We start from the raw sequence: 137,954 nt of genomic DNA on the forward strand, positions 1-137,954 counted from the left end.
CAGGGAATCCAGCTCATAACCCACTCTGAATATTTAAATATGCTAATCTGGTTCATGCCCTCGCTGGGTGAATAAGGAGAAACAGTGTCTAATGGAACAACTGTCAGTTAGAAGACAATCAGAGCACAAATGTAAGGTGATTGATAAAAGAAGCAAAGATGATATGAGAAAACATTTTGTATACAGTGAGTTGTGATCTGGAATATATTGCCTGAAAAGGTAGTGGGAGCAGTTTCACTAGTCCTCAAAAGGGAATACTTGAAGAGAAAAAAATTACAGGGCCATAGATTGTAGGATTAATTACATAGCTCTGCTACAGAACTGGCACTGATACAATGGGCTCAATGACCTCCTTCCGTGCTATGATTCTAAATGTGTGAATGTTGCGCTGTTCAGGCAGAGAGCTGTACGGTTTGAGAATCTAATTGGACACACTCCACAATATTCAGGAGGAAGAAAGTTTTCTGTAGCAGTGCTCCAGAGGGTGCTAAAAGTAGTAAAGCTGGGTGACCATCAACAAACAGAAGAAGAAACAGGATAAAGTCAAAAGGAGATCTGTAATCACTGGAACTGTATTTGTCATTCAGGTGCCAGAGGGACATAGAGGAAGGGGGCAAGGTACTGAGGAGCAAGTCGTTACCCATGAAGGAAGCAGTACCGACAGAATAGGCAATTATTGAGTGAAGATTCTATTGTCATGAGACTATAGAAGTCAAGTTTAATCAATCTAATCGCATAATTTAACTCCTTAAATCCGCCTGTATTATCCTGATGAATCTTCAGTGACAATATATCCTTCCTAAAATGTAGTGTTCAGAACTGCTTACTCCAACTGTGCCCGAACCAGGGCTTTATATTGCTGAAGCATGATTTCTACCCCTTGTATTTTATTCCTCTACATATAAAGGCCAGGACTCCATTAGCCTTTTGGATTATTTTCTGCAGTTGTTCATTATGTTTACTGATCTGTGTACATGGATCTCCAGTCTCTTTAGACCTTTAGCTTTTCATCATTTAGAAAGTTACCTGTTCTATCCCTTTTGGGTCCAAAGTGAATGACCTCAGATTTGTTGACATTGGAATTCATTTGTGGCAGTTTTTCCCATTCACTTAATCTATCAACATCTCATTGTATGGTTATATTTACATTTACAATGCTTGCAATCCCATCTTCTCAGTCACTAATAAATACACAGATCACTGTGGGACACCAATCACATTCTTCCGGTTAGAGTACCTTCCTATTACCTCTACTCTGTGTCCTTTACTCAATTAATTTATTATCCAGGTCAATAATTTTCCTTCAGTTCTATGAGCTCCAACTTTAGCAGCAGTTCCTTATGGGGGACTTTATCAAATGCCTTATGGAAGTCCACATAAATGACATCCATCGGCATTCCCCTGTCTACTACTTCAGTCACTTCTTCAAAAAATTCAACCAGATTCATCAGGCATGGTCTATCCTTTGCAATGCTGCAAGGCCTGGTCCAATTCACATGAAACCTCGTGGAATTTGCTAGTAAAGAAATTATGACCAGCATCTTGACTTAGTCAAGTCCAGATCTCAGAGAGGTGTTGGGCCTATTAGTTTTGAACACATTATGCACAGCATCATTTGTATTTTTGATCTTGCTGCATGATAATGTCCACCATTACATTATCAATCATTGCCAGGTTTTAATCAGTGCCACAAGAATGTGTGCCTGATTTAAAGTTAACTTTAAGAAATGTTATTTTAAGAGAGGATGTGAAAATGCAATGTCAAAGCAACCAGCACGTGATTACCACCCAAGTAAAAGGGGAACCACTTGCATATTCTAAGTTTCTACTTCTTGAAAGGATATTCAGCTTCCCACAATATTTGACTTTATCTCCTGAATAAGCAGAAAACACAGCATGAATTTACTCATGATTCAGCAATAAGCTTAACCTCAAGATTCGTTTGTATGTTTGCACATAATCTGGGATAGTCAGCACGGATTCGTGAAGGGCAAGTTGTGCCTCACAAATTTGATTGAATTTTTTGAGGAGGTAACTAAGTATGTTGATGAAGGTAGGGCAGTTGATGTCATATACATGGATTTTAGTAAGGCGTTTGATAAGGTCCCCCATGGTCGGCTTATGATGAAAGTAAGGAGGTGTGGGATAGAGGGAAAGTTGGCCGATAGGATAGGTAACTGGCTATCTGATCGAAGACAGAGGGTGGTGGTGGATGGAAAATTTTCGGATTGGAGGCAGGTTGCTAGCGGAGTGCCACAGGGATCAGTGCTTGGTCCTCTGCTCTTTTTGATTTTTATTAATGACTTAGAGGAGGGGGCTGAAGCGTGGATCAGTAAATTTGCTGATGACACCAAGATTGGTGGAGTAGTGGATGAGGTGGAGGGCTGTTGTAGACTGCAAAGAGACATAGATAGGATGCAAAGCTGGGCTGAAAAATGGCAAATGGAGTTTAACCCTGATAAATGTGAGGTGATTCATTTTGGTAGGACTAATTTAAATGTGGATTACAGGGTCAAAGGTAAGGTTCTGAAGACTGTGGAGGAACAGAGAGATCTTGGGGTCCATATCCACAGATCTCTAAAGGTTGCCACTCAAGTGGATAGAGCTGTGAAGAAGGCCTATAGTGTGTTAGCTTTTATTAACAGGGGGTTGGAGTTTAAGAGCCGTGGGGTTATGCTGCAACTGTACAGGACCTTGGTGAGACCACATTTGGAATATTGTGTGCAGTTCTAGTCACCTCACTATAAGAAGGATGTGGAAGCGCTGGAAAGAGTGCAGAGGAGATTTACCAGGATGCTGCCTGGTTTGGAGGGTAGGTCTTATGAGGAAAGGTTGAGGGAGCTAGGGCTGTTCTCTCTGGAGCGGAGGAGGCTGAGGGGAGACTTAAGAGGTTTATAAAATGATGAAGGGGATAGATAGAGTGAATGTTCAAAGACTATTTCCTCGGGTGGATGGAGCTATTACAAGGGGGCATAACTATAGGGTTCATGGTGGGAGATATAGGAAGGATATCAGAGGTAGGTTCTTTACGCAGAGAGTGGTTGGGGTGTGGAATGGACTGCCTGCAGTGATAGTGGAGTCAGAAACTTTAGGAACATTTAAGCGGTTATTGGATAGGCACATGGAGCACACCAGGATGATAGGGAGTGGGATAGCTTGATCTTGGTTTCAGATAAAGCTCGGCACAACATCGGGGGCCGAAGGGCCTGTTCTGTGCTGTACTGTTCTATGTTCTATGTTCCACAGCACTTTCAAGATTTGCACCAACAATGACCACCTGAAAGAATAGGGGCAAAGTTAATGTGGTATTTTTAAAAGGATAGGCTTGCAAACTATGGAGGTACAAACAAACAAGGGCTTTATTGGAAAGGTGTTTACTCTGCAGGCTGTTAGGATAGACTGCCTGTTTGCCCACGCAAAGAACCAATGATGCCATCTGGACACCACGTGATCAATCCCTTAAAGTGCCCTTGTTCTTACTCGGAACAACATCAATACAAAACAGTTTACAATTTGAAATTGTTGAATTTAATATTGTTCTAGCGCACTGTTTTCATCTCCATTGCATCTATTCTAACAATGCCACCTTCTATTCCAGTATTTCTAATATGTCTTCCTTTTTCCTCTTCTGAGGATTTCCCTCCACCCTCATTGACATGTCCCTCAGCTGTGTCCATTTCATTTCTCACCCTTACACCTTCCCCCCAGAGCCATGATTGTGTTCCCCTTGTCCTCTCTTCCCACCCCAGCATTCTCAGATTCAACAGACCACCCTCCACTATTTTCATCACCTCCAGCATGATACCACATCAACCTAACTTCTCATTGGCTTGTCTTTCAGCATTCTGAAGGGAGTGCTAATTGTACAACACTCTGGTCCAATCCTCAATCACCCCCAACAACCATCCTTGACCCATGAGATACTCCCATGCACGCACATGAGATGCAATATCTGTTTTTTTATTTTATGCATTCCCACTGTCCAAGACCCCAAGCATTCCTTCCTGGTGAAACAGTGATTTACAGCAATCCAGCAAAACTGGCTTTGCCAGCATTAATTGTCCATACCTAATTGCTCCTGAGAAGTGGAGGTGAGTGGCCTTTTTGAACTGCTGCTGTCCATGTGGAGGAGGAACACCCACAGTTAGGAAAGGTCTGGACCTTGATCCAGTGACAGTGAAGGAACAGTGATATATTTCCAAATCAGTGTGGCTTGGAGGGAAACTTCCAAGTGGTGGTGGTGGATAGTCAGAAGCTTTTTCCCAGGATGGAAGAGTCAATTACTAGGGGGCACAGGTTTAAGGTGCGAGGGGCAAGATTTAAAGGAGATGTATGAGGCAGATTTTTTACACAGAGAGCAGTGGGTGCCTGGAACTCGTTGCCAGGGGAGGTAGTGGAAGCGGATACGGTAGTGACTTTTAAGGGGCGTCTTGACAAATATATGAATAGGGTGGGAATAGAGGGATATGGTCCCCGGAAGGGTAGGGGGTTTTAGTTAAGTCGGGCAGCATGGTCGGTGCAGGCTTGGAGGGCCAAAGGGCCTGTTCCTGTGCTGTAATTTTCTTTGTTCCCATGTGTCTGCTGCCCTTGTCTTTCTAGATGGTAAGGGTCATGGGTTTGCAAGATGCTGTCTAACGAGGTGTTTCCAGCAGTGCATCTTGTAGATGGTACAGAATACTGTCACTGTGTGTTGGTAATGAAGGAAGTGGATGCTTGTCGATGGGCTACCAATCAAGTCGGCTGCTTTGTCCTGGATGAGGTTGAGCTTCTTGAGTGTTGTTGGAGCTGCATTCAGCCAGGCAAGTGGAGAGTATTCCATCACACTCCTGTGCCTTGTAAATGGTGAATAAACTTTGAGGAGTCAGAAGGCGAGTTACTTACCACTGACCTAGCCTCTGACCTGTTCTTATAGCTGTAGTATTTATATGGCTGGTCCAGTTTAGTTTTCCATCAATGCTAGTGCCCAGGATGTTGATAGTAGGGGATGCAGCAATGGCAATGCCATTGAATGTCAAGGGTCGATGTTTAGATTCTCTCTTATTGGCGATGGTCATTACCTACCACCTGTGTGGTGCAAATGTTACTTGCCACTTGTGAGCCCAAGCCTGGATATTGTCCAGGTCTTGCTGGATTTGGACATCAGTATCAGGGAAGCCACGAATGATGCTGAACATTATGCAATCACCAATAAACATCCCCACTTCTGACTTATGATGGAATGAAGATCATTAATGAAACAGCTGAAGATGGTTGGACCTAGGACATTACTCTGAGGAACCCCTGCAGTGATGTTCTGAGATGATGGACCATCAACAACCACAACCATCTTCATTTGAGCTAGGTATTACTCCAACCAGCAGAGAGTTTTACTCCCCAATTCCTTTGATTCCAGTTTTGCTATGGCATCTTGATGCCATGTTCAATTAAATGATGCCTTGATGTCAAGAGTAGTCACTCACACCACACCTCTAGATTTCAGTTCTTTTTGTCCGCGTTTGAACCAGCACCATAATGAGGTCTGGAGCTGAGTGGTTCTAAGTTGGCAGACCCAAACTGAATGTCAGTGAGCAGGTTAGTGCTAAGTAAATGCCACTTAATGGCACTGTTGATGACCCCCTTCCATCAATTTACTGATGAAAGCGAGTAGACTGATGGGGTGGCAATTGGCTGGGTTGGATTTGTCCTCCTTTTTGTGTCCAGGACATACCTAGGCAATTTTCCACATTACCGGGTAGATGCCAGGATTGCAACTGTACTGTAACAATTGGCTAGGGGCATGACAGGTTCTGGTCTTCAGTACAATTGTCAGAATATTGTCAGGGCTTTTGCAGTATCCAGTGCCTTCAGCATTTTCTTGGTATTACATGGAGTGAATTGAATTGGCTGAAGATTATCATCTGTGATGCTGGAGACCTCCAGAGGAGGCCGAGATGGATAATCCACTCGGCACTTCTGGCTGAAGATTGCTGCCAATGCTTCAGCTTTATCTTTTGCACTGATATGCTGAACTTCTCCATCATTGTGGGCAGGGATATTTGTGAAGCCTCCTGGCAGGCAGACTTTGCAGGATTGACAGGGCTGTATTTGCCATTGTTTTTTCCATGAATACTTGTTAGGTATTCACAGGTGGGTTTGCGTTGCAGGGCTTGTCTTGCTCACCAATCTGATATCTACAGTGTTTATCACCTATTCCCAAAGACAATTTCCATGTTCTAATGAGAATGGCATCTTGTAAGGACGTCCAAGTTGGCGACATCTATCCGATTGCAAGAAGATTGTCTCCAACCCGGATATGAACACAGGATGAAGATCTTCATTATGTTTTTTGGACTTTCTGGATTATTTGGCCTTAATGGCCACTCGGTAGTGAAAAAGCGAACTACCCGGGGACTGCATGCCAATACCTATTTATATATGTCATATATTTATGCTGAAAAATTGAATGTAAGCAAGTGTTGGGGTGTACCCACATCCCCGTCCATCCCTTCCCTCGAGGGAAGGAATACCTCTCCAATCCCTCCCATTCCAGACAGGAGAGACAGTTGAATGGATTCTACGTCAAAACCGAACAGGGATCAGGGGAGATATGATAGAATGGAAATCGGCTGGCTATGAAATGACTAGGTTTTCGGCTTGGTACCAGCCTGCTTATGATCATGCCTTGCTTCCACCCTCCCTTACCGTCCCCTCGAATGATGTGCGAGGTTCCCTATGTTTTAGTAAATCAGGGAAAGGAAAGTTGATGGGGCAAAGTAGATGCAACCTTACAGCTGAGTGGCAAGGACCAGTAGCAAACCTGTCCACCAAGGGTATGTTTATTCTTGATTGGTCCAGGGTATGGAATATAACCTCTGATAGCTCATGGGCACATACTTCCCCAACACCCTGGATGACATTGGCTGATGATTTTACGGCCTATAATGGAACATATTTCATATGTGGCACTAAAGCATACTCGTGGCTTCCTACCAATTGGATAGGATCCTGTTATCTGGGATATGCCGTACCCTACATGCACCACCTACCCTCCCTTCAGCATTATCCCTCATGAGCCAAAAGGACCATTAGTGGAACCGAACGGTTCTTTATGATGGCCTTTTCACTATATGGAAGGGGCAGGGCAGCCAACGAACTGATTCTTATGGCCTCAGCATTGGAACAACTGGCAAATGTAACAGTGGCAGAAGCCAGGGCAACTGGACAGGCACTGGTCGAGGTCTCGGCTGAGCTGGTGGCTGTCCGGACCGTGGCATTACAAAATCGACTGGCTTTGGATTATCTGTTAGCCTCGCAGGGAGGAAGGTGCGCCATTGTAGGTCAGGAATGCTGTACTTATATCCCAGATGCCTCTGAAAATATCACCAACCTGGTCGACCATATTAAGAGACAGGCTGATCAAATTCAAGAGATTGGCCGTGAATTTCATGATTATGACCCACCGGGTTGGGTAGGATGGCTGGGTCATGGATTATTTGATTGGATCTTTAAGGCCTTCATGCTACTACTACTACTGCAACTGGGGATAGGATTGTTTGGTTGCTTGTGTAAATGCATTTTTAATCGGGTCATGGATATACCTATTTAATTAGTTGTCATGGTGTGACAAAAGGAGGGAATGTGAAGTTGTACGAAATAAGTAATGGTATGATGGGAAAATTAGTCAACTATTTGGTACAATATAAGAACGGCTGACCAAGCTATTTCAAAATGCCTGACCCCTGTAAGACCTGATAAGATTGACTCCTCATAACCTAGGGCTGCATGAGTAAGACAAGCTAAAGTCAGAGATGAAGGAGTCACCGACCTTTTTCTGTTACATCAAAGGACAAGATAAGGGTATGAATGATGAGACAAAGAGTTCTAGGAGGTCAGCAGGTTGTGCCATGATTAATGACATTGCTTATGATTCTATTACTGATCGAATTCCTGAATAAGCTCGAGTCACGCAAACTGATAATGATTATGTATAAATACTGAACTGATTCTTTGTGTAAGCGCGGACTTGAGGAGGAATTAGCAAGTTGTACCAACTGCTCTCTGAACTCAAGTTTCAGCCAAAACTGCATGCAGTCTTTCGTAAATAAAGGCTAGTTATTTTGTCGGAACGAACTTTGTTGAGTTTTTCTAACACAGTCAAGAAGCAGGAAAATTTCCACTTCAACGCATGGAGTGAATTGAATTGGCTGAAGATTATCATCTGTGATGCTGGAGACCTCCAGAGGAGGCCGAGGTGGATAATCCACTCAGCATTTCTGGCTGAAGATTGCTGCCAATGCTTCAGCTTTATCTTTTGCACTGATATGCTGAACTTCTCCATCATTGAGGACAGGGATATTTGTGAAGCCTCCTGGCAGGCAGACTTTGCAGGATTGACAGGGCTGTATTTGCCATTGTTTTTTCCATGAATACTTGTTAGGTATTCACAGGTGGGTTTGCGTTGCAGGGCTTGTCTTGCTCACCAATCTGATATCTCCAGTGTTTATCACCTATTCCCAAAGGCAATTTCCATGTTCTAATGAGAATGGCATCTTGTAACAATATGCTAATTACCAGGCTCCCTGCTCCTGTGAAGGAGCCCCACCTGTGTCATCCTGGTTTCCTGGAGTATTGCTGTCAAAGGGGCTGAGGAACTGTTAGCTACACCAGGAACACCATGAGAGGAGCTTCTGGGGCCTTCAGATTACAGCTCTTCCATCCTTTCAATGCCAACTAGTCCTTCCCTGTGCTCCTGAAGAGCTTGAGCCTCTGGGAAGGGCTACATTCATCTCAGGTTCGTCTCACCTATGAGACGAGAGCTCATGACTGAGGTGATGGTATCCAGGTCAGCAAGTACCTCCTACATCCAGTGGGTAATTTGCTGCTTGTGGCTCATCATGTGGGTCACTGCTCTCTCACTAGAAAGAAGCCATGTGCTCAAACTCTAGAGACATGGCATCACTCTTGGCATGGATATTCTCCATCATCTAACAGCCTCTGGAAATTTGACATATTTCCACACATTTCACGCTGTTTTTCTAGTATCTACCACTTTGCTGATGATTCCCGAGGTTCATTATTCATTTGCAGTTCAGCATTGCTGGGTCCTTCCTCAATCTTCCAATAGGGATTGGCCCCAGATTTCACTGCCTCCATTAGCTGCTCATGCACATCTGTGCCATGCTCACCAAAAGGTGCCAACTTTTCCAATATTGCACCAATGCCCACTGATAAGCGAGGGTGCACTAGAATGATGTGATGCTGACTCTTCAGATGGTGGCTCCTACTCTGAGATCTCATGCTGTTGCCCTGCATATTTTGTTATCTCTGGTGGGAGAGAGAGTGATGTCAGGGTGCTGAATGTTCCACTACCTCTTTCTGCTCATCGCTGTGTTTCTCACTGGCCACAGGTACGCCAGAGGTTGCTCATGTCACCGGGTTCAGTAAATGCTTCCATGAAGCAAATTGCTCTCTGTGGCCTCTACACCACCTCACCTTCAGCAACAGAATGTTCGACTAAAACCCCACCTTACTCCACTCCCTCTTCCTTCACCAGCACAATGAGCAAGGGAAATTCTCCTCCAGTTCATCTCCATTCCCTGCATTGTGAGCTTGTTTCTCCTGTAAGCACAGACATACGCCCTGTCACTGATCTTTCTTAGCCCAGCCACACTCATCATTCTGTGCCAATTCCAAGGTCCAACATTGCTCGACTGGAAGGCCTGTAGCTGGGACCAATGTACTATTGGTAATGCAGCGATCAATATAGACTAACCAGCAGCTTCTGACGTGAGGCTATTAGTTATCTCACTGTGAACACGGTGTCTGATGGTGCCCAAAGCCAGGGCTGTCAACTTTGCTCCATGTTTCATTAGTGCCTTTTGTAACATCCAGGGCTATGAGCTTGCTACAATGAATTTCATTTACTTTGCCAGATCTCAGCACATCACTGAGTCACTTGAGGCACTGCAACTATGTCTGTGTGACCATCCTCCAGCTGCTAACATCATCTGCAACCATGCCTCCTTGGCGAGACTTGCTAGCCTCTTCCTTAGCTTCTGACTGAGAAAAGTACCCCTCTACCATGTCCTTGTCTTCTGGATGAGCACTTGCAGCATGGGATTACTGAACTTGGGAACTAATTGCAGCATTTCTTGAAAGCAAACCGTGATTGCTCAGTACCTCTGTGTGTGAAGCCTTTAAGCTGAATGCTGCTGTCCCTTTAAATATGGCACCTGCATTTCAGCTACTAGGACTTCCTCCCGCCCGCTTGCTGCCTGTTACTGGCTAGCTCCCCCGCCTGATGGCCAATAATTGGACACAACTGGCAGCATCTGTTTCTGCATCTCACCTATTGTCTGACAAGCCATGCCACCCAAATTGGGCGCCAACATGGGGACATCTTCTGACCCAGTAAAATTTCCTCTTTCCACTGATAATATCTGACCTACTGAACATTTCCAGTATTTTTGTTTTGAATCTACATTCTGTTCCTACGCATTCCCAAGTCATTTTCCTTCCTCCTCGACCTTTCTTGGTATTTTGCAACTTACTGACACAGTCTCAGAAATCATAGCTAGAAATTTCGCCAGAGCTGTTCCTGATCCGTTGCTGAAACGTCACCAGAACTGTTTCGGAAACACTGCTTATACATTTCAGCAAAATGTGGTGCTTTACATCTGGAGTAACACTGAAAAAATGTCCAGCTATATTGATGAAACTGTGTGGCGCAATGTATTAGGACACAGACTACCTACTTCTGTAACAAGGCCAAAAATCTTCTATCTCTGGTAAATGTTCTTAGTGATAAATTAGTTCAACCAGATTTGTGAAAATGTCTGGTATCATCTGACAGCGACATGCATCCACGGCATAAAGCAGTCCAGAATTTGGCAACTTCATTCAGCCAGAATGATAACTTAGGGAATTATAGGAGAACATGACTGGAATAAATGGAAATATTATCCGAGTTTGGAAGAAGTTATATTTCTTGGAGATCATGCATAGAATATAATGAATGGGATTGAGAGGTGTAAGTAACAATATCAATGCAAATTGTTGCAAAAAGAGAAAATGCTGCATGCACAAAACAGGTCAGGTGGCAACTGTGGAGAGAGAAAGTGTTACTGGGCTGTTTGTCTAAATTCCAGGTTGTTCTGCTGTCAGGGCTGGAAGCAGGTCATGAGCTCAAGTTTAAATTAATTTGTTTAAACTAATTTATCAGGGGGATGGGAAAAGGAGCTGTAGTCCAGAAGTCAGTGTTGAGTGCAGTGAGGTACTGAGGAAGATATCAAGGTCGCAGGAGTGTACCGGCAGACAGGAAGGTGGGTTGAAGTGTGTCTACTTCAATGCAAGGAGCATCCCAAATAAGGTAGGTGAACTTGTAGCGTGGATTGGTACTTAGGACTACGATGTTGTGGCCATTACGGAGACGTAGTTAGAACAGGGGCAGGAATGGTTGTTGGAAGTTCCGGGGTATAGATGTTTCAGTAAGAGTAGGGAAGGTGGTAAAAGAGGTGGTGGAGTAGCATTGTTAATCAAGGATAGCTTAACGGCTGCAGAAAGGCAGTTCGAGGGGGATCTGCCTACTGAGGTAATATGGGCTGAAGTTAGAAATAGGAAAGGAGCGGTCACATTGCTAGGAGTTGTCTATAGGCCCCCAAATAGTAATAGAGATGTGGAGGAAGAAATTGCAAAGTAGATTATGGATAGGTGTGGAGGTCACAGGGTAGTTGTCATGGGTGACTTTAACTTTCCAAATATTGATTGGAACCTTTATAGGTCGAATAGTTCGGATGGGGCAGTTTTTGTACAGTGTGTGCAGGAGGGTTTCCTGACACAATATGTGGATAGGCCGACAAGAGGTGGAGCCACATTGGATTTGGTACTGGGAAATGAAACGGGCCAAGTGTGAGATTTGGTTGTGGGAGAGCACTTTGGAGATAGTGACCACAATTCGGTGTCTTTCGTTATTGCAATGGAGAGGGATAGGGCTGTACGGCAGGGCAAGGTTTATAATTGGGGGAGGGGAATTATGATGTGATTAGGCAAGAATTAGAGAGCATAAGATGGGAACAGAAACTGTCAGGGAAAGGCACAAAGTGGAGCTTGTTCAAGGAACAAATACTGCGTGTCCTTGATAGGTATGTCCCTGTCAGGCAGGGAGGAAATGGCTGAGTGAGGGAACCATGGTTCACGAAAGAGGTGGAATGTCTTGTCAAGAGGAAGAAGGAAGCGTATGTAAGGATGAGAAAACAAGGTTCAGTTGGGTCCATTGAGGGTTACAAGTTAGCAAGGAATTTGCTGAAAAAAGGGCTTAGGAGAGCCAGGAGGGGACATGAGAAGTCCTTGGCAGGTCGGATCAAGGAAAACCCCAAGGCCTTTTACTCTTATGTGAGGAATAAAAGAATGACCAGAGTGAGGTTAGGGCTGGTCAAGGACAGTAGTGGGAACTTGTGCATGGAGTCAGAAGAGATAGGAGAGGCGATGAATGAATACTTTTCTTCAGTGTTCACCAAGGAGAGGGGCCATGTTTTTGAGGATGAGTGTGTGATACAGGCTGATAGGCTGGAGGAGGCGAATGTTCTGAGGGAAGATGTATTAGCAATTTTGAAAAACCTGAAGGTCGATAAGTCCCCTGGGCCAGGTGAGATATATCCTAGGATTCTTTGGAAGGCAAGGGATGAGATTGCAGAGCCTTTGGCTTTGATCTTTGGGTCCTCACTGTCCACGGGGATAGTGCCAAAGGACTGGAGAGTGGCGAATGTTGTTCCTCTGTTCAAGAAAGGAAATAGGAATGACCCTGGTAATTAAAGGCCGGTTAGTTTTACTTCGGTGGTCGGCAGGTTAATGGAAAAGGTCCTGAGGGATAGGATTTACGACCATTTAGAAAGATGCAGCTTAATCCAGGATCGTCAACATGGATTCGTGACAGGTAAGTCTTGCCTCACAAATTTGATTGAATTTTTTGAGGAGGTAACTAAGTGTGTCGATGAAGGTAGAGCAGTTGATGTCATATACATGGATTTTAGTAAGGCGTTTGATAAGGTCCCCCATGGGACCTTATGTAAGAAAGTAAGGAGGTGTGGGATAGAGGGAAATTTGGCCGATTGGATAAGTAACTGGCTATAGAAGACAGAGGGTGGTGGTGGATGGAAAATTTTCAGACTGGAGACCAGTTACCAGCAGTGTACCACAAGGATCAGTGCTGGGTCCTCTGCTATTTGTGATTTTTATAAATGATTTGGAGGAGGGGGCTGAAGGGTGGATCAGTAAATTTGCAGATGACACCAAGATTGATGGAGTAGTGGATGAGGTGGAGGGCTGTTGTAGGCTGCAAAGAGACATTGATAGGATGCAGAGCTGGGCCGAAAAATGACAGATGGAGTTTAACCCTGATAAGTACGAGGTGATTCATTTTGGTAGGACAAATTTGAATGCAGATTACAGGGTCAACGGCAGGGTTCTGAGGAATGTGGAGGAACAGAGAGATCTTGGGGTTCATATCCACAGATCTCTGAAGGTTGCCACTCAAGTGGATAGAGCCGTGAAGAAGGCCTATAGTGTGTTAGCGTTTATTAACAGGGGGATTGAGTTTAAGAGCCGTGGGGTTTATGCTGCAACTGTACAGGACCTTGGTGAGACCACATTTGGAATATTGTGTGCAGTTCTGGTCACCTCACTATAAAAAGGATGTGGAAGCACCGGAAAGAGTGCAAAGGAGATTTACCAAGATGCTGCCTGGTTTGGAGGATAGGTCTTATGAGCAAAGGTTGAGGGAGCTAGGGCTTTTCTCTTTAGAGCGGAGGAGGTTGAGAGGCGACTTAATAGAGGTTTATAAGATGATGAGGGGGATGATGAGATAGAGTGGACGTTCAGAGACTATTTCCTCGGGTGGATGTAGCTGTTACTAGGGGGCATAACTATAAGGTTCGTGGTGGAAGGTATAGGAGGGATGTACGAGGTAGGTTCTTTACTCAGAGTGGTTAGGATGTGGAATGGACTGCCTGCTGTGATAGTGGAGTCAGACACTTTAGCAATTTTCAAGCGGTTATTGGATAGGCACATGGAGCACACTAGAATGATAGGGAGTGGGATAGCTTGATCTTGGTTTCGGAAAAGGTTCGGCACAACATCGTGGGCCGAAGGGCCTGGACTGTGCTGTACTGTTCTATGTTCTATGTTCTAAGTGGACAAACAGTGATACCCTGGGTGGAATATTGCCAAGGTTGGTTGATCAAGAGGCTGCCACCAGGATCACAGCCCAACTGAGGATGTTGACCTCTGAGCTGCCAACACAATCAGAGGACCATTGGTAGAGATAGTCATGGCTGAGACTGCAGGACGTAGAAGAGGGTGGTTCGATATTGAGGCTCACGTAAAGACCGGGTCATTTTGAAAATTTCATGTGCCAGGACCAGGCAGGCAAGGAGGGACAAACCATCTGTGACAGTTTCGGAGCTATCATTGCTACTCCAGGGCCTATCTTTGAGCCATAGAACAGCCATTAAAGAAAGTCTCCCCACTGCTGGGAACCACGAGGAGACCTCCACAGTTTACCTGGCGGTCTCCCGATGTGGTTGGGGCCCTGTCTGAAGTAAAATGCCAGTGGAGATGGAAGTAACTATTCATTCGTTAAAGTTTATTTATTAGTCACAAGTAGGCTTACATTCACACCACAATGAAGTTACTGTGAAAATCCCCTAGTTGCCACACTCTGGTGCCTGTTCGGGTACACTGAGGGAGAATTTAGCATGGCCAATGCACCTAACCAAGTGCCATCGAGTCCTCACCAATTAAGCTCTCATGCATGCACTTTCCAGCAGAAGTCATTGGATAGTCACTTGGCGGGATGGTGGCACGTTGGTTAGCATTGCTGTCTCATAGCACCATGGACCTAGGTTCAATTCCGGCCTTGGGTCACTGTGTGGAGTTTGCATATTCTCCCCGTGTCTGCGTGTGTTTCCTCTGGGTGCTCCGGTTTCTTCCCACAGTCCAAAAATGTGTGGGTTAGGTTGATTGGCCATGATAAATTGACCCTAGTGTCAGGGGATTAGCAGGGTAAATATGTGGGGTTACGGGCCTGGGTAGCTTTGCGGTTGGTGCAGTCTCGATTGGCTGAATGGCCTCCTTCTGCACTATAGAGATTCTATGACTTCTATGATAGCAATCACAAGTGAGAAGCTGGCTGATGTGTTCTGTCACTCCCGAGCACAGGAATGCTGCAATTATAAAAACTGTGTTGCTGCCACCCAGCAAAGGCCAACTAGCTCAGCAGGGGACGGAACTAAAACTTCAGTTTTGTATGATGCAGTTCCCGACCAGATGGGGAATGTACCAACTGAACCATGATGTTCAACAGTAAAAACAATGCACAATATACCACCATGACAAACCTGTTATTTTAGCAACATTTTATTTAGCAGTGCTTTCAATTTCAGAAACTGGCTTTGGAGTGTTTAGTACATGTATTATTTTCATAAAGTTTCAGTTTTCATCCAAAGAGAGTGATAAAATAAAGTAGGAATCGATTTCAAAGCATTGGTTAACATGCCTCTGTTAGGAGTACAGAAATTTAACTTCAAACTCTTGTACAACTCATAAATATTGACTGTAAAAGATTTTTCTGAATCTATCCTTATAAAAAACCTTAGGAACTTTAGAAATTTTAATTCAAATCTATAGCCAGTCTATGGTCAATTTCTCATTATTGTTCATAAATCACAGCAACTGGAACTGTACGTAACAGATTTTTAGTCAGTCTCACTGTAACACAGGGTTGATGTCCAGTAGCTGCATCTGCACTGATGGTATAATGCTCACTTTCAAACAAAGACTACCATAGCAATGAAGAATGCACTATCTTCTCATTTAATTTTTCTAAGCATTGGGATCCTAAACTTACGTTAGGCTGCTGGATAATATGCTATGGAACAAGCCCACATCTCCTGAACATAATTAGGGGAAAGACATTACTTTGATCGCCGTGCTTGGTGACATTTTTGTTTTCAAGTGGATTTATAGTTTCACTTGAAACAATGACCAGGGGAAATCCTCTTAAATGTAGTTAGAATGTCAATATATATATAGCAACGACTGCAATTCTCCCTCTCCCCCACTATTGCCACTCAGATTCCAGTGGATTAGGCCAATAACTGAAAATTAACAATTGCCCATATTAAAATTACTCGTTTTCCAAAAGCACCATGGATTTTAATTTGAATGGAATATTGTCATAAAAACATTTCAAGCAGTTTGGTTAGAAAAATCCCTTTTGAAGATATGGGAATCCGTTTATTCTATTCTTACATTGGCAAGAGAAGGAGCAACGTTACAAATTGACATTAAACCCATTGTCAGCTTAACGTTTTCAAATCCAACACAGCAATGTTCACGAAAACATTCGCATCTTCTGTACACCCAAAAACTCTCAGCAAATTACTCATTCATTTCAGGATTTCATCTATGTTTAATATCGAGACACAATTTAGCTGGGAAGATTTATTGCTCCCTTTAAATTGTGATTTTTCTTCTCTGGCCAAGATTTTCCGGCCCCACTCCCGCGGTGGATTTTCCGATGGCAGAGGTGGCCCACCATTGGCCAGCGGCAGCGTCTTCTGGTCCCACCAAAGGCAATGGCGTTTTCCATGGCTCATCGGCCGCACTGCCAATGGCAGACCACCTCCACCGGCAGAAAGCCTGCCATGGGGGGGGGGAGGGCGGCGGGGTGTGGGGGCAGAAAATCCCAGCCATTAGTTTGAAAAATATTATTGGCACTTAGGCAAACGTTTTCTTTAATGCTATTAGAATCAAGAAGGTGGAAGTCAAATATACATATAAATGTTTAAATGATCATATACCCTTTAGCAGTATTTATATCATGAAACCATGTTAAAGGTTAGCCCAAATGACATCTCACTTGACATATTTCGATCTAGTTAATATCAATACAAATCATGCAGTATGTACATTCAAACCTTTTGTTGTTTTCCCGGACACATAAAGGCACATTTCTCAGATAGCTGCTCACTTCTGAAACCGCAAATGAACTCCAGTACGATATAGCTCATGCCATAGGAGATATCTATTTCAGCTTTGTTTGAAAAATATTGCTGAATGTCATATGTAACAAAAGGAACATACAAAAGCTAAGGAGAATCTGACCTTTGTAGGATTGTGTACATTACTTGAGATGTCTAAACTACTACAAATATAGCTATCCCGAAAATATAAGCCTCGTGGTTATAAAGCATAGGTCAAAATGAGGGATGAATTACTACTCAAGTGCTAACTGCCACACAATCACTTATTTTGGGATTGCTGGTCTGAACTGTTGGGCTCTTGGAGGTACATGAGAACAGCTGTCTGCCTAATGATTTGTAAGCGAATTTGAAATACATCAAGTGCCCCATAGCAACAAAGGAAGTGGAAATGATCACAAGAATGCCAAATGCTTCTGGGTTGGGGGCCAGTATTACCATGATAAAATGCACCAGATCTAAGAGGTAATTCATGGAATCCTGTACGCCATTTATGATTCCCCGTTCTGATTCATCCACATTTTCTTGAATGAGCTGCGTGACTGTTAAATCAAAGGACCAAAGCCCTGGGGAAAGACAAGTAAGAGCCACCATTAGTTTCATAAATTTGAAGAGTTGCTCAACTCTACATGCAGAAGTGGACCTGATAGAATAAAAAATGCAGTACAACCTATGATTATTTATTATACAAAAGAAATGTATAATGTCTTTATAATAGACCTCTTTCACACACATTTCACATTCGCAGGTTCCTGGATCTGTTTCTTTTTTTTTCAGATCGTGTCATAATTCAGTATCATGCATACATTTTCATATTTTTTTCTTGTTGTTTCAATTGTCCAAATAAAATTGTAATAAAAGATAAAATATCTCCACATGTATGTTAAGAACATTCTTTTTCAGCAACAGAAAAAGGCCATTGGGCCTAAATTTGTTCCTCTTCTTATATTCCCCAAGTCTATCTTTCTTCTCAGCAAAACCATCATTCCCTTCTTTCTCCATAAACATTGCTAATGTCTCTGGAACTCATTTATATAACGATAATCTTCCTATGATTAGATGATCAGAATTTATACAGAAACAATGCAACCTGTTTTGATATGCACTTTGTCCTGTTGTTAACACAACTTTATTTATCTGCTTTGTCAAATTGCTGCTAACACTGTGCTGATAGTTTCACAAAGATATTCACTATCACCTCTAGATCTTTATCACTTTAAAATTACACAGTGACAAAATCTGTGTAAAATTAGCATTTATTTTAGCATTTCATAATTTCAGCAGACTCTAACTTGTTTGAAATAGAAGGAATACCACTTCATGTTAAAATATTTTCACATGTCAAATGATATGGCAAAACATTTACAAGATTGTTTGATCCATATTTTCTACCACTTTCATAGAATCCCTACAATGCAGCAAGAGGCCATTTGGCCTATCGAGTCTGCGCCAACTCTTCAAAAGAGCATCTGACCCAGGTTCTATCCCCATAACCCCACATATTTACCCCACTAATCCCCCTGACCTACGCATCTTGAGACACTGAGGGACAACTTAGCATGACCAATCCACCTAACCTGCACATCTTTGGAGTGTGGGTGGAAACCAGAACACCTGCAGGAAACTCATGCAGACACGGGGAGAATGTACAAACTCCACACAGTCACCCAAGGCTGGAATTGAACTCGGGCCCTGGCCCACTTTCAATTTAAAATTTAAATTTATTATGTACTTGTTCTTTTGGGACTTTGTTCTTGTATTGTTTCTAATTATTATGCACATGTTAACATTGTGTCCAACTATCACACCAGATCGAATCTCTAAATTTTTTGGCATCTGGTTGCACTGTTCTTCATTACTCTATTATATTAAGATGTAGTGTCACAAACCAAATGCATTGTACATGCTTACGTAATTACAAGGTCAAGCAGCTGAGCAGTTCAGATATTCCTTGACTTCCATACACCGGGGAAGCCCTTTGAATATATTTAAATTTATTTAAAGGGGTTCCCGCCCCTTCTGGGCAGGAACCTCATTGCGTCACTGGTGAGGGGCAGGGAAAATCTGAGAATGAGATCTTGTTGGCGAGATTCTTGTTCTGGTAGTCTCACCGGATTTTCCGCCAGCATCACCAGCTAAAAATCCCCCACAATATCTGCGCCCATTTTCGTCCCTGTCCAATTTTGTGACTCTGGCTCTAAAGGAAGTAAAAGCTGAGCTAATTTATCTTAATTTCTACTATCTAATCCCACCAGACATCCTGAAAAGTCCAGAGTTTGGAATTTCCTAATATCCTTGTGCAAAAGGCAGTGTGATATAAATAATTCCGGTTCACATTTGTGGCTAAGAATTTCTCTTTTTGAAGTGAAGTTTGACTACACTTTCATATCTCTATGGTTAACCTTTCATCTGAGTTGCACACTTACCAATTCTTGCAGCAATTATGCCAGCAAATAGCAAACTCACTGAGATGTAAGATTCTGGTTGGAATGGATCATCTCCTGGGGATTCAGTTGTGAAGTTGGTGTACCCAACTGTGGTGACTTGGTGAGGTTCTGTAGTTGTTAGAACAGGTTCCATCAAGTCATTCATATCCAAATATCTGCTGCTGAAGTCATCAAAAGGTGATACAGATAAATCTAAAGGGCTTCCAGGCATGAAGACGGAAACTACACACAAAAGCAGACATGAAAACTGAGCCACACCGGAGATGAAGCCTGTACGGATCAGGCCACATTTTCGGCGAATCCAGGTGAAGGCTATGGTTCCCAGAATTCCAGCGATAGCAGAGGCCCCCATCAGCAGACTAAGAAAGGATCCACTCAAACCTTGGGTGTAGGCATATCCAGTTGTGATACAGTCAAAACCAAGCACAGTCATGTATAGGAATGCAAGGCCCATGCCAGCCCAGAATACAGGTTGGTTGTAATAGGCTACCCACCCATCCCTTAATGTATAGAAAGGCTCAAGAACTTTATCACCACAACGTTGCTCTTTCTCTTGTTCCAGTGTCTTCACTTTCATCAGTTGAGCACCTTCAGCTGGACAGACTAATCCTGGTTTCTCATCTGTGTTCGTTTTGCCACACTCAATATCTGGAAACACATTTAACATCTTCAATGAATAACCAGTGGCAGAGTTGGAGCAGTCTAGGTGAAAGTAGTGATCAAACTTTTAAGAATGCACTCCAGTTTACAGGTTTAAATTTCCTGAATTTAAGCACTTCACTGGATTACAAATGGCTTCCCATTTGATATGGAAGCAATTCCCCTCAGTGAGAAACATTTGCAAATTTAAAACTGCATGAACGTTTCTCCCCGCAAATAAGTGAACAAGAGAACATCAAGTTTCTTAACATGCATTTGTCAGCTGACATCAACAGAATAGAGTAATATTAACATGAGGAACAACTAGACTTATTTTATACCTCAGTTAGAAATATAGACATAGAAAATAGGCGCAGGAGTAAGCTATTCAGCCCTTCGAGCCTGCACCACTATTCAATATGATTATAGCTGATCATGCACTTTCAGAATCCCACTCCCACTTTCTTTCCACACCCCTTGATCCCTTTAGCCACAAAGGCCACATCCAGCTCCCTCTTGAACATACCTAATGAACTGGCCCCAACAGCTTTCTGTGGTAGAGAATTCTACAGGTTCACAACTCTCTGAGTGAAGACGTTCTTCCTCATCTCAGTCCTAAATGGCTTACCCCTTATTCTTAGTAAGAAGTCTCAAAACACCAGCTTAAAGTCCAACAGGTTTATTTGGTAGCACGAGCTTTTGGAGCACTGCCCCTTCATCAGGTGAGTGCTCCGAAAGCTTGTGCTGCCAAATAAACCTGTTGGACTTTAACCTAGTATTGTGAGACTTCTTACTGTGCCCACCGCAATCCAACACCGACATCTCCACACCATGGCCCTTATTCTTAGACTGTGACCCCAGTTCTGGACTTCCCCAACATTGGGAACTTTCTTCCTGAATTTAGCCTGTCGAGTCCCATCAGGATTTTTATAAGTTTCTATGAAATTCCCTCTCATTTTTCAAACTTCCAGTGAGAACAAGCCCAGTTGATCGAGTCTCTCTTCACATGTCAGTCTGCCATTCCAGGAATCAATCTGGTGAACCTTTGCTCAATAGTAAGAATGTCCTTCCTCAGGCTAGAAGACCAAAACTGCACTCAAGGCGTGGCCTCACCAAGGCCCTGCAGCAAGACATCTTTATTCCTATACTCAAATCCTCTTGCAATGAAAGACAGCATGCCATTAGCTTTCCTCACCGTCTGCTGTACCTGCACTCCAACCTTCAGTGACTGTTCCACCATGACATCCAGGCCATGTTGCACTTCCCTTTTTCCTAAACTGCCACCATTCAGATAATCTTCCTTCCTGTTTTTGCCACCAAAGTCCATAACCTTACATTTATCCACATTATATTGCATTTGCCAAGTATTTGCCCACTCAACCAGCCTCTTAGCATCCTCCTCACAGCATACACTGCTACCCAGCTTAGTGGCATCTGCAAATTTGGAGATATTGCATTCAATTCCTTCATCCAAATCATTAATGTATATTGTGAATAGCTGGGGTCCCAGCACTGAACCCTGCGGTACCCCACCAGTCACTGCCTGCCACTCTGAAAAGGACCCATTTATTCCCACTCTCTGCTTCCTGTCTGCCAACCAGTTCTCTATCCACGTCAATACATTACCCCAATACCATGAGCTTTCATTTTGCTCACTAATCTCTTGTGTGGGACCACATCAAAAACCTTTTGAAAGTCCAGATACATTATTATCAATAGATATCAATAAACTGTTATATTTGCCCATATTGAAGATAGATATTTTCCCACATCTTGACCGGAATTTTACTGGCCCGCCCACCATGGGAATCGGAGCGGGCGAGGGGTGGAGCATGGGAAGGTCCGCTGACCTCGGGCGGGACTTTACGGTTTCAGGACGAGCGAAGCCATAAAATCCCACCCCTTGTCTATGATGACAGCAATGCACACACACTCCCATGTTAAATGCAGTACAGGTTTAATGGAAAGCTCTCTCTGCTATAACTCAACATGGCCTCTTAATCCCAATGTCTCACACCCTGGCCACTGTGATGATTAATTTAGCATCACTCTGTGGCACATTATGACCATGCGGGTTTGTTTCATGTGGCAATTTACCGACTATACAATTTACAGGGATTGTGAGGTTTTTATGATATCACGTTAGCTCACTGGAAATGTGTTCATTGTAAAGCTGATGGCTAAGTTTCATAATACTTTGCTTTGTATTATTTCATGTTTTAAATGCCAGCATAATTCCATATTTATTTGGCAGATGTGTTTAATAAAATGGACAGACATCACAGTAACTCAAATCAAATGAAAAGAAGGTTGGTATCGTGTTCCTAGGCAGCCACAGTCCATGACATAAAAGATAAGTGTGCTGATAGTTGACTCGCCCTCAGAATTCATTTTCTTTCATGATCAGATCTGCCACTTAAATCCCAGGAACCGCAGGAAAGCTGGGCACAGGATGGGAAGACATTCTATCCTAGAAACTCACTGTTACACCTACAGACCATTTCATCATTTTATTGTTCCCAACCTTTCAGAGATCATGCTGATAATATTGGATATTTATTTTATAAATCGCGAGTTTAAATCTTCTTTTAAATACAGTTCACAATGTAGATTGTGATTGACTTAAACATGCTAGATTGAAGCGTCATCTTTGTTTATATCTAGCTACAGGAGAAAGATGAACTCATCAACACATTTGAGCATCCACTATGATGTTAGGGAATTAGAACAACTCACATTAGTGAATGTCCTCTGTGCAGCTAAAATAGAACTTGCTGTTTATTGACTAACTAGTCATTTTGCATTGCTATGTATCGAGTACCTTTTTGTTTGTTCAGTGGTTTCATTTCCTGGTCATCCACCTTTTGTCTTGCTTTGATGGCCAATGCAGGTGTTCTTTGGTAAATTTTCCACAACAGATAATATTCGAGACACATGGAGCAGAGATTCCAGCCGGAGATAAAACCACAGCCAATTACAGGGGAGCCAAAGGTCATTATTTGTCCAACTGCCATTGGAGCCAAAATATTTGTCACCTGATCAATTCTGCGAACTGTAGCGTTCATATCTATAAGGGCAGAAAAAGTTAGTGGTGTTTGTATTGTTTGGAATACATTTTGTACATTTGTCGTCCTTTCGTTAAAAGTACTTTTGATCATTATAATTGTACACTTCATTTTTGTTTCGATTTTACATGAAGTTACAAATACATTTTCTAGTTTCTCCAACAACATTCAGTAACTTGATTATAGCTTAAAAGTACAAAAAAGTGCTTTAAATTTCACAAATGAAAGGTTTATATGAGTGAGTTCTAGTTAAAGTCCATAGAGGCAAGTACTTCCATGCCTTCAATATGGGTCAAATTCTTTTTTTAATAACAGATAAGATGGTTGCTACTGAGGAATAAAAACCTGAAGTAATAAAGTTCATTACACTATTGCAAAAGGTTTACTTATTAAAGGCCTATATACAGCTCGATACTTGCACAGTCATTTTTAAACAGGAAGCAAGCTCATCGGTGCTGCTTCTCTCTAAAGCTAAATTTCATCAACAGTTCTTCATAATATATCAACACTTAAAAAGTATGCTTTCGCCCAAAACCAGCCACGTGCTAATCCCCTTCCTCTACTCATAGCCATGAAAAGCCATCCATAAGTCTCAGTTTGGTTCAGTTTTCAATTAGTAGAACACTTGACTCTGAGTTAGAGGTTTCTGGGTTCAAATATCATTCGGGAACCTGGATACATTTGGTTGATCATTCAGACCATCATTGTTGGAGGTTTTGTCATTCAACGTCCATTCTGGAAAGTCGAAAAGACCCTGCAACTTTATTTAACAAGCAAAAGGTATTTGTCAAGGATTTCTTCTTGAACTGAAGTCATCAAAAAGTAAAAATGATCTGGTCACGCATCTTGCTTACTGTTGTTGGGAATTTGCTGTGTGATTATTGGCTGCTGAATTTAGCTGCACGACAACAGTGACTGTACTTCAAAATAATTCATTGATGTAAAGCTCTTGAGGATATCCTGACAATATTATAACATAGAAACATAGAAAATAGCAGCAGGAGTAGGCCATTTGGCCCTTGGAGCCTGCTCCACCACTCAATATGATAGTGGCTGATCCTCTAACTCAACAGCACACTCCCACGCTCTCTTTATACCCCTTGATGCCTGTAGAGTCTAGAAATCTATCTACTTCCTTCTTAAATATATTCAGTGACTTGGCCTTCTGTAGTAGAGAGTTCCACAAGTTCACCACCCTCTGAGTGAAGACGTTTCTCCTCATCCCAGTCCTAATAGGTCTACCCCATATTCTGAAACTGTGACCCCCTGTTCTAGCCCCCAGCCACTGGAAGCAAATTCCTGCATCCATTCTGTCCAGCGCTGTCAGAATTTTATATGTTTCAATTAAATCCCATCTCATTTTGCAAAATTCCAGTAAGGTGCCATATAAACGAAGGTTCTTAAAAATAAGAGGGAGTTGGAGCTAGCTGGATTGTTTATAACAGAAAACGTTTTGGGGGTCAGAATTATTGAAAAGCTGCCACAGGAGGCATCATTGATGGTGCTGGGAGCTCAGGATCTGGGGGTCATTAACAACTGTGGAGGGAAACAAATGTTGACAGCAATGCTGGGCCAAAGACTAAGGGAAGTTTGAATTGGAGGTGACAGAGTAGGGAGGGAAGTGAAGTGCTGTATATACAGGATTGTTGGAAAACTTCAAATTATTGATGAGTTGAGGGCAAGGCAAGCCTGCAGGCAATGCAAAAAGCCAGTGCAAGTGTACCCATCATAATTAACTGTGAAAATATACACACAATACCAGTCTCAGCCTCAAACAGTCAAGGAAGCTTAGGCAGAACTTTACTTTGTTTACAGGAGGTGGCTGGTGAATGGTTGTCTGAAGCTTGTTCTGCCAAGATTGATACATCAAAGGAACAAGCAAAGGAATAACCTCTCTGTGGATCACCACCTTGGTGTGGCGGAAAAGCACATGCGCTCCAACAATCCCTTGAGCAATGCCTTCAGGTACTCCTTGCTTCTGATAGACCATCCATGGCAACAAGGTTGGGGGGAAATACCAGACAAAATGCAGTCCAAAAATGTCCTCAACTGCAGAACAGGCAAAAGAAGACAGTGTGCTTCACCAGCTGCAAAGGTTGAAGAAGGTTGCAGTATGAAAGGTGGTCCCAGTCAACATGATTCGACATGTCACCAAAATTTAATTACCAATCCATCAGAATCGTGTGGACAGCAAAGGCCCCCATTTTAAACAAAATCACACACAGGCATTTTCTATCAGGTTCCATTTGCCAATGAAGAATTGATGACAGGGACAGACCTGGGAGGTCCGAATCAAGGATCTGCACATGGGTGACAAATGCATGAAAGTTGTTGGACACCTGTATTGGGACAGAGATTTCTTTGGGCAACAGCATCTTCAACTGAACAGTTCACTTCAGGAAACCCTCTGCCCACCCCAAACGGGGAGGGGGCTACAAATAGACTGCCCCACTTTCTCCTTGGTGGGGAGCCACATCCTTCAGGATCACTATCTTTGTGGTCAAAAAAAAAGAAAACTTTAAATGAACAAAGAACAATACAGCACAGGAACAGGCCCTTCGGCCCTCCAAGCCCGCGCCGCTCCCCGGTCCAGGATTGAATCCTGAATCCAGGATCCCCGCCCAATTTTCCAGCCTATCTACATCCTAATATCCTATCCACCGAGCTGTCCCTCACAGCTACGATGCTTTGTTCATCACAACCTATTAACTCACCCCCACCCCCCCATTCCAGACCATGTGATCTCCAGGGAGAGGCGAAAACCCAGAGTGAAAACCCCAGGGCCAATATGGGGAAAAGAAAATCTGGGAAATTCCTCTCCGACCCCCTGAGGCGATCGAAACGAGTCCAGGAGATCACACTGGCCCTGATCGGAAAATGCTTCCCAACCCTATTCATTTCCACTTCCATGAACACCATATGAATTCCCTGCCCCCGAGACAGGTTCCCAACTATCCGCAGTCTTGCTCTGTACTGGCACCAGCAAGATGATCATAGAATGAAGCCTTGAAACGAGAAACAAAGAACAATTACCCCGCGCCGCTCCCTGGTCCAAACTAGACCACTCTTTTGTATCCCTCCATTCCCACTCCGTTCATATAGCTGTCTAGATAAGTCTTAAACATTCCCAGTGTGTCCGCCTCCACCACCTTGCCCGGCAACACATTCCAGGTCCCCACGACCCTCTGTGTAAAATATGTCCTTCTGATATCTGTGTTAAACCTCCCCCCCTTCACCTTGAACCTATGACCCCTCGTGAACGTCACCACCGACCCGGGGAAAAGCTTCCCACCGTTCACCCTATCTATGCCTTTCATAATTTTATACACCTCTATTAAGTCTCCCCTCATCCTCCGTCTTTCCAAGGAGAACAACCCCAGTTTCCCCAATCTCTCCTCATAACCAAGCCCCTCCAGACCAGGCAACATCCTGGTAAACCTCCTCTGTACTCTCTCCAAAGCCTCCACGTCCTTCTGGTAGTGTGGCGACCAGAACTGGACGCAGTATTCCAAATGCGGCCGAACCAACGTTCTATACATCTGCAACATCAGACCCCAACTCTTATACTCTATGCCCCGTCCTATAAAGGCAAGCATGCCATATGCCTTCTTCACCACCTTCTCCACCTGTGACGTCACCTTCAAAGATCTGTGGCCTTGCACACCCAGGTCCCTCTGCGTCTCTACACCCTTTATGGTTCTTCCATTTATCGTGTAGCTCCTCCCTACATTATTCCCACCAAAATGCATCACTTCGCATTTATACACACATAGCTCACTGGCTATCTACTTCAGGCAACCAAACATCTTGCTAGTTTGTCAAACGTAATGCAATTATCTTTGAACATTGTCAGATTGCAACTTCCACAGGCCAATTTTTAACTTTCCTTTGATGTTCTCGGTATTTGCTTAATTTGACTATGCTTTAATCTAATCCAATAAACCTTAAATCAAATAGTACATTTATTGGTTATGATTTGTTGATTGAAACTTTTTCTATAGCAATTACTGCTCTCAAGATTGGAACCGAGTTCACCCTTTGTACCTTCTGATACCTGAGCAAGGCAGCTCTACAAGGAACAATTGACTAACTAGCCTGATTTTAACAATGGGACTTAGAGGAACCCAAATGTCACTGAGGGACTGGTGTCCTTTCCACTCAGTTCCAGATATCTCAGTTGCACAACAGACAGGATTAATCTTGCTGAGCAATCAGTTGGAAACTTAGCTGCTGACTAAAATACTTTACATGTGTGCCATTCTCAAAAACAATTTTAGAAGTCACCTTGCAGAGCTAGTCATTTGGTGAGCACACTTAGTCTATGTCCGTATGTCCCATGCTTTGACAGTGAACAATTTGCTTGAGTTCACAATGAGCTTCACTCTGTCCATTTGGGGCAGTCATGATGTGGAGATGCCGGCGTTGGACTGGGGTAAACACAGTAAGAAGTTTAACAACACCAGGTTAAAGTCCAACAGGTTTATTTGGTAGCAAAAGCCACCTGCCTTTGCTACCAAATAAACCTGTTGGACTTTAACCTGGTGTTGTTAAACTTCTTACTAATTTGGGGCAGCACAGTGGCACAGTGGTTAGCACTGCTGCTTCACAGCGCCAGGGACCTGGGTTCAATTCCTGGCTTGGGTCACTGTCTGTGTGGAGTTTGCATGTTTTTCCCGTGTCTGCGTGTGTTTCCTCCAGTTGCTCCAGTTTCCTCCCACAGTCCAAAGATGTGTGGGTTAGGTTGATTGGCCATGCTAAATTAACTCTAGTGTTGGGGGATTAGGAGGGTAAATATGAGGAGTTATGGGAATAAGGCCTGGGTGGGATTGTGGTTGGTGTAGATGGGCCAAATGGCCTCCTTCTGCACTGTAGGGATTCTATGATACATTTCAGTGCCAGGAGTGTGAAGTGTTCACTTGTGTGCACATATCACCTCAAGGTTTTCACTGGGCATATTGCAAATTTTTATTAGTCGTATAAGGACAAACTAGAAGTTAGACAGGAAGGTTTAATACTGCTCATACAATGAACTTTTACCCACTTCTTAGAAGTGTTCCCAATGATTATTCAACTCCTGAAGGAGGTGAGAGAAATTGGAGGAAATCCATGGAAATGTATATTGTACATGGGCTGCTAGATGAAGTGGAACTGTCAGGCTGATTAACCTCTTTTCATCCCATAATTTTATGTTCTTATTTGCAGAATTAAAAATAACATGGAACTTGTTTTGGAAGTGCCTCTTGGTATCTTTCTTTACAGAAGAATGAATATCAGAAAAATGTTGTTAAAAGTATGAAATAAGCACTCTTTTCCTTTTAATCGCAGTGCTTCTTACCCATGTAAGATTAAATTTAACTTCAGAAAATCAGGATTGGCTGTATTTTGTGCCTCCACCCAAGTTGAGTTTTATTCTCGGTGTCCAAAAATTAATAATATCTGAAAATCTGCACCACTTTCTATGACCTAACGCCTCTTTAAAAATCACTTCACCCTTTCCAGCTTACATGTTTTAACAGCGAGTTTATTATTCTTTCAGTAATAATTCATTTGGATTCTCACACTTCTCAACTACACTTCATGCACAATTCTTCTGAATGTAATATCAAGTTTTCCAATGCACCGCACCAAAAAATAAAATGGCAATTTTGAGCAATTCGGAATTCATGAACGAATTCAAAAAGCAAAGGGTGGGATTTTCCAGTCCCACCTACCCAGGGACTGTAAATTCCTGCCTGAGGTCAACAGACCTATTCATGGTCCATTAAATTGTGCATCCCACCCACTATGATTCCCGTGGCAGGTGGGATCAGAACTTTTGGGCTGCAAGGCAAAATTGTGGGACATGGGTGTCGCTGGCTGGCCAGCATTTATTGCCCATCTCAAGTTGAGCTTGGAGGACAGTTGAGAGTCAACCACATTGCTGTGTAGGCCAGACCAAGTAAGGATGGCAGATTTCCTTCCCCAGTGAACCAGATGGGTTTTTTTCTGATAATTAATAGTTTTATGGTCGTCAGTAGATTCTTAATTCTAGAAATTTTTTATTGAATTCAAATTACACCATATGCTGTGGCGGGATTTGAACCAGAGCTGTAGCTGAGTTTCTGGATTAACAGTCTAGAGATAATACCACTAAGCCATTCCCCTGTTATGTATTTGCATAAAACCCTAACAGTTCAATTAAAACATTTGTGGCTTTGACATATTCACTGAGATCGTATCAAATAATATCTATCTTAGGGCTATAGTGCGCTGATCTGATGCTACTTCTACATCACAGTCCTGTACTTCAAAGGACTGTGCAAGAGATTTGAAATATCAGCGCATGTTAAAATAAATTAATATGGGATATTTCATGAAGTTGGATATGTAGCGCCTTTCGAACAATTTTCATTTTACAACTGATTTGTCAATTGTTTTTCCTTTTCCAGCCTTAGTCTTTTCTGAAACATTTCAATTGTATGGGGCAAGATGAGATGCCTCACAACCAAAATCCTGTCCTCATCTGACATCTGCACAATCAGCAGGTTTCACAAGAGTATGCCCAAAAGCAGAAGTCAATCCTGATTTTTGCTCTTTAGCTCAGGAGTACCGGGGTCAATAGCAGTCATTTCTGCTATCAGCGTTTTCAGTTCCAGGAATCATGTCTGTATGGCTACATTATATTCTGACTTTTCCTACTATGTTGTTGTGGAGGAATAAAAAATGAAGTTCAAAAGGGCCTGTCTGCTCTATAATTACGCCTGCCATCTGCTTCACACATTAGCCTGCATTTTCAGGCATACAGAAAGGTTTGAACCCTGACTCAAACTCGGGCTCCACCATTTTCATGGGGGAGGGGGAAGGGGGTATGGGCAATGGAAGCAGGTTCTAAATTGCTTATCCATGTTTCCTGTAGGCACCTGCCCATATAAATCAGCAGCTGCCTCCATTCATGTGTGATTTTGAAGAGGTGGGTGCCTGAAACCCAAAGTGAAAGACTAAACCAGGTAGAAGCAGATCTGAACCGTTAAGATTCATTTTAATAGCCAGGGTACTTTTTTTGGAGAGGTAAGGTACTGCATTGGACATAGTCCAATAGTCCATAGTCCATAGGGTGGCATGGTAGCACAGTGGTTAGCACTGCTGCTTCACAGCTCCAGGGTCCCGGGTTCGATTCCCGGCTCGGGTCACTGTCTGTGTAGAGTTTGCACATTCTCCTCGTGTCTGCGTGGGTTTCCTCCGGGTGCTCCGGTTTCCTCCCACAGTCCAAAGATGTGTGGGTTAGGTTGATTGGCCAGGTTAAAAAATTGCCCCTTAGAGTCCTGGGATGTGTAGGTTAGAGGGATTAGCGGGTAAAATATGTGGGGGTAGGGCCTGGGTGGGATTGTGGTCGGTGCAGACTCGATGGGCCGAATGGCCTCCTTCTGCACTGTAGGGTTTCTATGATTTCTAGTCCTGGGACACCTTTGGGAGAGGACAGGTACTCTTTAGTTGAGGTAAGGTACCTATTTGGAGCAGTCATGTGGCCGTTGAAAATTGTTTAAATTATACATGAATGTGTATAGAAAAGTGCATAAATGCATTGGAATTATCAAACTGTCAAAGAACTGTCAATAATATCAACGAACTGTCAAGCTATCAAAGAGCTGTCAAAGAACTGTCAAGCTGCGAAAGAACTCACAAAACTATCAAAGAATTGTCAAGATGTCAAAGAAATGTCATAATTAATTTTAACTGTCAAAACTCATTGGCACTGTCAAAATTTGTAATTCCACTGGTCTTTAAATATAAACAAAATATGGAGTTCAAAAGAAAATCAGTGCTTTCTATGTTACTCTATCTGTTGACATAAACCTGATTTACATAAGATTTGTGCTGCATAAATTATTTTACAACCTAACATGCATACAATGGGTTGCCTGTTAAGTGAGCAGCTTGACAACTCCAAGTGGTTATAGAACAGACATATTTGTTTTCTGAAACGATTAAATACTTAAGTGAAATGTTTGTTTTCATTAGAGATTATTTGAAGGAATTTTAATGTAATGATCATTTTATTTAATCAATGAGAGTTTTATTTAAAATAATGGTTTCATCAATAGACACAAAACTTTATTTTATATCAGTATGGCTCCTGAGGTTTGCCCATGGTGGATACCAGGGGAGTTGACAGAGGGGGTAAGAACAAAGGGTGGTGAGTGGGAACATGGGTTGGCTTGAATTGACACTAAGTTATCATTGGGGCTGTGAAAAGGCCATGGGGATGAGTGGCGACAGCATGAGTTGATAGGGGCTCTGAGGGACTATGAAGGATGGGTAGAGGGGCAGAGGTTGATGGAGGGATATGAGGTGCTATAGGGGTGGGTACAGGAGCATAGGTTTGTATGAAAAGTATGGGAATCCATGGGGAGGTGGTTAGGGACCTGTAGGTATGGATGGGGTATGAGAAGTGTGTGGTGGTATCCAGACGGTTAGGGTTGGGAGATTTTTTTTGTTTCGTTGTTTTTTTTTCAATCTTTTGCACAATGCCAGTTGGCTTGCTGCCTAACGCACTCAGCAGCTTCTGCACTCGTCCCAAGGACGGTGGGCCCAACTTGTAATGTAGCCTGACCCTGGACTGAAAGTCTCAACTTCTGGACCCCTTTTTGCCCAGTTTGTAGAGTTAGGAAATGTTCCGACTCTGCACCTGGGAGTGAAAATCTGGGCCACTGTGTACTTGGAACAAGCTGATACACCAACCTGCCAAACAATTCCCTAAGCAAATTAATTAATGATTATCCTTGAGTAAATCTATTGGGAAAGCTAGGGCCTTGACTTGACATATAATTGATTTATTCTTTACAAAGGTGCCAGATAAAACACAGAGAGATCTTAAACAGGGCATAAAATGAACCGTGCCGCAGGTAATGTTACGGTAGCATTAGCACAAGTTATTTATTAACAGATGATCAGATCTGTAAGAAGTGCTAATATATATTCTGTCAGAATGTAACAATTACCCAACGCATGCACTGAATTACAACCTTCATTTGTCTTCTGACTTGTATAGGGGTAGTAGGGCATCATAATCTGCCTTTTTGTTGTTATGTGAGCAGTTTTCCAGAATATCTCAGTTTGAGACAAAGAACGACCGAATCTGCAGATTTATCAGCAATGACCAAATGTTTCTGTGCATGTTCCAGAGTGCACATTCTTCATGAAGCACTGAGATTAAAGAGTGCAGCATTTACTCTTACCTGCCAGTCTGCTTCTGTCTTCACCTGCAACAACTACAATCCAGTCTCTCTGAATTGTGATTCCCATAGCAGTACTTGCTAGATTTGCAATGTTGGCAATGGTAATGATCAAAATGTAGCAGGCTGTCTATAACAATTTCAAATAAAAATAGCATTAGAAAAACAGTTGGTGAATAGACCCACGTTAATGTTTTAAAAAGAATAACATCAATATTACACTCTGGTTTTCTCCTTCAGATACTCTAGAAGCTTAAATTAATGATGGCCGAATTCTTTGGTCTCGCGTGCCAAATCTTTGTTCACTGCAGGGAGAAGTTTAACAACACCAGGTTAAAGTCCAACAGGTTTATTTGGTAGCAAAAGCCACACAAACTTTCGGAGCTCCAAGCCCCTTCTTCAGGTGAGTGGGAATTCTGTTCACAAAACAGGGCATATAAAGACACAGACTCAATTTACATGAATAATGGTTGGAATGCGAATACTTACAGCTAATCAAGTCTTTAAGATACAAACAATGTGAGTGGAGAGAGCATCAAGACAGGCTAAAAAGATGTGTATTGTCTCCAGACAGGACAGCCAGTGAAACTCTGCAGGTCCTGGCAGGCTGTGGGGATTACAAATAGTGTGACATGAACCCAAAGGTTGAGGCCGTCCTCATGTGTGCGGAACTTGGCTATCAGTTTCTGCTCGACACGCGACGGCGCAGAGTCGCTGAGCAGAAACTGATAGCCAAGTTCCGCACACATGAGGACGGCCTCAACCGGGATATTGGGTTCATGTCACACTATTTGTAATCCCCACAGCCTGCCAGGACCTGCAGAGTTTCACTGGCTGTCCTGTCTGGAAACATTACACATCTTTTTAGCCTGTCTTGATGCTCTCTCCACTCACATTGTTTGTATCTTAAAGACTTGATTAGCTGTAAGTATTCGTATTCCAACCATTATTCTGTAAATTGAGTTTGTGTCTTTTTTGCCCTGTTTGTGAACAGAATTCCCACTCACCTGAAGAAGGGGCTTGGAGCTCCGAAAGCTTGTGTGGCTTTTGCTACCAAATAAACCTGTTGGACTTTAACCTGGTGTTGTTAAACTTCTTACTGTGTTTACCCCAGTCCAACGCCGGCATCTCCACATCATCACTGCAGGGAGACCAGAGAGTCCGAGCTGCAGGTGAGGTCGGAGAATTCCGGTCCATATCTTTATGTTTGAGCTTTTGCTTACACGAGAAAAATTAACTCCTATCAAGGGCTTTTTGTCAACAGGTCAGATGTCTGATTGCATCTACTGTTGATGGCTCTCATGGAATTAACAGGAATTTTCTGAATATTGTCCCCAAATTTAGAAAGCTGAACACCATCCTAGTGGGCGGGAATTAACTGAACAAAGCTGTTTATCAATTAGTAGTCTGCACAATAACAGAGACAAGCAGATTTTTGGATCAATAATCCAGAGGACTGTTAAAAATATAACTTCCATCTGAAATTCATCAACCATTCTCACATTAGGCACATTTGGCTTTCTCCTATTGTCTTTAATAATGCAACTCCAACTGTAATGTGAAAATATGAAAGAAGACAATATGTGCCTTTCGATTTAATACAAGCAGAGTAAGCAAGAATGACTTTTTATGGCAGTGTAACCTCTCTCATGACCTCCACAGCATTTTGAAATGACTGGGGAAACTGCTTGTTTGCTAAAACACTAGACAATGACAACACACAGTAATAAATGGTAGCCTGCAATTGCATTTACTATATTGTAAAGCAGTACAATAGTCCAAAGGAAATTGATTTAAAACAAAAGTACTGGAAAATGGTGGAAACAATTTAAATGATCGCACTCTCACAGCTCCTGATGTCACCAGGACAAAGATTAGGGCCCAGATTTTAGCCTGAGGTAGGTGTGCAGGGGCCAGCGTGAGGTCCAGGTTGCCTTAACTCCTGGACCCCATTTAAATTAGTCCATTCTGAACTCCACCAAAGCTGGTGTAGATGGTGTGGAGGCCAGCTGGCAAGAACTTAAAAATCGAGACAGGGTCACACTGGGGTCTCAAGGAAATGGACGCTGACAAGATAACCTGGATGGCGAAAGGGAGGAGACAAAGAGGATCTGAGGCGATCACAATTGGTGGAAGCTGGAGCAAGTGGTAGATGTTGGAGGGGAAAGGGGTGGAGTTTGTGGAATCTGGAGCCAAAGATGCCCAGAGAAGCTGGAGAGTGCTTCTTGTAAACCAGGAGCAAGGAGAAGGCCGTTCTGAAGTGACTGACAGTGAGATGGATGAAGGATGGATTCTTCTGTCGCCTCGATGGATGAGGGTTTAACAAGGAAATCAGTTGTTCATCATCTAGCTGGCAATGTCTCATAGAATCATAGAAACCCTACAATGCAGAAAGAGGCCATTTGGCCCATCGAGTCTATGCCGACCACAATCCCACCCAGGCCCTACCCCCATATCCCTACATATTTTACCCGCTAATCCCTCTAACCTACGTATCTCAGGGCTCTAAGGGGCAATTTTCTTTTTAGCACGGCCAATCAACCTAACCCGCACATCTTTGGACTGTGGGAGGAAACCGGAGCACCCGGAGGAAACCCATGCAGACACGAGGAGAATGTGCAAACTCCACACAGACAGTGACCCAAGCCAGGAATCGAACCCAGGTCCCTGGAGCTGTAAAGCAGCAGTGCTAACCACTGTGCTACCGTGCCGCCCTCTCATATGTGATGTTAAACCAAATTTTGATTTACAGATCCAAGTATAAATTTTATATATGGAGATACTGCTGGAGTGGTAGTTGATGATGAAGGTACTAGATTTGCTCAGTTATCCTGTAGGGGCCTGACTATTCTCCTCAAAAACCGAGATTACAAGGTGACAGAGATGTCTGCATTTGGATCTTTCTAAGATAGTTTTTTTCACTGTATTGGGGGGTGGGGGGAGAAATGGGTTTCAGAATGTTTTTGTATCTAAATTTGGGACACTACGGTGTAAGTTCGGATACTCAGTTAGCTGTAGAATACTATCTTTGGCATGCAGGAGTCTTCCATGCGAATAACATGGCCGACCCCAGTGAATTTGAGCACTGCTGAGCATACTCTCGATACCAGTTAAATGGAATCCTGCAGGAACTGTGGTGTTAGGCATTTTGTCCTGTCATTTGATGTTGCAAAAAAGATCTTAAGCAGCAAAGGTGGAACAGATGGAATTGTTTCACGCTTTCTTCAAAACCTGCGGGTGAGCCTGCTGAATGCTGAGTTTGCTTTTGCCAGGCAATGGACAATTTCAGCCTGGTGTTGTTGGAGACGATACTCCCATGTTAGCAGAATGCCTGAACTGAGTTGACAGATGTATTCTTGATTGTAACTTTCAAGAAGGCAGCTCCTTCTCAAGAGCAATTAGGAATGGACAATAAATGCTGGCCTAGCCAGTGATGCTCACATTCCAAAAACAGATTAACAAAAATACACTCACTCACAGTCTTCTATGGGAGTGGACCCATAGGCAATGAATGAATGGTAATGTAGTTTCAAGTCAGGATGGATTGTGATTTGAAAGGGAACTTGCTTATGGTGGTGTCACCTTGCTTCTACTCCTCCGGGCCATCCAGATGGTTGAAGTTGCGGATTTAGGAGGTGCTGTCGGAGCTTGTGGAGTTGCTACAGTGCATCATGTAGATGGTACATGCTGCCGCTAGTGTGTGCTTTCGTGGTGGCGAATGTTTAAGGTGGTGCATGGGATGTCAATCAAGTGGTCTCCTTTTTCCTGGATGGTGCTGAACTTCTTGAATGGTGTTGGGGGTGCACTCATCCAGGAGAGCGCTGTATTCCATCACACCCCTGCCTTTCTGCCTTGTACGTGGTGGGCAGATTTTGGGGAGTCAGGAGGTGAATTACTCACTGCAGAATTCCCAGTCTATGACCTGCTCTTACAGCCACAATATTTACATGGCTGATTAAGTTAAGTTTCTGGTCATTGGTAACCCCTCCAGAATGTTGATAGTGTAGGAATCAGTGACGATAATGTCATTGAATGTCAGGGGGAGATAGTTAGATTCTCTTGTGTTGGAGATGGAGATGGTCATGATTCACATGAGTGCTACTTGTCAATTATCAACCCAAGCCTGAATGTTGTCCAAGTCTTGCAGCATGCAGGCATAGACCACTTCAATATCTGAATGGTACTAAACACTGTGCAATCATCAGCAAAAACCCCAACTCCGACCTTATGATGGAGGAAAGAACAACATTGACATACATGTGTCTATATTTACAGTATTTCAGTAAAGGATTGGCAGAACAGGAGCACTGAACAACTAATAATGAAGACTTACAAGTAACCATCCATGGAACATGGTGCTAAGAGGAGTTTTAAACAGGAAAACCATCATCAGGATGACACCACAAATGATGACTGAGACATTCTGAACAATCAGGGATGTTTGGGCAACTATCACAAGATGGAAAAAGGATTAAATCAGTTACATTCAAATTCATTACAATTACAATTATTCATTACATAATTTTTGGAAATAAAAACCTATGTCAATGTTTTCCACAGCTTAATTATTTATACCATGTCTAACGCTTCACAATTTTTATACACCGATCAACAAATATAAATAAAATATCTCGTAAGTATTCTTAAAATTGCAAAATGAAGACTCTTTGGGAGTGAAAGTCTTCTGTCAGTAATACTACAGGAGGACAGAATGGATTTTATAAGGAGGTGAAATTTCACTCCCTTGAGGATTACATGCATTGAAGCATTAATTTTATGAAATCATGCTGCCAGTGTGGAATTTTACTGGAATACATCAAGAATCCTTGGATACACTTCTTCTCCAGCCCCACCTCCTGATATTCCATCAAATATTTGCAATTTCCTGATGTGTACTTGAAGTAGATGAGGTTTGCTTCCAGCAAATCAATTTATAAACTTAGTCCTAATTTATCAGTTCCTTGTTTGCAAGGAAGAAAATAGGCTTTGCTTAACATTATTGCAAGTAGGCTCCCTCTGTCTTGGTTCTTGAGTAACGGAAAATATTGCAACAGATCATCCGGTTTCCATATTTATAATTTCACAATAAAGGCATGAGTGAAACTTTCCCAATTTTTGTGTGCTTGTTGTTTTACTGCACTATCTGCTGTGCTCTCTCTTGGGAAGGTGTAAATAAGGTTAGTTCAACAATGGCGGCCTGAAGTTGTGCATGTGTTAGTCGCTCGTTGCAGTGCACAACAGAAAGATATGACAAGGATAGGTTAGAATTGTCTTTTACACTTCATTAAGAAACATAGGACTGAAGAACATTGTGACACATTTTTGTAACTTCTAAAGGAGATTGCTCTGTGTGCACATTATATTTATTCTGGTAAGCAGTGACCAGGATTTTATCACATACCTCACTCTAATGTGGTTAAATACCCTCTGAAATGACCCAGCATGCTATTCAGTTCAAGTGCACTGGCCTTGCCAGTGATCACAGAAAGAAGTCTCACAACACCAGGTTAAAGTCCAACAGGTTTATTTGGTAGCAAAAGCCACTAGCTTTCGGAGGGCTTGCTGCTCCTTCATCAGGTGAGTGGGAGAACTCCCACTCACCTGACGAACGAGCAGCAAGCGCTCCGAAAGCTAGTGGCTTTTGCTACCAAATAAACCTGTTGGACTTTAACCTGGTGTTGTGAGACTTCTTACTGTGTTTACCCCAGTCCAACGCCGGCATCTCCACATCTTGCCAGTAATGCCAACATCTCATGAAAGGATAAAAGAGAGAATTGGTGTAATTATGAACGCAGGTTAAACATCTGGCTGAAAATGCATAAAATAAAACATGAGGAAAACAAAAATGTTTTCCTCACCTGTTAAGAAGGCGAAGAGCAATGAAGGGGCTGCACTATTGTGGTCATTCAAAAAGCAAACAGCTCCATCTGGATTTATGGAGATTGTAAGCAAGTGTTAAATAATGTGATCAAGAATGATACTTAACCAGTGCCTATCAGTGAAGTTTTTTTTTAATTCAGCCAATGGAAAAGTGTTCAGTAAAATAGATTTGTCAAATGCATATTTGCAATTTGCTGGGACTGCAACCAAGAAGACAAAGATCCAATGGATTCCCAAACAAGTCCAGAGTCTAGGGCAGTGCCTTCGGCAGTGCGGTGGGGGTGGTGTGCAGAAGGTGGGCAGGAAGAAAGGGGGGTTTTAACTTGGGGGGGGGGGTGAGTGCCCTGACCCACAAAGGTCAGCCCGCAAAGATAGAACCCCCCCACTTTCTTCCCACCCTTTGAAAACATTTTTTTGAAAAACCCGGCTGCTCCCTCCTGCCCAAATCAAATGGCCTATCGCATGGTCAGTGTATTATCGGGGTCAATTGGCTTTGTAACAAGCTCAATTGACCCTTGATTATTTATTTAAATTTTATAGGCATGCTGTCAATTTCAGCACCCACCCACCCCTCCTATCCTATAGTGGGGGAGCCTGGGGATGGGTGGAAAGCTGGTAGGGTGGGCATCTGTTCTATTTAACATGCAGCCCCCTCCATGGTAAGCACACCCAGTTGGGGTATGTAAAATGCAGCCCACTGAGTGGGAAACAGAATGGAAAGAGAAAGCAATGAAGAAACAAGGGCACAATAATACATATATAAAGTTTGAACTACTATTAAAATATAAACAGTAAATAGGAGTGAAACTTTTATTAAATACACTGTAATGCACAACTTTACTTTGCATTGTTTGGGTACTTAATGTAATGTCAGGTAAATCCTCTTTCCTGCTACAAAATAGTTCCATGGGATTTTTTATATCCACTAGAGAGAGCATCCTGACTGGGATCTGATTCCAGATTTTGACCCCATTTCTGGGGCCCACAATTTTCACCAGTGTGGGTTAAGGGTGTGGCTAGTTTTGATCACGAGCCCACACTTTATACTCCCAATCTGGCTAGCTCCATAACGGGTATAGACTTCTCACAGTACTCTGCAATTTTCATGGAATCGGCCAGCTTTGAATAGACTCGTGATTCAGAGCCCCACAGAGGTGAGGTGAGCTATAGGAGGTGAGGTGAACTATAGGATGAGAGAACATTTTGAAAGGTAAATTCAAAAGTTTGTACCCATGCCCTCCCATGCCAAACTATGCCCCTCCACCCACCCACTCCCATGGCTCCTTATACCGCCAGGCCAAGCCATGTCCCTCCACCTACCCTCAAGGCCCATCATATTCTCCATGTCAAACTATGCCCCTTCTCCCATCCCCATGGCTCCTCATACTCTCCATGACATGCTGTGACACTTACTCACTATATACTCTGTACAGAACCAATGAATCCTCATACTCTCCATGACATGCTGTGACATTTACTCACTATATACTCTGTACAGAACCAATGAATCCTATAGTAACAAAAGGATGTGTGATAAAGCAAATGGATGTCTGGGCTGTCGGGCAAGCCTCATTATGTATTCCTGGCTTGAGAGGCCAGACATTCATTAGCCTATTGAAACAGCTGTGCCCAAGGGAAAACATTACCTGATTGACAGCTCTTTATCTTGAATCTATTCTGTCAATTGCACAATGTTTACTTGCACAAGCTAAAGAGGTCTCAAGAGCTTGCAGTTTCAGCTATTGGGTCTGGATGATTGACACTTTTATAGGAGTTCCTTTTTAAGAAATTAGCTTGTTATGAATGAATGACTTTTTAAAAGCCTTTTCACACACCCTATTATTACTAGAGGTCTGATTGTTTCTGTACAGAGTATATGGAGGGTTTGAGGGACTATGGCGGAAGGTGGAGGAGCATAGTTTGGCATGGAAGATATGAGGGGTCATGGGGTTGGGTGGAGGGCATAAGTTGTCATGAGTTGCTATGGATAGGTTATTAGGAGTATGTGGGGGAGTGAGGGGGTGTGAGGGGTGAGGAACAGAGGGATTACAATTGAAGCAGGCCTTTTTAACAGCCTGCGCTCTGAACCCTTTCCAAGGCCGTGGGCCTGATTCCAGTTAGCACCAAACCCCAGCGTCACAAACTGAAAATCTGTTTTACTGGCACTTTCTTCCAAGGCAGACAGGCTAAACTGGGAAATTTCCTGACTTCCTCCAGCTGCCTTTAGGATGGAAACCCAGGTCAAAATGTTCAAAATCGTGAAGGGTTTGATAGAATAAAGAAAGAGACATTGTTACAAGTGACAAAAGGGTTGGTAACCAGAGGACACAGAATTAAGGTAATTGACAAAGGAGGTGACAATTACACAGCAAGCTGTTATGATCTAGAATGTATTGCCCCAGTGGGTGTGAGAAGAGGTTTTAATAGTAACTTGTAAAAGGAAAATAGATAAATATTTAAAGAGGGAAAATGAGCAATGCTATGGAGAAAGAGCCTGGGTGTGGGAAGAATTGGTTGGCTCTTTCAATGAGCCTGCACTGATGCAATGCTTCACATGGCATTCCTCTCTGCAGTATCATTCCATTATTTCATTTAGAAATTGCAATTGTATGGCATTCCCTACAATAATGAGTGGATGAACAGTTAGTCTGTTTTAGCAGCATTAGTTACAGAATGATTGTTGGCCAAGACTCCAGAGGAATGTCCTACCCTCCTCAAAAAAGGTCCACTTGACCTTTTACGTCCGTCTAAAGAAGCAGAGAAGGCCTCAGTTTAATATCACATTCAAAACATGATACCCCTGACAATGTAGCACTCTCTCAGTCCTGCACTGAAGTGTTAGCTGAGATTATATGCTCGAGTCCTGGGGTGGAACATAAACTCTATAACATTTTGACCGAGAGGTGAGGGTGCTACTAATCGGCCAAGGTGCCACTTCTTAGTGGAATGCTTGTTTATTAAGGGAAAGATAGTGCAATCAACAAAAAAAAGATAAAAAGAATTTCTCATTGAGAACCCAGCAAGATGTCATAATCTTACCCTTCCAACTCCTGCACCATAATTTCTTTCTGTTCACTCTCCTCATATACATCTTAGCCTCTTGTTATGTCTATTCTCTGTAGAATGCAGTACACCTAATATTCTGCGGACTCTCTCCAACTGGAACCAATGTTTGAGCTCTCAAAGTGACCCCCGATATTCCCAAATTTTGAACATGCTTCATTGTATCCTGTTTTCTAGGGGTTTGCACAGACCAGGTTTTGAAAGGGTAATAACATTTCTGAGAAGTCATCAAATTAACATTTCAGATAGCTAGGAAACCTGTTATTTCCTTAAGGTAAAGACAACATGAACATTTCCTGGAAAATGTATTCACAAGTCTAATTATTTAATAGTCATTAAAGGCTGTTTAGCTATTCATTAAGGGACATCATTCCCTGTTGATGAGCACTAGGGTCAACTTAATGGCCAAATGAATGCAGTTGATACCTTCATGTATCTTAGGAATGACACATCTTTTGAATGCTCTTGTCAATCTCTCCACCCACTTTATTACACTAATTTCAATGTCAAAACAGGATATCTGGCTAATACACTGCCAGCAATTGAGTCTTCAGGCTAAAATTGTAGCCATATCTTTAAAGGAAGCTGTAACAAAGTGTTGTTGGCGCTTTTGCCATCATTGCCAATGCTAGGTTCATGTTCCTCCTTGGCTGCAAGTTTGGTTCTAGGAAATGGGGCAATTGTTTTCTCGTTAGTGAAGCATAATCTCCGGGATTCGCCAGGTCCATTTGTCCTAGTCGGGAATCCCAATGGCCCATTGAATCAGGCAAGAGAGCCAAATCGGGATTCCCACTCGGCATCAATCCCGTCCTGATTCTCCCCTTCCCTACCCCACTGCTGCCGTAGAAATCAGGTTCTCCCCCATAGCAGATGTGTTGGCTCCTTCTTTAATGTTATACAATAAGCTATAAGTTGTCATAAAGTAAGACATTCGTATTACATGCAATGTGTTCTAGAAGGTGAACATGAACAAAATTACACGCTGGCCTTTGACTCATGCTGAGCATACTCAAAAATAACATGAAAGCTCGGTCTGTTAACATGTACCAAACCATTTAGCAATGTGAGAAATGTGAACAAAAATACACTAATTGTTAACATAAAGCTGCTTTGCTGCACAATAATGCACATCTAGCGCAACTGTTAACTATAACACTCAGAGAAACTTCATCCCTGCAGGGTCTGAACTGGACAGGTACAAAGGCCAAAATAGAAAGACAAAAAGATTGATTCATGGGCCCACAAAGATGAAAAGGGAGAAAAAGGATGAGTTGAGGAGACACAAACAAAATCTGAGGCAAAGATAAAATAACTAATTTAGATGGAGGAGAGAAAATATTTCCTCCTGGGCAGCACAATGGCACAATGGTTAGCACTGCTGCCTCACCGCACCAGGGACCCACGTTCAATTCCGACCTCGGGTGACTGTCTGTGTGGAGTTTGCACATTCTCCCCATGTCTGCATGGGTTTCCTCCAGGAGCTCCGGTTTCCTCCCACACTCCAAAGATGCGCAGGTTAGGTGGATTGGCCATGATAAATTGTCCCTTAGTGTCCCAAAATGTGAAGGTTAGGGGGATTATTAGTATAAATACTTGGGGTTAGGGGAACAGGTCTGGGTGGGATTGCCCCTTATTGTCAGGAGGATTACATGGGGTTACAAGGATAGGGCCTGGTGGGATTGTTGTCAGTGCAGACTCGATGAGCTGAATGGCCTCCTTCTGCACTGTTAGGATTCTATGAAAGTTGCAAAAAGACAAATTAGTATCATAAAGGCCTAATAAAAGTGACAGAAAGTCTGTGCCAATGATGCAGCCACAGAGAACAAAAAGCAGTGATACACATTGACATGTTTAACTTCTGAGCTTCCTAACCTACTTCCCTTGTATGTGCCAGCAGCACTGCCTCCTCTACCAGATACAACTTGCCAGCATTTGTGCCGGATGAAAACACGAGTCCATGCTCTTCTTTCCCATCTCTTTGTTTAATGTCATACAACAAGCTATAAATTGTCATAAAGTCAGATATTCGAATTACTAATTCCATCCTTTTCTTGATGGATGTGAATCTTCCTGTCAAATATTCCTGGATTAATGTGAAGATTCCATAGAGACTTACATACTAGAAAATTTGTTTCAAATGCCATAATAAAGCATTCTGGACAATCCCCTTTTATAATAATGTATTTAAAAATTTTGGAAATACAAATTTGATATAATTACATGTATAGTAGACAATCATGGCAAATCCTGTGAATTACAAATCGTAAATAAATATTAAAAATTCATCTCTTTGATATGGAATCTTCGATAAAGTGAGATCATCTACTTTGAATCTGAGACTAAAGGATGGTTCTCAGCTGCAGTTCCAGGGGCTAAAGATCTTCAAGGTGACCAAGATGGAGATTTCAGCTGAAATGCCAGATTAGCTCATGTTCAGCACAAGACACCATCTCAGCAAAGGAGTTGAAAGAAATGTCCACCTACAAGCTCATTAAAAGCCTCCTAACATTTATTAAAGAGGCTGAACAACATTTAGTTGGCTAGTGCTTATCTTAACACCAATCTCTAACATGGATCAGCTGTTTGGGAACAAACAAGATGCTGATGTGAATTTCAGGTACTACCTAAAGGAATACTCACTGTTTTATTTTCATTGCTGCTGGAGATATGAAGAGGATCTCTGAAGCACATTGTCAGACATTTTGGGACACTTTGTCAAGATCTCACCAACAATCAAGCAATATTTAATCCAAAAGTTCTCTGATGACTTCACCCAAAAAGAGTATGTACTGTGCTACTCAACCTTTTGGAGTCACCAGTAGATGGGGAATGCATGGTCATGGGTATCTTAAGGGTCTGGATCTGGTACGGGCGAAGATAGCAGACCAGGCAGAGCAGCACCAGTTGGTGTAGGAGATAGAGCGACAGAATGAGTGAGAGAGAGAGAGAGGTGATATGGGTGAAGTGGTGTCTTTCTCCCATGTGGCACCAGGACATTTCCCTCCTCCTTTAGACCTCCATCCCAGGATCTCTGGTGTGCCACCTGAAAACCTGCATGCCTCTCCCTCAGCCTCTCAGCAATCTATAAACATGCTGCTGAATGCCAGCAGCGTATGCTTCATCCTCAGTGGCATTGAGTACTTGGAGCCCATGTACACTAACATTTTCTCTCGTCAGCACTTGACTGCTAAACCTTCAGATTTGTGGTTTAGATGCTCTTTCAGAATCGATGGGCCAAATGGTCTCCTTGTACACTGTTAGGATTCTATTATTCTATGCTTATCTTATTAGCACAGCATTCATCTAGTGGCTGTGTTCACCCTTTGGCGAAAATAACCCCCTAGGAACTGCAGAGGAGTGAAAGACATTTGGGTGGTTGTGGACATAAATATCCCAAATCTAAAATTCCTTGGACAAAATGTAATTGGAAAGGCTAATGGAATGTGGATCTTTATCTTAAGGGCAGAAAATGAAAGTGAAAAGTTATGCTTCAGCTGAACAGAGCCTTGTTCAGACCATGGTCTGAATTCTCTGATCTCGATGCCACCGCTGCCAGCGAGAATGGAGAATTTGGCACTCAGTCAAATCTCCATTCATAGCAGTGGGACCGAAGAATCCCAAATGCAGGTGAGGTCGGAGAATTCCGGCCCCTGTCTGGAATAGTGCACTCTCCGTCGACAGAAATGGCAATGCAAGCTCAAAATCCAGAGAGACTCGGAAAGTGTGATTCACTCTGGCCAGATTCCAAGTTACGATCTTCCAGCCCCCTCGCCGGCAGAGTGGCGTGAAACATGCCTTGGGACCCCAGGGAGCTCATTTTAATACATTAGCGAGTAATCTCTTCAGAACTTCCTACCTCACCGGATATTCAGCGGGTGCTAGCATAATGCCCCCCCCCGACACTGCCCCTCGGCAAGGGTTGGCACTGCCAGGTTGGTACCATGCCCATGGCAACCTGGCAGTGCCAACCTGTGCCAAGGGGAGGGTCCCAGTGGGATCCTCATGGGAGAGGGGGGGTTTCATTCAGATTTGGTTGCGGACCAGGTGCGGATGGAGGAGCAGGAGATGCTGGTGACGGCCGTTGGAGGGAGAGAGGATGGGGTGGGCGATGGCTCCGACTGTGGGGCAGGGGAGGAGGGAGAAACACGTTGGTTTTCTCGCCGGAAACAAAGACTGCCATTTTTTGGAAAGATTTCCCCCACTGGGTTCTGAGTTGAGCATCAATCACCAGGAAAGCCTCACCCCAGAATGAAACCAGAGCTTAAACTGTTAAATTCTCAGGACAGGCTTCATAACCCTGGCTTGTGTTCCTTGAGTTTCAATAATTGAGGGATAGTCTAATTGAGGTTTTTAAAATGATAATGATAAAAAGACAATGATCATTTCTAAACGACAATGATTCATTCAGATAATTACAAAGAAATAATTTTCTCTAGTGGAGTAATCCAAAACAAGGGGCATAAATTTGGATTGAAGTCATTTAGGACTGAATTGTGGAAGTTATTTTTCACAATGTTGTGGAAATAAGAGCAAAGAACAATACAGCACAGGAACAGGCCCTTCGGCCCTCCAAGCCCGCGCCGCTCCCTGGTCCAAACTAGACCATTCTTTTGTATCCCTCCATTCCCACTCCGTTCATGTGGCTATCTAGATAAGTCTTAAACGTTCCCAGTGTGTCTGCTTCCACCACTTTGCCCGGCAGCGCATTCCAGGCCCCCACCACCCTCTGTGTAAAATACATCCTTCTGATATCCGTGTTAAACTTCCCCCCCCCCTCACCTTGAACCTATGACCCCTCGTGAACATCATCACCGACCTGGGAAAAAGCTTCCCACCGTTCACCCTATCTATGCTTTTCATAATTTTATACACCTCTATTAGGTCACCCCTCATCCTCCGTCTTTCCAGTGAGAACAACCCCAGTTTACCCGATCTCTCCTCATAACTAAGCCCTTCCATACCAGGCAAAATCCTGGTAAACCTCCTCTGTACTCTCTCCAAAGCCTCCACGTCCTTCTGGTAGTGTGGCGACCAGAACTGGGCGCAGTATTCCAAATGCGGCCGAACCAACGTTCTATACAACTGCAACATCAGACCCCAACTTTTATACTCTATGCCCCGTCCTATAAAGGCAAGCATGCCATATGCCTTATTCACTACCTTCTCCACCCGTGACGTCACCTTCAAGGATCTGTGGACTTGCACACCCAGGTCCCTCTGCGTATCTACACCCTTTATGGTTCTGCCATTTATCGTATAGCTCCCCCCATGTTAGTTCTACCAAAATGCATCACTTCGCATTTATCTGGATTGAACTCCATCTGCCATTTCTTTGCCCAAATTTCCAGCCTATCTATATCCTTCTGTAGCCTCTGACAATGGTCCTCACTATCTGCAAGTCCAGCCATTTTCGTGTCGTCCGCAAACTTACTGATCACCCCAGTTACACCTTCTTCCAGATCGTTTATATAAATCACAAACAGCAGAGGTCCCAATACAGAGCCCTGCGGAACACCACTAGTCTCAGGCATCCAGCCGGAAAAAGACCCTTCCACTACTACCCTCTGTCTTCTGTGACCAAGCCAGTTCTCCACCCATCTAGCCACCTCCCCCTTTATCCCATGAGATCCAACCTTTTGCACCAACCTACCATGAGGGACTTTGTCAAACGCTTTACTAAAGTCCATATAGACGACATCTACGGCCCTTCCCTCGTCAACCATTCTAGTCACTTCTTCAAAAAACTCCACCAGGTTAGTGAGGCATGACCTCCCTCTCACAAAACCATGCTGACAATCGTTAATGAGTTTATTCCTTTCTAAATGCGCATACATCCTATCTCTAAGAATCCTCTCCAACAACTTCCCTACCACGGACGTCAAGCTCACCGGCTTATAATTTCCCGGGTTATCCTTCCTACCCTTCTTAATTAACGGGACCACATTAGCTATCCTCCAATCCTCTGCGACCTCACCTGTGTCCAGTGACGAGACAAAGATTTGCGTCAGAGGCCCAGCGATTTCATCTCTCGTCTCCCTGAGCAGCCTTGGATAGATTCCATCAGGCCCTGGGGATTTGTCAGTCTTTATATTCCCTAAAAAACCTAACACTAAATCTAGAATGCATTCCTCCTAAAGGCTGTAGCTAGTGTATCCATTGAAATAGACAAGCCCGACATTGGAAGATTCTAGTTAGATGAGGATATCAAGGATATAAGCAGTGTTGCTTAAATAGAATTGAGGTACAGCCCAGTCACATTATTGAAAGGCAGATCAGATTCAGTGGACTGAACAGTCTACTCCTGTTTCAAAAGTCCCATAACTCAGTACTGCAGTGTTATATAAAATTATCCACATTATTCTACATTTTGTAAATTTAGCCCCAAAGCAATAAAGAAATTGGATTTTTTTTAAAAGCTGTATATTTAAAGCTGTATATTTAAAAGAGACGTTCTGCAGAGGTAAAGGCACAGTGGACTAATCCGTACCTTTAAGCCTGGGAGTTCTGTCCACCCAGTCACCAATGATAGCTCCCAGCAATAGGACAGATCCTGCCACGACCAGTCCATAGACAGCTGTCAGAAGCAGACTGTTGCCATATAACTCCACCAAGAAGACTGACACAGCAAAGTGCCACATCCGATCTCCCTGCAACACAAAGTTCATTTAGCATTAGTCAAAAATTAAAAGTGCAATTTTAATAAATGTTCATTCATCCAGGTTTCCGCTAAAGGTCTTCAAGTTTTTTAAAATAAAATTATTTCTTAAAAATAAAATTTGTTGAAGTATTAATTAGTTTAATGCACTCTCAGTCACAGCAATTTCAAAACACGTTCCTGTCAAGGTACATGTTCAAACAGCAAGGTAAACCAGCTATTGCTGTTACTGACTGGCCGTTATGGAAGGAAGCTAGGGCAGGTAGTTGACCTGGTACAATGGAAGGCATGTCCCTTCCCAAACTCAAATTAGATTGAAAACTCGGTCTGGTAAGGAATGAAGCAATGCAAGTGCACCTCCTGTCTCCTAAAGCCTTCATTTTAATTTTGGGAGAATTGGAAGAGCAGGAAGCTCATTTTTAAAAATATGTATCAGTTTTATTTGTGATGGTTTAACTGCAATTCACAACATTCATGGAATAAAAAAAAGCCTTTAATGAGGCTTCAAATGGCAACCCTCTAATGGAGAAAGCACCGTGGTATAATTAATTACAATTATTTCCAATGGTAAGCTTACCTCCAGCCACTGGTGACAGAGGAAATTGAGGGGAGATTTAATTGAGGTGTATAAAATTATAAAGGCCTGAGACAGAATGGATAAAAAGATCCTATTTCCCTTAGCAGAGGTCAATAACCAAGGGACTTAGTGTATAGTAATTGGCAGAAGGTTTAGAGTTTGAGGAAAATGATTGTCACCCAGAGGGTTGTGAGGGTGTGGATTTCATTGTCTGACAGGGTGGCAGAGGGAGAAATCCTCGTTGTATTTTAACATTCTTAAATATGCATTTGAAGTGTAACCTAAAGGGCTACAGATCAAGAGCTGGAAAATGGGATTAGGTAAGATAGCTGTTTCACAGATATGATGGGCTGGATGACCTCCTTTGTACAGTCACTTTGTTTTGACATTTCTATGCTCTGAATGCTCTGACTGTTCATGCCCAGCCACTGCTGCCAGCGAGAACAGAGAACTTGGTGCTCAGCCAAATCTCCATTCAGTGTAGCGGGGCCAGAGAATCCCAGTGGCGGCCAAGATCGGCCCTATGTTTCTAAATAACTTGTACTTTAGCTAAATGCTCTCAGGCCAACCGCCTTGGTCTTGATCACAGTCCAGCCGACCTCTTTATGCATTCCTCCTGGCATCAGAAAATATCTTTGTCGGATTCACAAAGTGTTCTAACAGTCCATGCATGATATCCTGCACATGACCAGTATGTTCCACTACTGCCAAGTGTGCCTTCCATTACACATTGGCACACAATGAAATGAAATCAAATACTAAATCATGGTACCATGGTCTCACAGACGCTGAGACTCGTCGCAGGAGGTGGTTCTCCAAATGCCTCCTTAAAGGGGAGAGTATCATATGAGGCAAACATAAATGTCTGACTCCCAACACCACTGGATAACACTGGCAGCCATTTTATTATTCCAATGGAGGTCCAGTTTATATTTTCCCACTGTTGGCATGTACAATCTTTCTGCTAAGTACCAGCTTAGCATAATAGGAACACAGAAACAGACCATTCAGCCTTCTGAGGCTGTTCCAACATTCAGTGAGACAATGGTTGATCTGTAATATAAATCCATATACCTTACCCCACCACACTTTGCCTCATATCCTTCTATATATTTGGTTAACAGTAACCTATTGATCTTAGATTTAAAATTAACAATTGACCTATCATCAATTACCATTTGTGGAAAAGAGTTCCAAACTTCTCCCGCCCTTTTACATGTGGAAGTGTTTCCTATCTCCACTCCTGAAAAGACCTGGCTCCAATTTTAGACTATGCTCCCAAGCTCCAGACTTCCCAACCAGCTGAAATAGTTTCCCTCTATCCATCCCATCAGTACTCCTTATTATCTTAAAAGATTAATCAAATCCCTTTTATTTTAGTTCTAAGGAATACATCTCAAATTTGTGTTATCTTTCCTCAGAATTTACTCCTTGGTGTTCAGGTATCATTCTCATAAATCTACACTCCTTCCGAGGCCAATATATCCTTCCGAAGGTGTGATGCTCAGAACCACTCTCAATACCCCAGCTATAATGGTAATAAAGTCGTCTTTAAGGCATAAGGTTGTGAGTTCAAGATCCATTCAGTATATAGCCTGGAACTTCAGTGCAGTACTGAGGGGCTGCTGCATAGTGGGAAGTGCTGCCTTTCCGATGATAGCCTAAAGTCAGGCTCCATCTAATTGTTTGGAGGTTCCCAAACTGAGGCCCACAGATCCCTGCTGTGCACAGCAGGCAGCTACCATGTAACCAGCAAATACTCGTTCAAAAGGAGCAACTGATCTAATTCAAAAATAATTACAGCAATGAAATAAGCCAATCTTGGAGCTGATTGCATCCAGTGATCCAGGAAGCCTTCTCTGATTGGCCCATTTGATTTATTTCATCTTGCTGTTACTGGTAGAAAAGCCCCCGCCATCAACTTAGATTGATCCTAAAAATGGAGCTGGCGAGGAGCAATGAGGGGCCAAGATAGGCCAAGATGTGTGAGAGAGTGGGAGGGTTCGGGACTCAGAGAGACATGGGTGAGAGAATAGGGTGTGAGAGAGGAGGGGGTCAGGCTTTGGAGAGACACGGGTGAGAGAGTGGATGGGGAGTGTGTGTGTCGGGGGGGTGGGGAGTGTGTGTGTCGGGGGGGTGGGGAGTGTGTGTGTCGGGGGGGTGGGGAGCGTTTGTATTCTGAGAAACATGTGGGAGAGAGCAGGGAGTTTCGGGCCTCAGAAAGGCATTTGTGTGAGAGAGCGGGGATGAGTTTGCATGTCAGAGAGGGGGGGGTGGGGGTGAGTGTGTATGGTGTGTGCGTGTGAATGTGAGTGTGAATGAGGGAGCGAGGTGTGTGAATGAGGGAGCGAGGTGTGTGAATGAGGGAGCGAGGTGTGTGAATGAGGGAGCGAGGTGTGTGAATGAGGGAGCGAGGTGTGTGAATGAGGGAGCGAGGTGTGTGAATGAGGGAGCGAGGTGAGTGCGTGTATGAGGGAGCGAGGTGAGTGCGTGTATGAGGGAGCGAGGTGAGTGTGTGTGAGTGAGGGAGCGAGGTGAGTGTGTGTGAGTGAGGGAGCAAGGTGAGTGTGTGTGAGTGAGGGAGCAAGGTGAGTGTGTGTGAGTGAGGGAGCAAGGTGAGTGTGTGTGAGTGAGGGAGCAAGGTGATTGTGTGTGTGTGAGGGAGCAAGGTGAGTGTGTGTGTGTGAGGGAGCAAGGTGAGTGTGTGTGTGTGTGAGGGAGCAAGGTGAGTGTGTGTGTGTGAGGGAGCAAGGTGAGTGTGTGTGTGTGTGAGGGAGCAAGGTGAGTGTGTGTGTGTGAGGGAGCAAGGTGAGTGTGTGTGAGTGTGAGGGAGCAAGGTGAGTGTGTGTGAGTGTGAGGGAGCAAGGTGAGTGTGTGTGTGAGGGAGCAAGGTGAGTGTGTGTGTGTGAGGGAGCAAGGTGAGTGTGTGTGTGTGAGGGAGCAAGGTGAGTGTGTGTGAGTGAGGGAGCAAGGTGAGTGTGTGTGTGTGAGGGAGCAAGGGGAGTGTGTGTGTGTGAGGGAGCAAGGTGAGTGTGTGTGTGTGTGTGAGGGAGCAAGGTGAGTGTGTGTGTGTGAGGGAGCAAGGTGAGTGTGTGTGAGTGAGGGAGCGAGGTGAGTGTGTGTGAGTGAGGGAGCGAGGTGAGTGTGTGTGAGTGAGGGAGCGAGGTGAGTGTGTGTGTGTGAGGGAGTGAGGTGAGTGCGTATGAGGGAGCAAGGTGAGTGTGTGTGAGTGAGGGAGCAAGGTGAGTGTGTGTGTGTGAGGGAGCGAGGTGAGTGTGCGTGTGTGAGGGAGCAAGGTGAGTATGCGTGTGTGAGGGAGCAAGGTGAGTGTGTGTGAGTGAGGGAGCAAGGTGAGTGTGTGTGTGTGAGGGAGCGAGGTGAGTGCGTATGAGGGAGCAAGGTGAGTGTGCGTGTGTGAGGGAGCAAGGTGAGTGTGTGTGAGTGAGGGAGCAAGGTGAGTGTGTGTGTTTGTGTGTAAGGTGGAGTGATGTGTGTGTCTGAAATGAGAACCTGCTTTCCTCATTCCTCCCATTAAAAATGACAAAAGCTAAGATTGATTTATTTAATAAGAGCTTCTAATGATTACCAGATTACCCACTTCTAAAGTGGATATTACTTCCAGAGCCTAATGTTAAAGGGCCATGTGTGGGTGGCTGACAAATGTATTTGTGACTGTGTGCATCTTCCCAATTCTAATACAAACATAGATATAGCTAGAAAACACTGGTTTACATTTAATTTCTGTGTTTGTACCAATTTCAAAGCAAAAAAAGAGGTGTCAACATTAACAGAATGCTTGGGGTACCTTGATGCTCTTGGGAGGTCACTAGTTTGGGAAAGCCTGGTTTAGATAAATATAAAATATCTCAAGATTAGAGAATTCATCGCTCAGCCAACATTGCCAAATGGATCATTAATCTTCCTGATGTTTCTGGGACCCTACTGTGTACAAATTGATTGCCATGTTTGCCTACAAAACAACAATGGCTACATTTCAAAAGCAACTAATTGACTGTGAAGCATTAGTGACATCGTCAGAACCTGAAAGTGCAATGTGCAAATGAAAGTTTTTCTTGCCGCATCCAACTCTGAACTCGGAACCTGAAAGCTATGATTGCATTTGAATGAATGCAAATGTGGGGCTGTTTCAATGCGTCTGCGGTGTTCTGAATAACTCTGAATTGTCAACAAGGCTAATTCTGAAACTTTCATATGAATATAATCCATAGAATCCCTACAGTGGGACTAATGTGGGACTGCTGCTCATGTATTTCAATTATGTTGAATATTTTGTTTAATTCAAGTAGATATCAAGTTATCTTTCTCAACTCAATATGCCACTGTTACATTACCACTTGAATATATCAAACACCTCCTATATTCAAATAATAATATAATTCCTGTAGTATGCTACCCACCACCTCCTGTTACACTGTGCCAAGAAATTTATTGTTTTTAAAATAGAATTATATACAAAACACTTGAACAGTTGAACTTTGACACAAATGTGATAACTGTTTTGTATGCTGATATTTTATTGTGCAGTGATATGAAGCATAAACAAAATATCTGAGCTGGATAATCTCATACAGGGCATTATTATATTAAAATACAGATTTTCAACAGGACTTTATTGCTGCTGACATGAGGATTGATTTAATTCAGTTGGCTGAACAGCTGGTTTGTGATGCAGAATGATGTCAACAGTGTGGGTTCAATTCCGATACTGGCTGAGGTTATTCAGGAAGGTCCACCTTCTCAATCTTCCCCATGCCTGAGGTGTGGTGATCCTCAGGTTAAATCTTCCCTCAAAGGGGAAAGAAGCCTGTGGTCATTTCAGACTATGGCGACTTTACCTTGATTTCAGAGTCTTGATTTGCTCCTTCCAGCGGTGTAGGCCGGTCATGTATGTTTCCGGAAGTTATCCCTCACTCGAGGCATGCAACCCAGATTTTAAAAAAATTCATTCATGGGATGTGGGCGTTGCTGGCTAGGTCAGCATTTATTGCCATCTCTTGTTGCCCTTGGGAAGGCGGTGATAAGCTGCCTTCTAGAACAGCTGCACCCTGTGGTGCTCCAGCTGTTAGGGAGGGGATTCAAGGATGTTGGCCCAGTGACAACAAAGGAATGGTAATATGTGTCTTGGTTTGTTGCCACGTAGTCTGGTTTCAATCATTTTTGTTTCTTTTGTAGCAGTTGAATACAACTGAGTGGCTTGCTGGGCCATTTCAGAGGGTATTTAAGAGTCAACCATATTGTTGTGGGTCTAACGAGTGACATGTAGCCCAGACCAAGTAAGGATGGCAGATTTAAAGTTTAAAGTTTATTTCTTAATGTCACAAGTAGGTTTCCATTAACACTGCAATGAAGTTACTATGAAAATCCCCTAGTTGCCACACTCCGGTGCCTGTTCGGGTACACTGAGGGAGAATTTAGCATGGCCAATGCACCTAACCAGCACGTCTTTTGGACTGTGGAGGAAACCGGAGGACCCAGAGGAAACACGCAGACACGGGGAAACGTGCAAACTCCACACAGACATTAACCCAAGCCGGGGATCGAACCCGGGTCCCTGGCGCTGTGAGGCAGAAGTGCTAACCACTGTGCCACCATGCTTCCCAGATTTCCCTCCCTAAAGGGCATTTACAACAATTGACAATGGTTTCATTAGGCTTTTAATTCTAGGTTTTTAAAATTAAGTTTAAATCACCTTCGACCCAGGTCCACAGAGCATTACGCTTGTTTTCTAGATTATGAGTCCAGTGAGAATACCACTGCCTCTCCCTATTAATGGTAAATATTCTGCTGCATTATCCTAGAAACTTTGGAGCCGAACCATTAGACCTTGGAGAAGAGGTCCACAGTATAGACAGGCAAGACAATGGGAGCCACTAAAGCAGACCATGTTATGTTATATTATAGCACTTTTAGCCGTCAAATGGCCTGCTTTATTCTTAGATGGGTCTTTTACACCACAGAAACATATTACTGACAAGCATTTGCAATTGCGAAACATTGAATCAGAGCCCAGTTGTAGCACAGTGTGTGTAGGTTCTTGCGCAGATAAGAATACAGTTTGTATAAACACCCACTAGATGGTCTTTTTTGGGGGGGGAGCAGGGACTGAGGAGCACAAATTATTACAATTAGAATTAAAAGTTTAATTCTTACTCAGTATGGCTTAGTGCATTCTGTATGGTGTGCTTATTACACAAAAAGGCTAATCCATCCCAGTTACAAGACTGGAGAGAAACAAAAAAAGGAACTAAATGTGAAACACAGCCACAGGATAAGAATTGAGACAAACTAGGAATTGCAAAAACACAGCTAAACAAAAACAGAAATAGTACAGTGCAGGAAAGTGTGGGGTGGGTAGTACAAGCAAAGTAAAGAATAAGCTTTCAAAAAGAAACGAGAATAAAACAGAACACAAAATTCTCCAAAGTGAAAGGTAGAGAAGGGAGTCCGAAGAAGTGATGATAATGGAGAAAATGAAGCATTTTGAAGCATAGGTGAAAAACAATGCACTGAGAGAGTCTCGAGCATGTCTGTTCCCACTATAAAATCCTTTCTGTGCCTTGCCTTTTGGGTCTGCATGTGGAGTTAGGTTACAATATGTCAATTCTCCAATAGAGGTAGCAAAAAATAAGAAGTTGCATCTTATTGAATGCAAGCAGGCTTTTTCCGCTGAGGCTAGGGGAGAAAAAAACCAGAGGGCATGGGTTAAGGGTGAAAGGAGAAAAGTTTAAAGGGAATATTAGGGGGGGCTTCTTCACGCAGAGAGTGGTGGGAGTATGGAATGAGCTGCTGGATAAAGTGGTAAATGTGGGGTCACTTTTAACATTTAAGAAAAACCTGGACGGGTTCATGGATGAGAGGGGTGTGGAGGGATATGGTCCAAGTGCAGGTCAGTGGGACTAGGCATAAAATGGTTCGGCACAGACAAGAAGGGCCAAAAGGCCTGTTTCTGAGCTGTAATTTTCTATGGTTCTATGGTTCTAAGGACTTCAATGTTCTTAGGACTTCCCAAAGTGCTGCAGCCAATTAATTACTTTTGAAGTGACAGTCACCGTTGTTCTCTATGCAAATGCGGCAACCAGTCTTTGCACTGAAATGTTCTAAATAAAGCTTAGAGATGTTGGTTGAGGAAGGAATATTGGCCAGGAACCCTGTGCTTCTTTGAATTGTGCCGTGGGATCTTTTTCATTCACCTGATTAGGCAAACAGGCCTCCATTTAACTCCTCACCCTGCTACTCCTCAGTCCTGCCCTGAAGCGTTAGCTTGGAATATTAACTCAAACCCTAGACTGCTTGTTTAAGCCTACTGATTCAGAGGCAAGAGTGAGCAAAGCTAATATTCTGGCTATGAAATGCTCATTGAATCAGTAAGCATTAAGATTAAAATAAAGAAAGTAAAATATTCTCCATTCTCCTGTTTTAGGGTATTTAAAATGGTGGTTGAAATTTACTGTTTGCAGTGAAGTTCCTTGGAAATAAGATTGAAAACTGTGTCGGTATATTGCGTTCCAGTCAAGGTAACAGTTAGCATTTCAGTGAGAATTGAATAAGTCCTCACCTATGAAGCCTCTCCTGTTGCAGCTTTTCATCTCAACTGCTACCCCTGGCCTGTGATTAAGTAGACGATTAAGTACCGTATTTCATAGAATCATAGATTCCCTACAGGGCAGAGGGAGGCTCATCAAGTCTGCTCCAATAACAATCCCACCCAGGCCCTATCCCCATAACCCCATGTATTCACTCTGCTAAGCCCCCCTGCCACTAAGGAGCAATTTAGCATGGCCAATCCATCTAACCTACACCATTTTAATTTCATCTTACATATTTCATGGAGTTGCATAAGAACAGCAGATTTGATGGACAGATGGCCATCACTCCATTTGGCTTCTGCTGGTCTAATGAACTTGGTCCAGGAGCCCCCAATGACCTTATTCATCTCCCGCCTGCTTTGGGGCCAAGCTCATATTTATCTCGTTCATCCTGATGAATGAGGAATTTACCCTGTTCCAGTTTCTGAATGTTTCAATGAGATGTGTGGATCTCATCTGTTTCACAATTCAGTTCTTTATTTGCGAAAAGATATCACTCGGGTGACATTTGTCTGGCTGCATCCTAATTGTGTTGGCGTTAGGATTCCCTCCGTTCACCCCTCCCAGAAGCACCGTTAGCATTTCACTGGAAGCACTGAACAGGGGAAACCGTCAAGCCAATTCGATGCTGTAACAAAACCGCCACCAGAGGAATCCTTACCTAACTAACCAATTCTCACATGATGGGAGGGAAATAGAAATACAGAAAACTGCAGTCTTTAGCAGCCGAGCTTACCCAAGTCGATAGCCCATGGCAAAGGTAAATGAGAAAGCCAGTAGTCTTGAAGTATCCAACAAAAGAGGCTGTCATTTAAAAAGATGAGAAAAGTACATGTTTCAGGTTAGTTAATTAAAAATAAAGGGCACCTTTAGGCACCCAGTAAAGCATGTCTATTATTGATGTATGTTAGTTGCATATATTAAATATCCTCAGATAATTTCCAGAATGTTGAATTTAAAGTTCAATTGGAAAATGATGTATCGCCAAACTACTTACCACAGCAGCTCTTATTATTAGACCTGGTTTCAGTCTTCTCCATATTTAAAGGTAGTTTTTGTTATCTTTGGCAGTTTTTTCTTCCAGTCCGATTCTAACTCTTAATAATTTTTTAAAAAAAATAATAATCTGATTTAGAAAAGTACCCCAGAGAAAGCCAGTTTCTGAAATGGCCTGCGCCGCTAATTGCTCTGTTATTCGGGTTTCCAGACTTAGCTAGCACTGTAGCTGAAGTCGGAAAAGTGTTGTCGCTAGAATGTAATGTTAGGGCTAAAACCTAACAACCCCATGAGAGCAGCCTCACGGTCCGGGTCCCAACTCCGAACAGTTCACATCATTTGGGAGTTTTGAAGGCTCTGTTCAAAGGTACTTCCTGAGGAGAGAGGCCGGCCCCCGTGACGTGAATCCAGATAGAAAAACCTCGCTGAGTAATAACTGGAGCTATGCAAACCCCGACCTGGAGTCCCAGCACTGAATACATGTACGCTCACTGGAACAGCGCTGCTACTTCCATCGCTTCCGCTGCCAGCCCTGTCCCTTTCCTGTCCTTTTCATTGCATTTTCACACTTCAGTCGTGAATGCTGGAAGAAACAGACCCAGGAATGTACGTGATCAATTCGTCTTTGGTTTGATTTATTATTGTCACATGTTTGGGATACAGGGAAAAGTATTGTTTCTTGCGCACTAGGCAGACAAAACATACCATTCACAGAATACATTGGAGAGAAGAAAATGAGAGGGTGCAGGATGTAGTGTTAGTCATAGCTAGGGTGTAGAGAAAGATCAACTTGATATATGGTAGGTCCATTCAAAAGTCTGATGGCAGCAGGTAAGAAGCTGTTCTTGAATCGGTTGGTACGTGTTTACAGACTTTTGTATCTTTTTCCTGATGGAAGAAAGTGGAAGAGAGAATGCCCGGGGTGCGGGGTATGTCCTTGATCATGCTGGCTGCTTTTCCGAGGCAATGGGAAATGTAGACGGAGTCAATGGACGGGAGGTCAGTTTGCGTGATGGACTGGGCTATATTCACAATGTGGAGATGCCTGCATTGGACTGGGGTAAACACAGTAAGAAGTCTCACAACACCAGGTTAAAGTTCAACAGGTTTATTTGGTAGCAAAAGCCATTAGCTTTTGGAGCGCTGCCCCTTCGTCAGGTGCCCCTTCCTCACCTGATGAAGGGGCAGTGCTCCAAAAGCTAGTGGCTTTTGCTACCAAATAAACCTGTTGGACTTTAACCTGGTGTTGTGAGACTTCTTACTACATTCACAACCCTTTGTAGTTTCTTGCGGTGTTGGTCAGAGCAGGAGCCATACCAAGCTGTGAAACATCCGGAAAAGATACTTTCCATGGTGCATCTGTAAAAGTTGGTGAGATTTGTAGTGGACATGTCGAATTTCCTTAGCCTCCTGAGAAAGTACAGGCATTGGTGGACTTTCTTAACTAAAGCATCGGCGTGGAGGGACCAGGACAGGTTGCTGGTGATCTGGGCACCTAGAGACTTGAAGTTCTCGACCATCTCCACTTCATCACCCATTGATGTAGACAGGGGCATGTCCTCCACTATGCTTCCTGAAGTCAATGACTATCTCCTTGGTTTTACTGACATTGAGGAAGAGATTACTGTCATTGCATTATTGCACTAGGTTCTCTATCTCTTTCCTGTACTCCATCTCATCATGCTTGAGGTCTGACCCACTACAGTGGTGTCATCAGCAAACTTGAAAATTGAGTTGGATGAGTGAACTATAATGATAGATGCGCTCAGTCGCCTCAATGTAAGACAATTGACGTTATTGGTTCCAGATAAAGCAAACTAACCTTTTTTTCCCATTTCACTAATATTTCTTAAATCCACTATATGTTACCCAAGTATTTCCATCACATTTATTAGACTTTAACAAGTCAGCAAAATATTTAAGCTATGCCTTGAAATTTAAACATTGGGGTAAATTTTCAACTTAATGGACAGAAGAATTTAACATTTCTCATTGGCATTCCAGGTAAGTGGACCATTAAAGAGTTTATTTATTTATTAGTGTCACAAGTAAGCTTACATTAACACTGCAATGAAGTTACTGTGAAAATCCCCTCGTCTCCACATTCCGGCACCTGTTCAGATGCACTGAGGGAGAATTTAGCATGGCCAATGCACCCTAACCAGTACATTTTTCGGACTGTGGGAGGAAACCGAAGCACCCGAGGAAACCCACACAGGCATGGGGAGAACGTGCAGATGCTGTATAGTGAACCAATGCCTGGAATCGCACCCAGGTCACTGGCGCTGTGAGGCAGCAGTGCCAACCACTGTGTCACCATGCCGCCCGGAAAATCTATCCCACTATAATCTTATATTGTTGGGGTTACTTAGAGTGCTTGGGAAAATGTTCAACTGATGAAAAGTTATCAGCTTGAATCATAATTCTGTCTCTCTCTTCACAGCTGCTGCCTAACCTGTTGAGTAGTTCCAACATTTTCTGTTTTTATTTCAGATTTCCAGCATCCACAGTATTTTGCTTTTATATATATATATTTATAGTGCCTTTCCAAGCCATTTCTAAGTGTGAAAACTACTTGCTTTAATAGACACATACTCCTAATCTAGTATATTTGGAAAAAGAGAAATACTTGAATGCACACAACAATATGTGAGATAGAAGTGTCAGAAAGGGTTTGACGCAAGGAATTCTGAAAGGCAACCTAGCTGCATAAGATTATTCATTTAGTGTCAAACAGGAAGGGCTGCAGGATGCCAGTACTTTCAGAATGTCAGGATCATTTTCCACTACATTATTCTAAAAGTAGCAGAATGATAGGGAGCACAGCAACACTGGAGAGGTTTGCAGACATTCAATGCACTCATCCCTGTTTGAGAAGGCCACCCTGGACATTAATAAGCAAAACAATATTGAGGAAGTAGATCGAGGAATGTGACGCCAAGGATCTTCTCCAAAATCAGTGCTCATGCCAATCCAATTCCTTCATGCCTTGTAACATTTTGACTCACCAATATCTCAGGAAAATCATCAAATATAATATGCAAGTACTACTAAAAGGTGCTTCTTGGAGGTGGTGTTTAATATATTGTGGTTGGTACAGACTCGATGGGCCTTCTGTACTGTAGGGGTTCTATTCCATTCTCTATGTTCCCTTTCTGTATTTATACAAACAGAAGAATATTAAAGAGTACAGTCAATGTCCATAAAGCATCTTCACCATTCATGTCAACTTTCCACGATTGGCACACAGCAAAAGCACAACTTGAGTACAGTCTACATGTCTGTACTTGCAGATAAAAATAACTGTAGATCATACTTCACTCATCAAAGCACTGCTCATGGATTCTTTCGTCACATGCCTCTCCCTCTCCAAAGTGCAGCAGGTCCTGGGCACTTAGTTGCTATCACAGCTGCTGAAAGTGATTGAATGTCGCTGCACCCTATTAGTGGATTTCTCACAAGATAACAGATTCCCACCCACGAGTGTGCAATGGAGTGAATCACTTATTGCAGCAATGATTGTAGGAGGAAGGAGACTATCTGTGAGTCTCCTTAGCTTTAATGAAATTGATGAGAGAAGGAAAGAGTCACACTTTGTAGGAGAGAGGAGAGAAGCTGAGAGCAGCACCTTAGAGAAAAACGGGGAAGAACATGCCAATTTTAACCAAGGAAAGAGGAAAGACAATGCAAGCGTTGATTGGGGGAAAGGGAAGTGTCAAATTAATTGGGGGAGGGACCATGATGGGTGAGAGGAGCAGAAGATTGTCAGCATTACCTGGGACGGTTGGAGGGAATAATGTATCTAATATAATTTGCCAGTGAACTAATAGTTATTATTCCTGTGGCAATCAGCATGAAGAGCTATGGGGGCTTCCAGAATCACAGACAAATGTTTGATTTTGAACATTTATAGAAGAATTTAAAATAATTGCAACTACAATTTCAGAATTTGTGAACAAGATCAAATTGGGGGATGATGTAATTATCACAGTAGACAACTGTGACAAAATATAAGATGTGATTAACTTTGCAGAAAGGACTTTGGCAAATCAACTCCAGTATAGGTTAGTTTGAGATCATACATTTTAGTAGGAGGAATAAGGAGGCTACAATCCCATTGGACAATAAGCATCTAAATGGAATAAAGAAAGAGAAGGATTGGGAGGTACAAATCATTAAAAATAGCAACACAAGTTAATAAAGGCCATAAAAAGCAAATGTTACACTGGGGTTCATTTCGAGAGAGATGGAATTAAAAAGCAGTGAAGCTATGCCAACCTTATATTGAAACTTGTTTAGACCCCACTTGGAAGACTCAGCACAGATGTGGCCTCCATATTATAGAAATGATATAGAGACAATGAGGAAAGTGCAAAAATCGTTTACAAGGATCTTGTGAGGTTATACCCATCAGGAAAGGCTGAAGAGGCTGAACTTTTTCTCTGGAAAGGAGAAGGCTGAGGTGAAACATGATAGGTACCTTTAAAATTATGAAAGAGTTTGATAGGGTAGATGTTAAAAAGTTGTTTAAAAACAACCAGTAGCCATAGGCATGAGAGTCACTATTAAATCAAATAGGGAATTTGAGAGAATCCAGAGAATGATTCAAATGGGAAACTCATTATTCAAGGGATAGTGAAGGCAGCTAGCAAAGATGCACTTAAGGGAAGTTAAATAAACATATGAGGGAGAAAGGAATAAATTGATAGGATTAGATGTAGAAGGGTGAAGGAGACTCATAGTGTTTTAGTAATGCCTTTGACCTGTGTGGGTGAATGTCCCACTTCTATGTTGTCAATGTTCCTAAGACAATGTGACTCCAAAGGAGAAAAAGCGATTTTTTTTTTGCATTGAGAGGGAGTGCTTGGAGGAGGAAGAGTGACTGCTGAGGTAGGTTTCGGAGAAGTTTAACTTGCCATCCAGCAAACCATCCAATATGACAAAAATAAACTAAATCAAAATTAACAAATGCAAAAACATTAATGTTCCAGATTTGACAATCACTGCAGTTCAGCGTAACTCTGCTGAATCATTTTCTTGAACTGCAATTAATTTATCATGTTGCAACACCATTATGTATCAGATACTTTGGACTATTAATGAATTTACTGTTATATTGTTTAGATTTTAATGATACCACTATTCCTGAATACTAAGGAGAACGCTGCAATTAAATGCAGATTCCTAATCAAAATTTTCCATTCCACATGAGATTTTTATTGCATAATAAGTAAGGCTACATTTGGATAAATCTAGGACTTATTATCAATTCATTTCAAACAGAAAAACTAGTATAGACCCAGTGGAACAATGGTTAGCACTGCTGCCTCACAGTGCCAGGGACCCGGGTTCAATTCCAACCTTGGGTGACTGTGCGAAGTTTGCACAATCTCCCTCTGTTGCGTGGGTTTCCTCTGAGTGCTCCGAATTCCTCCCACAGTCCAAAGATATACAGGTTAGGTTGATTGGTCATGCTAAATTGCCCCTTAGTGTCCTAAGGTATATAGGTTAAGGGGATTAGTGAGGTAAATACATGGGGTTATGGGACAAGTCCGGGTAAGAGTTGGTGCAGATTCGATAGGCTGAATGGCCCCCTTCTGCACTGTACAGATTCAATGATTCCATGAGGCATTTAAACTACAAGACTATACTTATAATTAGGAAGGAAAAACTAATTTGCAGTTGTATAGCACCTTTCATGACTTCACGAAATTCCAAAGTACGACAAGGTGAATGAAGAATCTTTGAATTATATTTAAGGTTGTAGGGAAACATGACAGCTAATTTCTACACGGCGAGGTCTCACAACTTGCAATGAAATAATGACCAGATAATTTGCTTCAGTGATTTTGTATGAGTGATAAATATCAGCAAAACTCCCTGAGAGAATTCTCCTGCTCATATTTCATTAATACCATGGGGCCTTTTACATTCACCTGAGAGGGAAGACAAAATCTCCGTTGAACATCTCACCTTGAAAATGGTACTTCTGACAGTACTGCACCAAAGTGTCAGCTTAGAATATGTGCTTAAAGTTCTAGAGTGTGGCGTGAGCCCATGAGCATCTGGCTCAAAGGCAAGAGTGCAGCATTTAGTAAAATCATAGAATTGAATCATAGAATTTTACAGCACAGAAAGAGGCCATTTGGCCCACCATGTCTGCACCGACTCCCGAATGCGTGGCATTGTGGCACAGTGATTAGCACCGCTACCTCATGGCACCAGGGATCCAGGTTCACTTCCGGCCTTGAGTGACTGTGTGGAGTTTGTACGTTTTCCCCATGTCTGCAGGGGTTTCCTCCGGGTGTTCCGGTTTCCTCCCGCACTCCAAAAATTGCAGGTTAGGCTGATTGGCCATGCAAAATTGCCCCTTGGGGTCAGGGGGATGGGCAGTGTAAATGCATGGCGTTACGGGAATAGGGCCTGGTGGGATTGTTGTCGGTGCAGGCTCGATGGACCATATGGCCTCCTTCTGAACTGCAGAGATTCTATGATTCTAAGAGCTACCCAGCTAGACCCATTCTCCAGCCCTATCTCCAAAGCCCTCTGAATTCATCACTTTCAAATATGTATGAAACCTCCTATGGAATCCACCTCCACCACTCTCCCAGGCAGTGCATTTCAAATCCCAACAACTTTCTGAGTAAGGATGTTCCTCCTCATCTCATTCCTGGAGCAGCATGGTGGCACAGTGGTTAGCACTGCTGCCTCACAGCGCCAGGGACATGGGTTCGATTCCCGGCTTGGGTCACTGTCTGTGTGGAGTTTGCATGTTCTCCCTGTGTCTGTGTGGGTTCCCTCCAGGTGCTCCAGTTTCCTCCCACAGTCCAAAGAAGTGCCGGTTAGGTGAATTGGTCATGATAAATTCTCCCTCACTGTACCTGAACAGGTGCCGGAATGTGGCGACGAGGGGATTTTCACAGTAACTTCACTGCCGTGTTAATGTCAGCCTACTTGTGACTAATGAATACATTTTACTTTAGCTCTCTTGCTGACCATCTTGAAATTGTGATCCCTAGGCACTGACATACCATCCAGTGGACACAGAACATCCTTCTTTACCCTGTCAAAGTTGTTCATAATTTTGAATACCTTAGTAAGGTCACCTTTTAATCTTCTCTGCTCCAAGGAGAACACGCCCAATTTCTCTAATCTTTCCTGATCTAAAATTCCTCATTCCTGGTATCATTCTGGTTGGTTCCTTCACCACCTGCTGCTAGACTGGATCTGCAAAAGGTCATGAAGGAACCATCAAGAGGAAATAACATACTTGGCCTCATCCTTACCAATCTGCCGGCTGCAGATTCATCTGTCCATGACAGTATCAATAATAGTGACCACCTCATAGTCCTTGTGGAGACGAAGTCCCGCCTTCACATTGAGAATAATCTCCATCGTGTTGTGTGGCACTATCATCGTGCTAAATGGGACAGACTTTGAACCGATTTAGCAACTCAAGACTGGGCATCCATGAGGCGCTGCGGGCCATCAACAGCAGCGGAATTGTACTCCAGCACAATCTGCAACCTCACAGTCCAGCATATCCCCCACTCAACCATTACCATCAAGTCAGGGGATCAACCCTGGTTCAATGGTGAGTGCAGGAGGGCATGCCAAGAGCAACACTAGGCACACCTAAAAATGAGGTGTCAACCTGGTGAAGCTACCAAACAGGACTACTTACACACCAAATGGCATAAACAGCAAGTGATAAACAGTGCTATGTGATCCCACAACCAACGTATCAGATCTAAGCTCTGCAGTCCTTCCACACCCAGTCATGAATGGTGGTGGACAATTAAACAACTCACTGGAAGAGGAGGCTTCACAAATATTCCCATCCTAAATGATGGAGGAGCCCAGCACATCAGTGCAAAAGATAAGGCTGAAGTATTCACAACAAGCTTCAGCCAGAAGTGCCGAGTGGATGATCCATCTCGGCCTCCTCCAGTGGTTCCCAACATCTCAAATGCCAGTCTCCAGCCAATTCGATTCACTCCACGTGGTATCAAGAAACAGTTGGAGGCACTGGATACTGCAAAGGCAATGGGCCCTGATAACATTCCAGCAATAGTATTGAAGACTTGTGCTCCAGGACTTGCCGCTCCATTAGCCAAGTTCTTCCAGTACAGTTACAACACTGGCATCTACCCAACAATGTGGAAAATTGCCCAGGTATGTCCTGTACACAAAAAGCAGGACAAATCCAACCCGCCCAATCAGTCTACTCTCGATCATCAGTAAAGTGATAGAAGGGGTCATCAACAGTGCTATCAAGCAGCACCTGCTCAGCAATAACCTGCTCAGTGACGCCCAGTTTGGATTTCGCCAGGATCACTCAGCTCCTGACCCCATTACAGCCTTAGTTCAAACATGGACAAAAGAACTGAATTCCAGAGGTGAAGTGGGAGTGACAGTCCTTGACATCAACGCCGCGTTCAACCGAGTGTGACATCAAGGAGCCCTAGCAGTACTGGAATCAGTGGGTATCAGGGGGCAAACTCTCTGCTGGTTGGAGTCATACCTGCTACATAGGAAGATGGTTGTGGTTGTGGAGGATCAGTCATCTCAGCTCCAGGACATCTCTACAGGAGTCCCTCAGGTTAGTGTCCTAGGCCCAACAATCTTCAGCTGCTTCATCAATGACCTTCCCTCCGCCATAAGGTCAGAAGTGGGGATGTTCACCGATGATTGCACAATGTTCAGCACCATTCACGACTCCTCAGGTACTGAAGCAGTACATGTTCAAATGTAACAAGATCTGGACAATATCCGGGCTTGGGCTGACAAGAGGCAAGTAACATTCGCGCCACACAAATGCCAGGCAATGCCAGGCAATGACCATCACCAATAAGAGACACTTTAACCACCTTCCCTTGACATTCAATGGTGTAATGAATCCCCCACTGTCAACATCCTTAGGGTTACCATTGACCAGAAACTCAACTGGACTCACCACATAAACACAGTGACTACAAGAGCAGCTCAGAGGCTAGGAATACTGCGGCGAGTAACTCACCTCCTGACACCCCAGAGCCTATCCATCATCTGCCAGGTGTCTGTCCATCTGGCCAATTTGTCAATGTCCTTCTGAAGTCACTCGGCGTTATCCTCACAATTCACTATTCTCCCAAGCCTAGTATCATCTACAAATTTAGAGATTTTGCCCTCAACACCCATTTCTAAATCATTTATATAAATCAGAAAAATCAAAGGTGCCAATACTCGCCAAAGAACTCAATTAAACTTGTCAGACACGACTTGCCCTTGACAAAGTTTCATTGACTATCTAGTATTAGCTTATTTTTCTCTAAATTTATATTTATCTTATCCTGTAATATGTCCTCCACCTGTTTTCCCACTATTGATGTCAAGTTGACAGGTCAGTAGTTTCCTGGGTTATCATAGAATCCCTACAGTACAGAAAGAGGCCATTCGGCCCATCGAGTCTGCACCGACCACAATCCACCCAGGCCCTACCCCCATATCCCTACATATTTACCCACTAATCCCTCTAACCTACGCATCTCAGGACACTAGGGGCAATTTTAGTATGGCCAGTCAACCTAACCCGCACATCTTTGGACTGTGGGAGGAAACCGGAGCACCCGGAGGAAACCCACACAGACACGAGGAGAATGTGCAAACTCCACACAGACAGTGACCCAAGCCAGGAATCGAACCCAGGTCCCTGGAGCTGTGAAGCAGCAGTGCTAACCACTGTGCTACCGTGCCGCCCACTGTGCTACCGTCCTCTTAAACAACGGCGTCACATTTGCAATCCTCCAGTCCCTCGGGATTAATCCTGTGTTCAGAAAGGCCAGTAAAATTTCTGTCAACGGCTAGTATTCAAACAAGCACATGTATAGAAAATAGTTATTGATATTTACACAAAATTCAGACCTATTAGGACAGGTAATAAAATACACTTTTGATTGAGCTTATCTTACATATAATGTGAACTAATCCAGTCAGTCCATTCATCATTGTGCATTTTAGAATTCAAATATCTACAAAAAACTTAGCACATCAACCAATGGAACATTACTTTTTGCATCAGTTAAAATTACACTAATAAATAAATAGTGGTAACATTCCTTTTTTACCAGGCTCTGTGAAAGTACATGATTCACAGTTAATATGATGAATTCCGAATCCATTTTGACAACCTGGATGTAGATTATAAGGAAAAATTATGGAGACGTAGTCACAAAATCCTAATATACAGTAATACAAAAGCAAATTGCTGTGGCTGCTGGAAATCTGAAATAAAAACAGAAAATGCTGGAAATATGCAGCAGACAGCATCTGTGGAGAGAGAGAAACAGAGATTATGAGTAGATTTTCCGCATCCCCACGGCGTGTTTCATGACGGTGGAAGAGACCCGGCATTGGCCAATGACAGGATCCTCTGATTCCTGCCGCTGTTAACGGGGTTTCCCATTCTAAGCACCCCCTGCCCCTAGGAAATCCGTCACAGGGCTTCACCATTGGTGGGACTGGAAGATCCCACTGGCCCATAGGCCCTAGAGACCCATGGGACACCAGGGCTGCTGGGCTGAGCTCCAGTGTCACCTGGCTCTGCCAGTCCTGGAGGCCCACCTGCATCTGCCCCATGATTTGTTATCCCTCAGCCCTGGCCCTCTGAGACGGGGCCAAGCTCTGGAGCCCCTCCACTACAGCATTCTGTGAGTGAACCAAGCTCTGGAGCTCCTCAGCATTGGCCCTGTGAGACGGGGCTAAGTTGACGAGGCCCACAACCAGGGCCTGCTGTGTCTCCAGAATCCCAGCGAAGGTCCCAGCCATGGCCAATTGTGTCTCTAACTTTCGCCCGACACCCGTGACCATGGCCCGATGTGCCTCCAGGATGGCAGCGACACCTTCAGCCATGGCCCACTGTGTCTTTGCCGTGGCCCAATGTGTCTCCAGGATGGCCTGGGCCCTGTCATCCATGAGACCAAATCCCTGTGCCAGATTTTCCACTACGGACGACACCCTTGCAGTGTTGGCCTGGTTACCACGCTGTGCCGGCACCACTTCCTGCGACAGCACTCTGTTTGACTCCTCTGGACAGCCTTGCAGTCGCAGCATGGTTGCTGACAGCCCTTCCACCACTCCATGATTTGTTGATGCATCTCCACCAGCTTTGGGATGAACGAACCCTGAGGCCCGGCAGCTGGCTTGAGGCCAGCTGAATCCTCGCCTCCGGCAGACTTCCATTTGCCCGAGTCCTTGGTGCCCACCCAATGTGCATCAGCGTCTGTGATGTGCTCACCAGTAAGTCACCCAGAAGCCTCAGCACTAACATGATCCACTGTGGTGATAGTCTCTGTGTTGGTGGGTTGTGTGGTTGATGCCTGTGCCGAGTCACTGGTGCTGTCCTCGGCGGATTCTTCAGGGCCTCCCTCCGAGGTGTTGTCTGAGGTGTCCAGGGGAGTTTCTTCAGGAGCAGCAGGGAGGTCGGTGACACCAGCAAGGCCGAGTCATCAGGATCATCCCCTGTAAGAAAGAACACACGTTAGGGGAAGGGAGGGAAAACAGCCGGCGCAGCATGGCACTTACTTCAAAGAAGACCTTAGGAATAGTGTTCAGCTGATGCTCACTTGCATGCCAGACGCCAACCTGGCTGTCGGTGACCATTCTAGGTTCACCTACCCTGCCAGCTCCAGGACATGCTGCTCAGAGACTGTCAGCAGTCGCAGCTCAGGAAGATCCCCACCAGTCTTTTCCCTCTCGCAGTGGTTATGTGCGTTTTTCTGCTATGGGGACATAAGGGAAATTGAAAGCATGATGTATGGAAAGGCATGGGGTGCAATGTGTGTTGGGGTTGGGGAACTTGTGTTGGCCATTTTGGGGAAATGGGTCCCCACTGTGGGGTGCTGATTGGATGCAGTACTGATGTGGGGGGTGCTGTTGGTGGCTGCCCTTGACGTGCCAGTGTCTGGGCATTTAAAGCTGTAGCCACTGCCTCCCATAATGCACTTGCTTTGCAACCCCTTGGGCACTGCCCCACAGTGGGGCATAGCAGCTGGCACCTCTCCTCCACTGCATCCAGCAGGCAGGCCTGCTCACCCTCAGAAAATCTGGAGCCACTTCTCTTGGGTGCCATCTTCCTGGCGTGACTGCCTGTGTGTCCATAATTCCAGCTTATATACAGCTCTGTCTTGTTAAGGGAGTAAGAAGTCTCACAACACCAGGTTAAAGTCCAACAGGTTTATTTGGCAGCACTAGCTTTCAGAGTCTCGCTCCTTCATCACTCACCTGATGAAGGCTGTCAGTCAATGAAGGGGAGTGCTCGCAGGCAGTGGCTCTGTGTGTGAAAGGCAGCAGTGAGGCCAGTGCCCTGTGTGTGAAGGGGGGAATGGGGAGGGCAGCGATGTCCAGCGATGTCCGGGTCAGTGGGGGATTGGGAGGCCAGCGAGGTCTGTGGAGAAGGGGAGGCCAGGAGGCCAGCGACGTTCTTGTGGGGGGAGGAGGGTCGGGAAGCCAGTGATTAGGCCAGCAATGTCCATTGGGGGGGGGGGGGTGGTGGAGGGTGGTGAGAAGCCAGCAATGAGGCCAGCAATGTCCGTGGGGGGTGAGAGGCCAGCGATATCAATGCTGAGGGGGCTTGTTTAGCGATCTCCCAGAGATCGGCGCGTGCGCAGGGGCCCACTCAGCGCGTTGATTCCAGCCTCTTCAGTGTGAATGGTCCCTGCCCACTGATTTTTCCCGTGATTCACGCTGGGGCACTCTGCAGTGCACAGAGTGTGGGAGAATCATTTTGAAACTCCTGCTGAAAAAAACAGTGGGGTTTACTCCAGTTTTTTGCACAAAATCGGAATGGAATTCTTTTGGGAGAATTGCCCCCCACCTCAATAACAATGTCAGTGTAAAAAGCTGACCTTTGGAAAGCTGCTGTGGCAGAGCAGAGATGGAAGTGATTTGAGTAGTCACTTTCCCAGTAGCAAAATTAACTCTCCAGCTTCTCACAGCTTCAGATCATAAAGATAACGTCAGCTAAATGTAATATATGGCAATGAGGAAGGAGCAGAAAACAATGTCAATGTGAGATGATTCAGCAATAACTTAGAGAAGTGAAGCCTAGGATTGCTTGCCTCATTGGCAGTGTCTGATATGTTATGAATCATATGATAGTCATGAGAAGAGGTTGCAATGTTCATTTGTTCCTCTCACTTTAACTTATCGTTTACTGACAAAAATTCTTATCACGGAATGTGGAGTTAAATTAGGAGAGGAATCTACTCTTGTATTTATAGATAGTTATAACAAATGTGGTGAGGAAGCCAATACAAAACAGAAGGGAGAAAACTATTATTCTATAGGGCCCACAAAGGACAGTTAAAAAGCTAGGGGATGATTTTAACCCTACTCACCTGAAAGAAACATAACAAGGAAGCAGTTTAAATGCCCCAGGTTACTTACACGACAGAAAGCCATCCAGATCCTATCAACCACAATTTTTACTCAGACTTCCGGATGCTATCTAGTGTTGTATCAACCAGCCAGTTTGAATCATAACATAATTAGGTTTACACTTATTGGTCAATCCAAAGCTGTAGTTAATTTATGCAAGGATTTTAAGGAGGCTAACTTTACAAAAATGGCTGACGATACAGCATCTCTATAGCCAATTAAGTACTGAGGAAAAATGAGTGCAACTTAAATCCATTCTCAAGCAGAATGAAGTCTTTATGTCCCAATGTCCTGGGCTGGTCCCAAGGGAGGTCGAATCGCTTCCCGGTAAGGATGAGACTGATCCCAAGGGGATGTCTGTCCTCTGACCACTGAGGGGAAGGGGAGGGGAGGGGGTGGGGTGGAATCCAACCTGTGATCCCAGGAGAAGTGGGAAGGTGCTTTGTGTGGTGGAGGTGATGTAATGGAGAGGAACTGGCAGCCATGAGGAAGCAATTCTCATGGCCCACATGATCTCTCCCCAAGCATGTCCTCACCTCGTTGCAGTTGCTGGGATCCTTCAAATTCCAGCTGGCTATAGCCCAACCTGCAAAGGAGGTTAAAATGTGACTTTTTTTAGCCTTGTGAACATATTTAAAATGTCAACCTGCCTCCTGGAAATAGCTTGGCTGCCCAACCCTTGCCTTGCCTGACTAGAACTCAGAAATCAGGGAGTCCAGCTGGCTTCCTGGCATACATTTGTCTACTTATGTAGGTATGTATGCACTTATTATTTATAATTCGTTCATGGAATAGAATCCATAGAATCCTACAGTGCAGAAGGAGACCACTCAACCCATCGAGTCTGCACCGACTAGAATCCCACCCAGGCCCTATCCCCATAACCCCATTTACCCTAGCTAATCCCCCTGACACTAAGGGACAATTTAGCATGGCCAATCCACCGAGGTATTTGTTGCCCAACCCTAATGACTCTTTCAAGCAGTTCAGAGCCCAAACCGAATCCCACCCAATTGATCATGTTAAAATTCACCCCACAATTCTTACAAAACAGTGATATACCTACACCCTGAATAAAGAAATAATCAGTTTTCGTTGATGTTGCATCTTTCATGGCCCCAGAACATCTCAAAGGTTTTGCTAACCAATTACCTTTTAAAGAGTAGTCATTATTGTAATGTGGGGAAACAAATACCAGGCAATGAGAATTACTAACTTGATGTTCAATGGCATTACCATTGCTGCATCACCGACCAGTGACATTCTGGGGGCTACCATTGACTAGAAACCTAACAGGACCAATGATATAACTACAAAACAGCAGGTCAGAGGCTAGAATCATAGAATCATACAGTGCAGAAGAGGTCCTTCAGCCCATCAAGTCTGCAATGATATGCCAGGAAATCTGCAGGGAGAACTGATTCCCCACAGCCTATCCACCAGCTACAAATGTTATGGACAGGAGTTAGGGGTCACTTTAAACTGCCCTGATTTCCTCACTCACTACCCATCCATGAACAGAAAGGTGTTTAATTATTCTGATTTCCCCCTCATAGGATCATAAGGCCCTATTTTACCATTTTAATTCTAAGTGCTGGGCAGACTTGAAACTGGGAGTGTTTCAGATCCGACTTTTAGACCCGTTCTGAGGCGCCCCCATACGCACTCTGCCTGCAAAAATATCAGTGAGAAATATCGCGCTGCACAAGTCTGTGGGCGGGGTTTAATGAACCCAAAATCCTGCAGCTCCAATCGGAACCTACAACTGCGCATGCTCAGAAATAAAAAGATAGAATGCTGCTCCCCTGTCACATCTCTCCCGGGCTGCATAATGCCTCCCACTGGGCCACACAGACATTGCCCCACCCCCACAACATTACTGACCCCCCTTATCCCTCCCCCGCACCCCTGCCACCCAGACCGATTGCGGGTCTCTCCCCCCCTTCCCCCCACTGATCACAAGTAGAGTAAGAAGTTTAACAACACCAGGTTAAAGTCCAACAGGTTTATTTGGTAGCAAAAGCCACACAAGCTTTCGAGGCTCTGAGCCCCTTCTTCAGGTGAGTGGGAATTCTGTTCACAAACAGAACTTATAAGACACAGACTCAATTTACATGAATAATGGTTGGAATGCGAATACTTACAACTAATCCAGTCTTTAAGAAACAAAACAATGGGAGTGGAGAGAGCATCAAGACAGGCTAAAAAGATGTGTATTGTCTCCAGACAAGACACCATCCACCAGGTACACGGTACATACTCTTGCAACTCGGCCAACGTTGTCTACCTGATACGCTGCAAGAAAGGATGTCCCGAGGCATGGTACATTGGGGAAACTATGCAGACGCTGCGACAACGGATGAATGAACACCGCTCGACAATCACCAGGCAAGACTGTTCTCTTCCTGTTGGGGAGCACTTCAGCGGTCACGGGCATTCGGCCTCTGATATTCGGGTAAGCGTTCTCCAAGGCGGCCTTCGCGACACACGACAGCGCAGAGTCGCGGAGCAGAAACTGATAGCCAGGTTCCGCACACACAAGGACGGCCTCAACCGGGATATTGGGTTTATGTCACACTATTTCACATAAATATTTCTGCTTTTTTCCTCCTGAGTCTTTATCATGCGATCCTAGAATCAGAATTTATGTCACACTATTTGTAACTCCCACAGTTGCGTGGACCTGCAGAGTTTCACTGGCTGTCTTGTCTGGAGACAATACACATCTTTTTAGCCTGTCTTGATGCTCTCTCCACTCCCATTGTTTTGTTTCTTAAAGACTGGATTAGTTGTAAGTATTCGCATTCCAACCATTATTCATGTAAATTGAGTCTGTGTCTTATAAGTTCTGTTTGTGAACAGAATTCCCACTCACCTGAAGAAGGGGCTCAGAGCCTCGAAAGCTTGTGTGGCTTTTGCTACCAAATAAACCTGTTGGACTTTAACCTGGTGTTGTTAAACTTCTTACTGTGTTTACCCCAGTCCAACGCCGGCATCTCCACATCATCACAAGTCGAGTGGCAGCGGACCACCCTTCCCCCCACTGATCACAGGTAGAGTGGCAGCAGACCCCCCTTTCACGCCCCCCCACCCCTCCACCGATCTCAAGCAGAGAGCTGTTGGACCCACCTCCACCCCTGCCACAATTGATCTCAAGCAGAGAGCCGTCGGACGCTCAGCACTTACATTCTCACTAACCCTCACTGACGGAGCACCCAAATCGGACTTTTATGGAGCATGCATGTTTCCTGCTGATTTTGGACGGACTAACGTGGTGGTAAAGGAGGAAGTGCTGGTAAAGATGAGTGTGCGGCCCATTAAGTCATTTTAAAATGCAGGCAAATGTATTTAAATGGCCATCGTGCCCGTTTCGGGTGCAGTCCCGATCGCGGCCATTTTTGGGCTTTGATAAAGGAGAAACCGGCACAGAGGCGGGCACAGATCGCGCTACTCGCCTCATGCCCAATTTTACCAAGTTTTCATACCTGAAAATGGGTGCAACGCAATGGTAAAATCGGGCCCATAGAATCATACAGTGTAGAAGAGGCCCTTTGGCCCATCGAATCTGCACCAACACATTTGAAACACCTGAACTCCCACCTAATCCCATCTGCCAGCACTTGGCCCCTAGCCCTAAATGTTATGATGTGCCAAGTGCTCATCCAGATATTTTTTAAAGGATGTGAGGCAACCTGCCTCTACCACCCTCCCAGGCAGCGCATTCCAGACCGTTACCACCTCTGGGTAAAATCATTTTTCCTCACATCCCCTAAACCTCCTGTCCCTCACCTTGAACCTATGCCCCCTTGTGACTGCCGTGTCTCTTATAATCTTGGACACCTTGATCAGGTCGCCCCCTCAGTCTTCTCTGCTCCAATGAAAACATCCCAAGCTTATGTAACCTCTCTTCATAACTTAAATGTTCCATCCCAGGCAGCATCCTTGTGAATCTTCTTTGCAGCCAAGGGGACCCAACACAGATCCCTGTGGTACACCAGTGGACACTGGCTTCCAGTCACTAAAGCAGCCTTCTATCATCACTCTCTGTCTCCTACAACTGAGCCAATTTGAATCCACTTTATCAAATTACCCTGTATTGCATGTGAATTTATCTTCTTTACAAGTATCCCACATGGGACCTTGTCAAAGGCTTTGCTGAAATCCATATAAACTCTCTCGACTGCACCACCCTTGTCTACACACCTGGTCACCTCCTCAAAAAATTCAATCAAATTTGTTAGGCATGACCTCCCTCTGACGAAGCCATGCTGACGATCCCTGATCAAGCTTTGCCTCTCCAAGTGGAGATCAATGCTCCCCTTCAGAAGTTTCTCTAATAGTTTCCCTACCACTGACATGAGACTCACTGGTCTGTAGTTCCCTGGTTTATCTTTATAACCCTTCTTAAATAGTGGAAACACATTAGTTGTTCTCCAGTCACCTGGCACCTCCCACAGTAACCCCCACAGCTTGTCTGGACTTGCAGAGTCTCACTGGCTGTCCTGTCTGGAGACAATACGCATCTCTTTAACCTGTGCTTAATGCTCCCTCCACTCACATTGTCTGTATCTTTAAGACCTGGTTGGCTGTAGAGATTCGCATTCTAATCAGTATTCTGTAACTTGATTTTGTGTCTCTGTGCACTGTTTGAGAGCAGATTTCCACTCCATCTGACGAAGGAGCAGCGCTCCGAAAGCTAATGGCATTTGCTACCAAATAAACCTGTTGGACTTTAACCTGGTGTTGTTAAAACTCTCACTGTGTTTACCCCAGTCCAACGCCGGCATCTCCACATCATGACCTCCCACGTGGCCAGAGAGGAATTGAAAATTTGGGTCAGAGGCCCTGCTACCTCCTCCCTTGCCTCCCACAGCAGCCTGGGGCACAATTCATCTGAGATTTATCCACTTTTAAGGCTGCCAACACCTCCAATACCTTATCCTTCCCGATGTCAATTTGCTCAAGAACTTCACAGTCTCTCTTTCTGAATTCCATAGCATCATCCTCATTCTCTTGGGGAGAAGGATGTGAAGTACTCATTCAATACTTTACCAATGTCCTCTGGCTCCACCCACAGATTGCCCCCTTGGTCCCTAATGGGTCAATATAAATGATGGAGCATTTTTCCCAAACCTTAAATTTGGAACGTCCCAATCTTCCAGAAAGAACTTGCAAAGCAAACTCGAGGTAAGATAAAACAAAAAGGATTGGTTTATTGTTACACACACACAAGTAAGAGGAGTTTTGCAACATCCACCCATTTTCACTCAGACAATAAGTGGGAGATAAGGGAAAAAGAAAAGGGTTCAGGACATGACCACAATAAAGATATAAGTTAGGATTTTACATGTGTCCAGAGTCCAGAATCAGAAATCTAATGGCAGGTTTCTTCCAAGCGGAATTTGACTAATTGTAGAGAGATCCGTCTTTCCAGAGTGAGATTCCCACAATGAGAGAAGGCATGTAGAGTGAGTTAGTCGTGGAGGCATGAAGTCCAATATTCCAGCGATTGCATATTTGGATGAAGGCCACGGGCTTGATGGTAAGATGGGGATCAATGCAGGCTGCTTGCCTAGAACTGCCATTCGCTTCGGAAATCCAACAGCAAATACTACAAGGTCCCAGCGCTGTATCATTAAATGAAGTCAGCTGGCCCAAATCTTGGTCATGTGATACTGGTTTCAGGTTGTTAAATGAGGCTCTCTTGTTGAAACCATTGTGTTAGAATATCAGCTTTGACAAAATGTCACCTGGACTCGAAACGCCAGCTCTTTTCTCTCCTTACAGATGTTGCCAGACCTGCTGAGATTTTCCAGCATTTTCTCTTTTGGTTTCAGATTCCAGCATCCGCAGTAATTTGCTTTTATCCAGTGTTGAATAGTTAATGCTTCGACCATTCGCACTATTATTGGAGATGAGGACCTGCGAAGGGTTATCTTTGTTAAAGTTGGCTGGAGCAGGCAGACTGTCTGCTGGGCATTTTGTTGCCTTGGCTGGAGTGTTTATGCTCTGCCAGGAGTGTTACATTCCAGACCTTGTAAATTTGTTTTCTTTGAAACTCTCTGGAGGACAGCATGTGGCAGCTGGAACCATCTTGTCTGGTCAGAAATTGTCCATTTCGAAAAGAATTTACAAAACGACCATAAAATAGTCCAGTTGATGAGGATATATATATATTTCTTTTTCCTTCACATGTCAATGGTGACACAAGGCGCAAGCCAGGAGTGTGATGGAATTCTCTCCACTTCACTGGATGAGGCAAATCCAACAACATTGAAGAAGCTTCACATCTTCCAGGACTGAGCAGCCCAATTGATTAACAAACATTCAGTCTCTGTCTGGTGCATCAACTTACCAAGACTTCTTTGACAGCAACTTCCACACCTGCATCCTCTATCACCTAGAAGGACAAGGTCAGTAAACACACGGAAACAACACCACCTTCAAGTTCACACCCACGTCACACCCCATCCTAATTTGGAAATATATTGTCATTCCTTCACTGCCGCTGGATCAAAATCTTGGAACTTCCTTCCTAACGGCACTGTGGGCGTAGCTACACCACATGGACAATTAAAGAAAGGAGTGAACTATCACCTTCTCAAGGGAAATTAAGGATGGGCAATAAATGCTGACGTGCAGATCCCACAAACAAATAAATAAGCAACTTGCAGCCAGTTTTTGATCGCAAGGCAGCACACACGAAGTGAGATGAATAACCAGGTAATCTATTTAACTGTTGATGTTTGAAGATAAATGATAGTGAAGACACCAGAAAAGCCCCCCTGCTCTTCTTCAAGTTGGTCTTCAAGAATTGGGTCCATCTGTGTCTATTGTTTCATCCAAAAGATGTCTCCTCCAAGAGTGCAGCACTCCCTCAGTGTTGTGTCAGATTGCTTGCTAAAAGTCTTGAAGCCACAACCTCTGACTCAAAGGTAATGTGCTATCAATGTGTAAAGGTTGATATTATTTCAATGCGAGGAGCGTAACGGGTAAGACAGACGAACTTAGGGCCTTAATGCTTACACGGAATTTGGATGTGGTTGCGGTGACTGAGACTTGGTTAAAAGAAGGACAGGACTGGCAGCTGAATATTCCGGGGTATAAGTGTTTTAGGCGAGTCAGAGGAGGGGCAAAAAAAGGTGGGGGAGTAGCGATATTAGTTAGGGAGCATATTACCGCGGTGCAGAGGGTAGACAACTTAGAGGGGTCATGTACTGAGTCACTGTGGGTCGAACTCAGAAACAGGAAGGGTGCAGTCACTATGCTGGGGATGTACTACAGACCACCCAACAGCCCACGGGAAGTGGAGGAAAGGATATGTCAGGAGATTCTGGATAGCTGCAGAAAAAATAGGGTTGTTGTAGTGGGGGACTTTAATTTCCCTGGTATAGACTGGAAAGTGCTTAGAGCTGGGGTTCCAGACGGGGAGGAATTTGTAAAATGCATTCTGGGAGGTTCTTTGGAACAGTATGTAGATAGCCCGACTAGAGAGGGGACCTAGTTCTGGGAAATGAGCCCGGTCAGGTCGTCAAAGTTTCGGTAGGGGAACATGTGGCAAATAGTGACCACAACTCTGTTAACTTTAGGATAGTAATGGATAAGGATGAGTGCTGTCCTACGGGCAGGGTGCTAAATTGGGGGAAGGCTAACTATAGCCGGATTAGGCAGGAATTGGTGGACGTTGATTGGGAGAGGATGTTCGAGGGTAAGTCCACGTCTGGCATGTGGGAGTCTTTTAAGGAACAATTGATAAGGCTGCAGGATAGGCATGTGTCTGTAAAAAGGAAAGATAGGAAAGGTAGAATTTGAGAGCCGTGGATAACCAGGAAAATTGAGGATCTGATTAAAATGAAAAGGGAGGCGTACGTTAAGTCCAGGCAACTGAAAACAGATGGAGCTCTGGAGGAATACAGAGAGAGTAGGAAAGAACTCAAACGGGAGTTAGAAGGGCAAAAAGAGGGCACGAGATGTTCTTGGCAGGCAGGATTAAGAAGAATCCTAAGGCATTCTATTCATACGTTAGGAACAAAGAGTTGTCAGGGAGAAAATCGGACCTCTCAGGGACAATGGAGGAGAATTATGCTTAGAACCCAAGGGAATAGGGGAGATCCCAAATGAATACTTTTCATCTGTATTCACAAAGGAGAGGGACGTGTTAACCAGGAGTGTCTCGGAGGGAGGTGTTGACCCGTTAGAGAAAATCTCCATTCCAAGGGAGGAAGTGTTAGGTTTTTTAGGGAACATTAAAACTGACAAAGCCCCAGGGCCTGATGGCATCTATCCTAGACTGCTCAGGGAGACGAGAGATGAAATTGCTGGGCCTCTGATGGAAATCTTTGTCGCTTCTTTGGACAGAGGTGAGGTCCCAGAGGATTGGAGGATAGCGAATGTGGTCCCGTTGTTTAAGAAGGGTAGCAGGGATAACCCGGGAAATTATAGGCCGGTGAGCTTGATGTCCATGGTAGGGAAGTTGTTGGAGAGGATTCTTAGAGACAGGATGTATGTGCATTTAGAACGGAACAATCTCATTAGTGACAGACAACATGGTTTTGTAAGAGGGAGGTCGTGCCTTACAAATTTTGTGGAGTTTTTTGAGGAAGTGACAAAAACGGTTGACGAAGGAAGGGCCGTGGATGTCGTCTATATGGATTTCAGTAAGGCATTTGACAAAGTCCCACATGGCAAGTTGGTTAAGAAGGTTAAGGCTCATGGGATACAAGGAAAAGTGGCTAGATGGGTGGAGAACTGGCTTGGCCATAGGAGACAGAGGGTAGCGGACGAAGGGTCTTTTTCCGGCTGGAGGTCTGTGACCAGTGGTGTTCCGCAGGGCTCTGTACTGGGACCTCTGCTTTTTGTGATATATATAAATGATTTGGAAGAAGGTGTAACTGCTGTTATCAGCAAGTTTGCGGATGACATGAAGATGGTTGGACTTGCGGATAGCGATGAGCATTGTCGGGCAATACAGCAGGATATAGATAGGCTGGAAAATTGGGCGGAGAGGTGGCAGATGGAATTTAATCCAGATAAATGCGAAGTGATGCATTTTGGAAGAAATAATGTAGGGAGGACTTATACAATAAATGGCAGAGTCATCAAGAGTATAGAAACACAGAGGGACCTAGGTGTGCAAATCCACAAATCCTTGAAGGTGGCAACACAGGTGGAGAAGGTGGTGAAGAAGGCATATGGTATGCTTGCCTTTATAGGATGGGGTATAAAAGCTGGAGTCTGATGATGCAGCTGTATAGAACGCTGGTTAGGCCACATTTGGAGTACTGCGTCCAGTTCTGGTCGCCACACTACCAGAAGGACGTGGAGGCATTAGAGAGAGTGCAGAGAAGGTTTACCAGGATGTTGCCAGGTATGGAGGGTCTTAGCTATGAGGAGAGATTGGGTAAACTGGGGTTGTTCTCCCTGGAAAGACGGAGAATGAGGGGCGATCTAGTAGAGGTGTACAAGATTATGAAGGGGATAGATAGGGTGAACGGTGGGAAGCTTTTTCCCAGATCAGAAGTGACGATCACGAGGGGTCACGGGCTCAAGGTGAGAGGGGTGAAGTATAACTCAGATATTAGAGGGATGTTTTTTACACAGAGGGTGGTGGGGGCCTGGAATGCGCTGCCAGGTAGGGTGGTGAAGGCAGACATGCTGACATCGTTCAAGACTTACCTGGATAGTCGCATGAGCAGCCTGGGAATGGAGGGATACAAACGATTGGTCTAGTTGGACCAAGGAGCGGCACAGGCTTGGAGGGCCGAATGGCCTGTTTCCTGTGCTGTACTGTTCTTTGTTCTTTGTTCTTTATTAATTTATTGTGTATCAATGGCTATATTCCTAATCCTTTTTCCTATTCAAAGATCCTTATGACAAATCTAATTCACTTTTATTTCTCATTTCTATTTTCTCCTTACTTTTGCTTTCAGTATGTGCTTTATTGGCATGAATTAAGCCTCAATAACACTGTACCATTCAAGAGGGCCCTCAGATAAAAGATCAGTTAACAAAGTTTTCTACGTTTATTATAGTATCATGATACGTCATATAATGTCATGAGGAGATAACCTCTGCACTTTAATTGTCTAATTACAATGCTTTAATTTCTCTAATATAGTAAGGCTTAAATTAGTCATTAGAATCTATTTGCCATGTATTATGATTCATCCTCATAAATAAATCTTTCACATATATATACATTTTACAAGTACACGTTGGCAACAAGGAATTGTGTCCACGGCCACTGCATTTTGAAAAAAACATGAAGATATTCATTCCCGATTGTTATTTCACACTACGCTTAAACCCCTTTCATATATGTCTACTCAGGTTTCTCCACGCTTATGTCATCTTTTTCTTCATCATCAGTGTTAACAAAACTGTATTTATGGGACAAAGTATTGTGCTTCAGCCTTTGATCACTCAGCAACACACCACTGGGAGGAGTCAGCAAATTCTGCCACTGAGGATCTACAGTGATGTACAACCTGTCTCTTGACAAAAAACTCAGCACGCACACTGGAAAGGCAGCCACCAATGGGTATGGAAAAACAACAAGCTGACTTACAGGACCAAGATGTTTATCTCAATGCATCCTCAACACATTGATGCATGATAGCAATGCCTGGACAGTTTGCACCTACCAAGAACAAAAGATTAATAACTTCCATTTCTAGTGCCAATGATGTATCCTTGCATCACATGAAAAGTCATTGTCACCAATGAAGCAGCTCCTTCTGGAGTATGCCAAGAATTAAGCAAAGACAACTCCACTGACTCGAGCATGTGCACAGGATGGAAGATGGCCACATGCCCAAGGATATGCCATATGGGGAGGTAGCCCATGCCAAAAGACCAGCAGGATGCCCAAAGATCCAATTCAAGGGTGGTGTCAAAATTGACATGAAAGTCATCAGTATCAATCACATCAAGTGGGAAACTCCGGCTGACAATTGATGCAAATGGCGACACCAGCTGTGGGCAGATGTTTGCCACAGCAATGACATATGGTTTTGGCAACTCCAAAGTAGATGCTCGTTCTGCAAACAAGACATCAGCAGATCCTGCACCACCGGTAAAGGACAACATCATGTGTGGGTCTTCTGATAGACTTTGTCTTTGCAGAATGGGCATATTCTGCCATCAAAAGACGTGCAGCCGATGATCTCACCAACATGCTCACTCACAACCTCAGGCTAAAGGGACGATCCTTTAAAACAGAGATGAGGAGGAATTTCTTCAGCCAGAGAGTGGTGAATCTGTGGAACTCTTTGCCACAGAAGGCTGTGGAGGCCAGGTCATTGAGTGTCTTTAAGACAGAGATAGATAGGTTCTTGATTAATAAGGGGATCAGGGATTATGGAGAAAAGGCAGGAGAATGGGGATGAGAAAAATATCAGCCATGATTGAATGGCAGAACAGACTCAATGGGCCAAGTGGCCTAATTCTGCTCCTATGTCTTATGGTCTTATGATCTTATGCTGAGGCTGCAATCCCACTGCATTCTATTTCTTACAAGTGGAAGGGTTCTAACCATGTTATGTTAAATTCTGAATATGGAGTATGCATTTCACTGAAAACCCATTGCAAAGGTTGTTACACCAATTGGTTGAATTTTAATAGCCCTTTGAAGATGAGTTGGGAGTCGGGATGGGTAGTAAAATGGTGGCAGAGGTTGTCAGGGAGGAAGCCAGCGTGTTCCCGTCACCACGAGATATCATCAAAGGCAGCAATGGAGACGGCTCAGTCACTTATCTCTGGTCGGTGGTTGGCCAATTAAGGTAATTAGTTGCCCTATTGACAGTTATTTTACAGCTTTGTTGGCATTTTATCAGCATTGGAACAACCCCCTGAAGCAGGTAAATCCACCAGCTTTAGCAAGGCTGCCTCTCATCATATTACCAGGTGAGCCTTCCTTTCCCAAAGCTCCATGTCCCACCATGGAGACCAATGGCTGCCCCTTTGGTTCCAACAGTGCCTCTGAAGGATTCACTCCTCCATTTGGCAAGCTCTACTTTCCCCCAGCAGATAGCTACTTTCCTTGCCAGCCATTCGAGGGCATCTCAAAACAGAGGCGCCTTCTTCTTGTAGCCTCAGCCATGGCCACCTCTATCAGTGGTGCTGTTGAGGCTACAGAGCTACTGGGCTTATGATTGAGCCAGTGGCTCATCATCCTTAATGGGACAGCAGTGTTAATTAAAAAACTAATAAAATAGTTCTGGTCCCGCCATTTGCTAGCACAGGTGTAGTGGGGAAAATCATAGAGATGGGCACCTGACACACAAAATGGTTGCCTGGCACATAAAATGGTTACCTGAGAAAGAGACATTAAGCAGGCACTGACTTTTAGCACAGGCAGTCACTTAAAATTAAAACATGCAGCACAGACAGTTATTTAAAGTTAAACATGCAGGAACCAAATACTGCAGGAAGCCAGTAAGAGCTTGAGGCACTTTAAAGATAAGGACAGACCCAGGACAATAAGGTCTGATAACAAGATCAGCCATAGATGGGAACAGAAATATATAAATGCAGCAAAACCAATCACTATATGTAAAGACCAAAACCAGTCATTGATAATCATTGATAGAGGAAATGTATCCATTCTATGAAACAATGCGGTTAAATGCCCATGTCTGTACCTATCTGATTGTAACGATGTGTTAACTATCGATCACCATGATCTGTCTACTCAACTATAACGATGTGTTAAATGGCTAATGTCCAGACTATCCATTGTCTGAAAAGTATAAAAGTGATCAACTGCTATTGTATTATTGAGATTGTATTATTGCCAAGTACTGCGGAGTACCAGTGCTTTCTCCCTGAAGCTTTGTGTCCGAAATAAAGCTGTATTATTGAACCTCCAGTCTGATTCCGGTGGTAATTTCCCACAACACAGGCATGGGACTGCATTTGGTTCTGGTGGCAGGATCTCTGAGGTCCCAGTAAAATTCCATTCACAATGTTTTATAATTAGAGTTCTTACCCTAAGACTGTGCAATCTTGCAGGAGGTTACAATAAATTACCCAAAGGGGGGAGCAGGGGAGGTTTCTGCTCCTGTTTTCGAGGGGGTGGTGTGGTGGTGGGTAAGAATTGGCAGTGGGGGCAGAGAATCCCACGGGAATCCCAAAACAATTTCTACACCAGTGGGATTGCCCCCGCCAATGATGTAACAGGTATCTGTCTTTAAAAGTCAGAACTCCTATTTGCATACATTTAAATATAATTATCAGGCCTTTATGTCTGATAGTTCCCCCACACTAAATTGTCCATCGGTTTAAAAATACAGCAAGAAAACCCACCATTGCGGCAACAGACTAGCTTCTGTTTTTCCTGCCCGAGATGTCACTTTGAGCCACTGAGTGCCTGCGAGTAATACTGGATTGAACCTTCTTTAAATTGGAGCTGATATTAGCAGGCATGAAGCCTGCTGGGAAGTGGATCAGCATTACAGAGTCTGGAATTTATGCTTTCATTCCTCGGATCAAGTTTCTCCACCACCCCCCACCTCACTTCCTCCCAAAAAGCTTTACTGGACAGAAGTTTGCACTTTTAGGTCTTGTCAGCCTGGATCTGAAATGTCTCAACTTGTTGAGACTCTGAATTGGATTTGATTTGATTGAATTGGAAAAGTATATTTAAAAAAAAAGAATTCTCTGGGGGTGATTTTCAGACCACATTAGCCATCAGTGAGAGCGACGACGCAGGCACGAGATCCGTTCCCTAATTCTTGCCGGTGAGATCGCGTTTCCCAATTATCCAGGCCCCTCACTAGTGATGTAATGAGGTTCCGGCCATGGAAGGTCGGGAATCTCATTTAAATACACCAACATATCATTAGCGAGCTCTATCGCCATGACTTCCCCCGCCCCCCCCTCCCCCTCCCCCCGCCCCCCCCTCCCCCCGCCCCTCCCTCCCCCCGCCCCCCCCTCCCCCCGCCCCTCCCTCCCCCCCCTCCCCCCCTCCCCCCCTCCCCCCGCCCCCCGCCCCCCCCTCCCCCCGCCCCCCCCTCCCCCCGCCCCCCCCTCCCCCCCTCCCCCCGCCCCCCCCTCCCCCCCTCCCCCCGCCCCCCCCTCCCCCCCTCCCCCCCCCCCCCCCTCCCCCCGCCCCGCCTCACCGAAAACACATTGGGTGCCGTCGCTGGCCCTATTTTCAACAGCTATATGAAGACGAAAATCTGGTAAGCTCACTTCTGTAGGGGATATTGGAGGTGAGTGCTCAGGTCGCCATTACCATCCACAATGTCAATTGCAAAGGGGAACCCGAAAGGACACAGGGGACCCAGAGAAGTGCAACTGGGGTCTGTGGTGGTGGTGGTGGAGGGGGGGAGGGGAGGGGAGGGGGAGGGGAGGGGGAGGGGGAGGGGGGGGTTCAGACTTGGCATCTCAGGGTATGTGATCGTTCACAGACCTTAATGGCCCCCCCAAGGTTGTGAGCCGCTGGATATCATAGAAATCATAGAAATCATAGAAACCCTACAGTGCAGAAGGAGGCCATTCGGCCCATCGAGTCTGCACCGACCACAATCCCACCCAGGCCCTACCCCCACATATTTTACCCACTAATCCCTCTAACCTACGCATCCCAGGACTCTAAGGGGCAATTTTTTTAACCTGGCCAATCAACCTAACCCGCACATCTTTGGACTGTGGGAGGAAACCGGAGCACCCGGAGGAAACCCACGCAGACACGAGGAGAATGTGCAAACTCCACACAGACAGTGACCCGAGCCGGGAATCGAACCCGGGACCCTGGAGCTGTGAAGCAGCAGTGCTAACCACTGTGCTACCGTGCCGCCCCACGGCAGGGGTCTGGCAGCTGGTTTGCAGGCATCGATTCCCGTGTCCTCCTTGTTGGGCTTGTGGCGATGTCACCGCTGAGGGATTGTCCTTCTACAGTGGCAGCTGGAAAGTGGGCGGGAGCGGATAAATCCACAGGGTCAGCGAGGTCTCTGGGCAGGGTCCTGTGTGATGCCAAGCTGCATGGGCAGAAAGGGGGACTCAGACAAGGGGTGGTTCCAGCTTCATGAAGGCAGAAAACCTTCACACAGTGGGGAGGACACGTACAGTCAGAATGAGCCCCCACCCTCAGGCTGCACTTTGCAGTCTGCAAGTGCAAGGCCATTGTTATGGAGGCCAGACTATCAGGGATTAGTGTCTGGGAGTCTGGCTGGTCAAGTTGGAAGACTCATTTAATCTGCAGCCCATAACAGCTGGAGGAATAAGAGTGCCAACTAAGGGTGAAGCTGACTATATACTGCAGTCTTCATGGGCATCAGGTGTTCCTCACCTGCCACAATGGGAAGCCAGTTGCCTAGTTAGCTAGGAGGAGGCAGGCTTACACGAGCTGCACGAAGAAGGTCATTCGTCTTCTTTTGGCACTGTAGCCCCATCCTGTTATGGAGTGGGCTAGAACACACTGTAGCCCCATCCTGTTATGGAGTGGGCTAGAACACACTGTAGCCCCGTCCTGTTATGGAGTGGGCTAGAACACACAGCCTCCCAGGCAGGGTTGGTAACGTTGCTTGTTGGATGTCTGGCTGTTCGCGAGTACAGGATGTCACATGTCTGCTCAGAAGTTTGGTGAATGCTCCCTCTGTGAAATGTGGCACTGTCTTGCTGGCAGCCAATCCCTCAAATGGACTTGGAACAAGTGCTGGGGAAGAGTTTAAAAGGAGCACCCCAATGAATCCAGAGATTAGATTTTCTCAAGGCGAGTGAATCAGAGGCAAGCTGCCACAAGAGTGATGTGAAATATAAATGTTTGATAAAGAAGCTGAATAGTGGACAGCATGGTGGCACAGTGGTTGGCACTGCTACCTCTCAGCGCCAGGGACCTAAGTTCAATTCCAGCCTCGGGTGACTGTGTGAAGTTTGCACATTCTCCCTGTGTCTGCATGGGTTTCCTCCAGATTCTCTGGTTTCCTCCCACAGTCCAAAATATGTGCAGATTAGGTGGACTGGCCATGCTAAATTACCCCTTAGTGTCTGTGGTGAACCATCGTTGGTTCCCACTAGATAGTACTGAGCCAGGGTCTGGCCAGTACTACAAGTATGTATGTATGTTGCTGCTGGGGTTAGGGATGGGTTGTTCTACTTGTTGCTGTTGGGGTTAGGGTGGGGTTTGTGTATTGTGGTACATCCCAGTCGGGCTCCGCCTCCTGGGAGAGGTATAAAGGTCCCTGCTCTGTCTGGGACCCCTCAGTCTGGGATCGTGTATAGAATTAGTAGCTGCCTTGTTACAGCAAATAAAAGCCTTTATTTCCTGAGCATCAAGCCTCGTGTGTGATAACGCGCATCAATTTTATTTGCTGTAAATAAACTCTCGGCAAAGAAGAAAAAAAAAAGAGAGTATGGAGCAGATACTGAAGCCTGAACGCCTGACACTAGATCCACGTGCGGCGGGCGCCTCTAACACCTTCGACCACTGGCTGAAGTGTTTTGAGGACTACCTGGCAGCCTCCGCAGCGGTCACCACAGATGATGACAGACTCCGGGTCCTCCATGCGAGGGTAAGTGACACCATCTACCTCGCGATCCGTGCGGCCACCGATTACACAAAGGCCCTCGAGCTTCTGAAGAAGCGTTATATTAAACCGCCCAACAAAATACACGCTCGTTACCTCTTAGCCACTCGACGACGGCAGTCTGGCGAAACGATGGAGGAATACGCGAACGAGCTCCTACAGCTAGCCAGGGGCTGTAACTGCAAAGCAGTGTCGGCGGAGCAGAATATGAACGACCTCGCTCGAGATGCGTTTGTGGCGGGAGTCGGATCGTCGTACATTCGACTCAAACTACTGGAGAAAGGTAACCTTGACCTTACCCAGGCAATAGAACTAGCGGAGATGCTGGAGACGGCCTCCAAAAGCCTAGTATTGTATCCTGAAGACCACGTGGAGACAACGTGGCAGGAGCAGTCGCCAATCCCTCCTCGTCCCTCGGGTTCGAAATGCTGCGTAATGGCGTGCTCACACTCGGGCCAGACGACGGCAGCAGCTCCGGGCGGCCCGCGGTGTTACTTCTGTGGGGGGAGCGAAGCATACTCGGCAACGGTGTCCCGCTAAAGCTGTGTTGTGCTCCGCCTGCGGTAAGAAGGGGCACTATTTGAAAGTGTGCCGATCTAAATCTGCTTCTAGGAACAGCAGTGCGGCCTGCGATTCCTCAGAGCCCGGTTCTTCGTCGTCGAAATCGTCGAGGGTTTCGTTCACGTGCGAGGCCAGGACGACGCCATTACGGTCGACGGAGTCGGAGATGTGTGACCACCAGGGGTCGCGGAGTTTGGCGCCATCACCCACGTGCGATCTATGGGAGTGGCCATGTTGGTCGGCACCGACCGCGAATGACCAGCAGGGGTCATCCTCGTCAATTTCAGCTGCCTGCAGTGGCGCTCATGAACCAACGGTGGCGTCGATCATTCTGGACCAGGCCAAGCCTCATAGACTTGACAAGTCTATGATGGACATTCAGGTAAACGACCACTTGATTTATTGTCTGTTTGACAGCAGGAGCACTGAGAGCTTTATCCACCCAGACGCTGTGAAGCGGTGTGGACTCCGGATTCAACCTGTCAAACAGACAATTTCTATGGCATCAAGGTCCTGGTCTGTCACCGTGCTAGGGAGTTGCGTGGTAACTTTAACGGTGCAAGGCACAGTTTACGAGCGTTTCAGGCTCCTAGTGTTGCCGCACCTTTGCGCGCCAATACTTCTCGGACTAAGCTTCATGGTCCACTTGAGGAGTGTAACCCTACAGTGCGGTGGGCCACTCCCTTCGCTTTCAGTCGGAGAACAGCAGCCTCCAAATTGCCCAACGCCTGTAGCCTCTCGACGCTGAAGATCACCACACCCTCCCTGTTCCAGAATCTTGTGCCAGGCTGCAAGCCCATTGCGACTAAGAGTAGGCGTTACAGCGCTGAGGATCGGATCTTCATTCGATCTGAAGTTCAGCGGCTCCTCAAAGAAAGGATCATACAACCCAGCGCTAGTCCGTGGAGAGCGCAGGCCGTGGTGGTCAAGAGTGGGAACAAACCCCGGATGGTCATTGACTATAGTCAGACCATTAATAGATACACGCAGCTGGATGCGTATCCCCTCCCGCGCATATCTGATATGGTCAATCAGATTGCGCAGTACCGGGTGTTCTCCACCATAGACCTCAAGTCTGCCTACCACCAACTCCCCATTCGCCCAGAGGACCGACAATACACGGCTTTTGAGGCAGATGGCCGCTTGTATCACTTTCTCAGGGTTCCATTTGGTGTCACCAATGGGGTCTCGGTCTTCCAGCGTGCTATGGACCGAATGGTGGACCAGAACGGGCTGCGGGCTACCTTCCCGTACCTGGATAACGTCACCATCTGCGGCCATGACCAGCAGGACCACGACACAAATCTCCTGAATTTCCTACGCACTGCATCTCGCCTGAACCTGACCTACAACAGGGAGAAGTGTGTGTTTCGTACGCGCCGTTTAGCCATCCTAGGATACGTGGTGGAAAACGGGGTCATTGGCCCTGATCCAGACCGTATGCGCCCCCTTTCTGAACTTCCCCTGCCCACTGAGAAGATGCTTAGGCTTCTTCTCTTATTATGCACAGTGGGTTCCCAATTATGCGGACAAAGCCCGTCCGCTCATTAAGTCCACTTCTTTTCCCCTAACACCAGAGGCCCGATTGGCCTTCGATAAATTAAAAGCCGACATCGCGAAAGCTACGATGCACGCTGTTGATGAGTCCATCCCCTTTCAGATGGAGAGCGATGCATCTGATTTCGCCCTGGCCGCCACACTTAACCAGGCGGGCAGGCCCGTCGCATTTTTTTCCCACACCCTCCAAGGCCCCGAAATTCGACATTCAGCGGTGGAAAAGGAGGCCCAGGCCATTGTGGAGGCCGTCAGGCACTGGCGCCATTACTTGGCCGGAAAACGGTTCACCCTGATCACGGACCAGCGGTCCGTGGCGTTCATGTTTAATAACACGCTGAGGGGCAAGATCAAGAATGACAAGATCTTGCGGTGGAGAATTGAACTCTCCACCTATAACTATGACATCATGTATCGTCCAGGGAAACTCAATGAGCCCTCGGATGCCCTTTCGCGTGGAACATGCGCCAGTATACAGGAGGACCATTTGCAGGCTCTCCATAATGACCTATGCCATCCTGGGGTCACTCGGCTCTCCCACTTTATAAAAGCCCGCAATCTGCCCTACTCGGTGGAGGACGTCAGGTCCATAACAAGAAGCTGTCGGGTATGCGCGGAATGCAAACTGCACTTTTACCGACCTGACCGGGCACAATTAGTCAAGGCCACTCGTCCCTTCGAGAGACTGAGTGTCGATTTTAAGGGCCCCCTTCCCTCAACAGATCGGAATGTGTACTTCCTCAACGTCATTGACGAGTACTCCAGATTCCCTTTTGTTATTCCCTGCTCTGATACATCCGCTGCCACGGTTATCAAGGCATTCCGTGATCTTTTTACCCTGTTCGGGTACCCCAGCTACATTCACAGCGACAGGGGCTCGTCGTTCATGAGCGATGACTTGAGGTAATACCTGCTCTCACACGGGATTGCCTCCAGTAGAACCACGAGCTACAACCCTAGGGGTAACGGACAGGTGGAACGTGAGAATGCTACAGTCTGGAAGGCTGTTGGTCTAACAGGTCCATCTCCTCCACACCAACCCTCAGTATGCCTATGTGGCATACCCTGACGGGCGAGAGGACACGGTCTCGATCCGAGACCTGGCGCCAGCAGGGGACGTAGCAACCCCTGTCGCTCCCATACCCCCTGTTACAAACCCCATAACTCTTGTTTCCCCTCCGGACATGGCGCGGGCAGCATCGGGACCATTACTTAACCCTTTTACTCCCGTGTACAGCTTGCCTGAGTCCAGAGGATGGTCGCCACTTCAGGGCGTGTCGGAACTCCATGGATTACCGTCACCTCAGGGTCAACCGGCCCGTGAGTCTGTGGAGGAACAGTTGGACATCGCCTTGGGGAGAACGCCACCGCAAGTGCCTACTCCGGTGTCATCACCGGTATTGAGGAGGTCACAACGACGGTGCAGTCCCCCTGACCGTCTGAACTTACAGACTGATGACAAATTATTCTGTTTTTTTTGTACCCCGCCGGCCTTTGTCTTCAAAGGAGGGGTGAATGTGGTGAACCATCGTTGGTTCCCACTAGATAGTACTGAGCCAGGGTCTGGCCAGTACTACAAGTATGTATGTATGTTGCTGTTGGGGTTAGGGATGGGTTGTTCTACTTGTTGCTGTTGGGGTTAGGGTGGGATTGTTACACCTTTGTATTGTAGTATTGTGGTACATCCCAGTCGGGCTCCGCCTCCTGGGAGAGGTATAAAGGTCCCTGCTCTGTCTGGGACCCCTCAGTCTGGGATCGTGTATAGAATTAGTAGCTGCCTTGTTACAGCAAATAAAAGCCTTTATTTCCTGAGCATCAAGCCTCGTGTGTGATAACGCGCATCAGTGTCTCAAAAAATGTGTAGGTTAAGGGATTTGCAGGTAAATACATGGGGTTATAGGGATAGAGCTGGAGGGTGGACCCTGATAAGATGCTCTGTCAGAGAGATGGTTCCGACTTGATGTGCCAAATGGCCTCATTTTGCATTGTAGGGATTCTGGTTCTGCATAGTAAGTTTTCCCGCTGATGGCACTGGCGAGAATTTCTCTGGTCTTCTTGCCAGAACAAACACTTTGAAAAAATATTGGAAAATTCTGCCCTCTAAGTTTAATTATATATTCAAGATATCAGAAAATAGTTGGCAGACATTAATAAAACCAATATCATTTTCAAACTTGCATGATTCAAAAACATCCCAACTTTTTCTCCATTTCCAGTTACAGTCAAGTAACAATAATATGCTTCATTTGTATATATATATTTGTGTGTTTAGTAGGAGGAAAAGGAGAAATGTTATATCTTGTTCCATCAGTTAAGTCAACCATAGCTGATTTTGAAATGATTGTTGGGATGGTGTTCAGGGTAATTATGAATAGTCAAACTGCACGTAACTTCTCTACATTGCCCAAAATAGACCAAATTCAGTAAAACAAGGATAAGTATTTAACTTAATGCCATCATCTCTCAATCCTTTAACTATAGACGTCAACCTTCTGGAGCATTTTAACCTCACATGATTCATAATAAACAACCTTCCTAATAGATTGAATGTTAATTGCACAGCATTGCATCATGTATATTATCAAGCTGAGTCCAATGCAAAGTGTCGTACCACTTTATTGCTTACTTCATCAATAATTAACATTCACTTCTAAACAAATGTATCATTATGATAAATTGTTGCCTTCATGGGGCAGAATTTAATGGTTGTGACAATGGCTGCTTAAGAGGTTTATGGCTTCTGGTCAGGAAAGCTTTCTACTACCCATCCTGTCGTGGACTTAATTGGGAGAAGTCAGGAAGGCTTCACTCTGCACTTTCCCACCCCATGGTATGGGAGGGATTTTACAATTCCACCTCAAACCCCCCTCCTCCCAGGATCGGAAAATCTCACACAAGGTCTTTGCTTGTCCATTGAATTCTCTGTCCCGCTTGCAATGATTCCCATGGTGGGTGGAACAGAAGATTTGGGCCTATAGCTCTGCCCATCTTCCAGCCTGTTCCCAGGGGTATTAACTTCTGCCCATGAAGCTATTAAAATAGTAAATCAATAAATCTGCTAAATAATCCAATTTAAACCTTTTTGTATTGAGTTTAAAAAGATATGTAGCAAAATAGGAAGTCACCAATTGAGATTGTTTGAAGGAATTTTTAGACTGCTATCAGGCCTAAAGTCAAAATAACCATACAAGATAAATATTTACCTCAATGATTTCCCTCAGTACCACTGCTTTGTTTCATTACAAATACTAAAGCACCATAAATACAGGCAACAAGTGGTTCGCATTTCATTTAAAGCTAGAAAAAACTGCTAATTACAATGGAATTCCAAAGATTTGATTACAATAGTGTGCAACCAAATGCAGGAGAGTTGATTTCTCAGAAAGCATTTTACAGTAGAAAAATTAGTTATTGCTTCGTGTTGTACTGGAGATATAACTATGGAAACCCCTTGCTCAGTTCAACAAATATGAAGAGGAATACAGAGATCTAGGTATTGTACGAAGAGGTTGCATCAGCCTGAATGGTCACTTGATTCACCTTTATTTGGGAACAAGACATCCAAGTTGAACAATGAAGTCTCAGGCAAATTCCAAATCAAAAGATTACAGATGTGGTACTTGTTTTCTGAAATAATTTTGCATTAGTGGTGTAGTAAGAATTACAAATCCTAGTTTTTGTCCATTCTTTCTCCGTATATGTTTAAAGAGTGGCAAGCTGTGGGGGTGAAGAAACTTCTTCAGAATCTCTCTGGACAGTTTCTGTGGATCGTCAGGCTAGGAGAGAGAGGAAAGCAGATTTGTGGGCAAATGGTGTGAGATGGGATCTGGATTTACTATATGGAATCACCTTCTGTTCTTTTCTCTGATAGTTCTACGGGTGCAATCTTATCTGCCGTTCACGCCATGCTACAGCGAGGTCGGAAAATTTGGCAGACAGCCAAATCTCTGTTCACTGCAGCAGGATAGGAAAATCCCACCAGCATGAATGGTGTTAAGATTCCGGCCTAAGTATTTCAAGTTCTAAGGTCGAGTATGGACTTGCAACTCTGTCCAGGATGTTCTCCAGGAGCACTGGGCAGTCAAGGTTAAAGTGTTTAAGATTAGTTGAAATTTATAAACATTTTATAAGTGTTTATAAAAGTATTTAGAAATTTATAAAAGTATTTTAAAAAGTGTCTAGTGATGGAAAACACACAATTGCTTGGATGAGTGCAGCCACAACAATACTCAAGAATTTCAATACTTTCCAGGACAGAATAATTCATTGATTTTGAGTATACACCCTTCAAATCACTTACATGCTATGGTTGCAGTATGTATGATGCCTACAGGATCCACTGTCGAAATGAACCAAGGTTACTTCAGCGGCATCTCCCTCCCTTGCAGCCTCTTCCACCAAGAAGGACAAGATTGGCACATTGTGGGAACAACATCACTTCCAAGTTACTCTCCATCCTGACCTGAACAGATAATGCTGTCCCGTCATTGTTACTGGTTCAGTATTTTGGAAGTCCGTATCTAGCATCTTTAAAACAAAAATTACTAAATTATTAAAGTTACAAAGCCAATGCGCAGAGTGGACCAGGCAGGCCCTTAATCCATCTCTTGGCTTGCTCCAAAAAACAAATTCAAATTGAATCTAATTCATGGTCCCCACAAGAAAGACATACAAGATCCAAGCTGACAAGAAAAGGTATTGCACCCCACCTTGGGCTTGATCTGATGTTTGATTTTAGTCAAATGGTAGAGAAGGGCACCCCTGCCAGGTGATCATGGTTTCATCCCACTTAGCATCTTTGTGTGGACACCAGTACCTTAAGAAGTGTATTAATTCAAGAATGATGCCCGACAGTTTCTGTACTTATCTGGGTACCAGGGATACACAATATGTGCACTTTGCCAGTATCAAGCACATCTCAAGAATAAAGAAAAATATAACTTGATAAGGAATTCCATATTATGTAAATTGGAAATGATGTATTTAAATTTGAATTCCACCCTTCAGTGAGAATTATGCTTGAAATATCTATTTATATTTACCATATTCTAGTTAAGATAAAGGTTTTTATGTTGTGAATACATTTGACCTGAAAGAAGTATAGTAACATAAATTAGTGCTGTAATTTCTTGATATCTGTGGAATCTGCAACTGTTTTTAAAAATGTTTGAAAATTACTTTTAAGGGCTTGCATCAATTGTAAGGGGATCGATTGTCATTTTCTTAGATAATGAGAAATACTGGCCAATGTGACCAGGTAACCCCTGACTTGGAAGCAGTACCAACAGAAAGGAAGTTAGCATATAAAGGCCTTGTGGCTGGCTGACACAAAGGAGAGCTGGAGACAGAAGGTGATTAGCATACAGATGCAGGAACTCTTTGAAGCATAGTGCGACTGGGCTAAAACAACGTCTGAAAGGCTGAGAAGTCAGAGATGCGAAAAAGCTGGATGATTTACAAAAAGTGGCTAGACCATGAACTGAAGTGTAATTGGCTGGTCGGTTGAAAGCAAGACTGAAATGTGCCTTGTATAATTATACCCTTGAAATGCAGATGTAAAAGCTATGTGTCAGATAGGACTCCTGACCTACCATGTGTGAAGAAAAAGTCCCACATTGTGAAACTATGTTGCTGCGCAATGCCATACATACTAAGGGGAATGCTATTGACTATTAAAAATGAAATTTATTTTTATTTGAAATATGATTTTCCTGTTAATTCATGGTTAATTTGTGTTGGTTCTGATTCATGTAAAAGTAAAAGCTACAAAACATGGAATGGTGTCAGTAAATTTGGTTATTAGTTTATGGTTTCCCTAGAGTCATATTAAAGTGTGATGAGAGTTTTTAAAAACATTTTCTGGGGATTATGTTGGTATTCTGTGTCGGTAAAGAAAGTTGTGTGTGGGTGTGTGTCCAGGGTTAATTAAACAGGGGGAAGGTTACTTGAGACATGTTGTCTATGAGGTCTAAGAGATGAAAGGTTAAAGGTGTTAGGTTGATGCATTTGCAATGGCAGGTTATGATTACTTTGAGTTACAAGTAAATAAATTGGATCTAAAATTTGCATGGTGAGATAAGTGGGAAACTTGATTTTCCAGCTATTGAATTTTCAAAAGGGAATTAAGAAGTAACAAGGAACATTTGCATCTTACAAAGGTTGCATGAGTAAACTGGGGAAGATATAGTACATTTTTTGACCTAGAAGTAGAAGCAAAATAGAAACGTGAAATATTTATTTCCAAAAGCTAGCTCTTTTGTGTGTGAGCTGCTGTGAAAGTTTTGAATTGGAGGCAGCCACCCAGCATTAAACCAGCAGAGTATTTGTTTAAGAAAAACTATTTGGGCGGGATTTTCCAGCCGCACTCATCCCAAAACCGGAAAATCTTATCCGAGGTCAACAGTCCTTTGCATGGTCCGCCCCCCACCCCCCCCCCCCCCCATGATTCCTGTGGCGGGCAGGATGGGAAAATCCCCCGCTTTGTTTCTGAATCTCCTTTTGAAATTCCACATCAGAGGAGTCTTATGGTATACCCTTATTAAAGAGACAACAGTTCCTTGACTTGATAATATTAATGGATGTTTATGGTTAAAATCTATAAGGCGGTTGATGCAAAGAAAATAGTTTACTTTTGTACTTTTGACCAAGCAGAATTCTTTTATGGGTTGTTTGATAAGACTGTTTTAACTGTGTAACTTTAATCTTGTGTGCTTAAGTTTTTTTTTAATAAATCTTTTAACTTTTAACATTCTAAAGGTGCTACTGAAGTTCTATACTTTTGGAGCCAGTCGCTAATACTGCTTATTTTCGCAGTTAAAAAACAGTTTACAATCAGTAAGACAGACATCACTCTGGGGTCTGTCTTGTTCAGCAATAACATCTACTGTGGTTATAACAAGAGTCATAGGCCAAGGCAAAGGCCTAGGCCCTCAGATAGTGCCAGCTGCCAGCCAAGAAGCCAGCACAACTTTCACGTAGTGACACTTAGCAGCCTGGGCATCTCCTCCTTTAGTCATACTACCTCCGACTTGATATACTATTTTAGGGAAGATAGATGTTCCAAGACTCCATAGAATGTAACAGTGCCAGAAACTAATGTATCCATGCTTCAGTTTAACGTATTGGTTCATTTCCCAATTTATGGTGAGAGTAAGCCTAAATACCAGCAGAATTTCAGTTATTTTCTCCAGTAGTGGAATCCTTTACTTTGATTCAAACCTGTTCAACTTGGGCTTCAAAATTTGACGGCACTGTGCCTGTTTTTCAGGTACAAAATGTGAAACGAAGTATCCAATATGGCAGGGATTCATGACACACTAGATGTGGGGCGGGGGGGGGGGGATTCTCCCAAAAAAGTTCTCAGTGCCGAATTCACGTAAAAACAGGAGTAATTCCCACTGGTTTTTTTGGCGGGATTTTAAAAATGAATCCCCTACACTCTGAGCATGGCCGAGTGCCCGAGTGAAATTCACATTGAAAATCGGGAGGGGGGTGGGGGGGGGGGGGGGGGGGGTGGGGGGGGGCGGTGGCGGAGGAGCCTATTCCACTGGAGAGGCCGGCAGCATAGCACTGAGTGGACCATTGCACGTGCACTATATGTCAGAGCAGAGATCGGCGCATGCACAGTGGTCCTGTACTGCCAACCTCCCGATCGTTGGCCAGCCCGATCACTGGCTCGCCCCACGAAGCCCCATTGCTGCCTCTCCAACTCCCCCACCCCCCAATCGCTGGCCTCCCAGACCTCTCTGGGCCAGCACCGATGCCCCCCACCCCACCGGCCTGCAGTGACAAGATGCCCCTTGGGCATTGCCAGTTTGCCTGTTGGACAGTGCCACAGGGCCAGGCTGGCACTGCCAGGCTAGAAATTCCTAAGGGGGACCCCCCACTTACCTCTGACCTCCCCTCCCCCCAGGGAGCTTCTATGCCCTCTGTTCCCTCCAACGGGGTCGGTCACCAGTTCCCTGTTCGTGGAGAGCTGTTATAAATCCCACTCGAGGGAACCACTCCTGGTAGGATAGGGAGATGCTAGCTGGCCAGAGACTTCAGTCCCGGGCCTACTAATGATGTTTAAATGCAGAGTTAAATATGGAAATCAGCTCCGTGCCGATTTCCAGCGCGGAGCTGATTATTCTAAAAATCTTCACCCCGAGACGCGAGAAGGCTATGATGCCCAGCAGGGGAGTCCACTAACCGGCCTCCACTGATGTCTCCCGGCCCATTGTGCTGCTAGAACAGCGTGGCGGGCTGGAAGAATTGTCCCCATGATGTCTCCATGTTAGTAAAGGTAGAAAAAGAAGCATCCAGGCCCCAGGCATTGGGCCCTTTGCCTATAAATAAGAAGCCTAATGACTGCTTAAGAAGCTTTTGCAAAGTTGGGCTGCCCTGAACACAAAAAAAATGTTTTCTATGTACAAGTGATCCAGTGGTCCTTAAGCAGACTTAAGATGTCACATAAGGAAGTAAGTTTTTTTAAAAATACATCATTTAATAGAGAGCTAAGAGGTGCAAGAGTAATCCTTCCAAATGCTATCCGTTTCTTAGTTGCCTCCCTTTGGATCAATTCCCAATCCCTACCCCAACCTTTCCCATGACACATCTGAAATTGAAATTTTCTTCATCTCCATGTGCCCTGGGGATGCACAGCAAGTGCGATGGCACAGTGGTTAGCACTGCTGCCTCACAGCGCCAGGGATCTGGGTTCGATTCCTGGCTTGGGTCATTGTCTGTGCGGAGTCTGCACGTTCTCCCCGTGTCTGCGTGGATTTCCTCCAGGTGCTCCAGTTTCCTCCCACGGTCTGAAAGACGTGCTGGTTAGGTATATTGGCCATGCTAAATTATCCCTCAGTGTACCCGAACAGACGCCAGAGTGTGGCAACTCGGGGATTTTTACAGTAACTTCATTGCAGTGTTAAGCTTACTTGTGACACTAATAAAAATACCAAATGTCTGCAGTGGAGTCTGAATCATTGAATGGTTTCAAGAAGGAGATAGATATATTTCTAATTTTAAAAAAAGGGTTTAAGAGGATATGGGGAACAGGTGGTGAGGTGGATTTGAGTTCGGGGAGAGATCAGCCATGACCTGATTGAATGGCGGAGCAGACCTGAAGGGCTGAATTTGCCTTCTTTTGCTCCTAATTCCTATGTTCCTCTGCTCATCAATCTCATGTGAATGAATCAGGTATGTTTTGTACCCAGGACTCAATTCATGCCAGCACTAACTATTTTCAAGCTTGGTTATTTCATTCAGTGTTAAAGAGACACTCAAACTGCATTTGAAGCACACACATGGGAGTTGGATTACACATTAGGATCTGTATTATGTTACATGGTCATGAAAGCTGATTATAGCTTTGGAGCAGCAATGAAGAATTACTGGCTTAATGTCAACCTGACAAGGTGTTAAACAAAATTGTACCTAGAAAGCCTCATGACTAATGAGAGGTCTGAATGCTGTAACAGACTGTGATAGCGACTTCCAAACATTACTCTTACTGGGGTAAATTTTCACTTTGTGTGATGGTGTAAAATGGGTAACAGTGAATCAGCAAAACACAGAAAAACTACAGCTCTGAATTTGCAGGCCCATTGCTAACGTTGGGAAAAGCAGTCATGGAGAAGAGAAAACAACAGTAACCAAGTGATCTAAACTGTAGGAAAACCTGTACTTTGTACCCATGGCTACAATCAGGTCCATAGGAAAGGAATAATTCCTAATTCTTCACTGTCGAGAAGAACAATATGCACCAGGGGAAAGATAACTCTGAGAGGCTAATTTTGTTGCGTAAGACACTGTTTGCTGCCTGTCGAAAGTTTTCTGTTTCCTGGCAACTCCGCTTATTCCTGCATTCCTTGGCAGAAAAAGTCTTGGCTGAACCCAGTGAACTCACAACACGATCAGATTGCAGATACACATGGGCATCGCACTTCTTCAAAATACAATTACGCAATAAATCCCCTATTCAGCGTTCATCTTATCAATGTTTGAGCTTTACTAGCTGTGACTAGAGCATCTGTTGATAAAAAGAATCAAATGTTGTGCTGAAAGAGATTGATAGTAAATTAATGTTTTATAGAGGAATATGTTTTCCTCTTTGGCATATCAAGGATTAATAATGCTATTCCTATTTTCTGGCCTTCATTCACATTTGTTGATCTATATTGATGCTTCTTTTGCAGTGCTCCAAGGCAAATTAGCATTGAAGTGTACAAATTATGAAAACATAATTCAACTGGCTATGGGGTGCTTACAACATCTGTTTAATGGGCACAAAACAACTGAGAAACACTTGACTTACCTCACAAGCATTCCAATCATGTGGACAAAACCCAATGGTCCTTAAATATTCATATCAATATCATATAGAAACACTTGCATACAAATCTGGGCTGCTGCTTCAGAACAGTGCTGCTATTTCAGATGATGAGTTAGAGACCAGCATGGGCTATTTTTGAGCGCAGACGTAACAATGCATGAGCAGCATACAAAGAACAAAGAACAAAGAAGAACAAAGAACAATACAGCACAGGAACAGGCCCTTCGGCCCTCCAAGCCCGCGCCGCTCCCCGGTCCAGGATTGAATCCTGAATCCAGGATCCCCGCCCAATTTTCCAGCCTATCTACATACCAATATCCTATCCACCGAGCTGTCCCTCACAGCTACGATGTGAAAGGATATTGGTATGTAGATACGAGAGAAAGGAGGCCCAAGGCCATCCCAAAATTGGACCTTCGGGCTCGTCTTCCAGTGAGGAACATAGGGCCCGATATTACCAACCGTTGACACCCCACTGCGGCTGCAAGCGAGCACGGAGAATTTGGCATCCAGCCAAAACTCCGTTCACTGCAGCAGGAACAGAAAGTCCTGCTGGAGTGAATGGCTGGAAGATTCTGAAAACACCAGGTTAAAGTTCAACAGGTTTATTTGGTAGCACAAGCCACAAGCTTTCGAAGCACTGCTCCTTCATCAGGTGAGTGGGAGTTCTGTTCACAAACAGGGCATATAAAGACACAAACTCAATTTACAAGATAATAGTTGGAATGCGAGTCTTTACGATAATCAAGTCTTAAAGGTACAGACAATGTGTGTGGAGAGAGGGTTAAGCACAGGTTAAAGAGATGTGTATTGTCTCCAGCCAGGACAGTGAGTGAGATTTTGCAAGCCCAGGCAAGTCGTGGGGGTTACAGATAGTGTGACATGAACCCAAGATCCTGGTTGAGGCCATCCTCATGTGTGTGGAACTTGGCTATCAGTTTCTGCTCAGCAATTCTGCGTTGTCATGTGTTGTGAAGGCCGCCTTGGACAACGCTTACCCACTCGAACACTGCACAACAATCACCAGGCAGGAGTGTTCTCTTCCTGTTGGGGAACACTTCAGCAGTCACGGGCATTCAGCCTCTGATCTTCGGGTAAGCGTTCTCCAAGACGGCCTTCACGACACACGACAACGCAGAATCGCTGAGCAGAAACTGATAGCCAAGTTCTGCACACATGAGGACGGCCTCAACCGGGATCTTGGGTTCACGTCACACTATCTGCAACCCCCACGACTTGCCTGGGCTTGCAAAATCTCACTAACTCTCCTGGCTGGAGACAATACACATCTCTTTAACCTGTGCTTAACCCTCTCTCCACTCACATTGTCTGTACCTTTAAGACTTGATTACATATAAAGACTTGCATGCCAACCATTATCTTGTAAATTGAGTTTGCATCTTTATATGCCCTGTTTGTGAACACAACTCCCACTCACCTGATGAAGGAGCAGTGCTCCAAAAGCTTGTGGCTTGTGCCACCAAATAAACCTGTTGAACTTTAACCTGGTGTTGTGAGACTTCTTACTGTGCTTACCCCAGTCCAACGCCGGCATCTCCACATCATGGAAGATTCTGCCCATGGGAACAGGACAAGGCCATTTATCCCCCTGTACCCATCCTTCACTCAGTGAAATCCTGGCTCATCCGTGACCTAACTTTATGTAGTCACTTTTAGCCCAAATCTCTTAGCACCTTTTGTTAATAAAACTTTATCCATCTTAGATCTAAAATTAATCATTAATCTGGCATTAATCGCTGTTTGCGCAAGAAAATTTCAAACTTCAATCATTTTTTTGATGTAAATTCTCTTCCAAATTTCAGTCCAGAGAGATCTGGCTCTAATTTTCATGCTTTTAGACATATAGCTGGATATTTTTGCCCCAATGAGGGCGAGTGAGCATGGAGGCTGGCAGGTGTGGCATTTTGCCTTGCTGGACCATAGGCATGCCAGCTTACCTGAATCACCCTGCCCTCAGACCATTTTTCCAGAGGTGGGATGTGTTGAGGGGGGATGGGTGGTGTTGGCTGGGGGAACAGCTGCCTGCCCCTAAGCGCTCAAGCAGTGGGTAGCCAATTAGGCTCTTTATAGGTCTAAGTTAAGCATAGTTATTGGAGGGCAACTGTATTTTTCCAGCCTATCTCCAGGCCTCTGGAGGAATTGGAAACTGGGCCAACTGCCTGGAAACAGATTCCCAGTGTCAAACCAGGGGGTTGTCACTCCAGGCAGACTTTGAGACCCTTCCCCCTGCTTGGCTTTAGCGGTTCCACCTTAATGGTGATCCAGCTGCTAAGAGCACTTTTTATTTTAAAGTTAAAAAGTCAGAGCGAGGGAAAATCAAAACAGAGGTGCCCTCTTTTTATCTTAATTGTAGAAAGGCAATCTTCAGCTCCCTCAGTGTTAGGCAGCCTCCTGTTGGCCCCCAGCATTGACAGCCCACCTGCCATCCTTAAATGGATGGCATATCTGCCCTCTGACCACTAATTGACCAACTGAGGACAAATCAGGTGCTTGGTTGTTTCCCTCACAGTGTAGGCGTCTGATGTCCATTTAACCCACATGTGGGTTCCCAAAGCCCAAGGCAAAAATCAGTTCCCTAATCTAACTAACCAACAGAAATAGTTTCTCTCTACCTATCCGATCTGTTCCCCTTAATATCTTCAAAACTTCAATCAATGGACCTTCTAGATTCCAGGGAATTCAATTCTGGTTTGTATAATCTCTCTTCATAATGTAACCCTTAGAGACCATTCCAGTAATTCTACATTGCACTAGCCTCCAAGGCCAATATATATTTCCTAAAGTGTGGTGCCCACAATTACACACACCACTCTATGTGTGATCTAATCAGGGCTTTGTATAGATATAGTATGACTTCTATGCACTATCCCCACCCCCTTGTTTTGAGTCCTTTAGATATAAAGATCAGCATTTAGATTATATTTTGTACCATTAATGTCATTTTAATGATCTATGTACATGGACCCCAATTTTCTGAGCTGCCAGCACTCATCACGGCTCCAAGAAACACTTGCTTTGAAAGATAATAAAATTGTTGTCGATCGGCTGTGGATTCCAGGTAAGTTCTGGGTTGTAGAGTTGAATTAAGAAATTGCAGGATGAAGGCTGAGTTGTGATTGCTAATCCTGGGGATTTTAATGGAGCATTTATTCTCTTCCTGAACTTCACGAGAAAGCTTCTTTAAAAAATATCTTTGTTGAAGATGTTTTTCCCATTTTTACAAACAATGCAACAAACCCTCAAGGTTAGTACATTACAGCATAATCATTTTTCACATAAAATACAGAAAAGACTGGCAAACATCATTACAATTGGCATATCAATCGTCAATTATCATTTATTATAATCGTTGCAATCGTTGTACTTAGTGCTTCCCTTCATAAAGATAATGAAAGGATATTACAGTGTGGAGGATATCAGGATAACAGGATAAAGTCATGAGCACAGGGCACAATGGTGCACACCCTCACCCACAGGATAACAAGAACCAAGCAACATGGCATAAGGGAATCCCTATGAGATCAAATACAACCAATCAGAGCCTTAAACAGCCCCCCAAATCCTCAGAACAATGAAAGGACACCACAGAAAGAGGGGAACATCAGGATACAACCACAAACCCAAGACAGTGTACACTCTCACACACAGGCTAACAGAAGCAGAGCTACACAGCCTCACGGGAAGAGTGCAGATTAAAAAAAGAGCCCAGGTAACTACACTTACCCCCAGGCCCCATGAATAACTGGATAATCCCATTAGGGAAACATAAACCTATAATATAATCTCCACACTTTCTAAGTCCGAATTTTCAAAATAACTGCTACCCTTGCCTACGCAGCCAAAGAAAGTAACAGATATTGATGCAGATAAAAGATGAGCCAATAAGCCAAGGATTCTCATACCACACCTGGGCTCACCACAAAACCAGCCTCACTCATCTCCAGCCACACCAGAGGTGTTGCTCAAGCTCCACAATCAGCTGGAGAATTTAACCCAATTCCTCACCAAGGAGACTCCACCAGCCGGAAGAATGGTCAAGACACCCAGGATGGGATATCTCGGGGGAAGAGATAATCCTCCACGTCCCAACAAGATGAGGAAAATCCAGTGGGATCAAATATAATAAATTGGAGCCTAAATCAGCAACCCACTGACTCAGAAAACAAAAAGAAACCCTGGAGAGAGAGAAAAACACCTGGATAAGACCATAGGCACAAGCCATGGTTTGACAGTGTACACTCCCTTATGCAGGATATCAGGAACAGAGCTACATAACCTCTCGGAGAAACTCAGATAACGCAAAGTCCAAGTATCTGGGCTCACACTCAGGCTCCCATAAACAACAGGATACTAACCCGCCCAATCCACCATCCCAACCTCCAACTCCAGGGGAACCTAAACCTCAAAAACAAGAATTGTCCAGACGTCCCCAAAAGGGGACATCTAGGTGCAGGACAGCCTTTGGGTCTGGGAACGGATAATCAAAGTAGCTACTGCCCCAACCTATCTAGCCAAGATAAACATAGAACAACAACACAGTTAAAAGCAGTGCTGACAGGCCAGGAGTATTCACACCATCCCTGGGCTTCAAACAAAAGAAACTTCCCCTATCTCCAGTCATACCTGAGATACTATTCAGGCCCTGCCACCAACAGAATTCCATCCATTTCCCCCCATCAAGGAAACTCTCGCAACAGGAGGAGGAGTCGTCCAGACATCCATAGTCAGGATATCACGGGAGAGGACAAGAGGACTGTGGCAACTGGGGGAAATTTCACAGTAACTTCATTGCAGTGTTAATGCAAGCCTTACTTGTGACTACTAAATAAACTACTTTGAGTGGTGTGCTCACTGTACATTGCAGGAGCCAAACTACTAAGTAGCCACTGTCACAACCCACACGTCTTCACCTTCAACAACCAGTTGTTCCTCCAGATGCACGGAACAGCCATGGGGACCAAATTCGCACCTCAGTATGCCAACATCTTTATGCACAGGTTCGAACAAGATCTCTTCACTGCACAGGACCTTCAACCGACACTATACACTAGATGCATCTATGACATTTTCTTCCTTTGGATTCATAGTGAACAATCATTGAAACAACTATATGATGGCATCAACAAGTTTCATCCCACCATCAGACTCACCATGGACTACTCTCCGGAATCGGTTGCATTCTTGGACACACACCTCTCCATTAAGGACGGTCACCTCAGCACTTCACTGTACCGCAAGCCTACGGATAACCTCACAATGCTTCATTTCTCCAGCTTCCACCCTAAACACGTTAAAGAAGCCATCCCCTACGCACAAGCCCTCCGTACACACAGGATCTGCTCAGAAGAGGAGGATCGCAACAGACACCTACAGACGCTGAAAGATGCCCTCATAAGAACAGGATGTGGTACTCAACTCATCGGTAGACAGTTCCGACGTGCCATAGTGAAAAACCACACTGACCTCCTCAGAAGACAAACACGGGACACGGCGGACAGAGTACCCTTCGTCATCCAGTACTTCCCCGGAGCAGAGAAGCTACGACATCTTCTCCGGAGCCTTCAACATGTCATCGATGAAGACGAACATCTTGCCAAGGCCATCCCCACACCCCCACTTATTGCCTTCAAATAACTGCACAACTTCAAACAGACCATTGTCCGCAGTAAACTACCCAGCCTTCAGGAGAACAGTGACCACGACACCACACAACCCTGCCACAGCAACCTCTGCAAGACGTGCCGGATCATCGACACGGATGTCATCATCTCACGTGAGAACACCATCTACCAGGTACACGGTACCTACTGTTGCAACTCAGCCAACGTTGTTTACCTGATACGCTGCAGGAAAAGATGCCCCAAGGCATGGTACATTGGGGAGACCATGCAGATGCTACGACAACGGATAAATGAACACCGCTCGACAATCATCAGGCAGGAGTGTTCCCTTCCAGTCGGGGAACACTTCAGCAGTCATGGGCATTCAGCCTCTGATCTTCGGGTAAGCGTTCTCCAAGGTGGCCTTCACGACACACGACAACGCAGGATCGCTGAGCAGAAATTGATTGCCAAGTTCCACATACATGAGGATGGCCTCAACCGGGATCTTGGGTTCATGTCACACTATCTGTAACCCCCACAACTTGCCTGAGCTTGCAAAATCTTACAGACTGTCCTGTCTGGAGACAATACACATCTCTTTAACCTGTGCTTAACCGTCTCTCCACTCACATTGTCTGTAACTTTAAGACTTGATTACCTATAAAGACTCACATTCGAACCATTATCTTGTAAATTGAGTTTGTGTCTGTATATGTTTCATATATTTCCAGCATATATTTCTCCAACCCCAGCTATGTCGGAGGAATCAATGACAATAAAACTCAGTCTTTTCCAGGATACATGATCTGTCTGTACTTTCACAGGAGCTCAACAAGGATTCTTTAACCCCAAACTAATAATTTTAAAAAAGAAATATGTGACACCATTAGTTCTAAGGATGTTTTCCTCATCCAATATAAGGATTTATAAGGCCATACCCACTACCTCTATACCAAACCATTAGCCTGCCACCCTGCTGTGGTGCTACTCATATTACCCATAATTAATATAAAAGATGGCTGGTCTTTGATATAAACCTGCATTATAAATGCCAGGATTGCAGAACAAAAGAAAGGCTAAATATCGCGCAACCCTGATGCCATACAACCAACCCAGCATGCTCCCCAGTAGAATGAAGGAGACTCAATTTCAGCTCACAAGCAAAGAAAATATCTCCATATTCCAAACACTAGACTCCAGGAGTTTGGATTTGACCCAGAGCTAGAAGCAAGGCAAGCAGACCCCCTCACCCACCCCACTCTCCCACGCAAGGCAGAAAGACCAAGATTAAATGGTAACACATCTTAAACTAAGGTCTTACTCATTCCACCGGCAGAGCATGGTAGTGGGTGAAGTGCATTATAAATAAATCTCTTGCTTTTCTTAGGTGGAATTCTGAGTTGAGCAGGCCCGACTCTTGTCCGCTAACTGGTGACCAATTGTGTATGGGGACCCTTCAATAGACATTAGACCACTCGGTTGCATATTTAAGGGATGTAACGTGTATTTAGGCATCATCCTGGGATGCCAACAATGGTCCTTTCAAATTTAGCAGGGGTACCAGTGCCTGCCAAATTTGATACAGACCATCCAACTGCTCAATTTGTACCCTTTGTTCTGGTTTTATACCTGACAACATTTAAAACAAATTGTGTACTGTCCCCTATTGTCATGTTTATTCACAGCTGGCATATTGTCAAGAAATACTGGCCTGAAAAGATTAATTCGCAATTTACTGCTGGTGTGTAAAACTGCCGTCGTGGATCAGCTGCCTGTTATAGAAAACATTGGATTTTTCCTTTGCATTGATAGAATGGGAACAGATTCTTTGACGAGAACCCAAACTGAATTGCCAGTTTATACTCCAGAACTCAGTTGAAGATTTCCCTCTTTCTGTGCCTTCTATTTAGAAACTTTAAAATTCTGTATTTTTTTCATCCTTGTGCTTACCCAGGTCAGATTTATACTTTGAATTTGGATTTTTTGGGGATTTGGACTCACGAAATTAATTTCTCCTAATACCCCTAAATTTCCTCATATTTGATTAATCAGAATTCTAATCCAAGCCTCAAAGCTAAAGTGGCAGTGTTCTAATCCTATGTACCACTCTGTTCACCAGCCAAGTATAATTACCCTTTCTTTCTTGTAAAAAATGCAATTAAAATGTGATTAAATTGCGTTATTTTAACATTCTTCACAAAGGGAGTCATTGAACTCAATGCACCATTTCTTATCTTGGTGCCTTTATCAGGCTATTATAAACAACAGGAGGGGGACAAGGTTGCAAGGAATGAGCTAAAAAAAAGGGCTTAGGAGAGCTAGGAGGAGGCATGAGAAGTCCTTGGCAGGTCGGATCAAGGAAAACCCCAAGGCTTTTTACTCTTATGTGAGAAATAAAAGAATGACCAGGGTGAGGTTAGGGCCGGTCAAGGACAGTAGTGGGAACTTGTGTATGGAGTCAGTAGAGATAGGTGAGGTGATGAATGAATACTTTTCTTCAGTGTTCACCAAGGAGAGGGGCCATGTTTTTGAGGAAGAGAAAGTGTTACAGGCTAATAGGCTGGAGGAAATAGTTGTTCGGAGGAAGGATGTACTGGCAGTTTTGAATAAACTGAAGGTCGATAAGTCCCCTGGGCCAGATGGGATATATCCTAGGATTCTTTGGGAGGCAAGGGATGAGATTGCAGAGCCTTTGGCTTTGATCTTTGGGTCCTCACTGTCCACGGGGATAGTGCCAGAGGACTGGAGAGTGGCGAATGTTGTTCCTCTGTTCAAGAAAGGAAATAGGAATGACCCTGGTAATTATAGGCCGGTTAGTCTTACTTCGGTGGTTGGTCCTGAGGGATAGGATTTATGACCATTTGGAAAGGTGCAGCTTAATCCGGGATAGTCAACACGGATTCGTGAAGGGGAAGTCTTGCCTCACAAATTTAATTAAATTCTTTGAGGAGGTAACTAAGTGTGTAGATGAAGGTAGAGCAGTTGACGTCGTATACATGGCTTTTAGTAAGGCGTTTGATAAGGTTCCCCATGGTCGGCTCATGAAGAAAGTAAGGAGGTGTGGGATAGAGGGAAATTTGGCCAATTGGATAAGTAACTGGCTATCTCATAGAAGACAGGGGGTGGTGGTGGATGGAAAATTTTCAGACTGGAGACCAGTTACCAGCGGTGTACCACAGGGATCAGTGCTGGGTCCTCTGCTATTTGTGATTTTTATCAATGACTTGGAGGAGGTGGCTGAAGGGTGGGTCAGTAAATTTGCTGATGACACCAAGATTGGTGGAGTAGTGGATGAGGTGGAGGGCTGTTGTAGGCTGCAAAAAGACATTGATAGGATGCAGAGCTGGGCCGAAAAATGGCAGATGGAGTTTAACCCTGATAAGTACGAGGTGATTCATTTTGGGAGGACAAATTTGAATGTGGATTACAGGGTCAACGGCAGGGTTCTGAGGAATGTGGAGGAACAGAAAGATCTTGGGGTTCATATCCACAGATCTCTGAAGGTTGCCACTCAAGTGGATAGAGCCGTGAAGAAGGCCTATGCTGTGTTAGCGTTTATTAACAGGGGGTTTGAGTTTAAGAGCTGTGGGGTTATGCTGCAACTGTACAGGACCACATTTGGAATATTGTGTGCAGTTCTGGTCACCTCACCATAAGAAGGATGTGGAAGCATTGGAGAGAGTGCAGAGGAGATTTACCAAGATGCTGCCTGGTTTGGAGAGTAGATCTTATGAGCAAAGATTGAGGGAGCTAGGGCTTTTCTCTTTAGAGCGGAGGAGGATGAGAGGCGACTTAATAGAGATTTATAAGATGATGAGGGGATAGATAGAGTGGACGTTCAGAGACTATTTCCTCGGGTGGATGTAGCTGTTACTAGAGGGCATAACTATAAGGTTCATGGTGGGAGATATAGGAGGGATGTCCGAGGTAGGTTCTTTACTCAGAGAGTGGTTGGGGTGTGGAATGGACTGCCTGCTGTGATAGTGGAGTCGGACACTTTAGGAACTTTCAAGCGGTTATTGGACAGGCACATGGAGCACACCAGAATGATAGGGAGTCGGATAGCTTGATCTTGGTTTCGGACAAAGCACAGCACAACATCAAGGGCTGAAGGGCCTGTACTGTGCTGTACTGTTCTACGTTCAATGTAATCATCTATTGAGTTTATGTGAGCACAGTCCACTGCCACGTTTATCAATCTGTGCAAACAAAAAAAGTGACTTATCAATAATTATACAAATGTTCATAAAAATATGCTCTGCATTATGTACATATAAAGAAAGTCACCTGGCCATCTGACATCCATATACACAGAATTTAGACAAACGCAATACTCCAGTTCATGACCCTCCCTCCATTTAACTAACTGAAATCCCCAGATCTCTTTGGAATAGTGGTAAGGGAAGAAGACAATGGTGTGATATAGTTCAGGTATAACTGATAATTGTACATTCATTGTACTTAATTGCATGTGAGTGGTGGACATTAATGGGGGATAATCTTATTCCCTATAAAAAGGAACAGACTGAAACTGCAGTTGTTGGAGTTAGGAATTGCATGCTTGCAATGTATATCTCTGTAAATAAATGCTAATAAAAATGTGTAAAGATTGATTCCAGTTCTATTCTCCACTGTCAAGCTTTCTGCAATAAGAACAGTACACATGTTTAAATGTGGGTATTCAGCTGAAGTTTACTTGTTGCGATGTGACGATATTGAAAAGATTGATTTGGAACTGGATATTTTAAAAATTCATTTAACGGGATGTGGGCATGACAGGGCTCGGCCAACATTTATTGGCCATCCCTAGTTGTCCTTCAGAAGGTGGTGGTGAGCTGCCTTCTTGAACCACTGCGGTCTCTGAGGGAGGGAGTTCCAGGATTTTAACCCAGCAACAGTGACTAAACGGAAATATATTTCCAAGTCAGGATGGTAAGTGACTTGGAGGGGAACCCCAGGTGATGGTGCTCCCAGGTATCTGCTGCTCTTGTCTTTCTAACTGGTACTGTTCTTGGCTTTGGAAGGTGCTGCCTAAGGAACCTTGGTGAACTACTGCTACTGCAGTGCACCTTGTAAATGATAAGGTGGAGATGCCGGCGTTGGATTGGGGTGGGCAGTGTGCTGCTCCATCATTAGGTGATTCACCTGATGAAGGAGCAGCACACCGAAAGCTCATGATTCCAAATAAACCTGTTGGACTTTAACCTGGTGTTGTGAGACTTCTTACATCTTGTAAATGGAACCCGTTGCTGCCACTTAGTGATGAAGGGATTGAATGTTTGTGGAAGGGGTAGCAATCCGTTTTGTCCTGGATGGTGTCAAGCTTCTTGAGTGTTGTTGGAGCTGCACCCATCCAGGCAAGTGGAGAATATTCCATCACACTGCTGAGGGGTTGTGCTCTATGGAAATTCCCTATAGATCTAAGCCACTGCCCATTAACTAATCTCTGTATTCGGATAAAGGCAAAATACTGCGGATGCTGGAATCTGAAACAGAAACAGGAAATGCTGGAGAAACTCAGCATGCCTGACAGCATCTGTGGAGAGAGAATAGAGTCAATATTTTGAGTCTGGATGACCCTTCATCAGAGCTGTCTGTATTCAGGTCCAGCCACATGCTTAAATAATAATAAATTATAATTTATTAATAAAATAATAAATTGCCCCTTAGTGTCAGGGGGATTAGCAGGGTAAATAAATGGAGTTATGGGGATAGGGCCTGGGTGGGATTATGGTCGGTACAGGCTCAATAGGCTAAATGACCTCCTTCTGTACTATGGGGATTCTATGCTTCAGATCAGCCATGACTTTATTAAATGACAGAGGAATCTCGAAGAGTCAAATGGCCTAATCTTGTTCCTATTTCTTATATTCCTATCTCCTTATGCACTGCAGATACCAGAAATCTGCAATAAAGCAGCAAACACTGGACTGCACAGATCCAGCAGCATTTATGGTGCGAGAAATAGAGTGAAGGATCCAGAATGTTGAATTTTCAGCATCATTGGGGAACGTTAAAGCTATAACAGATTTTAAACAAGCGAAGGAGGAGGATGAAAAAGAGAACAAAATGGGATGTCCTAAGTGGCCAAGTAATGGCCATTTAAAGCCCTCATTCCCCCCTCCCCCTACACCCCACCAATACTTTGCCTGCAGTTGGGGGACTCTCATGCCATGTGGAAAGCCTGGCAGCTTTAACTGTGAGGGCTGATGTTGGAAAGGGAGGAAACCTTTCTTTGGGTCCCTGGGCCCATTGGAGATTGGAAGTCAACCCCCCCCCCCCCGTCTCTTTTTGCCCTCTTTTTGGCCTCTTGAGCCCATCTTCTCTCTCACCCTCACTCAATCCCCTCTTCATGATCTCTGACCCCAGACTTCATAGAAATCATAGAAACCCTACAGTGCAGAAGGACGCCATTCGGCCCATCGAGTCTACACCGACCACAATCCCACCCAGGCCCTACCCCCACATATTTTACCCGCTAATCCCTCTAACCTACACATCCCAGGACTCTAAGGGGCAATTTTTTAACCTGGCCAATCAACCTAACCCGCACATCTTTGGACTGTGAGAGGAAACCGGAGCACCCGGAGGAAACCCACGCAGACACGAGGAGAATGTGCAAACTCCACACAGACAGTGACCTGAGCCGGGAATCGAACCCGGGACCCTGGAGCTGTGAAGCAGCAGTGCTAACCACTGTGCTACCGTGCCGCCCTTTAGGAAAAAAACATTAGCTTATCTGGGCTCCTCAGAATTGGGGGCTGCTTGAAGTCCCAGCTGTGGCTACTGGTGGAGTTGCTGGGACTAAGGAGCTACCGACCAATCTGATTCGCTGGTGGGTCTTTCTGGCTCTGCATTCGATTTAGTTGTGTTGGCATCGCAGTCTAATATTTGTATTCCAGCAGCACTTATGTTGATTGTGCCAGCTAACACAGCTAAAATTACTGGTAGCCCTGGTAACTAAAACGTAAAAGTAATCTACAGATGTGTATTGAAGATTTTCAAGTAATGAGGCTGTGACTATTTCCTTTGACAGTTTGTTCCATTATGGAATTGTCCTTCAGAAGAAAGATTGTTGACTCACAGGCGGGAATTAAAACAATTAAAATTATTCTTTCATTTTTCTTCAAATCTCTGATATTTCAGTTTCTACCTGAATCCCTTGTGTATGTCCAACTTTTGATCTTGCTTTCCGTAAAATTACAAAAAGTGAATGAGAGTACTTGCTTGTTGTTTCTTTATTTGCTGTCTGTGAGAATTCTGCTAGATGATTGACTGCCTAACCTGCTTGATGACATCGCCTTTGCTGTACAATTGTTTGCTGGACAGCAGAAATTCTCTACAGCTGGTGCCAGAATGAAATTAATGTTGCAAAAAGTGAAATTTACACTATAGATCTCGCTAGATCTTTGCAAGCAGCTTTCTTCAAAGTCAACAGCAAACACTGTCACTTCAGAATTAGGTAAGAGTTTTAACAACACCAGGTTAAAGTCCAACAGGTTTATTTGGTAGCAAACACCATTAGCTTTCGGAGCGCTGCTCCTTCGTCAGATGGAGTGGAAATGTGCTCTCAAATAGGGCACAGAGACGCAGAAATCAAGTTACAGAATACTGATTAGAATGCGAATCCCTACAGCCAGCCAGATCTTAAAGATACAGACAATGTGGGTGGAGGGAGCATTAAGCACAGGTTAAAGAGATGTGTATTGTCTCCAGACAGGACAGCCCGCAGGTCCAGGAGGCAAGCTGTGGGGGTTACTGATAATGTGACATAAATCCAACATCCCGGTTTAGGCCGTCCTCATGTGTGCAGAACTTGGCTATCAGTTTCTGCTCAGCGACTCTGCGCTGTCGTGTGTCGTGAAGGCTGCTTTGGAGAACGCTTACCTGAAGATCAGAGGCTGAATGCCCGTGACTGCTGAAGTGCTCCCCCACAGGAAGAGAACAGTCTTGCCTGGTGATCGTCGAGCGGTGTTCATTCATCCGTTGTCGTAGCGTCTGCATGGTTTCCCCAATGTACCATGCCTCAGGACATCCTTTCCTGCAGCGTATCAGGTAGACAACGTTGGCCGAGTTGCAAGAGTAGGTACCGTGTACCTGGTAGATGGTGTTCTCACGTGAGATGATGGCATCCGTGTCGATGATCCGGCACGTCTTGCAGAGGTTGCTGTGGCAGGGTTGTGTGGTGTCGTGGTCACTGTTCTCCTGAAGGCTGGGTAGTTTGCTGCGGACAATGGCCTGTTTGAGGTTGCGCGAATTAACCAGAATTCAGAATTAACCAGAATCTGATAAACAATTGCCCCATCTTGTGGACAGAATTTTATCTCATATTTGTATGTTAGGGAACCTGAATATTCACATTCTTTTGTGTATTGTTTTTCATGCAGAAATTAATTCACCTGCCTGTAATTCATGTGGTTATTATTTTAGCAACTTGTTTAAAATAAGTACGTAGGAATTTAGACAAACATGTTCTGTAACATGCTAGAAAGGTACTAACATTTCAACCACACTGTTCCATTTCTAAGTCAGAATTGCAAATGTCACAGGAGCACAATAGATATTCTTTTAAGAGAGAATGCTGGAAAATCTCAGCAGGTCTGGCAGCATCTGTAAGGAGAGAAAAGAGCTGACGAAGCTTTGACAAAGGGTCATTTGGACTCAAAACGTCAGCTCTTTTCCCTCCTTACAGATGCTGCAGATTTAGTCAATTTCCTTAGAACAAACTTTTGCCACTTTAATTAAATTCACTTTATAGAATAGAACAGTACGGAAGGAGGCCATTCAGCCCATCAAGTCTGTACTGACCACAATCCCACCAGGCCTTATTCCCATAACCCCACACATTTGTCCTGTTAATTCCCCTGACACTAAGGTCAATTTAGCATGGCCAATCAACCTAACCCTCATATCTTTGAACTGTGGGAGGAAACTGGAACACCCGAAGGAAGCCCATGCAGACACACGGAGAAAGTGCAAACTCCACACAAACAGTGACCAAGGGCCAGAATTAAACCTGAGATGGTGAGGCAGTAGTGCTAACCACTGTGCCACTGTGCTGGCTGTTCCAGACTGACTTACCTTCCTTATTTATGTATTGCATTAGTATATGCCAGATTTGGAGTCTCTCAATTTGTATAGTGAGATGAAACTCTCCCACACTAACTATATATAAACAGAGAGAGAGAGAGGGAGAGAGAGAGGGCGAGAGAGAGAGAGAGAGGGAGAGAGAGAGAGATATTAGCAAAGACTCAGAGGATCAATTATTAAGGAAGTGATAACAGCACATTTGGAAAATCATAATCTAATCAAGCAGAGTCAGCATGACTTAATGAAAAGGAAATCATGTCTGACTAATTTATTAGAGTTTTTCAAGGAAGTCTTTACCAGAGTGGATAGGGGGGAAAACCAGTAGATGTGTTGTATTTGGATGTTTGCCTACTTCCCAAAATCCACAAAAAAGAGTGTCCTGGTAGGCCCATTGTGTCAGCATGCTCCTGCCCCACTGAACTTATTTCCTCTTACCTTGACTCCATCCTCATTCCCCTGGTCCATTCTCTCCCCACCTACATCGGGGATTCCTCTGATGCCCTGCGTCATATTGACAGCTTCCCCCAGTTTGCAGGCCCTAACCACCTAATATTCACCATGGATGTGCAATCTCTCTCCTTCCCCATCTACACCAGGACGGCCTGAGAGCTCTACACTTCTTTCTCGACAAAGGGGGTGCTGTTGTCATCTGGTGTACTGACCTCTACCTCGCAGCGGCTGAGCGCCAACTCTCAGATACTTCCTCCTACCTCCCCCTGAACCATGACCACACCACTGAACATTATCTCCAACACTGTCACCGACCTCATTTCCTCCGGATGCCTTCCCCCCACACTTCCAACCTCATAGTCTCCCAACCACGGACAGCCCGCTTCTACCTACTTCCCAAAATCCACAAAAAGGACTGTCCTGGTAGGCTCATTGTGTCACCATGCTCCTGCCCCACTGAACTTATTTCCTCTTACCTTGACTCCATCCTCACTCCCCTGGTCCATTCCCTCCTCACCTACATCTGGGATTCCTCTGATGTCCTGCATCATATTGACAGCTTCCAGTTCGCAGGGCCTAACCGCCTCCTATTCAGCATGGAGGTGCAATCTCTCTACACCTCCATCCCACACCAGAATGGCCTGAGGGCTCTTCACTTCTTTCTTGAAAAGAGGCCTGAACAATTCCCATCCACCACCTCTCCTCCGCCTGGCTAAACTCGTTCTATCTCTCAACAACTTCCCCTTTAACTCATCCCACTTTCTCCAAATCAAAGGAGTAACAATGGGTCCTAGCTACGCTTGTCTTTTTGTGCGGTATGTGGAACATTCCTTGTTCCAGGCCTACCCAGGTCCCCTCCCACAACTCCTTTACCGGTACATTGATGACTATTTTGGTGCCACTTTATGCTCTCGGTCCAGACCTCGAAAAATTCATCAACTTCGCTTCCAGTTTCCACCCCTCCATCGCCTTCACCTGGTCCATCTCAGACACTTCCCTTCCCTTCCTTGACCTTTCTGTCTCCGTTTCCAGCAATAGACTATCTACCAATATCCATTACAAGACCAATGACTCCCACAGCTATCTGGATTACAGCTCTTCACACCCCACATCCCGTAATGACTCCATCACTTTCTCTCAGCTCCTTCGCCTCTGTCGCATCTGTTCCGATGATGCCACTTTCCAAAGTGCTGTTTCCAATATGTGCTCCTTTTTCCTCAACCATGGATTCCCATCTACAGTTGTCGACAGGGCCCTCAACAGCATGCGTTCCATTTCCTGCGCCATGACCCTCACCCCTTCCCCTCCCTCCCAGAACAAAGATAGAGTCCCCCTTGTTCTCACATTTCACCCTGCCAGCCTCCACATGGAAAGCATAATCCTCCGCCATTTTCACCAACTCCAGTGTGATGCCACCACCAAACACATCTTCCCTTCACTCCCTCTGTCAGCATTCCACAGAGACCGTTCCCTCTGGAATAACCTAATCCACTTCTCCACTATACCCAACATCTCTCCCATCACCCCAGGCACCTTCCCATGCAATCGCAGAAGGTGTAACACTTGTCCCTTTACCTTTTCCATGCTCACCATCCAAGGTCCAAAACATTCATTCCAGGTTCAGCAGCGTTTCACTTGCACCTCTTTCAATTTGGTTTATTGCATTCGCTGCTCCCAATGTGGTCTCCTCTATATCGGAGAGGCCAAGCGTAGACTGGGTGATCGCTTTGCTGAGCACCTTCAGTCTGTGCGCAATCGGGACCCTGACCTTCCGGTTGCTTGCCATTTTAACACACGATCCTGCTCCCATGCCCACATGTCTGTCCTTGGCTTGCTGCAATGTTCCAGTGAAGCTCAACGCAAACTGGAGGAACAGCAGCTCATCTTCCGGCCAGGCACTTTACAGCCTTCCAGTCTCAACACCGAATTCAACAACTTCAGATGATTTGCTCTACCCCACCTCGACCCCTTTGTTTTCATTCTATTTAATTTAATTTTTTACAGTTCTCTATCTTTTATTTCTTTCTTGTCTTTCTTCATTTTTCTTCCCCCCCCTCACTCTTTCCCCTTATTTCATCCCCTTCCCTTACTTTTTCTCCCGCCACTTTCCCTTTTCTACATTCTACTTCTGTCCCATCTCCCCCCTCCCCCACCCTCCACTCCCCCAACATCTTCATCTGTCACAGCTTACAGCTTCTCTGTCGTCTGGCCATTCACACCCTTTATTCTCTATCTGGACGGCTATTAGCAGTCTTTTCTCTTGGTTTCTGTGGCTATGACTCATCTTTCATTCCCTCACCCTGCAGTACAAATATCTCCCACTTTCTATGGCTTTTAGCTTTAGCAAAAGGTCATCTGGACTCGAAATGTCAGCCCTTTTCTCTCCTTACAGATGCTGCCAGATCTGCTGAGATTTTATAGCGTTTTCTCTTTTGGTTTCAACAAAGAACAAAGAACAATACAGCACAGGAACAGGCCCTTCGGCCCTCCAAGCCCGTGCCGCTCCCTGGCCAAACTAGACCATTCTTTTGTATCCCTCCATTCCCACTCCGTTCATATGGCTATCTAGATAAGTCTTAAACGTTCCCAGTGTGCCCAAAGTGCTGTTTCCAATATGTGCTCCTTTTTCCTCAACCGTGGATTCCCATCTACAGTTGTAGACAGGGCCCTCAACAGCATGCGTTCCATTTCCTGCGCCATGACCCTCACCCCTTCCCCTCCCTCCCAGAACAATGATAGAGTCCCCCTTGGTCAGGGTCCTGATTGCGCACAGACTGAAGGTGCTCAGCAAAGCGATCACCCAGTCTACGCTTGGCCTCTCCGATATAGAGGAGACCATCTTGCCTGGCAGCGCATCCAGGCCCCCACCACCCTCTGTGTAAAATATGTCCTTCTGATATCTGTGTTAAACCTCCCCCCCTTCACCTTGAACCTATGACCCCTCGTGAACGTCACCACCAACCTGGGTAAAAGCTTCCCACCGTTCACCCTAGCTATGCCTTTCATAATTTTATACACCTCTATTAAGTCTCCCCTCATCCTCCATCTTTCCAGGGAGAACAACCCCAGTTTACCCAATCTCTCCTCATAACTAAGCCCCTCCATACCAGGCAACATCCTGGTAAACCTCCTCTGTACTCTCTCCAAAGCCTCCACGTCCTTCTGGTAGTGTGGCGACCAGAACTGGACGCAGTATTCCAAATGCGGCCGAACCAACGTTCTATACATCTGCAACATCAGACCCCAACTTTTATACTCTATGCCCCGTCCTATAAAGGCAAGCATGCCATATACCTTCTTCACCACCTTCTCCACCTGTGACGTCACCTTCAAGGATCTGTGGACTTGCACACCCAGGTCCCTCTGCGTATCTACACCCTTTATGGTTCTACCATTTATTGTATAGCTCCCCCCTACATTATTTCTACCAAAATGCATCACTTCGCATTTATCAGGATTGAACTCCATCTGCCATTTCTTTGCCCAAATTTCCAGCCTATCTATATCCTTCTGTAGCTTCTGACAATGCTCCTCACTATCTGCAAGTCCTGCCAATTTTGTGTCGTCCGCAAACTTACTGATCACCCCAGTTACACCTTCTTCCAGATCGTTTATATAAATCACAAACAGCAGAGGTCCTAATACAGAGCCCTGCGGAACACCACTAGTCACAGGCCTCCAGCCGGAAAAACACCCTTCCACTACCACCCTCTGTCTTCTGTGACCAAGCCAGTTCTCCACCCATCTAGCCACCTCCCCCTTTATCCCATGAGATCCAACCTTTTTCACCAGCCTACCATGAGGGACTTTGTCATACGCTTTACTAAAGTCCATATAGACGACATCCACAGCCCTTCCCTCGTCAACCATTCTGGTCACTTCTTCAAAAACATCCACCAGGTTAGTGAGGCATGACCTCCCTCTCACAAAACCATGCTGACTATCGTTAATGAGTTTATTCCTTTCTAAATGCGCATACATCCTATCTCTAAGAATCTTCTCCAACAACTTCCCCACCACGGACGTCAAGCTCACCGGCCTATAATTTCCTGGGTTATCCTTCCTACCCTTCTTAAATAACGGGACCACATTAGCTATCCTCCAATCCTCTGGGACCTCACCTGCGTCCAGTGACGAGACAAAGATTTGCGTCAGAGGCCCAGCGATTTCATCTCTCGTCTCCCTGAGCAGCCTTGGATAGATTCCATCAGGCCCTGGGGATTTGTCAGTCATCCAGCACCCGCAGTAATTTGCTTTTATTATTTTATGTTGTATTTGGATGTCCAGAAGGCATTCAGCAAGGAACCTCACAAAAGGTTAAGTGATAAGATAAGAGCCCATGGTGTTGGAGGTAGCAGGTTGGCATGGAGAGAGAATTGGCTAACAGGCAGGAAACAGTGAGTCGGGATAAGGAGTTCTTTTTCAGGTTGGTGACCTGTGTTGTGAAGTTGAGTTTGTGAAGTTGGAATTTGATATTGGTAAAGATATAAAAAATTGTAAAAATGCTTGAGGAAAAAAACATTGCATGGTCCCTTTAAAAGCTGGTGTTTTGTATCAGTGCTTGGAGGTTTAAAATGTAAAGTAAAGAAAAGAGGTGAAAGACCGCAGGTGTTTTCACTGTAATAAGGTCGGACACACAAAGGCACAGTATTGGTGGCTTAAGAAAGGCACGAGGAAAAAGGATGTGGTAAAAGAGGCTCAACAAGTTGGGTTAGTTAAGGCAGTGAAAGAAATCCCGAGAGAAGTCGAGGAGCTGTAACAGTACTTTGACAGGGAAAAGGAATCACAGAAACAAGTATTAGTTACTGCCACTCAGTGTGAGGAATCCAATCCCGATGATGTGGATTTTGATGTACTTCAAAACAATCCTTAAAGACTAGGATAGGATAGTGAGCTAACTGTCCCAAGATCAGAGCACTGAATTGAAAAACCTGTTACAGTGCTATGAGGTCCTATGTAGAAATAGAGTGAGGAGGACTAATGCCATAGTACATGAGGTTGACATAGGGAATGCTGTTCCGATAAAACAACACCACTACCAGCTTAATCCTCTCAAAGCAGCGCAGGTTCAGAAGAAAGTGGAAGCGATGCTACAAGAAGACATCAATGAGCCGAGTCAAAGTGAGTGGATTTCGCCAATTGTGTTGGTTCCCAAACCTGATGGTACTCAACGATTCTGCATAAATTATCAAAAGTTCAACACAGTGACTAAATCTGACTCATACCCAATTCCAAGGTGGAGGATTGTGTGGAAAAAGTAGGCCAAGCTACTTAGATCACAAAGTTGGACTTCGGTCGCGGTTACTGGTACCTTTGTCGAAGCGAGCAAAAGACGTTTCTGCTTTTGTAACCCCATATGGGCCATATCAATTTAAAGTAATGCCCTTTGGGATGAAAAACGCACCAGCCACTTTTCAAAGGCTATGACCAGAGTTGTTGCAGGGTTGACTAATTGTGCTGTTTACATAGATGACCTCGTGATCTTTAACCATTCGTGGAAAGATCACATGGAGCATTTGGCAGAGCTCTTTGAGAGACTACGGAAGGCAAAGTTGGTCACAAACTTGGCAAAAACAGAATTTGCGAAGGTGGAAGTGACATTCTTAGGACACAACATTGGATACGGACAGATGACACCGAGAAACGTGAAGACAAAGGCCATTGAGGAATTTCCAAGACCATCCTCGAAGAAGGAAGTACTATGATTTTTGGGACTGAGCGGGTTTTACAGAAAATTTATACCAAACATCAGTGGCATAGTGGCACCGTTGACGGATTTATTAAAAAAGAACACAAAATGTTGGTGGTCAGAACAATGCCAGGAGACATTTGAGAATTTAAAAGCCGTATTAACCACTGCACCCGCTATAGCCACGCCAGACTTCCTGAAACCCTTCAAAGTTGCCATCGATGTTAGCGATGTAGGTATTGGAGCTGTGTTGTTGCAGGAGAATGATTGTGGAATTGAAAGGCCAATCGGTTATTTTTTGAAAAAAACTCAATATCCACCAAACAAAATATTCAACCATTAAATAGGAGTTATTGAATTTAATAATGGCCTTACAACATTTTAATATTTACGTTATGCACAATGTATCAGAGACGACTGTGTATACCAATCACAATCCTTTGGCCTTTTTCTGGAAATATTTAAGGACCAAAGCATCAGATTATTTCATTGGAGTCTCATATTACAAGCATTTAATTTACAGATTGTGCATGTTGGGGGTGGTGAGAATATTATCGCGGATGCTTTTTCATGAGTTTTTTAAAAATGAAGCCATCTTTTCATGATGATGGTTCATTTGTTTCTTAAGCGGGGAGGTGTTGCAAAATTGAGTTTCTGAAGTTGGAATTTGATGTTGGTAAAGATGTAAAAAATTGCAAAAATGCTAGAGGGAAAAAATATTGCGGCGTCCCTTTAAAGTCTGGTGTTTTGTTTCAGTGCTTGGAGGTTTAAAATGCAAAGTACATCCAGAGTCCAAGCTGAAACATCTGTTCCAAAAAGTCAAGCAGCAGTCTTGAGAAGACAACCTGTTTTTTTATTTTGCCCAATCAATTTAAAGCAGACACTCAGCTACCAAGAACCTATAAGATTTGAATTTGATGATGTTGACAACATCAGACCAATCCTACTGTCGGAAAATTAACAGGTCATCACAGGTATAAAAGAGAATGCAAGGGGAAAAAAGGAGAGCAACTGAAGAACTGCCACCTCTCAAGCCTTGAGAGGGAGACAGCAGCTCTCAACTCTGCCAGCTTCAGATATGTCTTAAGCAAAAGATACCAAATCAGAAAGAACTTACAGATAGAGGAATCAACAGAGGAACTCCAAAAGATTCCGAAAGCCACAAACCTGGTTGTATTTTTGAGAGTGACTGAATTCCATTTTTTTTGGGTTAATGAATGTGTATTGTATTTATTTGAACAGCATTCCATTAGAATCTTATTTCATTTGGTATGTTACTTGTTTAGTTAAAGTTCCCTGTTAGTTAAATAAATAAATTGTTAAGAGTTCATTTTAAAGTGAGTGTCAGGTATTTCTGTTAGTTAACCACTAAATGTTACTGAAGAACAGTTCATACCCTCCCACACACTTTTATACATTTCTTAAAGGCACAGTATTGTCACAATCCCTTTACTCCTTCATCCATTTTTCTATTAAAGGATGGAAGTTCACTCATCTGTGTAAATGTTTAGTATCAGCAAAGAGTTACAAAATGCAATTTATAAGTGAAGTAAGCTCCTGTGGCCCCCTCAGTGCTCTGCCCAATAGTTCTCCTTCTGTACCTGAGATGATGTGGAAGAAGCCTGCTTCCACATGTCTGCTTGTGTCTGAGATTCCTGTGCAGTCGTCCATGTTGTGGAGGTGCCATTGGAAGCTCCTTCAGAGGCTGTTGCACCAGCATCAGTGGAAGAGATTGGGCCCTACTGCATGGATAGTTCCTCATTCAGAGGAACTAAAGAGGTTGATGATGATGATAATGGTGGGCAGTTAGGGTTAGGGTTAGGGTTAACTTATCCTCTTGATTGACTGCCTCAGTCCTAGGGATTGTGTTCTGGCTCTCTGGAAGTGGCCATCAATTGGCACAGAACTGCCATCCACTCCATTTCTCTTTGTAACATCAGCACTGTCCTGGTCTATAAATGAAAAAAGAATGATTAATCTATCTCTAAACTCAAAGGAAATGTTTTTTGTGCTTCCTGGGAGAGGGTATTTTAGTTACAAAGTTAAGTTGGAGAAGCTGGAGGTGTTTTCCTTGAAGAAGTGTACAAGATGATCTGGATAATGTAGAGAAGGAAAAGCTGATGAAACCTAGCCCAGTGAACACAGATATAAGGTTTTGGACAAGAGATGCTGAGACAATGTAAGCAAGAATTTTTTTAATGCAGTGAGTGGTAATAACCTGAAACTCACTTCCCACGATCAATGATTTCAATGAAAATTGGATGGGCACTTCAAGGAAATCAACTTGCAGGGTTACGAGAATACAGGGAAAGGGACTAACTGGATTGCTCCATAAATAGCCAGCATAGACCTGATGGCCATGTGTCATGAATTACTCTATGACTCTAAGGTGTATGCAACACATTTCCATCTTTGTGCGGGAGAGCGTTTGATACTGAAAATATTTCCTTCATCAAAATTTATTTATTTTCAATATATTAGGAAAACTTAGAAAGCATTTAATCCCTTTTTAATTAGCTCCTCAACAACGATGCACAAAATACTAATTCATTGCCTATAGGACACAATTTGTGAGCAACAGTTTGGATTATGAATGGGAAATCATGGGACTTCAAGGAAGTTGTTAAAGCTACTTGCTGTATATCAGTACTTTTCTTTACAAACTCTCATACAAAATTATTTTGCAAATTGTTACTCTTTTCTATCTTTTTTAAAGGTAAATGAATGGTCGAAAGTATAAGAAGGAAAATTTGTATAATGATAAAATATATATTGAATTATATTTGGAATAAAGAAAAATGTAGCAAGTTCATGACAGAAACTAAAATTTTCAGAAGACAAAGTGCAAAAGCAGACTTTTATTGAAAAATGACAAATTTTTAGACAGGTTCAGCTTTAACAAACCTGATATGAAAAAGAAAATGAATAAATCCAACAATTGTCTGAGAGTGAGTGAATTAAAGAAAGCTAAATTTAAATTTACATTTTAGTTGGACAAACTATTCTGATCAGAATGATCTGGGTATTTAGCAGATTACTTTAAAGCTAAAGATCCAATGAGTTTTGAGTTACTTAAATATGATAGGACAGCTGGTTTAGTGAATTTATCTTGTCAGTAGTTGAACCTTGCAGACCAGGAAGGTTTAGTTCAGTTTGTTGGATGGCTGGTTAGTGATGGAGAGCAATGCCAACAGCATGGGCTCAATTCCTGTACTGGCTGAGGTTATTCATGAAGGCCTACCTTCTCAACCTTGCCCCATGCCTGAGGTGTGCCTCAGATTAAATCGCCACTGGTCATCTGGGACAAGGGTGACTTTACTTTACTTTTGCATATCAACTCTCATGAATGAACAACATTTTTAGATTATAGGTCAGTGCCTGTGCAACAATGCAACAATACTGCAGCAATGACTGGGTACAGCTCTGAGGACATTTCCATCCAATGCCTTTTGGATAGGAGGAAATATACTGGAGAAAAATGACGGAGAAAGTTAGTAAGGAAAACAAAAACAATGAAAATAAATAGTTTAGATTGAATCTGTGTTCTGATCCAAGCTATTGAATAAGTGAATTCAAAATTTGGGTGGGATGAATTGAGTTGAACCATCAAAACATGATGGGTACTGCTTGCAAGTGTCTAAGGGCAGAAAATTGGTTTATACATGGTCTAACTACATGGGCTTTTAGGATGTGGTTTGAGGATCTATGTCGTAATTTGGCCATTCACATGGGGGGAGGGGGGCGGGGGCTAAACACAAAATAGTTGCATTGGTAGTTGTGCTGCAGATTTGCCCTGCAGCTTTCAGTTTAGCAGTGCTGTAAATTCCCATGTAATGTGTCCGCCTGGGCGTTGAGGGCGCTGATGAGCTCGGTCCGGCCGCTGCGCATGCGTGTAGTCACTTTGTGTACTTCCGGGAGGGCCGCACATGGAAAGAACCTGGACAGAGCCTGGTGATGGAGGACACTTCGAATGCAGCGCAAGACAGCGAGTTGGCCCGTAAAGAAGCGTTGAATAAACAGGTATTTCTTGTTTGTTATTGTCTGGGCAGCAGGGATGGAAGGCTGCAGTAAGCCTGTTCCAGTGCAGGGTTGCAAATCTCTTCCTTCAGGTTTATTATAATCTCACATTTATGAAGTCCTGAATTTTAACCTAATCAGTGGAATGTGTCCAGTGAAAACGGTTTGAATGGTTTCTCAGATTTAATTCTTTGATCTGAATATTTATTCTTGTTTCAAATATTTATATACCTGTAATTAGCCCATCAAAGCCTTGACAGCTGCACATTTTCAGAGGCAACAACAGGGAAATCTTTTTGATGCACTGAGTGGTTAGGAACTGGAATGCACTGCCTGAGTGGTAGAGGTAGATTTAATCTTGGCTTTCAAAAGGAAACTGGATAACTTTCTGAAGAATTTTTTTTTTAAATGAAGGGCTACAGGAGAAAAACAGGTCAGTGATTCAAGCTGAATAGCTCTTACAGAGAGCTGGCATTGATGTAACAAGTCTCCTTCCATGCTGTGATCCAAGTGAATTATTTACACAGCACCTTTTTTTTAAGGGTAGCGCGTCAGATGAATCTTAGTGAACACAGTTAGAGAAGAATGATAGGACAGTTGGTCATAGAGGTATGTTTTTAAAGAGTGTCTTAAAACAGGAGAGAGAGGATGCTGGAAAGATTTAGAGAGTGAATTCCAGACCTGAGCTGCTGAAGGCACTGCTGTCAATAGTGGTGGGTGAAGGAAATTGGGGGTGCACAAGGCTGGAATTTGAGGAATCGAGTTCACAAATGGTTGGTTCATAATTTAAACTTGTAATTATATAATGCCTTCAACATAATAAAGCTTCCCAATTTTTTTCACAGAGGCTTTATAAAATTAAATTTGACAAGCCACTTCAGGAAACATTAGGTCAGATGACTAAAAGCTTGGTCAAATTGTTTGGTTTTAAAGAATGTCTTAATGGAAGGAAAATAAATAGCAAGGCAGAGAGGTTACAGGAGGAAATTCCAGAGCTTCACGCTTGGGCATTTCAAGATACAGTTACCAATGTTGCAGTGATTAAAATCAGGATGCCCAAGAGGCCACTATTGGAGCAGCAGTATCTGTGAGAGTTGTAGAACTGGAAGAGATTACAGAAACGGGAAGGGGCAAGGCCATATGCGGGATTTGAGAATTTTAAAATCAAGCTGGAGGCTAGTGTGAATCGGTGAGCATCGGGGTGATGGATGATCAGGAGTTGGTGCGAATTATGACACAAGCAACAAGAGTTTTGGATGACCTCGAGTTTACATTGGGTAGGAAATGGGAGGCTGGCCAGGAGAATGTTAATTGTCAAATCAAAAGGTGACAAAGGCATGTTTGAGGGTTTCAACAGCAGATAAACTAAGGTGGGAGCCTGAATTGGGGACATTGGTTGTCTTGGTGATACTGCATATCTGTGTTTGAAACCTCTGTCATGTAAGATCAATGTTGCAAATCTGGTTTGGCCTTGAGTTGGTGAAGGGACTAGGTTATGAAAGCATTTAAACATCTGCATGAAAATTCTACTTTTCAGGTATTGCTCACATTGAATCCCTCAGCCGAGCTCTCAAAGTAAGCAGATGTAATTTTCTCTTGTGCATTCAGCATGTGGAACATTTTTGTTCGTTTCTAAACAAAAGATATTGACAGGAAGAAGGGAGAACAGGTTGCAGAATTGAGTGAGGAAAGAAATGCAGATATTGAGAGAGAGGATACCCATGGACAAAATCTGTTTGGTTAGATTGGGGAAGTAGTGGTGTAGTAATATTGTCACTGGGCTCGTAATCCAGAGATCCAGGGCAAGATCTGGGAACCTGAGTTCAAATCCCACCACAGCAGATGGTGAATTTGAATTCAATAAAAAAAATCTGGAATTAAAAGTTTAACAACTGTTGATTGTCGTTAACCCATCATTGATGACCTTTAGGGAAGGAAATCTGTCTTCCTTAGCCGGTCTGACCTACATGTGATTCCAAACCAACAACAATGTGGTTGACTCTTAAATGCCCTCAGGGATGGGCAATAAATGCTGGATTACTAGCCCAGTGACAATATTACTAAGCTCAGATCCCTTAAATTAATAAAAAAAATGAAGCTCCCATTACACTACTGCGTGCATTCTAAAGGTCACCAACTCATTGGAATGATATTGAGGAAGAAATTTACAGGGAAATTGCAGAGGTGCAAGAGTAGTAATAATGGAGGACTTTAATTATCCTGATATAGTTTGGGATAGTAATAAAGGGAAGAGTTTCTGAAATATGTTCCCAGCCCAACAATGGAGGAGGTGTTGATGTACCTGCTTCTGGAGAATGAAGTGTCAGCAGGAGACCATTCAGTGATCGCTGTGTCATGAGGTTTGGATTAACAATGAAAAAGGCCAAGGATCAATTTAGATGAAAAGTACTTTTTTGGAGAAGGATTAATTCCAGTGGATTGAGAATGGAACTGTTCTGGGTAAATTGGAATCCAAAATTGGTTAAAATTTTGCCGGCCGAACAGGTAAACAACCTTTAAAGAGGAGATGGTTCGGCTGCAGTCGAGGTACATCTCCATGAGCGGGAAAGATAAGGCCCATGAAAAAGCATTGGCCAGCAGGATTAAGGAAAATCCCAAGGCTTTTTATACATATATAAAGAGCAAGAGGGTAGCCAGGGAGAGGGTTGGCCCACTCAAGGACAAGGGAGGGAATCTATGCGTGGAGCCAGAGGAACTGGGTGAGGTATTAAATGAGTACTTTGCATCAGTATTCACCAAAGAGAAGGACTTGGTGGATGATGAATTTCGGAAAGGATGTGTAGATAGTTTGAGTCATGTTGAGATCAAAAAGGAGGAGGAATTGGGGTTCTTGAGAAACATGAAGGTAGACAAGTCCCCAGGGCCTAATGAGATATACCCCAGAATACTAAGAGAAGCAAGGGAGGAAATTGCTGAGGCCTTGAGAGAAATCTTTGTATCCTCACTGGCGACAGGGGAGGTCCCAGAGGATTGGAGAATAGCCAATGTTGTTCCTTTGTTTAAGAAGGGTAGCAAGAATAATCCAGGTAATTACAGGCCGGTGAGCCTTACATCAGTGGTAGGGAAATTATTGGAGAGGATTCTTCGAGACAGGATTCATTCCCACTTGGAAATAAGTATTAGTGAGAGGCAACATGGTTTTATGAAGGGGAGGTCGTGTCTCTCAAACTTGATCGGGTTTTTCAAGGAAGTGACGAAGATGATTGATGAGGGTAGGGCAGTGGATGTTGTCTGCATGGTCTTCAGTAAGGCCTTTGACAAGGTCCCTCATGGCAGACCGGTGCAGAAGGTGAAGTCACATGGGATCAGAGGTGAGCTGGCAAGGTGGATACAAAACTGGCTCGGTCAAAGAAGACAGAGGGTAGCAGTGGAAGGGTGCATTTCTGAATGGAGGGCTGTGACAAGTGGTGTTCCTCAGGGATCAGTGCTGGGACCTTTGCTGTTTGTAATTATATATAAATGATTTGGAGGAAAATGTAACTGGATTGATTAGTAAGTTTGCGGACGACACAAAGGTTGGTGGATTTGCAGATAGCGATGAGGACCATCAGAGGATACAGCAGGATATAGATCAGTTGGAGACTTGGGCGGAGAGATGGCAGATAGAGTTTAATCTGGACAAATGTGAGGTAATGCATTTTGGAAGGTCTAATACAGATAGGAAATATACAGTAAATGGCAGATCCCTTAGGAGTATTGATAGGCAAAGGGATCTGGGTGTACAGGTACACAGGTCGCTGAAAGTGGCAATGCAGGTGGAGAAGGTAGTCAAGAAGGCATACGGCATGCTTGCCTTCATCGGCCGACGTATTAAGTTTTAAAATTGGCAAGTCATGTTGACGCTTTATAGAACCTTTGTTAGGCCGCACTTGGAATATAGTGTTCAATTCTGGTTGCCACGCTACCAGAAGGATGTGAAGGCTTTGAAGAGGGTACAGAAAAGATTTACCAGGATGTTGCCTGGTATGGAGGGCATTAGCTATGAGAAGAGGTTGGAGAAACTTGGTTTGTTCTCACTGGAGCGACGGAGGTTGAGGGGAGACCTGATAGAAGTCTACAAGATTATGAGAGGCATGGACAGAGTGGATAGTCAGAAGCTTTTTCTCAGGGTGGAAGAGTCAATTACTAGGGGGCATAGATTTAAGGTGCGAGGGGCAAGGTTTAAAGGAGACGTACGAGGCAGATTTTTTACACAGAGAGTGGTGGGTGCCTGGAACTCGTTGCCGGGGGAGGTAGTGGAAGCAGATACGGTAGTGATTTTGAAGGGGCATCTTGACAGGTACATGAATAGGATGGGAATAGAGGGATATGGTCCCCAGAAGGGTAGGAGGTTTTAGTTAAATCGAGCAGCATGGTCGGTGCAGGCTTGGAGGGCCGAAGGGCCTGTTCCTGTGCTGTAAGTTTCTTTGTTCTTTGTTCAATCAAAGCCAGAGCTCACTGGATAGACAATAAGATGAAGTAGGAATTGGAGGCATATGATGAACTCTAGGTTCTTTATACAGGTGAGAACCAGGTTGAATATAAAAAGTTCAGGAAGGACGTAAAGATGGAAATAAAGAGGACCAAAAAGAAAGTAAAAAGTTTATTTATTAGTCACAAGTAAGGCTTGCATTAACACTGCAATGAAGTTACTGTGAAATTCCCTTAGTCACCAACGGCTGTTCGGGTCAATACAAGTATGCAAAGAAACTGGAGCTAACATAAACTTGCAGTGAAAGGATAGTACGAGGAGAAGTAGGGTTGACAAGGGACCAAAAAGGAGACCCACACGTGGAATTACAGGATATGGCTTAGGCACTAAATGAATAATTTTATTCTTTTTTCACCAAGGAAGAAGCCATAATGAAAGAGAAAGTAGTTGAAATACTGGGTGGCTACCAATTGATAAAGTGGAGGTTTTAGAATGGCTGGCTATACTGAATGAGGATAAGTCACCAGAAATTAATGGGATGCATCTGAGCAAGCTGAGGGAAAGTAAGGGTGGAAATTGCAGAGGCACTAGCCATGATCTTCCAATTCTCCTTAGATACTGGTTTGTTTTATTTATTCTTTCACGAGGTGTCGGAATCGCTGGCTAGACTAGCATGTATTACTCATCCCTAATTGCCCTTGAGGTGGTAGTGAGCTGCCTTCTTGAATCAGTGCAGTTCATGTGGTGTAGGTACCTCCACAGTGCTTTTAGAAGGGGGTTCCAGAATTTTGGCCCATCAACTGTGAAGGTATGACGATATAGTTTCAAGTCAGGATGGTGTGTGGCTTTTTTTATTCATTAATGGGATGTGGGCATCGCTGGCTGGGCCAGCATTTATTGTCCATTCCTGAGGGCGGTTAAGGGTCAACCACATTGCTGTGGGTCTAGAGTCACATGTAGGCCAGACCAGGTAAGGATGGCAGATTTCCTTCCCTGAAGGACATTAGTGAATGGTTTCATGGTTATCATTAGATTTTTAATTCAAAATTTTTTATTGAATTCAAATTTCACCAGTCAGTTTAACCTTGGTGGGATTCGAACCGAGGTCCCCAGAGCATTACCTTGGGTCTCTGGATTACTAAGCCAGCAACAGTGTCACTATGCCACTGCCTCCCCAGAAAGGAACTTGCAGGTGATGGTTTTCGCATGCATTTGTTGGTCTTATCCTTTGAGGTGATGGAGGTCCCAGTTTTCGAAGGTACTGTTGAAGGAGCAGTGGTGAGTTGTTGCAGTGCATCTTGTAGATAATACACGCTGCTGCACTGTGCTTCAATGGTAGAGGGAGTGCGTATGGAAGCTGGTGGATGGGATGCCAATCAAGTACGTTGTTTTGTCCTGAGTGGTGTCAAGTTTCTTGAGCGTTCTTGGAGCTGCACTCATCCAGGCAAGTGGAGAGTATTCCATCACAGTCCTCACTTGTTTTTAGTGGATGGTGGACAGGTATGGGGAGTCAGAAGATTGTTACTCGCTGCAGGACTTCTGGCCATAATGGTAGTTCCAGAGGACTAGAAATGTTACACCCCTGTCAAAAAAATCCAGCAACTACTGGCCAGTAAGTTTAACCTTGGTGGTGGAAAAGCATTTAGAAATAATAATTCTGGACAATATTAACGAACACTTGGAGAACTATAGATTAGTTAAGGAAAGCCAGCATGGATTTGTCAAAGGCAAATTCTGGTTCACTAAATTGGCTCAGTATTTTCTTGAGTTAACAGGGAGGGTTTGTGGCATTTATTGATTTACAAAAGATGTTTGAAAATGTGCAATTTTTAGGCTTGTCGGCAAAGAAGATGACCTAAAAATAACATGGTTGCTGTGAAAAGCAGCCTGTTTGAAAGGACGGTGAGACTTGCAACCCAGCCGTGATCATGCTGTCAGATATAGTATACAGCAAATATAGTAGTAATTCCCATTATGGAGAGAGAGTTTGATAATGCTGTTAAGGACTGGGCTTCACATCCTGTTGGATGAAAAAAGGTAAGCAGTGCTTTGTAATTTGGAGCTGTATTTTCTTTTTTTAACTTCACAAAATGGCAATATTCTATCAAAGCAGTCTGCCCTTTTGTGCTACATCACACAGTTCAATTTAGTGTATTGAGATGACACCAACAAAATTCAGAGTTTTCATTGGCATCATATCTTTTCAGCTGATGTGGAAGATCTTTCAGCCTGTAAATAGCCATAATGGAGATGTTTTGTTTAATTGAATAAAGGCTGAGGGTGACCTAATAGAGGTCTTTAAATCATGAAAGGATGTGTTAGATTGGATACAGAGGGAATGTTTCCTCTTGTGGGGAATAGCATAACCGGAGGCCATGAATATACAGTAGTCGCCAAGGAATCCAGTAGGGAATTTAAAAGAAACCTATTTACCCAAAGAGTGGTAAGAATGTGGAACATCCTACCACAGGGAACACTTAACACAAAATTTACAAGTATAATGAACTGGAAGAAGGAAAGTGACAGACATTAAGAGGACATTGGCAGGCTGGTGTAATGAACAGACATTTGACAGATGCAATTTAATACAGAGGTGCAAAGTGATACATTTGGTAGGAAGGTATAAGCTAATGGTGCTTGGTAGTACAGAACACATGCTGTGGAAGCTTTTTACCTTGCATTCATTGTTACAGACACAAGAATGCCAAATTTCAAAGGGAGCAACAATATTTACTGCATGTGAAAAGGGTGCTGATTAGTTTGCAAGTTGACTCTGGTAAATGTGTTACTATATAGAATGCAGTGGGGAACAACTGTCCCCTGTACACTTGTTAAATTCAAAAAAGATGCAATGCTTGGGCATGTTCTTTTTGCTTGCAGAGGATGTGAATATATGTAGCATTGAACAAGCACAAGTGAGCCACATTGCAAGCCTGACTGACTGATCTTAAATTGGTTGTTACTGTAATTCTTAGCACACCTGGGATTGTTCAACAAGTGCTGTTCAATTGCAAAATCACATTCAACATTAGACATCATGCACTGAGTTTTGCAAGCACAGGCTGGTTGAATATGGTCTGCATTCTTGCCTATTGCAAACATCCAAAACTAGTGCACATTCTGCCTGCCACACAACTTCTGCACTGTAAGGATTCTATAATTTTCAGTGCCGGTGCAATGCTAGGAATGTAGGCCTTGTGTCCCAACAGCTGGTGGACTGCATCAAACACCATGTCCCATTGACTGTTCACAATCTGTTTTTCTCCTAAGTTGACATTTTGGCTGAACTACAATGATTATTCAGTTACGTTTCTATTTGATCGTTTCAGTGTCAAATGTAACTTTGTTTTTAATAGATGAAAGAACAAAATGTTGCCATTGATGAGCTCTCCAACCTCAAGAAAAGTCGGGTAAGTTCATGAAATGGAAATCTTAAGTTAATACTTGTAGAAGTTAGGTTCTGCCATTAACATGATGATGATTGTCTTTAAAATACAGTATAAACTTTGTCCTAAAATGTGAGTAACTTTATAGATGGACAGAATAGAAAATTAATTAAAATAAAATTAGAACAGATGTCAGGAAAACTCTTTCAAGTATTAAATATTTGGAATAACCCAGCAAGCTAGGTAACAGAGGCACACATTAGGTTTATTCAGAATTAGATGCCATGATGGTCATAAGAGATTAATTAGCAAAATATAAGCACATGGGATAGGAGGCAATATACTGGCATGGATTAAGGATTGGCTAATGGGCAGAAAACAGAGTAGGAATAAGCGAGTCATTCTTGCGTTGGCAGGCTGTGACTAGTGGAGTACTGCAAGGATCAACCGTTTAGAATATGTATCAAAGATAGGCAGGAATATGTGTTGTGAGGAAGGGGCATAGAAGTTACAGGAGGATTTGAACAGATTTAGTGAGTGGGCAAGAACATAGCAGATGGAATATATTGTGGAAAAATGTGAAGTAATCTACTTTGGTAGAAGGAACAGATGTACAGAGTATTTTCTAAATGGTAAGAAATTAGAATGTGTAGGGTATCCTTGTCCATAAGTCACTGAAGGCACAATGTAGCTTCTATAAGCTATTAGGAAGGTTAATGTTAGCCTTTATCTCAAGAGGATTTGAGTACAGGAGTATTGAGGTCTTGCTTCATTTGTATAGAGGCTTGATTAGACCGCACCTGGAGCACTCTGTGCAGTTTTGGTCCCCTTACCTCAGAAAGGATATTATTGCCACAGAGGGAGTGCAACGAAAGTTCGTCAGACTTGTCCCGAGGATGGTAGGACTGCCTTATGAAGAGAGATTGGGCAAACTGGGCCTGTATTCTCTAGAGTTTCAAAGAATGATGATCTCATTGAAGCCTGCAAAATACCTTAGGGTATAGACAGGGTAGATGCAGGTAAGTTGTTTCCCTTGGTTGGAGAATCTAGAACCAGGAGCATTATTTCAAAATTAGGGGAATGTCACTTAGGAGTGAGATGAGAAGAAATTTCTTTACCTTTAGGGTTGTGAATCATTGGAATTCTCTACCCTTGAGAGCTGTGGAAGCTCAGTCATTGTGTATGTTTAAAGCAGAGACTTATAGATTTCCGATTAACAATAATGTAAAGGGTTATGGGGATTGTGGGAGTAAAAGACATTGAAGTCTCCAATCAGCCATGACCGTATTGAGTGTCGGAGCAGGTTTGATGGGCTGAATGGCCCACTCCCGTACCTATAAAGACCAGAACGTCTTAGGTTTGATTTTCAATCTCTGCTGGTCAGTGAGATGTCAGTTGGCAAACAACAAATGGCTTTAGCATCCCTGGCCTTCAGACAGGAAAATTACCCAGAGTTCTCACTCTTGAGCATTTGTCAGTGAGCCCTGGATAGTTCATATGGAATAATACAGCAAGAAGGGGACCATTTGGCCCATCATGCCTGTGCTAGTTTTTAAAGCTATCCAATTCATCTCACTCCCCTTCTCTTTCCCCATAGCCTTTTGAGTGTTCATCCAATTCCTTTTTGAAAGTTAGCACTGAATTGGCTTCAACCACTCTTTCTGGTAGTGCATTGCAGATCAACACTTTGCTATGTCATTCCTTATGTTGCCTCTGGCTCTTTTGCTAATGCCTTAATTCTGCGTCCTCTGGTTACAAACTCTTCTACCTCTGGAAATAGGTTTCAATTTACTCCTCATTATTTTGAACACTTGTATGAAAGCACCCCATAATCCTCACTGCAGCCTTTCTAAAGCTTTGAGATTCTTCCTCAATATCCCAGTTGAAGCCGAACTAGTGTTGTGTAAACACTAGTGTTGCCTCTATTTACAAAGTCAAGGATCGTGTATGCATTTTTAACAGCCTTCTCAATTTATCTTACCACCTTCAAAGACTTGTGTGGCCAATCCTAGGTCTTTCTGTTTCTGCACCCCCATTAAAATTGTACTGTTTATATAGGCTCTCTAATTATTCCTACCAAAATGAATCATCTAGCGGATTAAATTCAACATAGAAATACATTCTGTCCACCAATTTCACCAGAATGTCTATATCCTTCTATCTCCTCATTTTTATTGCATTTCCCAGTTTTGTGTCGTCCGCATACCTTGCAATTATGAACTATACATCCAAGTTCAGATCATTGCTAAATCGTTTCTTAATATCCCCAGATGTGTAGGTTAGGGGGAGTAGTGGGATGAATATGTGGGGTTACTAGGATAGCCATGATGTGGAGATGCCGGCGCTGGACTGGGGTAAGCACAGTAAGAAGTCTCACAACACCAGGTTAAAGTCCAGGTTTATTTGGTCCAAATAAACCTGTTGGACTTTAACCTGGTGTTGTGAGGCTTCTTACTGTGCTTACTAGGATAGGGCAGGGGGTTTAGCCTGGGTGAGTTGCCCTGTCAGAGAGTTGGTGCAGATTTGATGGGCTGAATTACTTGCTTCTGTACTGTAGGAATTCTATGATTAGTATATATTAAAAAGAGCAGTGGTCCACTCAGAGACACACTTCAGTCTGAAAAAAACACTGACCACTACTCTTTATTTGCTGTTTCTTAGCCAGTGTTGAATCTACAGTCGCTCCCCCTTTCAACCCATGGACTTGAATTTTGCTAACAAGCAGCACAGTGGTTAGCACTGCTGCCTCACAGCTACAGGGACCTAGGTTCAATTCCAGCCTTGGGTGACGGTGTGGAGTTTGCACGTTTGCCCTGTGTCTGCGTGGGTTTCCTCCAGATGCTCCGGTTTCCTCACACAGTCCAAAGATGGGCAGGTTAAGTGGATTTGCCATGGTAAATTGCCCTTTAGTGTCCCAAGATGTGTAGGTTATATGGATTAGCCATGATAAATGTGTGGGGTTACAGAGATAGGACGGGGGAGGCCTGGGTAAGATACTCTGTCAGAGTCATTGCAGACTCAGTGGGCTGAATGGCCTCTTCCCTGCACTGTAGGGATTCTTTGATACATCCAGAAAAGTGTCTTCACCTATAATCTTGGGGCGGCACGGTAGCACAGTGTTAGCACTGCTGCTTCACAGCTCTAGGGACTTGGGTTCGATTCCCGGCTTGGGTCACTGTCTGTGTGGAGTTTGCACATTCTCCTCGTATTTGCGTGGGTTTCCTCCCACAGTCCAAAGATGTGCGGGTTAGGTTGATTGGCCATGCTAAAATTGCCCCTTAGTGTCCTGAGATGCGAAGGTTAGAGGGATTAGCGGGTAAATATGTAGGGATATGGGAGTAGGGCCTGAGTGGGATTGTGGTTGGTGCAGATTCGATGGGCCAAATGGCCTCTTTCTGCACTGTAGGGTTTCTAAGTCTACTGTGGCATATAAATCAAATGCCCTTTGAAAGACCATGTGAGCAATATCAACTGCACAACCGTCATCAACCCTCTGTTACTTCATCAAAGGATACAATCAAGTTAGTCAGACTCTATTTGCCTTTAAGAAATCCATGCTGACTTTAGAGTCATAGAGCTTTACACCCTTCAGCCCATCATGCCTGAGCTGGCCATCAAGCACCTATCTATTCTAATCCCATTTTCCAAGTCTTGGTCAGTTGCTATGGCATTTTAAATGCTTCTTAAATATTGTAACACTTTGTTGTGACATGTATTGTGACGTTAGTATACCTTTTAAGAATGTTTTTTTTAAATCATGTTCTCTGCAGCTCTCAACTTCAGCTTTTCTCATTGTTGTCGGGCCATCTACTAGAAGTCCTTTTATTGCTCTTTCAGTGGTTTAAATGGCATTTTGTTTATTTTTACTATGGGCCTCAGGTACTTTCTGGGATTGTTTTATGACTTCACATTGTTAGGAGGAAGACTAGTTGGCAGATCATATGTTTTGGACAGATTTTTTTTCCTTCCTCGAGAATTTAAGGTTTCATTTTCTGTTTGGCTGCTGGCTTCAGTTTAGACTGAAAGCAGTGTTTCTCTCTCTCCCTGGTGTTTTGGGAAGTTGTTCTGACTTCAAACTGCTCTGGGTGTATCCAGAGGGCTGCTAGAAGTTACAAGGCTGAGAAGTCAGGGTTTTAATTCTCCAATCAAAGGACTCAGTTCCAGTATCACGTGAGCATTTGTCTTTGCTGTGTTAAACCTGTAGAAAGGGTTTTGTCTATGGGAAGTTTTGTTTGATTGGAACACTTTGGATATATTTGTTAAGGGGTATAGATTATCGGGGTTGTTTTTTTGTTTGTAATTAATAAAGCTATTGCTCATTTTCTTTCTATACATGTTAACTGTATTCTTAAATAAACTTTGTTTGATAAAAGCTCCCTAGTGAGTCATTTGAATCATACTTGAAGTGAAACATATCATGCTTATCCTAGCCAAATTCAAAGTGCAAAACTTATGATCTAGGCGGGCTTCATAAACACTTGAGTTTCTAATCTTGAATCATAACAGTATCAACCCATATTTTTCCAGGGTCCCAATTAATTTTGTCCCAGATTATTGCCTCTAAGTTTTTCCATAATCAGGCTGTTTATACAAGAGTTGCTGGATTTGTTCCACATGTTTGAGGTTTTCATTCCTCCAATCCTCTAACACCACTTGCATATCGAAAGATGATTGGAAAAATGTGGCTAGAGCTTTTGAAATTTCTGCCCTCACTTCTTTCAACAGATTTGGATGCAGTCCATGGAGACCATTGTTTTTTCTACTTTGAGCGCTACTAACCTTTTATGTATTTTCTCTTTATCTATTTTAATCCTATCTAATTCTTCTATAGCTGGCTTCTTCACTGTGACTTTGGCGACATCCATCCTGTTCCTTAGTGAAAACAGATGCAAACTTTTTATTTAGTAGCTCAGCCTCCAGGATGATTTCCTTTTAGATCTTAATTCATCTATCCCTTGATTTGCCTATCTTTTTCCACTAGTTACATGTTTGTGTAAGACTTTTGACTTCCCTTTTACCTGCTAATCTATTCTTCTGCACTCTGTGCAGATTAGCTCACTTCAGTTGTCCCTTTTTTTGTATTCAGCCTGGTTCTTTATTGATTTACAAACTTCACATTTATCAAAAGTCTCCTTTTTTTGTTTCATTTTAATCTGTAAACCCTTAGTCAGCTGGGTAGCTCTGACATTGAATACACTTTTTTTCTCTCACGGAAGTGTGTCGAGTTTGTATCCAAACTATATCCTATTTGAAGGCCTTGCAACTCTTATTTACAGCTCTACCTGGCAATCTTTGATTCTAGCCCACCTGGACCAAATGTATTTTCCACATTTGATTTTTCTTCATCCTTTTCCATAACAACTCCAAACCTGATACTATTGTGATCACTGTTTCCCAAATGCTCCCCCTCTGAAACATGCTCCACTTGCCCCACTTCATTCCCCAAACAAGATCCAGCATTGCTTCCTTCCTGTTTGGACTGAAAACATACTGATCAATAAAGTTCTCCTGTACACATTTCAATAATCCCTCTCCCTCTTTGCCCCATATGCATTGCCACTTTCATACTGTCATAGTTGTTAACAGTGTAACAAGTTGAAGAAGATTTCAGGCAGCTTCTGTATGCTGTTTGTTTAATACAGATGATGTCTGTTGGCTCTGGATCCTTTGGAACTCAAACTGCTTACTGTCTCTGGGGTCACAAAAGATTAAAAAACTGGTGCCACAAAGAATTT

General features: G+C 44.0%; 1 protein-coding gene across 1 annotated transcript; it reads right to left on the minus strand.

Annotated features, from left to right (window-relative positions):
* Nucleotides 1–15,374: 15,374 nt before the first annotated feature.
* slc40a1 (solute carrier family 40 member 1) lies at nucleotides 15,375–57,577 on the minus strand. The gene is made up of 8 exons (XM_078228552.1): nucleotides 57,158–57,577; nucleotides 56,897–56,964; nucleotides 47,809–47,968; nucleotides 36,712–36,827; nucleotides 32,382–32,508; nucleotides 22,923–23,168; nucleotides 19,442–20,110; nucleotides 15,375–17,581 (listed from the first exon to the last, which is right to left on the minus strand). The coding sequence occupies exons 1-8, from the start codon at nucleotides 57,198–57,200 to the stop codon at nucleotides 17,256–17,258; spliced, it is 1,755 nt and encodes a 584-aa protein (XP_078084678.1). The 5' UTR covers nucleotides 57,201–57,577; the 3' UTR covers nucleotides 15,375–17,255.
* Nucleotides 57,578–137,954: the final 80,377 nt, after the last annotated feature.

Source organism: Mustelus asterias, chromosome 14, assembly GCF_964213995.1.
Source record: "Mustelus asterias chromosome 14, sMusAst1.hap1.1, whole genome shotgun sequence".
NCBI classification, from domain to species: Eukaryota; Metazoa; Chordata; class Chondrichthyes; order Carcharhiniformes; family Triakidae; genus Mustelus; species Mustelus asterias.

Coding starts and splice junctions, on each gene's coding strand:
- slc40a1 (XM_078228552.1), bottom strand. CDS start 57,200: ATGGAGAAGACTGAAACCAGGTCTAATAATAAGAGCTGCTGTG. Junction 32,509..36,711: donor TGTTCCATGGATGGTTACTT/GTAAGTCTTCAT, acceptor AAATTGTTATAG/ACAGCCTGCTACATTTTGAT. Junction 20,111..22,922: donor ACCACTGAACAAACAAAAAG/GTACTCGATACA, acceptor ATGTGTTTCCAG/ATATTGAGTGTGGCAAAACG.